Source organism: Elaeis guineensis, chromosome 5 (assembly GCF_000442705.2).
Source record: "Elaeis guineensis isolate ETL-2024a chromosome 5, EG11, whole genome shotgun sequence".
NCBI classification, from domain to species: Eukaryota; Viridiplantae; Streptophyta; class Magnoliopsida; order Arecales; family Arecaceae; genus Elaeis; species Elaeis guineensis.
This window is the reverse complement of record NC_025997.2, coordinates 24,337,308-24,481,486: the sequence shown is the minus strand read 5'-3', so window position 1 is coordinate 24,481,486 and position 144,179 is coordinate 24,337,308. Positions and strand designations below refer to the sequence as shown.

Here is a 144,179-nt window from a genome sequence, read left to right as displayed (position 1 = left end):
TCTATATATATATATATATATATATATATATATATATGTATGAGAAGAGGAGATATACCTGAATGGATACTTGTGGTAGATAGCTAGCTCTGGAGAGAGGAGCGAGGGGAAGGAGGAGGTGAGGAGGTCATGTTGGAGAAGGGGAGCACGTGCAAAGACTGCTAGAGATCGTAGAGAGGGGGAGGCTTTGCACGTGCCCTGCTTCTCCAACAAGGGCCTCCTCACCAAAAGATTAGAGAATAGTCTTCAGACATGAGTAGTCTTTGTGGATGCTTCGAAGCATGGCAGTGGAGGTTGGCGAAGGGGGAAGGGAAGGAGGCACCTCCTTTTGTAGGGACAGAAGGGGAGGATGGGGGGTTTGAGGGAGAGGAGAGAGAAGGGAGGTGGAGTCTTGGAGTGGGTTTGCTTACAGGAGAGGCGCAGAGCAATCGAGTGCTAGGGTGGGGGAGGGGTCCTGCCTCCCATTTTAATAGAATTCAAGCCGAGCGAGGACCCCGGCTTTGTCGCGGCCTCCACTGCCATAAAAACCTTGTTCCCCCCAAAATAAATACCTATGTTCCCTTTGATAAGAAAAAAAAGGACCAGATCAGAAAAATAAATATGTTTATTATATGAAACAGACAAATATTCTTTTCTATGCTGTTGTAGTAATAGAATACATAATTAATGAACGAGAAAAAAAAAGTAGAGCAGAGGGAAGACATGGATGTGGTAATAAAGACTTTCGAATTAATTAAAGAGAGGAATTAGTTTTATGTAGTAGTAGTGATCTCCTTGTGAATTGTAGTCAGCCAGCATATAGTAATCCGATGTGCCAAGTGATTGGGTCCTTGCATCTTTGCTGAAATATATCGCCAATTGAGACTAATTAATACATGAACATTAATTTATGGTGTGATTCATACGAAGAGGTGTGAGGATCCATTGCTGATAACAGCATTGATGAGAGAAGCCTGTAAATGTCTTTCTCTTTAATTCAAAGAACTTCAACAGTGCATAAATTTTTTCACGACGCACCAAAAAAAGTACATATCCTAAAGAATGGTTTTGTAATGCAACAAAAGCCCTAACCAAGTGTCGCTGTGGTAGTCATGCGATACCTATGGTCACACAATGATAGTGCATTAGTGCTCCCCTTTATATTTTGCGTGTGATTGAAATTACATACATATATTAGATATATATCAAGAAATTTTTTGGCTAGTTTTACATGCATGGAAGAAGTACAAAAGCGTTGTAATTTTTGGAAAGTAGATTAATATTCTATGTATTTCAACCAAATATAATTCTGTTAAAATGTTGTTTGCAGTTCCTTGGTATTTATACAGAAAATAACAGGCAAACCTATAAAGACACAGAAAGCATATGATCAAAAGAAAAAAATATGGGAACAAAAGTTAGGCCACTGGTCATCATAACTTCCACGACATCATGTTTATTTAAAAATATCTCTTAAATTGATAGCCTATTATATGACTTAATTAACAGGGGATTAATCCATGAAACGCATGAGACTTCTTAAAACAGATGACAGCTCAAGGAGTAAGGACACCCTCATGGGTCTAGAAAGAGAACTATTCAGATGGTCACGGTCAATTTGTTTTGTACCATTCAGTCATCAAGCCGTGGTAGCAGAGTTAACACATACAAGACAATTTTTGCCGTAGAATTATGAAAGAACAAAGCATAAGATACTATTAAAAGGTTATGAAGCAAAAGTAGTCTTAGACAAATAAGCAACGGTATATATTGTTTCTAATATCAACATCAACATCGCTCATATTTTCTGGCCGAACGGTTGATTAAATTGTTTCATTCACATGCGAGAATGAAATAATGGAGAATGGCCATCTTTTCATTGAAAAAGAATCCATGAGACGATTCAAACATCTTATTTCATATTATCTAAATAAACTTCAAACTACATAATTTTGACTCGAATGTATTAATTACAACTGCAAGCAACTTCCATCATTCTATAGTTCCTTGATTCATAAAATAATGAGTTGTAAAACACTTGGGATGTCATCTTTAGTTATTGCTATGATGATAATTTAAATAGAAAATTACGATGCTACCCTTATTGCAGCCGTCAAACTAAAGAGTAATACAAGAGTTGCATAATGAACATGTGAGATATATTTTTGTATGAAATTTATATGTAATTGAAATATTTTAAAAAAAAATAAATGTGATTGGCCTCAGTTTTTCTGAGAAAACTAACTTCACATTTATTGTGCAAAGAAAATTTACAAGTTTATGGTGGGATCACCTTGTGATTTTGTATCAGACACTAACCCATAATCATCAATGTTCATACTGAACTTTTTACGCGACACAATCAATCAGATCTCTAATTGTCATCATTCAATTGTATTTATTCTATGGTTTTTTGTTTGATATGCAAGGAGAAAAGTGGTGGTGACATATGAGGCTTGCACGAATCATGGCAACAAAAAGGAAGAGGACAACCGAGAAGAAAAAAAAGCCTGTTACGTGGGGTACCCCTCTTTTTTCCTTTCTTTAATAATGGTGTGTCGATTGGATTGCGGAGAATTTTGCAAGAGATACGCCCACGGTGGGGTTGCGTGAGACACAAGCCGTATGGAAAAGCTGATGGATGGACAGATGGAGTGATAGATGGATAGAGAAAGAGAGAAGAGAAAAGATATAAATGGAGGGTGGAGAAGCCTCCTTTGTTACTGGAGACTAGAGGGCGAGGGTCCCCATGCTGATTTGATTCCCCCAATTAATGGTTTCCACAACGGATGATGAGTACTGACATTACATCATATATATCAGCTGGCCCACTTCTTGTCTTCCCACATTAATCCAAAGTAGACCAAAAAAAAAATACATGTATAAGTTCCATATATCAATGCGTTTAAGGAACCCTTCTCAAAAGAAAGTGTTTTAAGGAACCGCTGCTCATTACTTCTTTCATGAAACCAAATTATTTCTCGGCTGCAGTTGATCCAGTCAGCTGCAGAATCACAGCTGAGTTTTGGGTGACCTAATGCACCACACAGCATTACTTTATTTTTTGAGATTTACGTTGTAGAGTTTTATTGTTTTCAAAATAACTCTTTAATTTTTACCCATTAAAGATGCTTGTTTATTTGAATTTTTGACTGTTTGATTTTCTTGGCAAAGAAACATTTTGTTTTCTTTTCTTCTCTTCTCCGTCGGAAAAAAAAAAAAAAAAAAACCTTACAGATTTTTCTTCGATTTGACATGTGAAGTTCCTTAACATACATGGCACTTTTACTAACTTGTTTATGTATTGGTAAGCATGTGATGATAGGCATCAATAATAAGTGTGTCATATATTGCACATGTATTTTTAGCAGAAACTCGATTTCTACTTTGTAGCGTGCTTAAATCTCATCTTTCATTTTGATTTTATTTTTATTTGCTTCCTGCATCTAGACAAAAGATTCAGTATTGATAGGTGCTTCTGTTTGGTGATCCATGCCTTTCAACAATATACGCCACATAAATTGTGGATCGCGATCTAACAATTTCTATGAACAATAATGCAACACATATGATGTGCACTGTTCTCCACATGATATATGGAAAGACAGGTGTCGAGTCTGACCACTTAACTAATTTGTATTGCAGCATTGCTTGAGCTACCATGCTGAAGCTACGAAGGTTAGTAAAATCGAAATGTAGCTGAGGTAGAGTTGCACTTCACATTTGATATTCCAATAACACCTCAAAAACATACGAGGTTACGAGTACCAATCGAATTACATATACTCATTGATGCATGCATAGGGTATCTTCATATAAAAATTCGGTTGCATATTTTGCTCTTTCTGAAATTTGCATGTTTGGATATGATGCAGCGTGAGCTGAGTCCTCAAAATTGAAAAATGGAATAGCATAAGATTCACTTTGTAGAACTATGCAACTAGCTAGATCAAACTAATCATAGATTAGATTAGAAAACAGTAAGGCTACAATCTGCAGATGAACCACGTGACCCATAAATAATTTGAGCTTATTAGTTGGCATATTTAATTTTATTTAATTAAGAGCATGTCCTAGATTCAATTCATATTTCTCCATGTTACCTTGTATACAGATAAGCTAAGTGTGATGAGAAAATCATTTACGCATAAGATTAAACTTAAGTAGAGAATTGTCTTGCCCGCTTAACTCACGGCTGAAATTGAATAAGTACTGCTAATTTTAGCTTGAGTTGTGTGGAATTTATTACATTTCTCTTTCATCGTCATAAACTAACAAATTGACCCCAAACCCAAAAGCTCAAGCAAATAAGAAATAAAGCCTATATCCGGCATGTGGAAAGATAACTAACCGGACAAGAATCAGAATAGTAGACTAGCAAACCTAATCGATATATAGGCATGATCAAGAAATCCGGCAATATGTCTAGTTTTGGCCTGCTAGTGATAAGTTCCATTAGTCCCTCCAATTTGATGGTCTTTGTAATTGGTTTGTCCCGAAGGGCAGGAGCCAGTATTGCATGATTCAAAGCCACCAATACGAAGACACGAGTAACGAAGGGTTTGAGCAAAGATGGAAATGTATGGGAGCAGTTGATGATGGATACTATATATTATATTTAAGCAGGAGTATTTAGCAGAGTAGGTGGTATGCATTCATGTCTGGGTCTTGCATCCTTGTGAGAGAGTCACTTATTTTGCAATGCCTTATTTGGCCACATGAGCATGGGGAGAGCTCAAAGTAAAATTATTCTTGAACCAGAATACCACCAGCAATTGATGCTTCTGCTGACCTCTAGATTGTGGGTACTCAAACCCTTAGATTTGGATACGTTCTACTCAAGAGATCATGAGAATAAAGGACGCCAATAGATTCACATGATGGAAAGTAGGAGAACAAAAGAAGAGGACTGAACATTGACTTTTGAACCTTTGAATCCAACCATCTGGTTTCGGTAATTCTCTTGCGGATGATACAGACAAGAAATGATCAAGGGAAAGCTGGAAATGATGAGGGATGCAAAAAGGTTTCAGAGTTGAAACAAGATATGTTAAAGAAAAAGAAAAAGTGAACTATTTTATGGAAAACTCTTGGAAAGCAGAAAGAAAGAGGAGGGGTTATGATGCTCACCGTCCATGCCATTCGCCTACTTTCAGAAATTTGAAAATGGAGGTTTTGCATTTCCCACACCCGAGTTAAACTGACTTGACCAATCCAACATAATTATCTATTGAATTGGAACCAGGTCCAATGTCAAAACTGGTATTCCAAACCAGGGTGAGTTAGGATTAAGCATGCCTGGATCCCACCCAACCTATTTGCAGCCCTAACCAAGCATTTTGCATGCGGGATACGCTATAGCGCCCCTCTAGTTTTATTCCAATATAACATGTATGCTGTGGTATTGCTTCCTAATGGTGTAGTACAAACAAAGAGTTCCAGTATGATAATATGCTGTGCCTGGTGGATTTGAGATATATATGTTTTGCATTAAGCACTTCATTATCAACCAGCCACTAGCTTTTTTTTTTTTTTTTTTCCCCCTTGCATCATATGCTGAAAATGGAGAAAGCCCGCATTGGACATCTCGGCCGATGGAAAGCTGGTGTGAATTAACTTAAATGTAGCTTTGTGAGATTCATTGTTATCAGCTGAGATAATGAGATACAATGGCTCAAAGCATAGTAAAAGAATATTCAACCAATTTATAAGTATTTTTTATATTAATTAATTTATTTTATATTAATCAATAATATCTTATATATCTTTTGGAAGTATCAACCGAATAATCGAGGTTAAAATCTTCTTACAGTGAAATGTCAAATGATAGCCATCATGCACCCGCACCGACTATATATTGTCATCTATTATCTGATATATTCTTCTAACATATTCAAGAAAGCTATTTATAACCATGGATACCTTTATTGAATCTACTCATGCCTTTGCATTGGAATTGCATACATTCGAGTTTGGCAGGGTCATGCGAATAAATATCCATTATGATCGGATTTTTGTGCCCAAAGGTTTATGACCAGTTTGGCTCATCTCCATGGAGTTTGACGGTGTTTGGATAGAGAGAGAAGTTTTAGATGTTAGACTAGAAATAAAAGCCTAATACTTGAGTATCTAATTGGATATGAGTTCGGGTCAGGTTCAATCTTGCAACATTTCTTCAACCTAGTTGAGGTAAAATCTCAATTTAGGTTCCTTATTTTGTATAGTACACAAGATCTTCCTATGAATAATTAATATGGGACTAAATATATGTTTACATAGATGTTCACATACTCCTCTTATTTAAGCTTTAGCATTCTTATTAGCTAAGAATTCAAATCCATGTAAATCCATACATAAACATTATGATTGGCTCATGGTTAGCTCCAATGAAGTCGTGCTGTAGTATCCATTAATCCATATGGATTATGAACTGAACTGACTCTTATACCATTTGTAACAATTCAAAATCTCTCCCAAAAAACTAGCCATTCAAGATTTTTTAGTGAGTAACTGCTGTGAGATTAAATACACACTTTTATAGATCCTCACAAGAAGCATGGGAGAAGAGAACTTTAGCCGTTCTATAGAAGACTTGTAACCTTTGGCTTTCTCCGAGTGAACTTACTTTGCAAATAATACATAACAATTATAGCTGTTGTAACACCATTTATTGAAACCATGATCTCAATTATATCCATTTAATTTTCTTTAAAAGTTTCCTCACTTTCACTGCCCGACTAGGAGTCATATAATTTAAAAATCGGGATGGCCCATCATTTTAGTGTCTGCTTGGATATTCCTAGATGATTAAATAGAAAATCCCCTAGAATTCATGGATTTGACAATTTGTTTAAGCATGACTCTATAAATAAACACCTTCCAGTCCAAATCATGTGGGAAGAAAAAAAAGACCCACAGAGTTTTTTTTTCCTTTCAACAGCTCAAAGATTGGGCATTGAGCTAGGATTTGGGTGGGCCCTTAGAAGATGCAGGTTAGTTGGGCCAACAGGCTCGATTTTTGCAAGAAGTTTAGTGTGATTTTGTAGGAATATTCAGACTGACTCTTAATATTAACTAGCTTTACCCACCATCATAATTGTTAACTATGGTGGTTTCCATCACGAACATCCTCCACTCCTTGACAAGTCCAATGGTTTAGGGACAAGAACCATGGTCCATGATCGTCCTGAGTGGATCCATTCTTTCTCTTGATGAGTCCAGCCCACCAAACTGTCGCAAGCCCATTGACCTTGACACATGACTTATTTGTGCTAAAGTATCACAAGTGTGTTTCGATTCAACTCCATAATGCCATGGGGTGAAAACGCTTTGGTTTTCAAGCCCAATAAAGCGGGATTCGATCATAGATCACCTGATCCAAATGATAAAAACTTTATTAGCTTGATAAGTTAACACTCTCAAATAATATGACATTTAAACTTGAACATAAAAAACTATGCAAAAATTAAAGCACCATTTGGATGCTAGCCCTAATTATACCTGATTTTCATAGAGCTCACCTTCTATTGAGTTTTGAGTGTTAGCAAACTGTATAATTGGGTGGAGTATTTTAAATATCTTTTCATAGCTATCAGCAAAAATCCATCAATAAGCTATGAAAAAAATGCTACTAGGCTGGCATGATTAACTCTGTCAATCTTGCCAATGCCTTGAGCATCATTATATTTGTGCATAACATTATATGTAGATGGAGTAATGTATCATTGTTGTGCATGGAACCCACATAAATCCTTTTAGTCTTCTGGATATGGATGAACAATACCATAGAGAGAATAGTATAGACATGAGCCATGAATAGGGTCTTAATGCCCATCTTAGGCGTCGTGCTTTTAGACGGTATATATCATGCATACATAATTCTCAAATCACATGACCTAGAATAGTAACATTGCTTGACATTCTCTACCATGTATCATCTAAAAATAGGGTAAACAAGGTTTCAATGTGATATACAGGATGCTAGATATTAAAATTTTAATATCCATTTTACCCTAACAATCCAAAAAATATTGGTGCCAATATGAGAATAAATATTTGTTGAGATATATATAAATTATCTAGAAAAAAAATACCTTTGGCCAAAAGCTTGAAACATTCAAAAAATCATCTGTTGCCAAAAAAATAATGAAAAAAAAAGAGATTATATCAAGGAAAATGCATGAAATCCCTCATCAAGAAACATTTTAGTGTTTTTTTTTTTAAATTTCTAACACACTTCTAAAGGGATAGCATAAGTGGTAGCATAGCTAAGTACCAAGATTGAGCAACTCAAGATCCATATTTCTTTGTTGGCTAGTACTTGAGCGATATAATTATTATCTAATCTAGTACTTATCTACGAAAAGCAACAGTACAATTGATTGAATGGCATCTTTTATGATAGAATATACTGGTAAAATGATGTGGATGTCTTTGTTCGAATTAACTAGATATCTTGTGTTAGGTGCTTATGGGTGTATCTATCTCAGGACTATGTAATGTAGCCGATCTCAAGAGAAAAAAAAAATCATCAGTAAAATAAAAGTTCAGTAAATTGCATGGAAACGCTTCGCCCCCACCATGAAACTGGATTGGTCAGCCATTTCATTCAATGGAATCGATAATCTTGGTCCATTTTGCATCTGATGACTCTGGTTCTCCTTCTCTGGCTATTTCCTAAGTTCTTTAGCCATCTTAAATAAAACAAGAAAAAATTATAGCGATACCTCTTAAATTTTCTTTCATTTACACTTTGACCCCCAACATTTAAAAAGTTACAAACAGACCCCCAAAACTTTAAAATCATTGCAAAAAGGCCCAGCCGCCTATTTGCAGTTTAATAGTATTAACAAAAAAAAGAAAATGACTAAAATGACCATCAATTTGTATCTAACGGTTAACGAAATAGAAAATCCAAAATTAGTATGTTGCTAATAAAAAAGCAAAAAAAAAAAAGCATCGGTGACTTAAAGATTCAAATAATAGGAGAAAAATGAAAAATATAAGCAATATGTGATCTTTAGCAAAAAGCATGCTTTAGATCCATGGCATGAGGAGATTAGATCTCAAATTCGAGCGAGAATGAGAATAAGAACAAAAGCTGTGGATCATAAGAGAAAAAGAAGAAGCGAAACAGCGGTAAGGCCGGGCTTCTTTTTCTTCTTTTCATGCTCTGGTACTCTCTCTTTCCTGTTTCATTTTTTTTGTTCTAACTCTCTTTTTCTTTAGAAAAAATTTTTCATTTTGGGTTTTTTCTTGTGTGGAAGAGTGTGGTCTCTTCAGCAACCCATTGCATGTCAACCTTATTCAGCGTGGAGGTCATGTATTTGCCGCTGACACACTAGGCACCATGGCAAATCCCCGAATGTTGTTCAGCTCTATATTCATTCACCAACTCTCCAGTAATTTTTCAGGCCAATTCCCACTTGATGATGATCTCTTTTCTTGGCTATATAGCTAAGGATATTGCAGTCCCCAGCCATGATGCCTATGGAGAAGCAAAAAAGAGAAGCAAGGCTTCTGCCCTCCTTTTTCCCATTCACTATCTCTCTCTCTCTTCAAACAAGGGTATGGCTATGAAGGCTGAGATGTGGAAGGCAAAGTTATGGGCTTGAGGGAGGTGGGAGTTATAGTATTTAAGAAGAATAATTTTTTTAAAAATTAATATATCTTTTTGCCAAGTAGATCTTTTTTTTCGTCGGATAATAATTGCAAGTATTCATTGCTCATTTATTAACTCATTCAACTTAGAGACAACTCAATTGTATAGAATCAATGGTATTGAAAGGTGAAAAGTGATGTGAATTAGAGCAAAAGATCCCATGGCAAGGATGTCATCTGGAGGCATCTGATCAAGGGAGGTGGGGGTCTAACTTTGAGATTAGTCTTTATCATGGGGATGGAGAGAGGCGCTGGGAAGAGTAGTTGTAGAGATAGGGGGGACAGGAGAGGAGCAATCAAGGGCTTTATCGAGATGCCAGTAGAGAGAGGCCTGACTATATATATGGTGAGGTTGTACCCCTTCAATAAAAAGATGACCACTAACGACCAATCCAGCTTCTCTCTCTCTGGTTTCTCTCTTAAGATTTCGCTTTCGCCATTAATAGAGATGGAGAAGTTGCAATGATGAGTTGAGCACTACTAATGAGAGCACTATGCTAGAGCTACAGTTGCTACTAGTGTTAGGAGCTATAATGCTCCAAATTCTTTCTGTCCCTTCAATTTATCTTCCTTTCAACCCCTCCATCCTATCTTCTTCTTTCTCCCTTCACTCTATCATCGTCCCTCTTTTGTTTCTTCACTATGTCAGTGTGTCTCCGATGAGGCACAAAGATATAGTGAGAAAAAAAAGTGAAAATAGAGAAGATAATCAGTCACATGATTCTTCTTTTCCTTCTCTCTAATTTGCACCAAAATCAAAGAATTTTAGGAAAGAGTATTTATAATATTTCATAAAAATTAATCTCTCAGGTGACCCTCACGCTATAACATAGCCCAATAGAGATAAATGACTATGCGAAATTCTTTGTGCATCGCGGACAGTGTAGAAAATCCAACATAGAGTGTACCATCTCATCTAATTGGTTCACGTAGTTACCACTTTCTAATGCGTATTTAATGCTTGTAGATCAGTTTTTTCATTTAAAAATTTTGTATGACAAAAATATCCCTATTTTTTAAAAAATTATAATATTCTATGCCCATATTATGATATCCTGCGTCCATAATATGCATAGGATGTCATAATTTTTTTTAAAGAATAGGGATATTTTCATCATTCAAAATTTTCAAACGAAAAAGTCGATCTACGAGCATTAAATACACATTGAAAAGTGGTTAGATGAAAATACTCTTCTCATATTATGATATCTTAAACCATATTATGATATTTTGGGTTATATTATGTCATAAGATGTCATAATTTTTTTTAAAATGTAGAGATATTTTCATCATATAAAATTTTTAAACGAAAAACTTGATTTGTAGGTATTAAATATGCATTGAAAAGTGATGACTACGTGGATCAATCAGACGAAGCGATGCACTCTATATCAGATTTTCTACACTGTTTGTGGTGTACAAAGAATTTTTCAAATGGCTGTACCTCCTTGCGATGATTTTAAAATTTTAGGATCCATCAAAATTTTTTTAAATTTTTGGGATCAAAATATAAATAGAGAAAAATTTAAAGGGCGTTGCTGTAATTTTATCTGAAATGAAGCAAGGAAAGAAACAAAATTTAACAAATAGGACTCCGCCTTCTATTCCTCTCTCTTCGCCTTCCTTGAAGTTTCTATTTCTTAGTTCATGCCTTTCCAAACTACTGCTTTAATCCTTCCTCTTTCTATGTCTCCCAACCGCTCTCATTGTCGAAGAATTTTTTCCTTTTTCCTGATTCAAATGCGTCGACGAGAAATCGGGCGCGAGAGGTGAGACACTGATCCAACCCTTCTTACTTTCTTGAATCGATGCGAAAAGATCGCTTCTTGACGAGCTCTGAGAAGGTCCCAGCTTCTTGAAGCGAAGCAGGGGTTTCTTGAGTTTTTTTTTTTTGGATCCATTTTGTTCGCATTAATAGATCTCTCTTCCGCTCGTTTACTTCTTTTCGTTCTTTAGGCGTTAATTACTTCTTGGATCCAATAAGGAGTTTTTTTTCGGATTGAAACAAAAGAAACAACTCCAAGAAGCGGTCAAAAAGTTGGATTTTCATTGAAATCCTGATTGGAATTTAGAAATGTACAGTTCAATTCAAAACTTAGTCTGGAATTCAAGAGAGTGTGGATCTTTTGACAATGTCTACATTGCAAAGCTTCTGTTGTACTGAATAATGTAGTAAATTGGATCAAGCAGTACCACAGGAGATTCTTATGAAACTTTACATTGGTTTTGGTTACTTACAGCATTCTTTTGCTTCTGGATTTTTGTCTCGATGTTCTTTTTTTGTCAGGATGCTGTTTCTTTTGACCATTCTTTAATTGTTTATGGATTGTGCTTCTTTCTCTAGATTTTTACATTCTAGCTTGTTTTGTTAAAAAAACCATTATATGGAAAGTGCTAAACATCACGCACCAGTTCACCGGTCTGACGTGAAAATCGGTGATTGAGGAGCAGTAGGTGGGGCCAGACTGACACAACCGACCCTTCTGTTACAGCACCTATCTCTGAATGCCACATCAGCCTGGTGAACTTAGTGGTATCTGATGGGTAATCAATAGCATTACCCTATATACTGTGCAGATACATGAACATTGAGATAGCATTTGGTGACCCAAATGGGATCACCATAGTAATCTAAGATCACCATTGATCCGAATCTTGTAGTGATCTGATTCTAGTGATCTAAAATCATGGCATGTGGTAGGCCATGATCTAGTGATCAAAGATCCTCAGGCATCTGCGAGTCATCTATTTGGTATTTTGTGGGAATCCAAAATCACTGACCATGTAATACCAAAATTATTCATGATATATTCCATAAAAATATATTGTTAATCATATAAAATATATTATAATAAAATATTAATATATTTATTAATATATTAATAATTAATATATTCTATAAACATATATTTATTAGTCCAATAAATTATCAATCTTATAAAAAATATATTAATTGTTATTATAGAATCAATATTTTATTTATATTTATAATATATTATTCATTAATATGAATATTTATTTGATTAGAAAAATAAGATAAATAGAAGTAATATATTAAGTACTTTTGTTATATAAATATAAAGTACAATAAGATTTTTTACTCTAATTTAAAATTATTATTTGAATCATGATATGATAATGATATGATTAATATATATGATAATGTAATAATATATTATAATGTTTCTGAGGTGGAGGGGTATACTTACTGCCTGGGATGTTGTTTGCTAACCAATCAGTGAGGGGGCTAGGTGTTCACTCCTTGTTGATTTGGCGGGAGGCCTTGATTGTGAGATATGCTGTGAGATTTCTGATTCAACTTGATGGCCTATGGAGTATAATGATGCAGGCCAGATATGGCCATTGAATCTCAGAGGGGTATTTTCATGCCGATTGGAGGAGCTCCTTCATATGGGAGGAGATTTGCACTGCACTCCTGACGTGATGGCTTAGATCAGTTGCTTACTGGTGACGGACGATGATTATATTGTCTAGGATCAATGGGTGGCCGATATTCTACCATCTTGATGGCCTAGAGGTGGGCGGACTCTCCATCGATCTGTGACCTGCTTTAGTCAGAGGGGGAGTTGGAATGAGTAGTTGATAACTCGACTTTTTGGTGTCTAGTTGACCAAGAGGATTCTATCTTAGACAATCCCCTTACTTGAGATCCGAATGTTAGGGTTTGGTGGTCATCATGCACTTCATGGGTGGCAGCCAAGGACCTATATGACCTTTACTGGGGGGAGTTGGTTAGGAGGATAGATGTGCTTGGATTTGGAGGCTTGAAGTCCACTTGAAGATTAGTCTATTCATCTAGAAGGTCGTTTGGAGTCGGCTTCCTACTAGAGCTCTGTTGAGGACCTGTGGAATGGACATCCCATCTACTTGTCCTTACTATGGGTTGGAGGATGAGATGATGGAGCATATTTTGTTCTTTTGTCCAAGGACAGCCAAGGTGTGGCAGTTGGCTAGTATCCTTCTTGGGTGATCCTTGTGGAGTGGCCAGGCCGGATCTTTCTAGAGGCTCTGCAGCGGAGTATAGAGTCGGAGGCCACGAGATCTGTTGGCATCAGGGTTGCCTATATAGCATATGACATCTGGTTGGCTTGGAACACTGGTTTCTTCTAGGTGAGATTACTGCTTAGATAGTGGATGCATCATCGTCTGGGCCAGTTCTAAGGAGTCAAGACACTTGGGACTCTCCTCTGGCTCTTGTAGTGTTCCACAGGGTTTATATTACTTGGGAGCCCCAATCTCCAACCTTTATAAAGGTTAATTTTGATGGCAGTGTGATTGGTAGTAGTGGTGGAGTTAGGTTTGTGATTCAGGGCCCTGACTCTAGGTTCATCACGGTTGGCAGGGTCCATCTATTTGGGATCACCATTCCAGAGTGGAGCTACGAGCTGTCTGGGAGGGCATCACTTATGTGAGGCTGACTAGCTAGTGGTGGAGGCCGGGCTCGGCGATGATGGTGGGTTGAATTCGGAGAGAAGGGGCTGTTGTCTGTAAACCATTGGTTCAAGATATCTGGAGTCTCTTGGTGGGATGTGCCTCCATGGATATTGGACACATCTATCGCGAGATGAACAGCACCATTGACTAGGTTGCTAGTTATGTTGCCGACCACTCAGGAGGAGACAGTTGGACTGATATGTTTGTTTTGTCGGTGTCCTTTCGGGACATCCTCTTTTTTGATTTTTTGGTTGTATTCGTACGAGAATAATATGAACTCTTCGACTTACCGAAAAAAGAAGCTGCATTTTTTCTCATACGCCCTAAGATCTCTTTGTCCTTGTTATGAAACCCAATCTTGAGTATTTAGTGTTGCATCAAGATAACTTTGACTCTTTTTGATGTTTTCTGCTCATTCTTAGGATCATAGTTTTGTGAGTTTCTTCTGCATAAAATGATCACATGACATACATCCTTTTCATCTCCATGTAGCTAATGTATCTAATGCATATAGATCCACTTATATCATGCATATGTTCCTTTTGTAAACATACTAATTACATATTCTTTTGTAATATTTGAACCTTATGTGTCCACATGTTCAATAATTGGCAACTCATACAAAATGCTAGCTAAAATATTTTTAACAAATGTGTACCAACGGTAGGTCAGTGGCACAATCACCAGCAGGTTGCCAAGTTAAATCTATGACCTTTTCAGTTTTGTAATCAAGGAACATAAACAAATTGGAGACCGGAGTCACCCTTGGCTTATGTAGTAGTAGCTTAAGTGAACAAATCCAAGACGGAAAGATAAGTTTGCCTTGAAGAAAACGTAAAGAAAAATACCAGTGAATCTGCTCAATTGGTTGTTATTAGCAAACTCAGTTTAAATTAAACTTCATAATTGATTGTCTTGCATGACAAAATTTCGAATGATATGACGTAACATGTTCATCTCTACACCTGTCTGTGAAGTGATATTCTTTCAAGAACTGATGGTCAAGTTTAGACCTCATCCTCTGAACTTGACAAACTGTGTTTGTGATTATTTTTCAACATTTTAGCATGGTGTAATATTAACCTTTTTTTGCCTATACTGTTTCAGTTCTGGGGAGCAGAATGGTTTCACGCATGCGAAGATTTATGGCGGATTTGATAAAATCAGATCATCAGTAGGTTCCTCACATCCAGGAACATTCTTTACCTTCAATTTTAGCATGGTGTAATATTAACCTTTTTGCCTATACTGTTTCTGTTCCAGGGGAGCAGAATGGTTTCATGCACGTGAAGTAAAATCAGATCATCAGTAGGTTCCTCACATCCAGAACATTCTTTACCTTCAATTTTTTGTTGCAAGTTTATAACTTGGTCTTTCTTTTGCAATATCTGTGATCTTGACACCACTTCCAAGCTCTTAAATGCTACACTTGTTATCCCGGGGATTCAAGAAAGTCTAAAGGCATTAGGTTTTTACCTTAATAATTTTTCTAGATCACTTTCATATCTTTGATTTTGCTGTGAGCTCAAGACATTTAGCTGTTTCTGTTATTTGTGTTTCTCATAGTTCCAAAATAGTTTTTCTTATCTTTACAATGAGGAGCAGTTCATAGCAGTAATTTCGGATGATGTACCTGTTGCGAAGAGCCTGCCTGAAAGTTTCAAGGAAGACAAAAAGAATAAGTTTCCTAAAGTTAAACTCAGGCACCCGCTAACACCAATGTTTTATATCAGAGAAATCTTACCCAAGCTAAAACAGAAGGGTTGTTGGATTGATGATTACTGATGGCACATGCCTTGAGGTGCAATTTTCTCTCAAATTTGTGGCATTTTGGCATATCTGAATAAGGCTATAAAGAAGGTTTTACATACACACACACACACACACACCATAGAGAGAGAGTGAGAGAGAGTCTTTGCATTGTCTGATATTTCCTTCTTATAATATATCCTATGTGATTGAACTAAGTGCTTAAGTTTTGATTTCAGCTATAAAACTGCCACCGAAATTTGTTTCTTTTCTGTTGACCTTGGAATAACTTGAGTTTAATAATACAAAATAAATAGGCTCCTTTGACTAACTCTACCAAGATATCACATAAAAGATTATGTACTAACTGTTGTAGACTTCTAAGCAATGTTAAGATTTACATTTGTTTATCCTTTTCTTTTGATTTCTGATCATCCAGAAATAAACTTTTTATATGCCTATATAGTTTTTGGAGACACATAAATATCATGTATACAATCCATGGAAATAATCTGTTAAACACAATCCATGTGAAAACTCATTTATGAGAATGAAAGCTAAAGATCATGATAGACAACTTATCAAACATTTATATTTTATAGTATGTGCTGTTTGCTAATATTATGGAACACTTCTATTCTACGTGGATTATAAAAATAGTCTGCCATTAGAAGGGTGACCCAAACGATAAGGTTCATCCAGAATTTATGAACGCATGGCGAAGAGTGTTAAAGAGCTCATATGATAATGGAGGTATGATGAAATAATAGGAAGTGACCAAGGTGCTACTTTTAAAGTGTTAGCTGAGATGAGCTCAAGAATGCATGACCATTTGTAGTGATCATGACTCGTAAGCACTGGAATCTATCAGTGCAATTGAATAGAAAAATCTGCAAAGATGTGACTGTAGTGGCGGAGCCCAACATAGATGCCGACAACATGCTTGAATGAGCATTATCTGCTCAGAAACTAGACATGACAATGAAGGCAACCTAAAAGAAATCACCAATAACATGATCTAACCTTTAAATGGTCTTTTCCATTATTCCCTTCCTCAAGACAATGCCTTCTCGAGACACTTGGATTCATGGGTAATAGATACCAGAAGATCTGTATAACAAAGAGAGGCATAGTAGGAAGCAAGATGATACAGAGTATGAGAGGAACTGCATCATCTGAGTTATCAGAGGATCTGTGTAAATGGGGGAGAAGCAATGGCCAAATCACATTGTTGTTTATAGTGGTAGTAGATATGCCATTATTATCCTTGTTTATGGTGTTAGTAGATAAGTCATTATTTAGTCTGCATGAATTGCTTTTCCATTTTTTCTTTTTCCTGTTTATGGTGAAAACAATTCTTTTGCTTCTTCCCTGTGCCAACACCACATTCCTTTTTCTTGATACATGACTTGCAATTGCAGAGCACCCATTTTATTAAAGAGATAAGTAACAGAAAATTTTCATTTACAGTGTAGATGAATAAACGATGAGATGACAACTGAAAATGGTGACCGCTAATGTAGAACGGAACGGTAATGACTAATTTAAGCTGAGTTGCCTGATGAAGTCAGTTGGTAGTAAATAAATTCGAAGTTGTGCGCAAGGTGTACTATGACAATTTAAGGATCTTGGTCCTGAAAGGTTAGATCCAGAGATGTTCAATTCTTTTAATGGGAAGTTTTGTATAACATAAAAAGAAGTTTGTGGTTTTCTGTTGATTTTTGACTTTTGAGCATGCTGATGTTTTGCAGTCCATCCTTTCCCTGAACATGGCTGAGTATTAGAGACTCAGATGCAGGGTTGCCTTCCACACCCTCCAGTTCTACCAAGAAATTCAAGCTCTTGTGAACCAAATAGCAGAGAGGCACCGCCATTCACTTAGGTCATATTGCTAAAATAAGCACAGATGATTCATACCACTACATGATAAGAAATGCTTTGACCTTTGAATATTGCATTTTACCCACACAATCAATTTCTCTTTCATTTAGAGCTATAAATCAAGTGATACCATCCATGATTATTGTTATGGTGTAGAAGAAAGGGCATCATTAGTCCTACATTGATTGGAGTCAAGGGAGAATCTAGCTTATAGGAAGGGACCATTCTTCCTACGTGAAGCGCCTTTTAAGAGGCAAAACCGTGAGGCCCAAAATGGTCCATACAGCCCCCGGGCTATGGGCCGTAGGCCAAAGCGGACAATATCTCACGTGTAGAGCCATGAGCTCTTGACTGCAACATTGGCCCTAGAGGAAGGACATCACCCTTAATGGATTGTGGGACTTCTTTCATCCAAACACCACTCTGTGGGAGTATACAAACACAGTCTGTGAAGTATACAGATTTTTTCTTGACTGGGGGGCTATATTGTGGTGTAGAAGAAAGGGCATCATTAGTCCCACTTGGTTGGAGTTAAGGGAGAATCTAGCTTATATAGGAAAGGATCATCCTTTCTACGTGAGGTGCTTTTTCAGGGATAAAATCGTGAGGCCCAAAACGGCCCATACAGCTTCCGGGCTATATGGGCCGTAGGCCAAAGCGGGCAATATTTCACATGCCAAGTCATGAGCCCTTGACTGCAATAATTACTTTTACATACTGAACTAATGCTATCTGTTTTCTAGATTTATGTTGAACTGTTCCTAGAAATTTCTGCAAAATTGGACAGCACTTCCTAGATTTGTATCTTTTATATATGCCATTCATAGCAAGATAGATACTGCAGCTGCCAGTTTTATCAATCTCAGTTCTTTCTTTGCCTCTACTATTTCAGATTATGAGGGTCCTCTGCTCATCCTGTCTAACAATTCACTCTGGTCTTGTGAGAGACGCTGGCATTCCATTGTTGTGCTGACCTTTTCCAGGTTGTTAAATTAAACAAACATACTCCATTACTTTGCTCAAGTAACATCTTATTTTTCATTATTTTGTTAATATTTTCGTCCTGCAATCCTTCACTGGTCATTTATTGCTTTTAGCATAGTGCTGCTGTTCAATTTCACTTGTTATCCATTTGACATTATACATATCCTAACTGATCCATAACTTGATATTGGCTAGGATATTCACTGTAAACTGATAGAACAGAAGGAAGCAGAAGATTAAACATGGGATTGTTCATGAAAACTTGAGTGTTGATTCAGTGGCTCGCGAATAAAAATGCTCACACCCTCTCATGCCTGATGTGGTAAGTCTCGTATGTCCTCATAGGTGAGTGCATTTATTTATTTCTTTTGTTTAAAATACTATTTCATTTCTTAAATGAAGAATTTTATATTTCTCTTTTCCTCTTTCATTCAAAACTGTTTAGCTTGGTCCTTGTATTCCCGAGATGTATAATTTTGTTGATGTTACTCCACCTTTACTCTATGTTGTTTGCAAATCTTGTTAATAAGGTGGAACATTATTATTCCACCCTCATGAGAAACTGCAGCGTGACTTATGGATACAGACAGCATTTTTGCAGTTCTTAGATTTTGTATGTTGGATTTTCTTTTAATAATTAAAAAAACCTATCCATATTTGGTAAAAATCTTAGAAATTATGAGGGAAAAAAAATCATCTCACTATTGTCGAATGATGTGAACCAGTTGATATGCCACTTTTTGCAGAGAATGATGCAGCACACTGTTTCTTATTTGGTCAGAGCTACTGGTCATGTATTTAGATGAGGCTACAGAACAGTTGAAATATAACACTTCATGGAAAAGTGCTGAACATCGTAGATATTGTTTCAAATCTTGATCATGCATCTCTAATTTGAGTGATATACAATCTCTCTTATATATTAATTTTGTAAAAGTATCTTTTAATTTTAGGATTACTTTTACAACCGAAGTCTTCTTGATGCAATTTAAACTTAGCTGGGTAGCTCCTCTGAAGGGCTACTCATGATTCTTTCTCTTATAAGGAGGCTGGTCATGACATTTTTTTTCTTTTCCTTCCTTTCATAAGCAGATACATTATCTTTTTTGATCATATCACCTTTTAGGACTTGTTTGGTTTACGGAAAGTAGAAGGGGGAAGAGGCAGTTCCTGAGAAGTGGAGAGAGGGCTTTTTGTTTGGTTGGAGTTTTAAAAGGAGCGAGAGTGGAAAAAGCTCTTCTCATGCGAAGTCACTTCCCATATTTCATGAAAAGTGAAAACCAATGAGGGAGGTGGATTTTGGCACTTCGCATAAGATGGAAAGTGGTGGTACTTTTTTTTTCTAAAATATCTTTTTAAAATCCATGGCTAAGATTTTGCAAAATATCAATGGATGGTTAGGATGAAATACTGAATAGTGATAAAATATTATATTAATATTATCCTAATATGTATATGAATATAATATTAATATTATAATATTTATTATATTTTAATATTTACACTAATATAATATTTTTATTAATGTTAATATAATATTATATTTCATATTATATTTATGTCTACATTAATAAATTTATTATATTAAAATATTAATATTTTATTAATATAATATTAATATATATTAGTATTAAATTAATATAATAAATTATTATGGTCCAATGTTATGTTGTAATATATTAATATTATATTTATATTAATATAAATATAATATTACTATTTATATAAAGTCTAGAAGCAAAAAGATATGGTTTTATATTTATTAAGGGCATAGCAGGTATTTTACACAGTTTTTTCAGAAAAATGAGTGCTCAACCAAATATAAGCTACTCGGTAATAAGTCACTTTTTCATGGTCAACCAAATATACTAAAATTTTATTCCTAGAAAATAACTTTTTAGGAAGTAATTTCTTAGGAAGTTACTTCTGGGAAGAAAAATTCGTCCTGCGAACCAAACGAGTCTTTATTTTTTTTCTAGTGCTTCTATTTATTTTATGGGGAGTGTAGAAGTCGTCACTTGACAATTAAGGCAAGAACTGGAATGGTGCAGCTTTTCTTGAGCTCAGAGCTGGCTGAAAGTCTGGAGTTTGTTCCTCTCTTTTGCCAAAGAGTCATTATTAGATAGATGGCCTCTCTCCTGAGGCCCTATTTTGGGATAGAGTGACCTTCTATAGTAAGCCTACATTCCAAGAATTGAAACTTGAAAGTGTAAGCTCTGTTACTTGGTGTTTGGATATATTTCACATGGCTTGGCTAACCCATAAAGGAGCATAATTCCTATTAAAGAAGAGGTAGTGGGATCTTTTCTCCCACCACCCCCACTCTTTTGTATTTTGTTGCTGTCAGCAGGAGGCTCATTTTTACCTACTACCTCTCAAGCCACTCTTCTCTTCTTCTTCCTATTTCCATAGTAGGTTTGCCTACTCTCTGACCCATCATCCTCAGTTCCTCACCATGGTTCTCCTCCACTCTTGTCGTCATCACATACCATTTGTCCTCCCTTGATGCAACCTCAAGGTTGCAAAACTAAAGCTGTTATTGCTGAGTTAAATTTCAGGCTAGACATATTTGATAATTCTCCTTATCAAAAACAGAACGAAAAAGAGCAATGATGAGAAAGAGAGAGAGAGAGAGAAGAGGATGTGTAATAAAGGAGGAAAGGAAGCTGAGATGGAAAAAAAGAATTGAGGAAAGTTCCTCCATTAAGGAATTGCTATTTTGTCAAAATAAACCCATAATATTTTCAAAATCCATCACAAGTCATGGACCCATGTTTACAGATAAGCAACTCTAAAGCAATGTCTCCTAAAATATAAGGACTTTAAACTGATCTATAAGTTACCAAGGACTTTAAGTTATATATACTTTGACTTAAAATAGGACCCATAGTCAACGTAAAACTCAACTACCTTAATACCATTCACTTTCCTAATGATTTTTTTCTTTTTTTGAAGGAAGTCTAAAGAAAATTAGCCATATTTTCCGTAATTATTAAGATAGGTAATTCCATTATAATCTATGTAAAATGGCATCACAATTGCTTCAAAGTCCAAAAAACTATGATAATGTCTTACAACATCTCTTTAGCCTTTTTAGACCTAGAATAGGACCTGTTTTGAGATAAGACAAAAAGATGCTGAGAATATTTCTGCTAAAGAAAATGTAAAATCTGTCATTTGCTTTCAAAGACTAGAGGAGTCTCTTAGAACCAAGTAAAATAGCAAATTAACTGGAAACAAAATCCAAACATTAAAAACAATAAAAACTAAACCTAAACCACCAACCTGCCATCATTGTTTACATTACCTATCCCATCCCTCCTCCATTCTATCTACTATCTGAAATCACTGCTGTTTGACCACCCACATGCCTAGTATAGTCTAAAGCCTCTTCAGTTGATCCACTTGTCCTCCCATTTCACTTTTGATTGCATCTTTAAGCCTTTCCTTTGCTTGCAATACATATTCCCTTTTTGATTGTGTTACTTGGGTTGTTATTAGAATAAAAGTAAAAGTCTGAGGAAATTAAAATATTAACACTTATATATTTAAAATGTTGCAAAAAGAATGAACCGATACATTTTACTTCCCTTGTACCTGAGCACTTCCAAAATAGAAAGTGTGAGATATCTTGCCTATGGTGTGCTAAGATACTTCTCACAAATCACAAACTATCCTCCTAAAATCCTAAACTGTAGGCCTTTTCTTTTTTTCCCCCTCCGCTACCTGCACAAAGTCTAAGCCCCCCCACCTTCATTCTTTCCATTCTTCTCATCCTGCATTGCATCTTTGTTTTCTTTTCTATTATATCATCTTGCCTTTTTATTGACCGCAATCAGAAAAAAAAGGGAAATCCCAGCAGGACCCTTGTTCACCATTACTGGAAGGGACTTGACTCCCAGAAAATTAGGACCGATCGCCTTGGCTAAAAAAGAGAAGATAAGACAATGCGAGGGGTAGGGAGCACCTGACCTATCAAAAATGACGAGCGGCTCGACTGTTTGGCAAGCTGGTTGAGGGGGTCCATATCTCCCCAAATCACTGATTTGATTCGACATAGCATAACAGGAACAAAATCGTGCTCTGTAGGATTTGAACCTAGGATATCAGGTTTGGAGACCCTTGTTCTACTGACTTGAACTAGGAGCGCTTTCTTACGACAGGAGAAAAAGCTATCCTGTATTCAGTTGCATTTTACCACTAAATAACGAACTTGATTAGATCTGGGGTTATATGGATGCTTGTGATTATTGCCAAGAACATTTCATCTTCTATTTCTTATATATTGTGACATGCCGTATTTTCCCTTTCCATAATTTGTGAAAATTGATAAATCTGTAGCACTTAAGTGGTGACTATATTTTTTAACAATATGGATGTTTATACTAAATTAAGTTGAAACATAGCTGGAGAGATAAATATTTTATTTGATTATTTTGAAATATGACGTGTTGTGACTATAAAGTAATTAGAAGTAAAATAACATTTCAAAGGTTTTGTCTTCCATTTGTGCATATTCTAGTTTTTGGATGTCTTTGTACAGTTTTCATTTCCTACTATGCTGGTATACAAATATGTGGGATGATGCGGTGTGGGTATGCTGTCCTATATATGGTGCTTGAGACCTCAGCTGGTTCATTTATTAAAAATTGGTAAGTCACCTTTTTATTTAAATGATAACACCAGGATATGATTGAGGGTTCTTGCCTGATTAAGTGAGAAATTTAGTAAGCTAGCGCTTTCCATGTTTCGAGAAGGAGAAAACTACAATATATTAGTTTGGGAGAGTATTGATAAGTGCCACAATTATCTCAGTTTTAGAAGCCAGTACTTTCTCTCTTCTCATTTAGCCAGAAGTGTAGTCCAGTCCAACTGAATGACCACCTTAAAAGAAGTGGTTGTAATATTTTTTTTGTATTTTCATTTAAAAGCACCGAGACTGACACCCTTAAAAGGTTGTCTTAAGATTTTTACACAAAGTAGGTTGAAGTCTGTTACGAATAAATGAGAAAATATGATGCCCATTTTTCATTGTTCAGTTGTAGGCATAATATGACAGAGAAGAAGTCATAATGATCATCTTAAGCATTAAATGAAACACTTCTGTGAGGTATGCAAGTTCATATTTTGATCACATTTCTACCTTAATCTGATGAAATCATCCTGTTTCAACTGAATCGCTTGATTTCAGCTGGAACATCTTAGATATACTCTTGAACTTCAAAGCAAAACTAGTCTACTGTTTTTACGAATATATTTTTCTGTGTTTTGTGACCATCTGTTTATGCTTTCCATCACTGATATTGCAAAATCACTGTCATTGCCATCAGTTCCAGCCATTGACGCTACTGCAATTGTCATGAGCCAGGTGAAGTGGATTGTGGTGACTAATACTAAAAAGGTTGTATCCAGTCCTGCGGAAATCATTGTATGCTTGGTCATGGTGGCAGGCGTCACATGAAGATAGTGTCAGCAAGCAGTGATTCAAAAAGTGCAACCAAAGCAGAAGATTCCCTTCCCCCCATCTCCTAGCTGATGGATGATGACCACAACTGTTCATCATACAGCCCAAAGATCAAAGGAAGCACATCCTATCTCATCTCATAATAGTTCACCTGTACATGTAAGAGTATACATAGATTTGTTCTTGTATCTTCCCAGTAGATAATCCAAAGCGCTTCAGTCAATTTGAGAACTAGAGATCCCTCCATGTTTCTGAACTTGAGAACATTTGGCTGCTGATTACAATTTGTTTCACTGTGTAGAAACTACGTTTTTATTTTTTGAGTAACAGTGTAGAAATTACTAAATTCTTATTAGTATTTAGGTATTGAAATTAGTAATATTAATTGGAATTTGCTTTCAGGTTTTGTTAGTTTGTCTACGCAGCTTGCTTACTTTGTTTCTTTGCTGCTGTGCTAGAGGGATTTGGCATTGAAGGAACATGACATTTATTTAACCATTTGTTCTTGTAAATGTTGGAGAGTGCTTACTTGAAGTTGCACATTGATAAGGGGCCACTCATATTAGGCTCATTGTGGATGAACAGCATAACTAAAAACAATCTATCCAGTATCTTGTGACAGCGTTCTGAGATTGTTCATAACATTATTACCAATAAAACCAAATAAAACAGATATGTACACACACACACAAAAAAAGAAAAAAAAGGTGAGAAAAGAGAAGTAGGAATAGATATTTCTTGATATAGATAATCGGACGCTCGAGCAATATTTTGAGTGCTTTCACTAGCTGGCTGTAGCGGCGCTTGATATCTGAGAGTCTCAGTGGCTTGGGAATTGATCTCTGCCCCAATTTCCTTGACATCATTGAACAGAAATAAATTCGTGGTACTTTATTGTATATTTATAGTGATATAAATATTATATCGGCATGAATATTTATAGTGGCTCGTAGATATAATCCAGTAGTGATATACTTTATTGGTATGTCCCTACCTCAAGATTTTTAAGTAGACTCACTAGCGCAATAAGCCTTCTTGATAAGCTATCTTTGTCCCTGAGACAAGATAGCTTATTGATCAAGAAATAAAGCAATCAGTTTGTTTACGTTTCCATTGTTCAGACTTCGATTTAGGACTTACTAGCGCAACAAGCAACTTGGTGGTAGTATTTTTTATTCTTCCAGGCCAGGCCAGGATCTGTCGGCTAATGCTAATCCTATGATAAATTTACCGAAAACCCCTCATTCTAAAAACAATGCTTATAATGGCCCTTTCCACTCTATTATCATTCAATTTCTTGTCATGTAATGATTAAGTTGCTAATCCCATTATGTTGAGTGGTGGCAACTAATTGCTACATGACCGGTATGGTAATATCATTTTTCCATAGGCAAAAAGAAGTGAATTATAAATGCTGTCTCGAAAATAGAATAAAATCAGTGAGTTGTGGATTTAGCTTTCACAGCTTCGAGACATGTTGGTCCTACCACTCGTGCCCCAGCAAATTTGAGGCTGCTAATTATGTCTACATAATTTATTAATGTTTGCTTACTCATGAAAAAGGCTTGAGTGTGATATTTTCCTTGTCCTTTATGCAGAACGCTGTAGTTTCCAAAAATCTTATTTAGATGCTTGATAAGCCAAAGATTTAATTGTGGAAGTGTTGGATTTATAAAAATTTCCATGATCTTCTGCTCGATGATGAATTGTGATCTTGCAAGCGCTCAACCTGCATACGAGAATCACACACTACCGATTGCATTATATATGGATTATTGAAGTTTTTTACAACTTTGGCTGCAATTATTTTTTTCTTAAAAAAAAATCTACAGCCCTTTGTGCAATAAACAATGATTTCTCTTGGACATGAAGACATTTATATTGCTTAATTTTGCATTTTGTACAATATTCCTTATCATGATAGGATAAGTGTCCCTCTCGAAAGCTATGAATCTGACAAATCTGCATTGAGGAGTCCGCAAGCGTCCGGAAAATCCATGACCGTGAAATCGACCAGTATACAATGAACGTCGTGATAGACATGTTTATATAATTTCAATAACCCTCATAGAAATTTCTATACGAGCTCTAGATTTGCCGCCTGCTTTGCCTTATCCTATCCGGTACTTGCGAAGTTCTACGGCAAGATAAAAAGTACACCGCTGACCAAATTTACAGTCCCATGGAGTCCTGCAAGATCCGACCGTTGGATTCCACTCGACGGCATACGTCGACGCTGCCTTCGGGGAGTGGTAAACACGATATTTCCAAACTTCCCGAGGTTAATCACGTGACAGGTGCCACCAAGAAAGGCAACCGAACCTGTTGCCATCACGTGACGCGCTCCTCGCCGTACCGGTATTCGACACGTGGATCCTACAATGTGCGATCTTATCCGCTCCTCGTGGCCCCCACTCTGTCCAGCACCCACGTCACTATCACGATTCTACATCAACGGCCCAGATCACCCCATCCCACCGCGACCTGTTGGATCTTTAATGTACACCCCCTTCTATAAATCAACCTTCCCGGACCTTCTCTGTCTCTCTTTCTCTCCTCTTCTGCTCCCTAGATCTTGGATCTCCGGGGTTTTTGGGTCATTTTGGTAATTAAGTAGAAGTCCATGGGCCTTCTCGACAAGCTCTGGGACGACACCGTCGCCGGGCCCCGGCCGGAGACCGGACTCGGCAAGCTCCGGAAGTACTCCTCCTTCACCTTCCGGCCGAGCTCCGGCAAAGGTCCGGCGAACTCTTCTCTTTTCTCTATTTTCCTCACTCTGATCTGCTTGGTTCTTCTGGGATTATCGATGATGGGACGGTTGAGATCGGGTTTTAATTTGTTGTGTGACAGAGGAGGCGATGGACGGAGGGATTGCGAAACCGGCCGGCACGGAGGAGGAGCCAAAGGTGACGAGGACTATAATGATAAAGAGGCCGACGGGCTGCCCTTCGCCGGGAAACGGGACGCCGCCGTCGTCCCCGGCGGGATCGACGCCTCCGGTGTCTCCATTTTCCGGTGAGGACCAAGGGTTAACAATTTGGAAGTGGTAGTGTTTGGTAATTTTCGAGAATGGGAGGGTATTTTTGTTGTCTAATTTACGGAAACGCCCCTGATTATGGTGGTGTTTTGGGTATTTCCCTGGTAGTTGAGAGTCTAATAACGGTCTCGGTTTCCCGTTACCGAGAAATCTAGAGAATGTTTTCTCTCAAGTCTCAACACCCCGTTATTTTGGGTATTTAAAAAGTAATAGTAATAACTTACCAAAAGAAAATTAATAATTATACAATTTTTTTGGGTAAAAAATAAATATATAACGACCTGTTGCTCTCTAAGTAGGCGTTTTCTTGAGTATGGTTTGGAGTTTAACCAAGAGTTATGTGGTTAAAAATAGGAGGCGGAAGAGAGTGGAACCGGTTTAGAAGGAAATCAGCGTCGGATGCATTTGAGAAAGGAGGAATGGGTGGTGTCGGACCACGGAATCCTGCTCCTCCTTACGAGGTGTGAGCTCGACTAAGCTCCCACCTCTATCCTTTTTTGCTGCTAGACCAACTTCCACTCCAAGCAAGAAAGAGAAAGAAGAACCAACGAGCGGAGAGTGAATGAGAGAGGGAGACAGTTTCTTTCTTCAATGTTCATGGCTATGACGTATGTAGAAGTATGTAACTTTAGTTGCTGCTGTTGGATGTGGTTTGGTAGTTCATCAATGTGAATAATGAGGAAGGGAGCTATGTGCGTGCTTTTGGTCTCTTGAGTGGTTCTAGTGTCTGTTCTTTTCTGTTTTGTGAGGTAGGGTGTGGGAGTAGTGTGAGAGTGCTGGATGATGTACTGTGACGTGTTGTTATATTGGCATGTGGTAGCTTTGTTTTGTATATATTGTAGTGGTTGCAGTTGGTGCTCTTTCTATGCTGAATGATGTTACTACTTACTAGTGCAGTTTCACTGGCTTGAGTTCCACTTTTTAACAAGAAAAATATTGACAGTAGGTGGGAAGGTTCAACCATGTTATCCAAGGGATTTAGCTGCCTTCAGGTTTATTGAATGCTTTATGTAGATATGAAGGCCAGCTGATGTTTAACTGTTTAGATATGTTGATTCACGCTTAATGAGTGGCATCAAAACAATTAGAAGCTTCAAGCTATGTACGTCGGTTAATAAGCTGTGGATATCTGTTGTTATTGTGTGGTTTCTCCGCGGGTTAGGCCATGCTGCAGCAATGGAGGCACGACGTGCTTGCTGTTGCGGTTCCACATGCAGCATATCGGCCCATGAGCCTGGGCCAACGGCGAGCGTGCCACAGAATGGGCACAGCACACAAGAGAGAGGCACGGTTTCCCCTGTAGTGTTTGTGGTCATGCCGAGCTCTCTTTGGGAAAGTTTTTTTTCCCTTGGTAAGCTGGATATATTCTACCATCCTTGTATAGATATATCCGAGTGAGTACTGAGTAATTTAATGTTCATTTTTAGGAAATTATCTTCATGTAATATTTGTTGTGATGTTGCGCTCTCGTCGTAAAAATATCTTCTTTAGTTGGAGGATCTACCAGCTTCACCACTGATGGCATGACAAGAGTGTAGCATTGAATCCGCTCTCCGGATCGATCGATTACGTAAGATTTATAAAATATATAAAATTTTTATAAAATTAAAATTTATTTAAATAATAAATAATTAAATATATCAACTAAATAATTTCATCATAAACAAACAAGTAGCTAGTTCAATTATAATTATTTATATATTTTACAGTATCAAAAATCAAATTAATTAATAAACTAGCAATTCTAGTATCCGAATAGTTCGTCTAACCCATCGAAGCTAAGTATTTTATGTCTTTGAAAAACATGCAACATAGGATATAAACTTTCTAGCCCATAAAAATTTTAATACATTCATACTAACATAATAATAATAATAAATAAAAAATTATTATATGCTTTTGAATTAAATTGCCTTTAAGTCATAAAATACTATAGTTATGGATAGTGATACATATCATTTAATACAATGCATTATATATATCAAATAATTATCTCAATATAACATAATCAGATCCAATCATATTACAGTATGTACAGCTTTAGAATATAAGAATCACATTTTCAGTCTGTGGTGGACATCAACCCAATGGCTAGTTTTATAGACTACCACAATCACATTTTTCGCCAGTGATGAGGCATCAATATAGTGACTAGTATGTGGATTTTTACAACCATATTTTCAGTCCATGGTGGGCCAGACACCAACAATGATTAGTTTAAAGGACATAGTGCTCAACTCTGGCTATCACAATCATGTTTCCAACCCATAGCACCAATAGTGGCTAGTTCAGAAGACTAAAAGTTCTTAATTCTGAACTACCATAACTACATTTCTAGCCCATGATAGGACACCAATATAGTGGCTAATCTAGAGTACTACAACCCAACTTTTAATTATATAATTCAATTACATGCTTATTAAGTATCAATATCATACTCTTTTGCAAAACTCGATACATATGATTTTTCAAATTCATCCAATAAGGATCATCAATATATTATACATAATGTCATATAAGCCATAAATATATACTTAATAATTAAATATATAATATGTTACTATCAAAAATATATAGATCAAAATTATTGATATACAAAATATTTTTTATATAAATAGATGATTAATGTTTAAAAATTTTATTTTTATTGACATCAAACTGAACTCACTAAATTTATGATCTGAATATCAAAAATCTTGCTCGATATTTTTCGATGTAAAAACTTGTTCTCCTACGAAACTAAATTTAATATATAAAATAAAATCTATAAGATAAAGTTCATCCATCTAGAACTCTCCATTGGGTCCATCAAGAGTCTAACATCAAATCCCTGGATCCCCCTTCCACAGATCCCTTCACCTATCTAATGAGAGAGAAGAGAGAGAGAGATGGAAAGAGGAAAATAACCAGGAAAGAGAGAGAAAGAAGGGAAGAGAGAGAAGGGAAAACCGTCACTTCTTCTCTTCTCTTCTTCTTCCAAAACACGGGGCGCCCTCCCCTTTCCCTCTTCTCCCAACCATGGCAGTGGAAGGCCCAAGGTTGGCCACCTACAGTGACTCCTGACAGTGAAGCAGTGACCCGACAATGGCTATGGCTGGCGGCAGTCGGCAGAGCAAAAGCCAAACAGGGAATGCCCTATTCATAGGTAATCCAACGGCTTGGGGACCAAATCCGAGCAATGGCAACAAAGGAGGTTGCCAGAAAAAGAATAAGAAGAAAGGGAAGGGACTACCTCGGTCCGGCGACGCCAAAAGGGAAAGACCCGACAATCTTCCTGGGAGAAATCCCAAAGAAAAAACTCGAAGAAGAAGAACTTGGAAGACCGGCGGCAGTTTCTCAAGAAATCACGATGGAAATCCAAGGAGGAGGAGGTCAGCTATTTATAAACCAGATATTTCTAGGATTTTTCTAACCTAATTTGATCACCCTTCTCCTCGATCACATTAGAATCAGGAGAGAAGAAGACTCCCGCCCTTCCACTCAAGTGCCAAGCACATGGTTTAGGTTATTACAGAGAGCTAGACCTGACACCATAAAGTGAAGACCAGTTACTTTCTGAACACTTCTTTTATGCAGTGCCAATGCACCATAAAATGAATAGGAGAAATAATACTTGGAGGGTAAAGTCTCCAAAATAGAGTAGCGAATGAAACAAGCTGTTGTGATGGTTTTTGTGCATTGGACATCATTGGTCAGCTCTTTCTTAATCACACTCCCAAGATATATACAAACAAACTCCCTTTCAAACAAAAAGTGGAATAATATGTTCCTCATTGATTTTCTTTGAATTTTAACCTATCATTCCAATTCCCTTGGAGACAAGCTTGTGGTCTTGTAACTTCTGCCAATCTTCCCGACTAGCATCGTCTCCATTGCACGGAACCTTCTATAAAAATACTTTTGTTTAATTTTTCTCTTCACCATCCTGTGATCCAGAATTGCATGTGGAGTATGACGGCCTCGAACCAGATAACGGGGGGAAAAAAAATAAAGAAAAACAATGATGGCAACACCCAGAAAGGTCGATACCTCGGGCAGCTAAGTTGTGAGCAAGGTAGATCCGACGTTATGCTTCTATTAGTCTTGTCAGACCAGTACAGATGAGGATCTTCATCCATAAAAGTAATAGATGCAGTTTCCTTTGATTGCAGATTCGCTTGCAGGGCATGAGACTTGAGTCTCGGTCACAACCTAATTAAGAAGAATGCCTGGTCTCCAATGCTAGAAATGCATCTTGAAAACCTCAAATCTCAGAAGAGGTTTTTTTTTTTTTTTAATAAATTGAAAGGGGTTGGAGAGGCGTCCCAATAGCTACCTCTCCTGGGTGTGACTATAGGACTTCAATCCCGTTAGAAAATATTCAATTCAGAGAGTGAGTTTGAAGAAGGACATTCTTTTCCCACCATATGGGCGAACTCAATGGATGAGTACGTCACCCCAGTACCATTGAGATCTGGCAGATCAGAAATCTCAGGAGAGTTTAAGATGACAAGTTTGTAAACCACATATAGCTCTCCATAACTCAACCAAAAGATACCATACTATTGACTCTCAGAAATGGCATATTTTGTTAGTGTTTCAGTATAAAGATCCAAACTATTACGGTCAATAGCTAATGGCTCAGCATGTGAGGTATAATCTGCTTTGACTCATGGGCCTTACTGTTTTATCCTTTTGGATTTCGACCACAATCCTTGATAGAAAACAGGGTAGGCAGCATGTGTAGATTTTAAAACTTTGAAAACATACAGCGAAAAATAAATCGGATTAAATCCTTTAACCCCATATGCAAGAGACCAGATATAAACTTACCCAAGTCCAAAAAAAAGCACATATAATTAATCTAAAATTTTTAAAAAAATATGAGATCATATCTTATTACCTTTGCGCGGGTAAAAATTCACCGCTTTAGATGATCTCAGATTCGTAGAAAATAGAGCCGCACACATATCCGGCCTCTACGGATATCCATTGGGATCAATCTCGAACTTTTCTTCTCATAGAAGATTCTTCTTCTCAAGAAGAACATTGGCCTTGATGATTCTGATCAACTCTTTTGATCTTAACTGAGAGATCAACTCCTTGATCTGGAGCCTTCTTCTTCTTCTCCTCGATCCTTGATCTCTAAGTCACCAGAACTCCTTCTATGCATGTGGAAGAGAGAACACCCAACCTTTGGACATGGAAAGAAAGAATATGAGAGAGAGGAGGTGTGGAGATAGAGAGAGAGAAGATTTTCTTGATGAAAAAATAATACTAAGAAACCCTAGAGACCTCCCTTTAAATAGACATAAGCCCTGACACATATTAGGAACCCTGTCATCTTAAAAAGGTAGATCCTTATCTCATAAGAATCCTCTACCTTTTAAATATAATTTATGCCAAATAAAATCAGATATAAAAAGTAATTAATCAGCCCTTTTAAGCATGTATAATAGCCATCCATTGAATACATATCAGGTGGTTGGGATGCCAACTATTGGTGCTCCACAAAGGGATCTCTAGCCATAAGAGATGGGGCATGGACCCCACCCTCTCTCCTTCATGCCATGATACATAAGAGGGGGTGGGCCCCTCTAGGATATGGCGTTCAATAATTTTCAAAAAAGAAAAATTACGCCACCCATTCTTCCATCTATTCCACATGCATACTTAGAGATAATTAGGAGATATGGAAGATATAATATTAGGATAATTATGCCAACTAATTAACTTAATTAAATCCTTTTGAATTTATAATTAAGAGCCCAATTAAACTCAAATGAATTTAGGTTAGGTTCAAGGCTATGGACTTGATCAAATCAAAGTCCCAAGAAGAATTAGGTTTAACCATGTGCTAGCATGATTCTCATAAACCTAATAGAGTTTCAAATAAATCTTAACCCAATTGGAACTTCATAGGCCCAATTGGTAAATTTGAGATTAAATCCCTTAATGTGTAACCTCATAGATTCTATTCTATTTGGTAGTGAGATATATTGTGATCTATATCACAATATCATCGAAACTCTTTTCGATGGATTGGAACATTTTCAATTCTTCTCTTTGAGGGCCATTGATCTCAAGATGATGCTTGATGAGTCTCACAATCCACCAGTGACACCTAGCAGTATGTAGTGGCGACCCAGTAGAATGAAAATATGAATCTCTAGGTGCAGTTATCGTATGATTTAGTCTTTCTATCGTGAGTTCCGACTTGACGGAGATCATGGAGAACTCGTCAAACCTCATCGTCAGTTTTATGTAAGATTGGCTTGACTCGAGTTCATTTGTGAATCCCATGACAATTTTTTTTTAGTATTCATACTTATTTTGGCCAAAGACTTTCTGAACTCAATCTCGCAAATCACATAAGATTTCTCCTTTTCTACCAAGGTCGATAAATTCCATCTAGGTGCATCCTACTCCAAACAGCGAACCTGAACTTACTGAAGCTAACATACATAGCAAGGACTCGAATGGTTAGGGACCAAGGAAACGTGCAGTCAAACTTAGTAGCCTTGCTGTGAATAGCCAAGATCACCGCAGGTCAAAGGACCACTCATACCACTGCAGCATCGAGAAGACTACTGACAAGTGAGTAGACATCCATGTGGTTCTCATGTTGGTCACACTCAGTGCAAGTTATTCTCTAACAACCACCTGCACCTTCACTCCAGTGTCTCTACACTGCACACCTAAGACTCATCTGCCCACAAAGAAGGTGAACCATGCACCGATCTCAAATGGATTGATCACTATCCTCCGTGATGATTCCTTGATCGGGAGTATTTAGAAATTAACCACTAATTAATGTATGTCTCAAATTCTGAACTCTTTAAAAATACACAAAAATCATCTTTATTAATTTTTAGGACAAATCATGAACACATAAATATGATTGGAAAGAAAAATTCCTTTATTTATAATGAAAGTATTATAAGTATAAATTTAGACTCTAAAAATACATAATGTGTCAGCCAACAATTGGCTTCTAGGGCACAAATCTAATGCTCCCACTTGACTTAAAGCCAATTAGCTATATACCTTAGACCCATCTACTCAAGGTGAGCTTCGATCTTCTGTTAGCTGAGAGGTTTGGTTAGCGGGTCCGCTACATTTAGCGCGGAGTTAACACTCTGCACCTTGACGAACTTCTTCTCGAGGTATTCCCGTATAATATGAAATCGTCGCTCTATGTGTTTGGACTTTTGGTGAGACCTGGGCTCCTTAGCAAAGGCTATGGCGCCATTGTTGTCACAGTGCAGTACAATGGTATCTGATGGCATCACATCCAGCTCTGCAATGAATTTCTTGAACCAAAAGGCTTCCTTAGTAACTTCAGAGGCGGCGATGTACTTGACTTCCATGATCGAATCTGTAATGATTGGCTGCTTAAAACTCTTCCAACTAACCGCACCACCATTACACAAGAAGATATACCCCGATGTAGACTTTCTATCATCGATATCAGTCATAAAGTCTGAATCGGTGTATCCCTAAACTTTCAGCTCCGATTCTCCATCAAAGACCAACATTAAATTCTTAGTCATTCTCAAGTACTTAAAGATATTTTTAACAGTAATTCAGTATTCTTCATCTGGATTTGCCTGATATCTGCTCGTGACACTCACGGCAAGTGCTATTTCAGGACGTGTACATAACATGACATACATGAGGCTCCCTATTGCCGAAGCATATGGGATCTTGCTCATGTGTTGGATCTTCTCAAGTGTGTCTAGATACATCTTCTTGGAGAGATAAATACCATGTCTAAGAGGCAAAAGACTCCTCTTGGAGTTTTTCATGCTGAATCTTTTCAGCACCTCCTCTATGTACATATGCTGTGAGAGTCCTATCATTTTCTTAGATCTATCTCTATAGACTTTTATACCAAGAATATAGGAAGCTTCTTCTAGATCTTTTATAGCGAACTCTTTCGACAACCATACTTTGATCGATGTCAGTATGGGAATATCATTCCCAATCAAGAGGATGTCATCTACGTACAATACGAGGAATGTGACAGTGCTCCCATTGATCTTTTTATACACACATGGCTCCTCTTCATTTTTGATAAAATCAAACATTTTGATCATATCATTGAAGCGAGTGTTCCAACTCTGAGATGCTTGCTTGAGTCCATATATGGATCTTTGCAGCTTGCAGATCTTGTGATCACTATCACTAAACATGAAACCCAGAGGCTGCTCTATATAGATATCTTCCTCAGAATATCTATTTAGGAAAGCAGTTTTCACATCCATCTGTCAAATTTCATAATCATAAAATGCAGCTATAGCAAGCAGAGTACAGATAGATTTCAGCATGACTACGAGAGAAAAAGTTTTATAATAGTCGATGCCTTCGTATTGACTATAACCTTTCACAACTAGCCTTATCTTATAGGTCTCTATCTTACCATCTGACCCAATCTTTCTTTTGTAAATTCATTTACATCCAATAGGTACAAGACCTTCAGGTGGATCTACTAAGAACCAAACCTGGTTGGAATGCATGAAGTTAATTTCTGACTTCATTGCTTTCATCCATTTCTCAGAGTCTACATCTAATATTGCTTCATCGTAGGTTTTGGGATCATTCCTAATGTCCATATCTCCCACAAGGAACACTTCCTCTAAATTCTCTGTAAGAATACCTAAGTATCTTTCAGTAAAATGAGAGACCCTACTTGATCTATGAGATGGAAGAGGTATCACATCTACTGGCTCGTTACTGGGTTCAGGTTCTCGGACTCGATGTTCTTCAGAGACTTTCTCTTCGAGCTCAATCTTTCTACCACTGTCTCCATCTTGGATAAACTCTTTTTTCAAGAATACGGTATGACGGCTTACAATCACATTGTGATCCTCAAGAATATAAAAGTAGTATCCCATGGTTTCTTTAGGGTACCCTATAAAACGAACCCTAAAGGATCTAGCCTCTAACTTGTCCGCCTGCTATTTCTTGACATGGATTGGACATTCCCAAATCTTGAGGTACCCAAGAGTTGGTTTCTTACCATGCCATAACTCATATGGTGTGGTAAGAATAGATTTAGAGGGAACCCAATTCAAGAGATGAATCACAGACAGCAAAGCATGTCCCCAAAGAAAGTCAGGAAGATCTGTAAAGCTCATCATGGACCGAATCATATCCAATAGGGTTTGATTCCTCCTCTCGAATACCCCATTGAGTTAAGGTATCTCTGAAGGTGTCCATTGTGAGACTATGCCATTTTTCTTGAGATAGGTATGAAATTTTCCACTAAGGTATTCCCCTTCTTGATCTGATCGAAGAATCTTTATGGATTTTTCGGTCTGTTTTTCTACTTCATATCTGAATTCTATGAACTTTTCAAAGGCTTCAGACTTTCGGTGTATCAGATATACAAAATCATACCATGAATAATCATCAGTAAAGGTTATGAAGTAGATATAACCATCCCTGACTTCTACATCAAATGGACCACACATGTCAGTATGTACCAGGGCTAATATCTCAATAACCCTTTTTCCTTATCTCACAAAAGGCAGCTTGGCTATTTTTTCTTGAAGACATGATTCATAGACTGGATAAGGCTCGAAAGTCAATGATCTAAGAAGACCATCTTTCTCCAGTTTGTTGAGTCTGTCCTCTCCAATATGGCATAGCCTAAGGTGCCACAGATACTTTTGACTGATCCTATCTCTAGATCTCTTAGATCCTATGGCATTCACAATTTGCTCGTTAATGTTTATACTTGCATCGGTATGCAAATGCTAAAGACCGTCAATTAAGAAAGCACGTGCCACAAGTTTATTTCCAAAATAAATAGAATACATATCTTTATTGAAATAAAAATTGTAATTATCCTGTACCAGCATAGAGATAAAAATCAAATTTCTACTGGTTACAGGTATAAAATAACAGTCTTTCAAAAATAAACTAAATTCTAACGGCCACAGTAGCAATCCTTGCTCCATTGCCGACTCAGAGAGTAATCTCACCTTCGTTCAGCCCCCTAACTTTTTTAAGACCCTGCATTGAAGTACACAAATGAGTACTTGAACTAGAATCAAGAATCCAACTAGAAGAAGAGAAAATTGTTAGGTTAGTTTCTTTAACAGGCAACTCAGACATACCTTCACAAGGCCCATTCTTCTTCCTGTTCTTGACAGTTGCCAGATAGACCGGACAGTTCCTTCTCCAGTGGCCTTCGACATTGCAATGAAAATATTTTTCTTTATGATCGACCTTCTTCGGAATCTATTTCTTGGGCTTGGCCTCATTCTTTTACTTCTTTGTGGACTTTTTTTTCTTATTGAAAGAAGACTTCCTTTTGGAGGAAGCCCGCTTCACAGCCAGAACTGTGCCTCTTGAACTTTTCAAGGTACCCTCTGCAGTCACCAACATATTCAATAACTCTGACAAAGTAGCATTAATCTTATTCATATGGTAGTTCATAATAAACTATCCATATAAGTCAAGAAGAGACTGGAGGATCAGATCTACCTGTAGTTCCTTGTCCATGTTCATACCGAGCTTTTGAAGCTCCTCTATGTCTTTGATCATTGTCAAACAATGATCACTGACGGTTTGTCCATCACGCATCTTTGCTCTGAAAAGTCTCCGAGAGACTTCAAAATGAGCTGTGTAACTCTATTCACCATACAACTCTTGCAAGTAAACTAGCATTTCTTTGGCAGTCCTCATGTCTTCATACTGTTGCTGAAGATCATTGGATATGGACGCTAAGATGTAGCACTTTGCTTTATTGCGAATGGGTGAGCAGGTAACTCAGGCTCTTCCTGATCGAGGACATGGGTGAGCTTTTGAAAATTGAGAACGATTCTCAAATTCTGGAGCCAATCTTTGTAATTGGTGCTGGTCAATCTATTTGTATCGAGGATTCGGGCTAAAAGATTTGAACTTGACATGGTTATTTGCAGAGAGAACAGTTTCTAATTAGATTTTATACTTATAATATTATTTATTTTAGAAACTTTAAAAATAAACAAAAAACTCTCACTATTTTCTCAAATCTCCCCCACTCCTCAGGTGGAGAAACGAAAATCTATACGCGATCGATTTCAAGTAGGTACTACAGTCTCATTAATCTATACACACCTCACCTAACAGTTATTGATGAGTACAGACTGATGAGTGGACAATACTTTATCCATTGCTTCACTAAGCAAGATGCAGCGGGCTAGGTCTCTAAGTCCTGTGGCCTTACCTAACAGTTATTGGTACATTCCTTAGTTAAGTTAAACCCATCGTTCACCAGCGGATGCAAAGCCATTATTGGGACCCTCACCTAACAGTTATTGGGCCCAACCCCATCTCTACCCCGAGACATCACATGTCAATAGAGTGATTGTACCTTCCCAATGCAACCGAACCACTGTAACCAATCGAGAATGGTCAACGCCAGGAAGGTACCCGCATCTCTACAATGATGGAAGACCTCTAGACTTAATATTTAATGAGGAGATTTAGATTTAAATCTCTTCTAAATCAGCAGATCTGACATCCGACTGATTAAATTAGATTAGCACATCAATATGTCTAACCAGCCTAGCTGGCATGGGTGAACTTGAGTCAACAAGTAACCTAATACGAAACTAAATCTCCCAATATGGTCAGATAAGTTAAGATGCATGGGGGTACCCCCGTTGCTTTTCTTAGACACCAATCAAAATTGATCAGGTTAGATAACAAAACTAATTAAATAACCATCATCTAATTACTTGCCTTAGACACCAAATTGGTCAATTAGAATCGATTAGATTAACCTATTGAAACAGACCCGAGCCACTGAGTCAAATTTTGGTCTTGAGTCAATTAACTCACATCAAAATGTGAATCAATGCGACCAACTACAACTAAAGTCGACTTTAAACCCCTTTGATCTAATCCCAATCATCCATCGATTAAGTTCAATCAATTGCTCAAAATAAAAAAATAGATTTTAGCCTGATCTAATCAATTAGACTCTAATTATAGTTTGATCACTTAGATCTAATTTGTTCAACCCACACCTACATGTAACAACTTAATTTTAGATCTAAAAATAATTTTAGATTATATTTCATTGTATGCTATTAATGGTTTATGATCTTGAAACTGTTTCAGATCTAAACCTAGTTTCATATATCGAATATATGTAGTTTCAGATCTAAATTAAATATGCATCACAAATACATTAATTTCAGATCTAAAACTAAATTTACACATCAAATATGTATAAAATCAGATCTAAAATAATAATTAAAATATTTTGAAAGTATCTTTTCAAAAATTGATTCACATCAAACTAGAACAACCTTTACAATATAGGGGGTAAACCCTATATCAGGATAACCTTATACCAGTTTGATGTGAACTTTTAATCATTCTAATTTCAGATCTAAATCAAAAATAAATATATCATATATGCTAATTTTCAGATCTAAAAGATTTGATTTAATTATTTCAAAAATAATTTTCAAAATCAATCAATCTCGTGCTAGGACAACCTTTGCAGTATAGGGGGTAAACCCTATACCAGGATAACTTTATATCAGCACAAAATTAATTTTAAATCATTAAAACTTTCAGATCTAACCTAAAAATCAGATCATATGTATTTTCAAAAGAAAAAAAAAATGACTCTGATACCACTGATAGAAAATAGAGTAGGCAGAATGTATAAATTTTAAAAATTTAAAAACAGACAGCGAAAAATAAATCGGATTAAACCCTTTAACCCCACATGCAAGATACTAGATCTAAACCTATCTAAGCCCAAAAAAGTATATATAATTAATCTAAAATTTAAAAAAAAATATGAGATCATATCTCATTACCTTTGTATGGGTAGAAATTCACCACTTCAGATGATCTCAGATTCGTAAAAGATGGAACTACACACGTGTTCGACCTCTACGGATATCCACCGGAATCAATCTTGAACTTTTCTTCTCGTAGAAGATTCTTCTTCTCAAGAAGAACCTTGACCTTGAGGACTCTGATCAATTCTTTTGATCTTAACTAAGAGATCAACTCCTTGATCTGCAGCCTTCTTCTTCTTCTCCTCGATCCTTGATCTCTAAGTCACCAGAACTTCTTCTAGGCGTGAGGAAGAGAGAACACCCAACCTTTGAACATGGAAAGAAAGAATATGAGAGAGAGGAGGCATGGAGATGGAGAGAAGAAATGTTTTCTTGATAAAAAATCAATACTAAGAAATCCTAGAGACCTCCCATTAAATAGACATAAGTCCTGACATATATTAGGAACCCTGTCATCTTAAAAAGGTAAATCCTTATCTCATAAGAATTCTTTACCTTTTAAATATGATTTATGCTAAATAAAATCAGAAATAAAAGATAATTAATCAGCTCTTTTAAGCATGTACAATAGCCATCCATGGAATACATATCAAGTGGTTGGGATGCCAACTCTTGGTACCCTACAAAGGGATTTCCAGCCATAAGAGATGAGGCATGGACCCCACCCTCTCTCCTTCATGCTATGACACATAAGAGGGGGTGGGCCCCTCTAGGATATGGCGCTCAATAATTTTTTTTAAAAAAAATTACGCCACCCATTCTTCCATCTATTCCACATGCATACTTAGAGATAATTAGGAGATATGGAAGAGATAAAGTTAAGATAATTATGCTAACTAATTGACTTAATTAAATTTTTTTGGACTTATAATTAAGAGCTCAATAAAACTCAAATGAATTTAGGTTAGGTTCAAGGCTATGGACTTGATCAAATCAAAGTTCTGAGAAGAATTAGGTTTAACCATATGCTAGCATGATTCTCATAAACCTAATACAGTTTCAAACAAACTTTAACCCAATTGAAACTTCATAGGTCCAATTGGCAAATTCGAGATTAAATCCCTTAATGTGTGACCTCATAGGTTTCATTCTATCTGATAGTGATATATATTGTGATCTCTATCACAATATCATCAAAATTCTTTTCGATGGATTGAAATATTTTCAATTCTACCCTTCGAGGATCATCGATCATCAAGATGACGCCCGATGAGTCTCACAATCCACCAGTGACACCTAGCAGTATGTAGTGGCGATCCAGTAGAATAAAAATATGAACTCCTAGGTGCAGTTATCGTATGATTTAGTCCTTCTATCGTGAGTCCCGACTTGACGGAGGTCATGGAGAACTCGTCAAACCCCATCGTCAGTCTTATGTAAGATTGGCTCGACTCGAGTTCATTTGTGAATCTCATGGAAACTCTTTTTCAGTATTCATACTTGCTTTGGCTAAAGACTTTTTGAACTTAATCTCGCAAATCACATAGGACTTCTCCTTTTCTACCAAGATCGATAAATTTCATCTAGGTGTATCCTACTCCAAACAGCAAACCTGAACCTATTGAAGCCAACCTATATAGCAAGAACTCGAATAGCTAGGGACCAAGAAAACGTGCAGTCAAACTCAGTAGCCTCACTACGAATAGCCAATATCACTGCAGATCAAAGGACCACTCATACCACTGCAGCATCGAGAAGATCACTGACAAGTGAGTAGACATCCATGTGGTTCTCGTGTTGGTCACGCTCAGTGCAAGTTGTTCTCTAACAACCACCTGCACCTTCACTCCAGTGTCTCTATACTGTAGATCCAAGACTCATCTGCCCACAAGGGAGGTGAACCGTGTACCGATCTCAAATAGATTGGTCACTGTCCTCCGTGATGAACCCTTGATCGGGAGCATTTAGAAATTAACCACTAATTAAGGTATGTCTCAAATTCTTAACTCTTTAAGAATATACAAAAATCATCTTTGTTAATTTCTAAGATAAATTATGGACACATAAATATGATTGAAAAGAAAAAATTTTTTATTTATAATTAAAGTATTACAAGTACAAATTTAGGCCATGGAAATACATAATGTGTCAGCCAACAATTAGTTTCTAGGACACAAATCCAACAGTCCTTTCAGTCAAAAAAGAGTTTGTATACGGATGTGAGGGGCCTCACAGTTGTAGGGATGACCTTTTTCTTGGTTCACCATCGTTGCAACGCTCAAGGACTCATGGTTTGGCATGCGAGGTATTATCCGCTCTGACTCATGGGTCTTATGATTTTGCTCCTCTGGATTTCGATCATAGAGGTGCCTCACATGGAATGAGTGGTTTCTTCCTATATAAGTTAGAATCTCTCTTGATTCACAATCAATATAGAACTAATAATGCCTTCCCTCCTACACCATAACAAAAACGAATGTTCACAAGCCTTACTAATGATGAAACCACATCTAAATTCATTTCATATTCCAACTTAGTTCTGTTGGGAAATGTGTCCCAAAAAGCCAATCGTCAAGCTGTTAACGGTTGAGCAACCAAGTATTGTAATTGATTTGTTAATAAATAAAATATATTTGGCATTTTCATCATAAGCTTTCATCTTCTAATGAACTCCGTTGTTATGATGAAGTCCTTAGGACTATTTAGATTCGATAAAGAGAGGATTTATTGATTAGTCCTTAAAACTATTCACGACCAAATGATAGGCTGTTAATAAGGACGATAGCTTCTATCGAGCATAGGTCGCTGTAGGCCATATGGGTTGGTTGTCCTCTTAACCAAAGAGTGTGGAGACACTGGTATGGCATACAGGTGAGATGTAAGGGTACATCGTCATTGAACGTGACCAACTCCAGAGCATTCTGCTGTCGAGAATGTCTCTGATGGGATATAGGTATAAGTGTCCCTTAGACTTGAGATCGCCTCAGTGACTTGCAAGCAACTCACTGTGCTTTGGTACTGGACTAACTGAATTTTTAATTCAGGGACGGAAGGCTTCTGGGCATAGTCAAGTACTTGCGAAGTCAGAGTGTGATTGAGATGGGATTGACCACTCCAAGAGTTGGAGAAGAATGAGTCGCTGTATTTCAATTTAGCAAAACCTTAGCCAGGGTAATCCATCAGATGGATTTGATATTTTGAAATACAATGTGGACAACCTGATCAGAGTTGACAGTTGAGCTCTGGGGTGTCCTATGATCATTTTGGTCAAGGGGATGAATTATATGAAAACTATATCCGCATGGGTTCTAAGGATGTTGTTCTACACATTCGACCTATCCGGTCGTCGGGTACCATTGCTAGATGGTCACTTCGATTGGTATAAGAATTTATTCCTATGCTACCGGCTTAGGTTCGAACCTATGAGGTCACACACATTAGAGTTCATGATCCGATCAGATGGTTGATCAACGATTAAGAATCGTTCTAGGGTTAAATGATCAATACGATTGACATTTAATCCAGTACAAGTGTTGCAGGAGGATCGATTAGCAATTTGATTGCTAATTGGCTTAATTTGATTAAGCCAATGGGCTGAGATTAAGTCTAATTAAATATGATTTAATTAGATTTGGTTTGGGCTTGATTGGATCAAGTCCAATTGGTTTATTGGATAAGCCAAGTGCAAGGAAAGACTAGTCCTAGTTCAACTAGGACTTGGGTCAATCTAATTTCTAATTTGATTAAAAAATTAAATTAGATTTAAATCTAATTTAATCTGATTAAATTAGGTTCTTAATTGGGTTAAGACCTATTTTAATTGGGTTGATCTAATTTTGATTTGATTTGGTTTGGGAAACCAAATTAAAACAAGTTATGAGACAGAATCCTAGTAGGACTAGGATTCCACCTTGCGCCACATAAACCTTCTCCACACCCTCTCTCTTATTCAACGCCAATCTCCACTTATTTTGTGCGACAAAAGCCCTCTCCCAGATCTCTCCCACGTTCACAAAAGGTCTCCTCTCTTCTTTCTTACATGGAAGGTGGTTTGGATCAAATCTAAAAGGAATAAGTTTGGATTTCGAATTCTATGAGATAAAGTTTTAGAAATCCAAAACTCTTTCAATTTTGCACCGAATTTATCCAAATTTTTTTTGGAATTTTCATGGATTTTAGGGTTTATATTGTGTACCCTTTTCTGGTGATCCATCCATGAAAATATGAAGGAGGTGCTCAAGAGTTGGGCGTCCCTTTACTTGCCATGTTTGGATAAGCCTTGACTAGGTGTTTGACCTAGACAAGGACTCTATCATATCTCTCTATATAAGATGATTTTCTTCATAAAATTTTAGGAAGAGATAGATATTTGAGAGACCTTTCTGCCATCCAAAAATCAGAGAGAAATACCTTTGGGTCGTGGAGATATAAAAGACGCAAGTTTGGGTGTCTAGAAAAAAAAACGTGAAGAAGAAGAGGGTCTTCTTCTAGGGTTTTTATTTTCATATCTTTCCTCCTTCCATCTTGAGTTTTCTGAGAGCGTCTCAGATCTGAAACTCCTCCTTCTACTTTCCATCTTTGGAAGAGTCCAAATCAAGAAGAAGGAGGCACCTGATCAACCATCAAAGAAGGATCAGCGCAGTACTAGCATACTGTGCTGATTTCCTGAAGTAGGACTTCTGCTCGAGATTCGTGGGCTCGTGTGGACGACTCCTAGAGGCCGGACGCGTGTGCGGCTTGCAACATCATCCTCAAGCCCAGATCAACAAGGTTAGAACGTCTAACTTGCAAGGTAATAGATCTGATCTATTGTTTAATACATACATTAGATGTAGCTAGTAAAGAAACATGTTGATATGATCAACATGTAGTTCATACTATATTTATATATATTTAATTTCTGATTTAATGCTATGTAATAATCATGTAATAGGATCTTAGATCTAGAGATTTTCTGATTTTAGAAAATAAATTTTGATTTATTTTAGTCTTCCGCTGTATGATCTTGAAAAAGTTTCAAGATCTAACCCTGAAATCCTAGATCTGGTTCCTTCAAGTTCATATCTTCTCAAGTATACTGCGGAACAAAATAATTGGCTTGAAATTGTTAACAAAGGGAGCTGCAGAATTCGGCATCGGTTGGAGGGGACCATAAGATACATGGCGACATTGAGTAAGCCAAATTCTGAGGGTAGCAGCAATGTTGGTTTCAGGGTTGTTTACATTGAAACAAGGATCCATAAGAAGTCGGCAGATTTCCAGTCTTCCATGAGCATCCAACCATGTGAGCTCACATGACAAGTCTTCTGACGCATCTTTGCCACGTTCCTCACATAAATTCTTCTCTCTGTTATGCTGTAAAAGGTCTGGATTTTCCCATGATCTCCATGAGAAAAGTAGACTAGCTTGCAGAGTTAGTGGAGAAGATGGCTCAATTATTTCAGCTTCCATGTTCTGCACTGACGTACAGGGTAATTAGTGTTAGAAAAAATCAAAGATAACATAAAAAAAGGAGTTGAAATAGGAGGACAACAACCTGTAGGTTGTCGGTTGGAATAAGAATAAGAGACTAAAGTGTTTTGTGGTTTGGGTTCAAGCCTAAGAAAGTAAAGAATTTTTTTTTTCCCTGAAAAAAAAAATGTAGTATTTATATCTTTTGTAATGTTGGCACTATTTTTTTTTTTTTGTTAGTACATGGGTTCCAATGAACCAAAGAAAAATACAAACCCAAATAAAACTAACACCAAGCCCAAAAATTGTTACATCCCTTTACAGAATATAGAAAAGGAAAACCAACAGGTTGGGAGACCAAAATATTAAAACCTGAGAACCTGATTCCTTCTCCTCGACTTGTGTTCATCAAAATATTGTAGTTCAGCCAGATCAAGCTAAATAAACTCCCAGCGCCAGCACCCAGAATTAGATATGTTGGCACTAAATTGAAGTTCTAATGTGCTTGTGTACGTGCAAATAAGCTCAGTTATGGTTGGCTTCCCTTGTTTTTCTTCAAAAAAATTGACATGTAACACGGACTGAGGGATGCTGGTTAAGTTCTTGTTTTCTTCAAATTGAAGACTACTGGTTTAGTTCCAGAAATTGATGCTAGAAGGTGTCCTTGAATCTATCAAAAATTTTTATAACACCTTGATGAAGCGCCAGTGCTTTACCCACCCTCTTACTCATCCACGTGGCAAGAGGGGATTGGTTCAATTCAAGGGCTGATGAAGGTATAGTGCCATCTGTGACGACGTCAGATGGGTAACTGATTTATCAACAGATTTAGTAGGAGTCCTCAAATTCAAGAGACCCTACACAACCTTTACAATAATATTCGAGGACTGGAGGTGAGTGTTAGTTCCGGCAAGGCGTAGTGGTTAATGGAGAAGATATATTCCTTTTCTGTACTTCTGGTCAGGTAGAAGAGAGTTTACAAGAGAAGGGAGATCTTGGAGACCATCTTTTTTATGTAACCAAAAGATGTAGTCTAGTATAAGAAAAGCATGCATTTAGAAAACCAACGTCTCCATAAAGACTTGCCGTGTGACAAAGCATCTCAATGTTCCAGGCATTCATCATAATGTACGGGTGGAGTTAGCCGCCATAAGAAATAATCTTCGTTGACCAGTGCAACCGCTCTGCATTTTTTAAGTAAAGAATAAATTATAAGAATATTTTTTAACTTCAGTCCGGTCTATTTTACATCGGTCTCTTTATTTTAAAATATATCAAACTAATTTTTTTATTTAATAAATTATTCTAATATAGTTCTGACAATTAATTAAGTGCTGACAGCATTAGTTTATCATTGCAAAAGATGAAAATACATCTCTCTCATTTGAAATAGGTTTCAATAGCAATCTTTTCAATTTTGAGGGTTGTTTCTTTTGCATCTCTTGCATTTGTCTTCCATTCTACTATGAAATTCCGACAATGACCACCATCCCATCCTCTGCTCAGGTCCGGCGATCTCTCTTCCTTCATGCACAAGCATGGCATACATATGAAGAGCCCAATTTCTTTTCACCATTGTAGTAAAGGATCTTCTCCTTTACTTTGGCCAGTAATACTTTTTTTTCTCTCAATATTTTTTTTTATAAAATCATTATTTAGAGAATATTGTACTCTTATTTGTCTCTTTTTTTTTTTTTATAGAATACTCTTATTTATCTCTTTACTAGCCGACCTAAATTAAGATATTATAACCATAGATTTAAAGATGAAATTTAGGTTCTTCTTGCAAATTGACGTAATATCGCTGACTTTTGGATATGGTATCATATTTTAATTTTTATTATTTATGTGTTAGAATTTGACGCCTCGAGATTCAGCCCACATTGAGCCCACAGCGAGGTTCGCGGCGAAAAACGGAGTCCAACGAGACCAAGATCACCTGAATCGGAGCTCGGATGGAGGAGATACGAGCTTTTGAAGTCGGCACGAGAATCGAGGCGGTGGAGGACCGCCGGCGACCGGCGGCGGGCGGCTGCAGGCGGCGGCGCGCGGGACGCGCGTCCCAGGCCCGCGTGGGACGCGGGACCCAGGCCCGCGCGGGACGCGTGTCCCAGGCCCAGGCCCGCGCGGGACGCGCGTCCCAGGCCCAGGCCCGCGCGGGACGCGCGACCCAGCGGCCTGCTGGCCCTTGCCCCGGTCCACCGTGGACCGGGTGGTCCACGGCGCGGTCTGTGGACCGCGTGGGCGTTTCCCACGCGTTTCTCGCGGTCCACGGCCCTATTTCGTGGACCGGAGCGCGATCGGACGGTCCAGGTGGCTCCCGATCTTGATCGGACGGTCTGGGACGTGATTTGGCTTGATTAAGGAGTCCTAATCCTTCTCTAACATGTTTTAAGTCTTGTTTAAGCCTTTAAAAGGCCTGAGACGAACAGGAGAGAGCGTGGTTGTTTTCTCGCCGCCGTACGAACCGAGAGGAGAGAGAGAGGCGTGAGGCGCTGTGAGAGAAGGAGCAGGAGGCTCCTGGACAGCGGTCGCCAGGCTCTTCAGGGGTTCAGGGGGGTCTCCAAGAGAGAGAGCTTTTGTGAGGGAAACTTCATGTGAGAGAGAATTGGGTGTACAAGGGTTGAGGGTGAGGTCTCCTCTTGTAAAATTTTCTTTTCATAGTGAAGTTTGCATGCCCCGTGGAGGCGAGCCCTTTTGTGGCTGATCCACGTATTTTGATTGTTTTTCCTTTTGTTTTGTTTCTTCTTTCTTCCTGCTGCATCGCGTGGTACTGGAAAGATCTTGGGAGGTGGTGTCCTGGCCAGACATCCACCCAACAAGTGGTATCAGAGCAAGGCGGTACAAGGACGCAGATTGCAGTGGTGGTGAGCAAGACTGAAGATGGAGAAAACAGGAACAATCAGGATGGAGATCAACAAGTTTGATGGTAAGAGCAATTTCTCCTTGTGGCAGGCAAGGGTGAAGGACGTGCTCATCCAACAGAGGTTGATCGAAGCTCTCTTGTGCGATGAGAAACCGACCACCATGGAGGTGCGGGATTGGAAACGGCTACAGATGCAGGCGGTGAGTACCATCCGCATGTACCTGGCGGATGAGGTGGTGATCCATGTGCTGAGCGAGACTTCCCCGACGGTGCTGTGGTCGAAGCTCGAGGAGTTGTACATGGCGAAGTCTCTCACCAACACTCTTTTCCTCTGGAGGCAGTTTTACCAACTGCGGATGACTGAGAGACAGAGCGTGCAGGAGCATCTGAGCCACTTCCAGAAGATCCTCACCGATCTTCTCAGCGTTGGCGAGAACGTTGAGGAGAAGACCAGGGCGCTGGTTTTGCTGGCGTCGCTTCCTTCTTCGTACGAGTCCTTGGTGACTGCTCTTCTAGTGGGGAAGAGCACTATCAAGATGGACGAGGTCACCGCGGCGATACTCCAGAACGATATTCTCAGGAGGGAGAACCCAGCTTCGAGCTCAGGTGTCGATAGCTCAGCTTTGGTGGCTTCTGGAGGTGCAGGAGGCGGTAGACGGAGCGACAGGAGATCGCAACGAGGGCGGTCTAAGTCCAGGAGGGACTTGAGCAAAATCAGGTGTTACCGGTGTGAAGAGTTGGGGCATCTAGCCAGAGATTGCCCTCAACTGAAAAATCGGACGGTGGCTGCTGTAGCGACGGCCGGCAGTGATTCAGATGGAGATGTCCTGGAGATATCTGACGAGGTATCTACTTCTTCCCAGCAGTGGATATTAGATTCTGCATGCCCCTATCATGTGTGTTGCAGAGAGGAGCAGTTTGACTCCCTGGAGAACAGTGAGAGCACTGTATATCTGCCGAATGGATCGAGCTGTGCGATCAGAGGCATTGGGACGGTCAGCTGGAGGACACATGACGGTGCAGTGAGGAGATTGAGGGAGGTCCGATACATACCCGATTTCAGGCGGAATCTTATCTCACTTAGCAGACTGGATTCGAGAGGCTACAGGACGGTAGCTGGTGGAGGAATCCTGAGGGTGCTACGCGGCGATAGGATTGTGCTGGAGGGGAAGAAGGGGAGCAGAGGACATTATTACCTGGTAGGGAGCCCAGTGCGAGGTGGAGCATCGGGAGCCAGGTGGAGCCCAGAGCAAGGTGGAGCTCCAGGAGGCGGATCGGGCACGAGACAGGAGACTCGGGAGGACGAGAGGCGACGTCGCAAGGTAAGATTCCTATTGCCGCAGGATGATGCCCCGAGCAGGTCTCAGGTCAGGAGGAGCACAGCATACGACGGAGATGGGATCGAGCAGCCTGGCTCGACTCCCATGTTTGCCCATCCATGATCAGCAGGCGATTGCCCCAGGGCATGGGGGCGAGGAGATCCAGAAGCTCTCGGAGTTTGGAGGAGGCCGAATATCGAGTCGAGGTGGAGATTGTTAAAATTTGACGCCTCGAGATTCAGCCCACAGCGAGGTTCGCGGCAAAAAATGGAGTCCAACGAGACCAAGATCACCTGAATCGGAGCTCGGATGGAGGAGATACGAGCTTTTGAAGTCGGCACGAGAATCGAGGCGGTGGAGGACCGCCGGCGACCGGCGGCGGGCGGCTGCAGGCGGCGGCGCGCGGGACGCGCGTCCCAGGCCCGCGTGGGACGCGGGACCCAGGCCCGCGCGGGACGCGCGTCCCAGGCCCAGGCCCGTGCGGGACGCGCGACCCAGCGGCCTGCTGGCCCTTGCCCCGGTCCACCGTGGACCGGGTGGTCCACGGCGCGGTCTGTGGACCGCGTGGCGTTTCCCACGCGTTTCTCGCGGTCCACGGCCCTATTTCGTGGACCGGAGCGCGATCGGACGGTCCAGGTGGCTCCCGGTCTTGATCGGACGGTCTGGGACGTGATTTGGCTTGATTAAGGAGTCCTAATCCTTCTCTAACATGTTTTAAGTCTTGTTTAAACCTTTAAAAGGCCTGAGACGAACAGGAGAGAGCGTGGTTGTTTTCTCGCCGCCGTACGAACCGAGAGGAGAGAGAGAGGCGTGAGGCGCTGTGAGAGAAGGAGCAGGAGGCTCCTGGACAGCGGTCGCCAGGCTCTTCAGGGGTTCAGGGGGGTCTCCAAGAGAGAGAGCTTTTGTGAGGGAAACTTCATGTGAGAGAGAATTGGGTGTACAAGGGTTGAGGGTGAGGTCTCCTCTTGTAAAATTTTCTTTTCATAGTGAAGTTTGCATGCCCCGTGGAGGCGAGCCCTTTTGTGGCTGATCCACGTATTTTGATTGTTTTTCTTTTTGTTTTGTTTCTTCTTTCTTCCTGCTGCATCGCGTGGTACTGGAAAGATCTTGGGAGGTGGTGTCCTGGCCAGACATCCACCCAACATTATGTATAATATTTATTCCTATTATCTATGGTTTTTATTTACATACAAATTTACGTACAATTTTAACCATAGTTCCTCTTATCTATGGTTTTTATTCCAATTATTCAACAACCTATTATAAGAGATTGTGGTCTCTCTGTGCATGTGTGTTGTGGTCTGTGCTCCTATTTGTATTATGCATATGTATAAAAAATTAGTTTTGAACTGATGTGATCCCTTATCAGTGTTTTTTTTTGAACTTGTGATCCTTTGTTGTAGTTCCACTATGGACTGATGTTGTATCCTTTTTAGTCATAATGAAAGCATTGAAAAGTACCCAAATATGTTTAGCTTCAGTTTTTTGAAGTATGGACTGATGTTTTTGACATTTTAAAATGTATAATATACAATGAAAATAGTTTTTATCCACGTTATGGATGTTTATTGTTTTTTGGCCGATATTTTATTTTTTTTCTTAAGCTGCCTTTTGGATTGTTGTTTGAGTTTGTTAACATTGGAAGCGTCAAAATCTTGTTTAGGCTAATGTTTTCAGTTTGTTAAGCACTACTTTTTTCAATGGCCAATAACTTTATTTTAATTTTTTCGATTGAAAGTTGAACTTATATGTGTATGAACTTCATATATCACTTATTCATTATTGCAAGGATAAATAATAATTTTTTACTATAAGATCCATTATGGTGGATCAATCAAGTACCATCCAAACTATCACTATAGTGGAGGGTATTTTAGATACTTTGATAACTACCTCATGCCGGGATGCATGTTGGAAAATGGCTCGACAAAATTAAGATTTGATGAAGATAATTTAGTGATATTGGCTTCCATGAGAAGGACTGATACAGTGCAAATATATATAGAGCACCAAGAAGATGCAGCTACTTCTGTCACTATTGATGTTACTCAGAAAGCTACTATAGAAATGCTTATAGTTACTACATCTGCTCCAGTTACTGCAAAAATGCCTCCTTAAGGGGGCAATGAGAGTAGTTAGTATGTGTTAAAGTCACTATTACAGAGATGCCCACTATCAAGAAAGTAGTTGCATCCATACCAAATACTAGACTGAAGAGAGTGATGTAAATAGGGTTGGTGGGAGAAAACTACTTGTTATTGAAAAGTCTGTTGTTGATGAGAAATGCAAAAGGAGTGTAGTTGCCACTTCGGAGCATATACATGGCAATGACAGCAGTAGTGATACATCATTTAGTCAGTTAAGTGAGTCTGACGATGATGATTATCTATTTAATGAGTATGTAGATAGAGATATTATCGACGAGAAGATGAGATCTTGGACATAGTATTCTCCTCTCTATGGAGGTGCTGATTGTTTTGGTGAAAAGCAAAATAGTGCTAGGAAACTAAAGAGTAGTGATAGCTCATATCTCCACTAGGGATGTAAATGGACTAGATTGAATTGGATTATATCTAAATCCAACTCCAATCTGAAATATTTTGAACTTAGAAACTTGACTCCAAAATTGAACTAAATACTCTACTAGTTCCATTCAATCCAATTCGAAAAGTTCGAATTGGATTGGACTGGATTTTTGGACTTTTACATATATTAGACTATAATTTGGATTATAATTCAAAAGTAAGTTATATGAATTCGAAACATATACTATTTATAGATACACTACAATATCATCCTACATCTAACAACTAATATTATAATAGTAATGAATGAGAAATAAAAAATATAAATTTTAATACCAAAGATCTCAATAAGTCTTGCTATAATAGCATTATATCAAAAATATAAGTTCTAAATTTTTAAGAAAAACTATATCATCGAAATATAATAAGTTCCATACTATTTAAAAGAAACTAAACTTAAAACATACACTGACACACAAACATACACAAACACACACACACACACATATATATATAATTCAAAAGTTCAAATCCGAAGAATGGATTGGATTTGGTTTGGACCCATAGTTTGGACTTTAGATTGGATTTGGATTTTATAACATAAAATCTAATTCTAAGTCCAAAGTCCAAAATTTTTGAAAATTGACTCCAAATCCAAAACCAAAATCCAAATACTATAAAAAAAATAAAATTTTAGCGACCCCAAAATCAATTACTAAATAATAAAAATTGATTACTAATTTATTTTGCGATTGATTTTGTGACTGACACAGATCGGTTGTAAAAATTCTAGTTGCAAATACTTTACGATTGATTTGACGATCAAAAATAAAAAAAATAATTAAAATTTTATGATCGATTTAGTGATCGAAAATAAAAAAATTATTAACTATTTTGCAATCGATTTACTGATCAAAATAATTGGTTGCTAAGTTTTTAAAATATTTTTTATTTAAACAATCAATCACAAAATCAGTCGTAATTTATTTTTATAATATTTTAATTTTTAAAATTGATTGCAAAAGTGGTTGCTAAATTCATTGAAAATTATTAAATAAAAATTGATCTCAAAATCAATCATTAATTTTTATTTTATATTATTTTTATTTTTAATATTGATTGCAAAATCGATTGCTAATTTTTATTTTATTTTTATATTATTTTTTATACTATATTATTTTTATTTTTATTTTTTACTATCTGAAGCGATGGCGATTGGTATTTTCTGTGGAGGTATAGGGAGAGTTCAAAACCCACAACGGCATCCTCTCCGATGCCTCCATTATTGCAACAGATAAAAAAAAAATCTTGAGTCGCCCACCCGATCGAGACTCTTGAGAATAAAAAAAGTATGGAAAAAATTAGGAGAAAATATAAAAAAATTAACGAAAACAAAAAAAAGATGGATTCTTGATCAATTTTTTCTTTTTCCCTTCTTTTTCCGTTTTATTGCTTTCTTTTTTTGGAGATCTATGAGAAGGAAAACACTTGAGAGAGATCGGTGAAGGCCGATGATGGTGACAATGGAGAGCACGACGATGGTGGAGATTGGCGACAGGTGGTGGCAAAGAGAAGGGGAGGAGGTCGGCATGCTTTGGAGGGCTCGAGAATGTTCAACAGTAAAAAAAAAGACAGCTCCCCACCTCCAAAAAAAATCATCATGTGGAAAGCCTAGCACGCGACAGACAAGGAAAATACCTGAGGGAGATCGATGGAGGCCGATGTCGGTGACAATGGGGAGCACGGCGATGGTGGAGATCAGCGGCAGGTGGTGGCAAGAAGAAGGGGAGGAGATTTGACGGAAAAAAAGAAAAAGCTCTGAAGGGCTTGGTCGAGAAGGTTCCAGAGGGAATCAGCATGGGAGGAGAGAGGGGAGGGGGGAATGCGGTCTCCAGAGAGAGAAGAGGAGGCCATCACGAGCAGGCCGAGGAGGGGGTGGTGGCTAGCATTTTGGTGCGGTGGCCAGGGTTGGCGAGGAGAAGGGGGTCCAGACGCGGCTAGGATTGGCAGGAGAAGAGAGGGGCTTTTATAAAGAAGATTTAGCAACTGATTTATCGATTGCTAAATTGATTTCTAAATATAATATAGTTTAAACTTAATTTTTTTAAATTTTTAAATATTTAATTTCATTTAAAATAAATAAAGACATCAATTAATTCCTTTTTAAATTTAAATTTGTGACCTATTTTTTAGTTATAAAATATTAAAAAAATTACAATAAAAAAATCGATCGCAAACTTATTTATGATTAAAAAAATAATTCAAAAATTTTGTGATCGATTTTTTGATCATAATTTTTTTTAATATTTTATAACCAAAAAATAGATAGTAAATATATTTAAATTAAAAAAATAATTAAAATATTTTATGATCGATTTATTGGTTGCAAACTTTTTTAAAAAAAATTACAAATGAAAAATCTGTCGTAAAATTCTTTATAGATAAAAAAATAATTTTTTATAGATTAATTTTTTAATATTTTACAACTAAAAAATTAGTCATAAATTTTTTAATATTTTGCAATCAAAAAATAATTCACAAATTTTTTATAATTTAAAAAATTAAAAACTTTGCGACTAATTTTTTGGTTGCAAATTGGATACATAATAAAAAAAATTGCAAACAAAAAATCAATCACAAATGTATTTATAAATAAAAAAAATACATGAAAAATATTGCAATCAATTTTTTTGATTGCAAATTAGTATTCCATTTTGCAACCAAAAATTCAATCACCAAATTATTTAAATAATAAAAATATGTTGTAACCAAAAAATCAGTCTCAAATGTATTTATAAAATAAAAATAAATATATAAAAAATTTGCAACTAATTTTTTGGTTCGTAAATTATTATTATCTTTTTACAATCGATAAATCAATCACAAAAATATATAAAAAATAAATAATAAAAAATATTTGCCACTGAATTTTCGATCGCAACTTATTACATATTTTTTGTAATCAAAAAATTAGTTACAAAATTAATTAAAAATAGAAATAAATAATTAAAATATTTTACGATCGATTTTTTAATTATAAAAATATAAAAAATATTTTTTTATAAATTTAATTTTATATTCAATAAATCGGTCATAAAATTAATCGCAAGGTGTTGGCATGCCTTCCGACAGAAAATTTAATGATCAATTTTGCAACCGATTTTTTATCGATCGCTATATTAATATTTATCCATGAGCCGATTGCAAATTTGATCAAAAAAATTCGATCACAAAATTGATCGCAAAAATATTATTTTGTTGTAGTTAAAAATCCGATCCAAATCTCTAATTCGATTTGGATCGGTTTGAATTTTAGATTTTCTCCAATCCACTTACACCCCTAATCTCCACAACTTGGATAGTGATAATAATTCAGATGCTGGGATTCAAAATGCAGATTATCCAGAATTCAATGAACTCGCAGATATTAAAAGAACTATCAAACTTTCAGTTGGAATAAGATTTAATAATACCACATGGTTTAAGAAGGGATTGCAATTTTATAGCATACAAGACGGTTTTGATTTTATGCATAAAAAGAATAAGACAAGTCGGCTTACTGCTATATGCAAGCATGGTTGTGATGAAGGATTCATGTTTCACCAGTAAAGAGGGAGAATACTTATCAGATAAAGATCTTCCAATCTATGCACAGTTTGAAAAATAATTTTAAAATTATAATGTCACATTCAAGTTTCTAGGAGAAAAGTATCTTGAGAGATTAGATCCAATGCAAAATAGAGTGTCAAGTACTTCAGAGAGCAAGTAAGGAGGGATATGAAGGCTTTTACGGAGCGAATACTAGAGCACTAGAGATTGTTCATATTAGCCATAGGAAGCAGTATGCCCATCTATGAGAGTACTGCTAGATCATCAAGCAAATTAATCCTGAGAGCACAATGTTGATGAATGTCAGTAAGCTTAATGAGGCTAGTCAGCCTTTCTTTTGAAGGCTATATTATTATTTTGCAACATGCAAACATGACTTCATCAAAGACTGTAGATCTATCATTGGATTGGATGGATGTCACTTTTAGAGCTCATTTGAATGATAGCTCCTAGCTGTAGTAGAGAAAAATAGTAATGAAAATATGTTTCCTATTGCATAGGTCATAATCAAGGTAGAGATGAAAAATAGTTGGAGCTAGTTTTTGATATGCTTATTAGATAACATCGGGCCCTTAGAAGAGGATGGTTAGATCTTTATGTCAGATGGACAAAAAATAAGTCTATATTGTTTAATACATATATTTTTTTATTATTTTTAAGTACTTAATTATTTATAACTTGTTCACTTATTCAATATATGTGTAGGATCTTGTTAAGACCTTTTAAATTGTTATTCTTACTATAAACTGCAGATTTTATGTGCGACACTTACACATCAATTTTAAAAGTACTGGATTCAAGTACAAGTATTATATAGATGCCCTTTGAAAATGTACTAGGGTGACCATGCTTTATGATTTTGACATTGTCATGAAGGAGCTGTGATACTTTGATAAGACCGCATGACCGTGGCTCAGACAGCATCCATCTAAGTTGCGGTCAAGGCATGCCTTCAGCCTTAGAAATAAGTCCAGCTTATTCTTGAATAACATATGCGAGTTCTTCAAAAAAGGACATAGGATACTCAAGACAAACCTATTATCACATTGTTAGAGATTATTAGGAGGCTCTTGACACAGCAGTTCTAAGCTAAAAGAGAAGGCTTGAACAAAATTATAGGCCTTCTTTATCCTAAGATTCCAAAAAAGTTAGAGAGGGCTAAGTTGGAGGTTATGGATTTCCATTGCATACGGGGAGGAGACCCTAGATTTTGAAGTTGAGCATCACAATGATAGATTTATTATGGACTTAGAGGAGAGTGTTTGTGGATATAGGGTATGGGACAGTAGCTATTATGTTTGTTAAAAAGGATACAAAATATTTTGATAGTGCATGGTACAATAAAGATATATTTTTAGAGCCTATGAGCAAATCATTGAGCCGGTTCCAAGCAGAAATCTTGGTCAAAGATAAAGTACCCCATTGTATCCCCTCTCTCTTAAGGACTTCTCCAGATAGACCATTAAGGGCAAGAAGGAATAAAAAGGATGAGTCAAAGGATTCTAGTGGAATCAAAAGAATGGGTACATCCTTAAAATGCGAGAATTACAAATAATAGGACCATAACTCTAGGATTTGCAAAGACCCTAAAAAGGAGATGGCAAAGAAGAGAGAACAAAATATTGCATCCAATCAAATCAGACACCAAGTTAGTAGGAAAAGAGAGAGATAGTAGGTATTATGGCCTCATTTACCATCAATAATGTACTTAACTAATATTTAATTATATTTTAGCACTATTTTTTAGGCTCAAAGGAGTGGGTCAATAAAGAAGATAGTTGCAACCTCCCATCCTGCTCCATCCCATGCTTCAGCCAGTAGTATGGATGCAATGATCAGCAGCCAATAGATAGCAGTCTCCCAGCCTGCCTCCTCTCAGCCAGCTTCCTCCCAATTTCTCTCCTCCCAGCCAGCTGCCTCCCAACCTCCCTCCTCTTAGCCAGTTGCCTCCCTCATTGCATCACAGCCATGACTTGAAACCTCACAAAATATTAGCTAGAAGCACATCTCAACAGCAATAGCTCTACTTTTGATGTAATGCATTTGGGGTATCGATTTAGGTGTATCAAGCTTTTGGGGTGATAGCTTTGGTATTTATATAATGTACATTCTGTTATGATACCTATTTTTATTATATGATATCTTGTGGTACCTTATGTTTATCAGAAGGTTTGACAGATTATGATATCTTGTGATACAATAACATGTATGGCAAAATATTATGATACATTTCGATACATTATGATCAAGTATCATAGATTGTGATACAATATAATACATTCTGATACAGTGTGATACAGAATAGTTTACTATCATCAATTATAATATAGGATGCTTTGATTCTATTTTTGGGCATTATATAACAATATATTGAGAAATTATTGTTAAATTTTATTTTGATTTATCATTTTATGTTGAGTTGTTGTCCAATTGAAATAGCAAATATGTCTGGATGATGTACAGATTCTTTATAGCTTATAGGTATCCTTCAAACTGTATCTGCTAATATACCTTTATTCATCTTTCTTCTTTTAAACCAAGGGGTGTATGTGCGACTAGTTAAAAATAGAGGAGGTGTAAATGGAACAAAGGTAAAATTTAGGGGAGATCATCAGAACTTTCTAATTTTGAGAGGGCAAGAATACGATATTTAGAAAAAACAAGGGTGTCACTGGAACTTTTCCTATCATTACTTTATGGTATTCTTTCTTTAGGAAATGAATTCCATATTGGTTCTCTTTTATTATGCCAATAGTTCTTACTTTAGGAAATGCATTCCTTACGAGTATGAATTGGTATTCTTAATTGAGGAAATGCATTACATGTTTATCCTTTTACTATGCCACCAAAACTTACTTAAGACCAAAATGCACATGTAGAATGAACAATGTAACAATTCCAAAGGACATATATTGTAGCAAACGTTCAAATTGTAGAGATTATAAATTAATTTTGGGATATCCCTACAATAAAACATCTACTTTTGGGATGAACCTCAAACATTCAACCTAGCATATTTAGTATTTTTAAAACTTAGATCCGATTATATAAAAAGCCATAACAATCCAGAATGCTAACATACAATAAATAGCCCATTTGGCCGTTCTTTTGTAGCTTGAAATTTAGTTTTGAAGCTTCTTGTTTCGTTACAACAGCATATTAATAATATCCTTATCTCTTAGATTTAAAAATGAATCATACTGAAAGAAATAACCACAGCCACCATTTATCTGAAAAAATAATTTGAGATCGGAGATTAAAGCCAAAAAATTAGATAATAGATCAAACATGAGAAAAATGGATAACATACCTCATACATCTCGCATCTAAAGAAATGCCAGCTAGGATTTCCATTGGTCCATGAGGTCCTCAAAGGTGATTTGGTCCCATAATGCCAAAAATCGGTAGTTCGGGAGGAGAAATAATTAAAAGAACTTGATTGACAAGCCTCTATGTTATTCTTCTGCCTCTACGTACAACCCTCCATTTTCTTCTTAGATTTCTTCTTCTCCACTAATGGCTTGCTTAAGGATTTCTTCTTTCCACCCGACTTGATTTAGGATTTCTTTTTCTCCATCTGATTTGATTTAGATTTTTTTTCCTTCCATTTTGATTTAGGATAATAGGCATCCAAAATCTTAGGTCACGTGAGGCATGTGCTTTAAGTTTTTTTAGTGCTATGACTAACACCCCATTAGCAACTAATAGTAAGAGTATTATTATCATTTTATAAAATATGGTATCATACCAAGAATACATGACATTATTCCATCAACGGAGATGGATGGTAGGATCTCTCATTAATATATTTATATAGTTACCTACCAGTGCTTGTTATAATTCCCATTTGACCATGGCAGAAAACGAGTGACACTGCCAGGAGTCCACTTCAGGACTTGGAGAAGGGCAGCATGCCGAGTGAATGCTGCCAAATGACACCTTGAGACCACAGCCTCCTACTTTTCTCAGGAAGTAAAACATAGCCAAGTCTTCCTCAATTTTTTTCTCTTAAAAAAAAACAAGGAAGAGGGCACTAGATGCTAGGAGATAATGCTATATATTTGTTGGTGAAAGGAGATACATACTGTATGTAACTAAAAAAGAATAAGACATCATCCAAGTAACTTGTATGGTGTACTAGCAAGCAAATTTGAAGGGATATAGCTTCCTTCTCCCCAGCTTGCAACACTGCACGCTTAGCTTCAATTGTGGCAAAAAGAGCAATAGAGGCAATAGAGATAAGCCTACCACTGATATGCTACGATCCTATCTAGTTGATTTTTCCAACATGTGCCTCTTAAATTGTTGCATGCACTATATATGAGGAAAAAAGATACCATTCTTTTCGACTTATCACTTTTCTATATGTATACAAGATATGAAAAAAATTAGTAGAAAGTGTCCCCAAGAATCATCTGGCTTATTTCTCAAAGAATGAAGAATCTGTTTTAAATAGGGCTATTGATTTTAGTTAACATGTTGAGTGAGATGGACAATATTCATGCCCAAAAATACAGCCAATCAATCCTCTGTCAATTATAACACAACCAACCTAAAATGATGGTCTCCTTGACAAACTAATTCCATAGGCTTGTGTGGATTTTTATTTGATAAGTAGATAATGGCAACAAAACAGCTTTACATGAAAGAAATATTAGTAGAAGTTGTTTGGGTATATTATATTGCATTAAAAGTTCCAATAATTGGATTAGTACATAGATACAGGAGAAAGATGAGGTAGGATAAATTCTATTTGCATAAGATATAAGGACTTAAAAGCTGAACTCTCAAGTCTTCCTGCTTGAAATAGGTGTTAATACTACTGATATATATAACAGCAGTTATGTGTCACTATATTTTAAATATGACTCTACAAACCCTCAGAAACCAATTATTTCTTCCCGTTAATAGCTAACTTGGCTTATGCTTTCCTAAATTCCCCTCTGTGCTTACTACTCCAAGGACTATCATATGTAAATCATTAATGAAGGGGTGGGGGGAGGGGTGGTGGAAGGAAAACCGCAAACCACAAATATGACCATGTGTGCAATTATAAAGTTAAATGATTTAAAATATTAAGGATTATGTTTGGCCCATTCAAGAGCATGCGTGAAAGGCACCCGTTTTGTCAGGATTCAGAAAATTATTATGATCCATGAGTTTGATGAGTTTAATTATGAAGATATGCACCATCACCAGTTATTAAAAAAGGCAGCAATATTGCATCCTCGTGCCTATAAATACACTCCAAAGCAAAGAACAAAAAGCAAACGCACTACTTGCTTGCAACCAGCTGCATACACTGGTATCATCTCCAACAATGGCCTTGAGGACTTTCCTCTTTGCAGTGGTCTTGTTGGCTGGACTGTGTGCACCAGTAGCGCAAGCCCAACTCGGGCGAATCCTCATCAGTGGTATTGTTCCCTGCAGCAATAGCACCAAGACAAGCACTGCGACTACACCTGTCTTCCCAAGTAAGGCTAGCCCAATGACATCCCTAGCTAGTGCAAGCACTACAGATTTCTTCTCTAATTAAGCAATGCACAAACGACACCAGAAAATTCAATCAACCATGGCAATCCATCCGGCTTTTCTATTTAATTTCTGAAGCTTATGATATGGAGAATTAATATTGATGCGAAGAATGCTCTTAGCACATAAAATATCGATATATGATGAGAGTCTCGCCAAGCCATCTCGGAGACAAAACACATGATCCTCCTTTATACTCTTAGCATTAGTTTGTGTGACCTTTTAGCTTGCTTAATGATCAACCTTTGAGCATTTCAAGTTCTATATATAAAACTTGCAGCAACATAATATTCTAGCTAGTCTTCTTAAATCTCTACAGAATTGCTAGATCTTTTCACAAATGGTATTATTAAAGTTTTGCACCAAGTATCGTAGAGTAGTACTAAACCATCTCATTGATTGGAATGCCTTGCAGATGCTTTGGTGCAGCTACAGTGTGGTGGCAGCGTAGTTTCCAGTGCAACCACAGATGATAATGGAGTATTTACCATGGTACTCAATCTGGTAACAACGCTCTTATCAACACTTTTGAGTGGCTGCAAGCTGGTGGTCGGCACCCCTCTCTCTACCTGCGATGCATCGCTCCCATCCGATGGTTTCCTTCAATCAGCCTTGCAGTTCATCACTGGTGGTCTTCTCAGCGGCGTTCTCGGTGGCATCTTCAATATCATTCCAGCGGGTTTCAATCTTGTTCACTAACTCGACGTACAGTGGAGGATGGTTTCTAAATGCCATTCTATAGATATGAAAAATAAGGTGGAATCGTCCATCTAAAGTGTGATCCTTTGAATGCTTATATATGTAGCCATGGACTGTTAGTGCTACTGCTGTAACAGGCCTAATGCATAAGAATATATAAAGGGTCCTCTGTGGTTAACAATGGGCCTTGCTCAGTTATGTATTTTAGTTTCTCTATTCCAATAAAATTTAGCAAGTCTGCCATATATTTGTTCTTCAAAACTTCCATGCTGAACTTGCAGCGGCTCTATCTCTCAAATAACTCGACTTCGATCTTATCTGTTAGTTAACTACCAAGAAAAGCTAACTATTTTGCTCATCAAATATTACAACAAAAGATAAAAGAAATTGATTATATCTTTCTCAAAAAGAAGACAGAAGGTTTGGTAAATTTTAGGTTGTGCTTTTGGAAGCATGTCTTCAATGCAAGAAACAAGAACATGGTAGCTTAGCCCAACCAGACATCAAAGGCAATATTAAGAAGTTGAAGCACTGTTTATCACATTTTTGCAGCAGTCTATAATGGTATTTGTTGTGGTGCAACAGCAAAACTAATAAATGCAAAACTTCATGATTTCGAAGATATGCATCTATAGCTTTTCTTCTCTTGTGGATTCAAGGACTTAAAAGAATAAGGTGGCTTCTCCTTGTTTATCATGTGAGACTATGTTATATATGGTATACTTCTATTAAACTGGGGTTGCCCCAGTCGTGCCCGTGTTTAGCAATTAAAGATTTCAATTTTTAAGTCTCATATGGTACATCCCCCAGGTATTTGGGACCTGCATAACTATAATGCAGGTGGATCTCCCTTCCGTTCTGTGGTATATTTTAAAATTATTTGTTGGAGGAAGTTCAGAAAGAACTAAACAACCCCATAGTGTTTTCCTTCAAATCCCTGTGCGTGCCTATAGTGGTATAACTTTTGAGTTTATTATGTTACCGAGTGTAAGATCAAATAATCTAAAGGTTTTTAATTCCAGAATCATGATTTAATTCATTTCATCAAATTTAATATCTTTAAAATTATAAGGTGAAATTTTGTAGAACTTCTTCTTTAAGAGGTGGGTAGCCTATTTTGAAAAAAAAAAAAAAAATGTTTGATGGAAAAAATTCGTGATGATAAAAAGAGAAAAACATGATTTTACTCAACTTTCAATTTTATGCATCTTTGGACTTTCGGTAAATTGATTGCAGAAGAGAACATTTGAGATAACAAAATCATGACTACTAAAATCAAAGAATATCTAAGTCAAGAAATATTGCAATTTAGTTGTGCATCCAAAAACTTTCATACCTCTTGGATTTTGATCACTACTAATCCACTTGTGGTGATTGATGTGCTAGTTTGGACTTTACCATGAATTTAAGAACAGAATTTTTGTTGGTTTATGTAATCTAGACTCTACTATGATAAAGGTATGTTTATGGCTGGAATCACAAGATCCACATGAGGCATGCTGTTAATTAGGAGTTGGGACCAGGGCCTCCCTCATCAATTCTACGAGAGAATAGGTTGGCTATGGCTGGAATAGCTATCCTAGGCTTTCAATTCAAGCCCACTCCACACCGAGCTCCACATAGAGTAAACAAAGCCCACCTCTTGCCTTCTCAAAAGGTGAGGACCAGAAGCACTCCAGGTTTCCAGGCTTGTGGGGGACAGAATGTGGTAAGTGGAGTCAAATTAATGCCTTCGAGGATGGGAACTGATGGAGGAATAATGCAGTCGAAATGCCTATAAGAAGGCAAAGACACGAAACCAAGATATGACCTCCCGTCATCTTCCAGCTAGTTGGATGGTGTTTCAGGTTTTCTAAAGCAAGATTAACTGTCCAACATGCTGTGGAAACTCCGGTAAACACATAACTAGGCAAAGAGAATTACCGAGACCAGTAAAAATTTGGGGAACCACGTTTCATTCCCCTACGGGCATGTTTGGCTGGAGAGGAGTTAGGCTCTCGTATAGGAATAGGTACGAGCGGCTCCGATTCTAGCCTTTTGGTTGGGAAAAGTTTCATTTTCTTTTCATTTTAAAGGGGAAATAAGAATTGTCCCAATCTCTTAAAATCTAATCCATAATTTTCTTTTGTATTTAAATCTTATTTCGATTTTGATCTCGATTCCAATTATAAATCAAACGTGTCAAAGGATATAGTCATTCTGATTCTTATTCCAATTCATTCTCATTTCAATTTTGATTTTGATTTCAATTCCAATTGTAAGCTGAATATATAATGTTAGCATAGAGATGCTGCAGTACCTCAGCAACAACTTGCAATCTCAAAATAAAAACTATAAATCTACGTGCGAGAAAGTGTGGGCATCATCAAAGTACAAATGCGACAACATGATGAAGTAAGAATATATATATATATATATAATATATGATACTGAATATTGAGGTTGGTAGCATCTTTTGTTAAAGATACGAACATCTTGATGAATCTAGATGTCATATTCAGTTCAAAAAGATCAAAAAGATCCAGCAACAACTGGATTAGAAGTTAATAAGCTAAAAGAATAGAAAAATTCTTTCAACATTGATCCCCTAAAGGAATCATCATATGGGCAAATTCTCTTTTGTGCAAAGATGATGGATCCAAAGACAGCAACGAAATAGAGAGAAGAATACAAAAATTTACTTGGTTCATTCGATTGCTTGCAACCTATGGCCTACATCCATGGGTGGAGACAGTTGAAGAAAACTCCACCAATGGAGGAAGTGCATATAGGAGAAAACCCGAAAACAGAAATCCTCAATATCTTTTTCTTGATGCAAGAAATCCTCAATCTCATGAATAGTTGAAAGCCACAAAAAATACAGAGGTATAATCCCAGAAGTCCTAGGATGGGCGAAATCGTTTGATCCATGTTGAGCAGAGAAGTCAATTTAGCAGGCTGTTCTATCAGTACAAGACACACAACACTATGTGAGGAAAGCATTGATCATGTTGAGATTGAAAGATTCAATACATAGATATGCCTATCATATCTCCCATTTGCTACCAAAAAAAAAATCTCCCATTCAAGAACACAACTTACAAATCACAAAGATATATCTAAGTCACATTGGCATTGTAATAATATAAAAGCCTAAATAAACAAGGATATAGAGCATTGCAGAAAACCTATATCTTTCCATATATGTGGAGAATTAGCTTCTGATGTAAAAAGAAGACTTCCAAACTACTGGCAGGTAACAGGTCTTTGATTTAATTAATCATAAAATTGCAACCAAGTGAAGCACAATTATACGGTTTCCCAAAAATGAATGCTTGTCATGGATAAATGTTTGGTAATTTTCCAATTTTACATTCAAAAGATATTCGATGCATTAGATAATATACTTGCTTAATGATTCTCAAAACAACTCAGCCAAGAACCAGATATTCTATAGTTCAGAAAGAAGTTTCTTAAATTATTGTGCAGTGGTATCAGAGCCAATAAGCTTCAATCTTTCTGCTCAAGATATCAGTTGACTAGATTCTGCTCAACTTATTTGCTTGATTGTTTAAGTTCATTTATTGGTTAAGTGTGTCAAAAATCAGTATCCGAAGCTGACTATTTTATTAACTTGATAATTTAACCCTATCTATAATTGGTTGAATGAAGTTAAGTAGATTAAATGGTTAAGCATCGCCACCCTTAGTTCAGATGCCCAAATATGGGCAACCAAGTGGGCCTTTACCTATGGTTGTTAGGTAGAAGGGAAATGGGAAAATAATGAGCCCTTACATTGTAACTTATGCTTTGAAGTAATATTAACACCACCTATATTATATTTATTTTTAGCCTCACATGCTTCATTTCTTTTTCCCTTTTTTTTGGGTTGGAGGGGGTTGGGGTGGGGGGGGGGGGGGGGTTGTGATACAGGGGTTCAGCTAATTAAGGGACAACAAACTGCACATTAAATATTATCATTTATAATATTTGGTAATGGTTGCGATTGCTTGCTGGTGTGTAATCACCTCAACTTGGAAGAGGCGGTGAATTTGAGCACACCAAATATCATTTGCTAATCACATAGAAATGTAATGCGTGAAAGATGATCAGTATAAGTAACACGTGGTTTGTATACGGTGCGGTCGAGTCCTATTTCAGTAATAAAAATTATATGCGGTAGGAACTAGAGAAAGAAATATGAGGCAAACACCCATCTCAAAGAAGAAACACAAAAGTTAGGACTTCTCTTACTAATGGCATTGTTAGTCACATCATTAAAAAATAAAAAAAAATGAAAATCATAAGTGGCATTTTCTTTCTTCCTCATTTTCAAAATATGCTTTTTTTGATACACCTATATAGTCGGCAATATGCACCAAGCATATTAGTCATCAAGTAAGCTAATACATACTGCTAGTTAAATCAATACATAATTCCTAGAATATGGTGTTCACCAATATTAGCCCAATTATTGATATATAAATTTTCAAAAATTTATAAGATCATTCCAAAGATCACCAAATAATATTCAAGGAATCACCAAAGCGTATTCTTAGAATCTATTATTATATATTTTTCATTAAGAAATTATCATAGCATACTCTTGGGACATTTATATAATCTTTAAGAATATACAAGCTTCTCATAGTATATTTTTTAAATTTATTATTGTATATTTCCATCTTTGTATTCATTACCATGTATATGTAGACCTCCTCATCAACACAGATTGAGAGAGAGAATTTCCTATAACACTAGTTGTCTTTTTTTATGGTTTCAAGCTTTTTTGACTTGCATCCATTGATCCCATCTTCCATCTCCTTCTCTAAGCCTCTCTTCTATGTTGCTGTTCAGTCTTCTTTTTTTCTTTGCTTGTACTCTCCTTGGTGATCCCATGGCCATCCTTTCACCCATCTCCTTTCAGCAGATTAGCTGTTCTTCCTCCAATCTTCTCGCTGTTGGTGTTAGGTTAAAAGGATCCAATTATCTTGTATGGAAAACATGTTTTATTCCATATCTAAGAGCCTTTAAACTATTTCATTCTATCAATAGCTCCAATCAATGTCAATCAATGACCATCACCAATGAGAAGGATGGCACCTCCATGACCTACCCCAATTCCAAATATCAAAGAGACCAGCTTGTTTTGGGTTGGATCATGAACTCTGTTGCCAATTGCATGATTGGTCATTTAGTGGGTATTGATTTGGCACAAAAGGCTTAGATAATCTTAGAGCAATTGTTTGTTTTTTGAAGAGAAATGGAGAGGAAGCAAGATACTTTCTCCTTATAAGGATTAGATTGAAATATATAAAGGTTTATATTTAAAAGTACAAAAAGAGACGAGGCCCTCCAACCTAGGACCCAAAGCAACTCATAAAATGGTGCATGAAGAGGTCCTTTCAGGGTACATAGAGAACAAGAACACGTGGTTGATAGCAGGCGGATGATATATTCCTCCACCCAAGAAAATTTAGAGAGGATGAACACTAGGTGGAAGTTACACCTCTTGCACCATTTATTGTTCCTGATACAGTATCGCCCTCTCAATCATCTGACTTTTCTAAGTATGGTAGTTACTCAAGATTTGTTTGACACTGCTGCTAAAAATCTACTGCACCTAGCTTTCCGAAGTGTGAACTGCTGATTTAGCTATCACCAATCCTCTCTTTGCTTCAAACTTGGAGGTCCACTGATTGCATTCTCACCACAAACACGAACACCCAATGGCAAACAGACAATCTATAGCAAGAAGAAGCTGAGAATTAGATACATGCTTTTTCCAAACATTGCAAACCTCTGTATACATCTCAGAAAGTTGCAACATTCTACAGTCCTTAAAGAGTATACTCCAGAACTTCTTGATATGAGTAGCTATAGCCTTTACTTGGCCTCTAAGCATGGATTTCATGCAGTTGCAGTTCTCAGATGAACTAGCTTACTGGAAATAGCATGCAGACTTTTTATATGGTAAGTAGATGTCCACTCAGTGAGGAGGGTAGCTATTGGTTTAGTAATTTTTATGACCGCCTTTACCTCGAAGTTGAAAATCCTCATGTTGCTCTCCTTCCACAAACACCAACAGGTGATCGAGGCTAGACATAGAAGGCCAGTGGCTTCCTCCTTGGGGCCGGAAGTGTGAGTCCAATTACTCCAAATATCTCGAAAATTGGATGGAGGTTGCGGGCAATGCATATTATATAAGAGGAGATTCCACATAGTCTTGGAGTAGCTACAGTTAAGGAGTAAATGATCTAATGTCTCTTTATCTCTACAACACAGAGGATATGAATTGGGGCCTTAAACTTCTTTTTTTTTTTAGATTGTCAGTTGTGAGAACTTTATTATTATAGCATAACAAGATAAAAAATTTGACCTTTTTCGGTATTGGTAGTTTCCATACCAAGGATCCAAACTGAGATAAGATACCACCATGAGAGAGAAACATATAGCACTGATGGACTGAGAAATTTTCTGAGACTCTCCATTTCCACTATCTATAGTCACTAATGGTGGTAAGTTAAGCTTGGTTCAGTGAACACAGTAGAGTGTTCAGCTCATTGGTTGCTACCATAGGTAAGGGGCTCCTGAAGTTGTCTCCTAGATTTTGTTTTGATATGAACTTTGCAATGCTAGATGATGGGTCGTTGGCCATGAGGTATAAATTAGGGAGTTTAAAACTAGAGAGTTCATTGCCCAACTAAATCTCGCACCAGAAGGGTGTAAGCCATCCATCATCAATTTTGACAGAGGTGCTCTGCTGAAAGAGACCTTCCGTTGATAGAATGCCCTTCCAAAAGGAGGATGCAGCCTGTTTGAGATAGGATGATGTGGTGAAAGGTAGTCGTTGACTGTAGTAGATTTGCCGGATCAAAATACACCATGGTTTTTCAGTTTCTGAGAAGAGCTTCCACCACCATTTCATCAAAAGTGATTGGTTCAAGTTTGAAAGGTTGATGATACTGAGTCCTTCAAATTTTTTTGGTTTACAAACTGAAGACCAGGATGCTAGGTACTTGATTCTACTACTGATGGAACTGTTTCCTTTCCATAAGAAGTCCCTATAGAGCCTATTGATCCTCTCGATGACACTGGTAAGAAGTTTCAAAATTGACATCCAATAGATTGGAATTGCCTGAAGCATTGAGTTGATTAAAGTCAACCTATCGACCATTGTGAGCATTCTACTCTTCCATCCAGATAGTTTTTTTTTCCATCTTTTCTAGAAGAAAGCGCCAGTCATGTTGCTTTAGGGAGGAGTGATGCAGTGGAATGCCAAGATAATGGATGGGAAGATGTCCTACTTGGCATCTAAGGATCGACGCAAGAACCTTTGTTTCATTCTTAGGGGTATCTGGACCAATGACCTAGGATTTTTCAAAGTTTATCTTTAGGCCAGTTAGCAGTTCGTAAGAGTATAGGATTAGCTTCAGTATGTTCACATGGCTCTTGGTTAGATGGCAAATGATTAATGTGCCATCCGCAAATTGAAGGCACTGGATATTTTCAGTGATCATGTAAGGGCCCACGCCAGTGATGAGATCTTCAGATTCTGCAAGCTTTAGGATTCTATTGAGGGTATCAGCTACCAGAACAACGAGCATAAGCGATATGGGATTGCCTTGTCTAAGGCCCCTCTTAATTTGAAACCATCGACCCACTCTATCATTAACTACCAATGCTGAGCTTGCTGTTTAAAGTATGCTGGAGATCCATGAGATCCATCGGGGTCCAAAGCCTCTCTTGTTGAGCAAGTTGAATAAGAAATTCCATAAGATGTAATTGAATGCTTTTTCAAAATCGATCTTGCACAAGAATCCACTAGGGTCCACTGGAGCATCTATTTGTTGCCCAACAATTAATGCTCAAGCCCAGACTCTTCACCTACAATTTCAAACCATATATAGAGGGAGTTGTTTGATCTTCGAATATATTCAAGAGGTCAAAGATTTGGTCGGCTCTCTTGCTACAATTGGATACCCTATTTCCCTTAGTGATTAGTATGAGTAATTAGTATGAGTACGTGACCAATGGCCTAGATCCTAAATATAACTTGTACATGATAACTCTCAATGCTGATATGGGCTTAAATGATCTCTAGGTTTTTTTGACCTAGATCATCCGCATTATGTTTGCCATCTCCAACGCTCTTTATATGGGCTTAAACAAGCTTTGTAGACTTGGTTTTAGCGCCTTAATTTTTATCTTCGTGATTTGGGCTTTTTTAGATCTCAGACTGATATGTCTTTCTTTATCAAGCACATGGGCACCTATGTTCTTCTTCGATCTCCTTGTTTATTTTGATAATATTATTCCCATAGGTGGTCCTAATATCCTACTTGATGACATGCTCTCTTCTCTCACTCCTAAGTCCGTTATAAAAGATGTAGATCCACTCCATTATTTCCTAGGTATTGAGGTCCACTCCGCATAAGATTACTTAATACTTACATGGATGCTTTCAAGCCTGCTACTACTCTGGTACTATCTGTATCTAGACTCAAGTCATTATCGTAGTATAATCGGGGCTCTGTAATATGCTTCACTCACTCATCCTAATATTGTCTATGCTATTAATTATGTATGTCAATTTGTGCATAGGCCAACTACTGAGCACTGGAAGGCTGTTAAACAAATTATATGGTGCTTAAAGTATCATATGTACTATAGGTTCAAACTCAATAAATTATTTAAAGTTGCTTCACTATACTATGTTCCTCGACTCTAATCTTATTACATGGAACTCAAAGAAGCAGTACACCATGATATAGAGTCTGAATACAAAGGATTGGCTAAAAGTATGATCAAGTTTATATGGATTCAATAGTTATTGCATGAGTTTGGTGTATTTCTTCCCTTACCTCCTACACTTTGGTGTGATAGCCTTGGTGCAATTTATTTGATAACCAATTCAAGTTTTCATGCCCATGACAAATGTATTAAAATTGATTTTCATTTGTTCACAAACAAATAGCTCACAATCAACTGCATGTATATTCATCTCCTCTCTAAAGCAATTTGGTGATATACTAACCAAAGATCTCTTCTATCGATAATTTCCATCTCAAGTCTAAGCTCAATGTACAATCTATCACTACTACAAAAAGGAGCTATGGTAGTGCTAATACGGCAGTGGTTTCTAAAATCACTGTTACAGAACCTACGGCAGCAGTTATAAATAACTGCTGCCGTAGGTCGACCTACGATAGTGGTTATGGATAATCATGCCATAGATAGATCTACTGTAGCGGTTACTGTAACCGTTGTCGTAGGTAGGACCTACCGTAGCGGTTATCCATAACCACTGTGGTAGGCATAACCTACGATAGTGGTTATTATAACCTATGGTAGGTTCGACCTATAGCAGCGGTTACTGTAATAGTAACCACTGCCGTAGGTATAATCTACGGCAACGGTTATTTGTAACCACTGTGATAGGTACCTATAGCAACGGTTACTATAACTGCTGTCATAGGTAACAACTTTGTCATTCCATAACTTTTGATCCAGAGATCGGATTTCAATATTTTTTTTGGATTTCATATAATTTTTCGAGATCACGTGGCTGCAATGATAATTTTATGAAAAAAATATCATTTTACCCCTCAAATTGAAGTTCTAAAAAAATTTAGTCGATACTTATAAATAATTTTGGATAATTACGTAAATCTGTAATAGTGAAATCAAATTTCAAACATATCTTCATCATTCATTATCTAAATAATTATCATTAGAGTATCCTTATAGAAGACAACTTCGATCCAATAGTCCTAGCATTGTCAATCATTAAAATTTAATTTCGACGGTCATGAAGGATCGTACGATGATCTGATAGATAGAGATTACTGATGGGTCCAAAAATTTATGACAATGATCTCGATGATAATTATAGCAGACTATCAAAATTTTATTTCAATCAGACATCATTAGCATGATCAATTTAGCATCAGATTATTTTGATCATTAAATAAAAAATGAGTGATCACAAAGTCAATCGACATCCGATTAATTAAGATAATTTTTTGGATAAATAATCTTTGTTAATATTTTAATCATTTATATGGTGGTGATCATAAAATCCAAACTGTACGTATATATTAAAATCCACTTGAGCATATCTTACAAAAGTATAAATATAATTACTTAAAGAATTTAAGAATGACTAGCAAGCGACATATAGTTTTAGATCATTCATATACATGTAGTTTGAATTTTATGATCATTACCAGACAAATGATTAAAATAGTAGTAAAGATCATTTATCTAAAAAATTATTTTATAATCGAATGTCATTTGACCTTTTCATCACTCATTTTTTATTTAACGATCCAAATCATTTCATGCTAAATTGATTGTGATAATGATATTCGATTGAAGTAAAATTTTGATAGTGTAATACAAATATCATTGAGATCATCGTTATCATTTTTTGAATCCATCAGTCATCTCTATCTATCAGATCATTATGCGGTCATTTATGACTGTTGAAATCAAATTTTAATGATCGACATATCTAGGACTATCAGATCGAGGTGATTTTTTGTGACGATACTCTAATGATAATTATTTAGATAATAAACGATAAAGATGAACTTTAAATTTTAAAATTATATCATATTCAAAAAAAATTAAAAAAAATTATATTCTGTCTATATAACAGTTGTTGCATAATAACCGCTGCTATATCGCACTTATGACAGCCTTTAAGTATAACCACTATCATTTCTCTACCTATGATAGCGGTTATTATCAACTGCTATCATAGATTGGACCTACAGCAGTGGTTATCGATAACTGCTGTCATAGGCTGACCTGTAGCAGCAGCTATCTATAACCGCTGTGATAGGTCCAATCTATAATTGATTGTGATAGTCTCACATCAATTATGGAAGAAATGAATGATCTGTATATAGTGACTTAAGTAGTCAACCAGCAATAGTATGGACTTGAGCATTTTATGATCTCTCTCTACCCAAGCTTCGTCGCTGTTGCCGCCCCCGACCGCCACAGCCACCCTGACGGGCCCTTCCACCGCCACCTTCCATCGCCCGCCACCACCACCCCCAGTGGGTCCTACCGCTGTCGGTCAGCCACCGTCCGTTACCTACCGGCCATTTTAATTGGTCAAAAGCTATGGCAGCGATTGCCAAACCACTGCCGTAGTATTTATGGTAGCGGTTGGTATAAAACTACGATAGCAGTTGGACAACTGCTGTAATAGCTATATGGTAGCGGTTGGATAATTACTGCAATAGCTTCTATGATAGTGGTTGCTATAGCAGCAGTTGTAAAATTGCTGTCATACCTTTCTATAATAGCGGTTGATACAACCGTTGCCGTATTTTAAAAAACCACTGCCATAGGCCTACGACGATGACTAAAGTCGCAACGGTTGTCTAACCATTGCCGTAGACTATTACAGTGATTTTTTAGGCTAACACAGCGGCCCTATTTACTTGATGATGGTATTAGCCTAGTTGTTGCCATAACCGCTGCCGTAGTCCTATTTTGTGGTTGTGGATGTCCTATTCACTTGATGATGATAGGAGCCCACTTGTTGTCATATAAATCTTCAAAAAATCTTTAAGATCATTCAAAAAATTATCAAAAAATTAACAAAGCATATTTTTGAAATATATTATTATATATTTTTTATTAAAAAATTATCGTAACATATTCTTGGGATATTTATAGAATCTTTAAAAATATGTAGAATTCCTAAAGTATATCCTTGAGATCTATTATTGTACATTTTTATTATTGCATTTGTTACCATTGTAAACATGTGTATAGAAATACTATAAAAGGATACATAAACCTTCTCACCAATATGGGTTGAGAGAGAGAATTTTCTACAACTCCAATTATCTTTTCTCCAGCTAGTATACAATACATAACCAAATGATACACATTTAATAAATTTATCATCTCGCAACACAATATGCACCACCAAGTAAATTGATACATAAATTTTAAAATATCATATTCATTATTACAAATAAGGCCAAATGATACACAGTCATCAATTTTCTGATACATACTATAATTTTTTTTGATATACATCCAGTAGTGATCTAATATACATTTTTGAGTAAATAGATATAGTTTGTAGAACATATTTTTTATAGGGATGACTCTGGATCGGATATAGATTGGATACTAGCATATCTAGATCCATATTTGCTTTGTTTGATGAATATAAATATAAATATGGATATTATTTGGATGTAAAAGTTCATATCTATATTTATTTTAAACAGACATAAATACAATTAGAATATTAAAAATATAGATATAATTATAGAAATTAGTTAGATAATTCAATTTTATGACTACAGAATTAAAGATATTACTAAATAGATAATAAATTAAGTTAATAGCATGCTTATTTGATTATATATTCTTTTAAAAAATTAAAAAGTGTTATATAAAATTATATAGGGTTATAGGTAGATTTCGATATTTCGGATACAGATCAAATAGCTATCTATCCATGTCCATCTCTATTGTTCTTTGATGGATATGGATACATATATAGATATTAGTCGAGATCCTCAAATTTTTGTTTATATTCGGATTGATTTGGATATAAAAACGAATTCAGATAGATATTATCCATATTATTTTTAGACTTAATTTTTTATCAATATACATTACATAGCCGACACACTAGAAAAATTAGTTATTTAGTAAGCCAATATATAATTCTATCTAAATTGATGCACAATTTTTAGAATGCGATGTTCATTAGTACCAATGCATAATTTTCTAGCTTTGTCTAACCTAAGAAATTGCATGTCTACTATTTCTTAAATTCTATGAATTTTTTGGTGCAAAGATCCTCAAAAAGTGAGAAAGATTTGGAGAAAGGAACTTGGAAAAAAAAAAAAAAAAAGATCTAGAGAAAGATGGTTGATGAGGAAGAGGATGAATAGAGTGGCTTGATGAGGAAGAAAGAAAATGCCGTCCACAATATCTTTTTGTTCTTTATTTATTTTTCATTTTAAAAAATAAGACTAACAACTCTATTAATGGAAGAAATCTTTGATTGTTCGATTTTTTCTTTAAGATAGGCACCGGAAGAAATATGGCAGAGTAAGAAGCCCACCCTATTTTTCCATTCTCCGGTGCCCGCCCCATGTGCTTTTTGTTCTAGTTCAGTGTTCTGGCACTACATTGGTGCCAATGATGGAGATGCGAGCCATATCGTGAAGGCCCATGGGGCCAATTTCATTTTGGGGTTTAAAAGACTCGGAGGCTAATTTGTTCTTTTTACAAGGCCACAAACTATACAAGATAGCGTTCCTTGAAGACGGGCTTTGTGCGAAGGAAAATGCTCATATATATATATATATATATATATATATATATATATATATATATATATCTGAAGAATTGATCCAATTACTAAGATACTGCGAACTTGGCTTATATCCAAGTTGAGTGAGAAACAGAGGGTCCAGTCCAACATGCAGCTTTTGTCCTTGGAAATTTGTTAAGCTCTAAGTATTAGTGATTTACCACCATCACTTCGGCTAAGGCAAACAAGCACTTGACCTGAGCTATGCCATCTATTCCAGCTTTAGAAGATGACAAATTGAAGGACCCATCACTGTGTATCTTAATAAAGCCATTTCTAGGAGGCGTCCAACCAACATAGTGACGCTGAAATCTTTGCACTTCCAGGCCTTGTAGAAAAAGCAAGACCTTCTAGGATCCTATTCTGTCTAATGTTCATAACATGTCAAAGAACTCTAGTGCAAGATTTATTGCTTTTCCAATTAATTTTGTATCACCATCCAAAAAATAAAAATCGTTAGGAAATATTATTAGTTAGTTGTATTGTTATTGAATTGCATTGAAGCTCTTTTTTTTTTAAAAAAAAAAGGAAAAAAAATAGAAAGTTGGGTAAGAACCCAACCAGAATGCTGATATTAACCTAGCACCCTTCATCCCAGCCAAGTTTGATATAAAAATGAAAGTGATTTTAATATGAATAAAGATCTGTTTGGAAAATTAATATGGCATATATTAATTTACACTTCTTATTGTAGACTAATAAGCTCATAGGTTAAGACTTGGATAAGTTCTTAGAAGATTGCAAGCTAGGTAGGCTAACAAGTCTGATTTCTATAGGATATTCTGTATGAATATTCAAGTAGATCCCAAGTGGGACTGATCAAGAAATTATGAACAAACAACAAAGGCAACATTTTATAGCTTAGCAGCCGAAGCTGAAACATGAATAAAAACAAATGCATCTATGCCTATTAAATTAATATTCCAGTTGGCAGTCTGCCAATTACCCCTATTGGTATTTCAAGGGTCGCTGAAAGTAATGACAATTCATGCAAAATGGAAATTTTGATGGTCAATATAACCGGTCTCAATTTTTACCTTGGATTTATACTTGTTCTCCCATCTTTCTAGAACCATAATTTGCCAAAGCTTGAAAGATGCCAAATCCTGATGTCGGAAACTGCGGAAAGAAAATTCCATTACAAATTTAATTACGAATTCTTCTTCTTAAAAAAAAAGAAAAAAAAGAAAAAACTGAGTGGTTAGTCTTTTTATCAACACAAGCCACAAAAATAGATCCAGTTTTTTTGAGGAAAAAAAAAAAAGAAGAAAAAGATACAGATTGAACTCCAGATATGGCACCCAAGTTAGGTCTTTATATGATCTATCATCCAACATCTACAGCAGATGCCAACCATTCCATCTTGTAGACGAGGTTCAGAAACTACGTGCGGTCATGCAACATGGATCGAGCGTCCAACCCCAGTCATGTCTCCCTTCCCGGCGCTCCATTGGTTTTCTCTTTTTTTGAGTGATGATACCATGTCGGGCATTCACATTCTAATTTAATTTTAACTAAAAAAAAATATAAGCTCTCAATAACGAGACGAGGCAAGAAGTTTTTAAAACCTCTATTTTTTAATAAAAATTAAAAATGTGAGAAATCGAAATACCATGAGCCTAACGTACGGTCTGAGGGTCCAATGGACTGATGGAGTGTTGATCAGTCATCAAAGAGGGAAAAAAAGAGGGGGTCGCTCCGATGAAGCTGAGCTGCTGCCTTGGACCTTCCGGTTGCAGATCATTAAATTAATAAATAAAAATAGAGAGGTTTGACGGCAGATGAAAGCGAAACATCCTTTCCCCGCATGCCAAATGCCAGAAGCACTTGCTCGTAGTCCACACACGTTCGTTTCAAAGGAGAACGAAACGTGGAGGGAATGGCCCCCGCAATTGCTCGTAGTCCACACACGTTTCAAAGGAGAACGAAACGCGGAGGGAATGGCCCCCGCAATACGTCGGGTTGCCAGATACGATGAGCTCCCGGTGACTCTAAATTTGTGGATGGAGAAATTAGAACCATTCCTGCTAAATGTCCGATATATTTGAACAATAAATTTTAATTACTTTAGATGAGTTTTTTATTAATAGGTGTTGAGATTAATGTTTACAGATGATTGTCGATCTTGATTTCGTCGTAGGAGTGGATTTTTTCAATCAATTACTATTTTTTGGGAAAAGCTTTTTGCATGTATGTTTTCCTCTCTTCATACCTGATGCAGGGATAACTGAATTTTTTGACTTCGGATGTTTATCTATGTGACTCCTCAAACAAATTATATGAAAAATATTTTTTCTCGACCTCCACCTCGGGTAGTTACCAAGTTTTGTTCTCAAAAGTATACTGATGACTCATAACTGAATGGATCAATATTGGAACCTTCTAGGCCATTTCCTTTCTTCATACAAACATGAGGTGATAAATTCGGCATCGTGGGAGCAATAACTATCCACAACAATCTATCATTGATGTAATAACTGCCCATATTTTTTGCTCATAAATGCCATAACTGTAATCTTAAGTTCTGGTAGAATGGTCCACAAGTCCCCCTCTATATAAAAGAAGGCAGAAGGGATCCTTAGGTAAGTTCTTTTTTCAACAAAAACTCTCTCTTATTCTCTCTTTCTCTTTTTCAACTGTTCTCTAAACTCCAACAAATGGTCATGTAGCTGTAGGTTAAAGATGTCATCCTCCTCGGTCTCCCATCAAACTTTGAGCTTATCCTTAAATCGATCTTCATCTCGATCTCCTACAGATCTATCCAAAGTTTAACAACAATAAATTGGTACTAGAAGAAGGATCTTGTTCAGCTCTATTTTGAAAGAGAGAATTATGACAAGAACTCGAGCACAAAATACTTTTACTAGTTCCCATAGATAGTTATATCATCAATATGACCAACCAATTCGAAGCCTCAAGCGTGATCTATCTTAGCTCACCATTGTGGTGGATCACCAACAATTCACCATCCTATTGCAACAAGTCCAAGCCCTCATAACTACCATTTAGAATCTTTAGCAAATGATATGGAAACATAAGCAGCAACAGCAAAAGGAATTTTTCTCCTTGGCCGTGCAATCTTATCATAGCCGACGATCTCACCGTCGAAGCCTCGAGCGAGCACGTCCTTTTGGATGGGCTCATCATTTAGAGTCTCCAGCTCACAAATCGCCCTCTTGCCAACGAAGCCCAAGGTGAGAGGATCATTGCCATCAATCCTCGAAGTCTTCAAAGGGCAATTCAACCCTGAGATACATCTGACGATCTAAAGCACCTTAAGGAGTAGTTGATCTCAATCTCAAGCTACAAGAGATTGATCGTCGGTTAATAGTGCTCCAAGATAGTATTCGAGGATAGAAGGATAATCTCGGCTTTGATATACATCCTCTGTTCTTTGAAGAATTATGGAAGAACCGATCCCAGGTTGGTTCAAAATGTCACAGTTAGAGCCATATGATGGCTTTATGGTTCTACTTGACCACCTCAAAAGCTATAAAGCTTTTATAATAATTTAAAGGGCTTCAAATGCCCTCATCTATCTTGCCTGCTCTGCCATACTCAAGAAGTTTGCTTGGGTGTGGTACTTTGATCTTTAGCCGAGCTCCAACTATTCTTTTGAGCAATTGGGAAAAGACAATTTGTGGCGTATTTTAGTAGCAACAGAAAGGTAGCAAAAAAATTTGAGCAGCCTTTTCTCCATCTGACAACGAGAAGGAAGTCCTTGAGAGACTATGTGGCTCGGTTTAATGCCACCATATTGAGATCTATGACCTGAATGAGTCGATCGCTATATTGGCTTTAAAGCGAAGACATCGGAACTCTAGGTTATTTTTTTTCTAGACAAGAAATTCCCAAGGGGCTGCACTGAGCTCCTCACATGAGTTTAGAAATATGCGGCACTAAGGAGGTTGTAGTAGATCAACAAGAATTCGAGGGCAGAAAAGCTGCTAAGAAGGAGAAGCATGCCTATGAGGAACCGAGCAATGCATGCAATGAGGAGGCCCCACATCAGCCTCAAAGCCCAAAATCGAGGAGTTCTACTCATCGGTTTAATAACTACACCCCCGTCTCTACTCCTTGGGCCCAAATCCATATGAAAACTGAGGAACAAGGATATCTCTAAAGGCCTCGACCGATGAAAGCCCCAGTTTATAGATGAACTAGGCATAAGTATTGTAAGTTCTACCAAGATCACGGCTATACCATCGAGGAATGCCTCAAATTGAAGAACAAAATTGAAGCACTGATTCATCAAAGCTACCTCAAGAAGTATGTTTAAGATAGAGAGAATCGTTTGACCGAGGAGCCAGCTCAGTGCCAAGCTGAGGAGGAGAACAATAACTAACCTACAACCAACATCATCAATATGATCGCTAGGCATGCTGATGACAAGGGGGGTAGGAAGCCGAGTAGAACATTGCTCATCAAAGAGGAGGCACACTGACAATGTCTCATCTTTTTGGACCATGATTTATAAGGAGTTCAGACTCCTTATGATCATGTTTTTATCATCTCTAAGATGATAACTAATTATGATGTAAAAAGAATATTAGTTGATAATGAAAGCTTGACAAATATATTATTTTATGATGCTTTTCTTCGGATGAAGTTCTTTGTAGACTGACTAAAGAAAGTTAATACTCCGCTAGTCGAGTTTTCTGGTGACTCAATAAAAGTGGAAGGAGAAATAACACTCCTGATGACAACTGGCCAATAACCTCAGTAGGCTACCATCCAGCTAACTTTTCTTGTCGTCCAAGTATTGTCAGCTTACAACGCTATTCTTGGTTGACTTAGACTTAATGCGCTCTAGGCTATAGTATCAACTTATTATCTCTTCATGCGATTCTCAATAAGGTATGGGGTCGGCGAAATTTGAGAAGATTAGCAGCTCATCTGACGATATTTTATTGCCACAATCAAAGAGAAAAAGCCTCTAGAATCTCTTCTCATTGAAAGATTTGATCTTCGAGATGAAGAAGAACAAGATGAGCTAACAAAGTGGCTAATCTCCACCCACTAAAAGAGGAAGAGTCAAGCAGAACCATCTAGGTCGGATCATTGCTGATGATTGATCCTTGAGATCTACTGGTAGAATTTCTTCAAATGAATACTGACATTTTTGCCTGTTCAGCTTTAGACATGCCACATATATCCTTTGATGTTATTGTTCACATGTTTAACATTAATCTAAAGCATCAATCTATGTGATAAAAGAAGCGAAGCATCAGCCTAGAGAGGCAACAAATGATTGACAAGGAGGTTGACAAGCTATTAGTATTGGACTTCATCCGAGAAGTCAACTATCTTGAATAGTTGGCTAATGTGGTTATGGTCAAGAAAGCCAACGATGGATGATGGATCTATATTGATTACACCGACCTTAACAAGACCTATCTAAAAGATAGTTTTTCTTCATCGAAGATTCACCAACTTATAGATGCCACTTTAGAACATAAATTATTAAGCTTCATGGATGCATTCTCAAGTTATAATCAAATTATGGATAGTGTCCAAGGACAAGGAGAAAACAGTCTTCATCATCAAGAAAGGTTTGTATTGTTATAAATTTATGCCTTTTGGACTAAAAATATAGGTGCAATCTATCAATGCTTCATCAAGAAGATGTTTAAAGATAAGATCAATAGGAATATGGAGGTTTACATCAGTGATATACTGATAAAAAATATAGAAGCTAACCACCATATTGCTGATCTAGATGAGGCATTCTACATGCTAAAGTGACACCAAATAAAGCTTAATCTGAGTAAGTGTGCTTTTGGCATGATCTTGAAAAGAATCTTAGAGTTTATGATGATGAAGAGAGGAATCGAGATGAACCCAGAAAAAATACGAGCAGTCTTGACATGCGACATCCAACTACAAGAAAGAAAGTACAATGCCTAGCTGACCAGGTGGCAACCCTCAGTTGGTTTGTCTCCAAATCAGTTGAGAGGTGCCTCCTTTTGTTTAAAGTTTTATGGTAGTTAAAAGACTTCAACTAGATGGAGAGTGCTGAACAATATTTGAAGAGCTCAAGAAGTATCTTGGGGCACCCCCTTTGCTATCAAAGCGAGCATAGATGAAGTTTTGTATATATATTTAGCTATCTCACCTATTACTGTCAGCTTGGTACTTATCTGAAAAGAAGAGAGTCTCTAGAAGCCTATTTATTACACAAGTAGAATCTTGTGCAATGCCAAGACCATACTCCTAAATGAAAAAATTGAAATTCGCCCTTATCACCTTGGTGCGGTGGCTTTGACCATATTTTCAAACCCACATTATGGTTGTTCTAACTGATCAACCATTAAAGACACTCTTGCAAAGACCAAACATCTTGAGAAAGATGGCCAAATGGATGATTGGACTCAGTGAATTCGACATCGACTGTCATCCCCAACCCTTTATGAAAGCCCAAGTTTCGACTGATTTTGTTGCTAAATATACCATTTCTGATGAAGAATCCACCTCTGACATGTCCAAAGAGGAAAGATTTGAGCCCACCTAGATATTATATGTTGAGGAAGCTTCAAATTTTTATGTAGAAGTAGAGCAGGACTTATCTTGGTGAGCTTAGAAAGAGTCCTTATTGAGTATGCCCTTTAGTTTGACTTTGAAGCTTCTAACAATCAAGCCGAATATGAGGCCTTAATAGCTAGTTGGAACATTGTCAAATAGCTTAAGGTGAGAAAGTTGAAAGTATTTATTGACTCTCAATTGGAAACTAATCAAGCTCAGAGAGATTATGAGATCCGAGAACCGACTATGATAAGATATCTACAAAAATTGAAGGACTTGTCCGAAGAAAAAAATCATAGGGGTGCATGCTAGATCAACAAAAAATTTTACGCAATAGAGACTAAATTAACCTAACACGCATCTATTACATCTCATCTCATGAGACCATGCCTATTAAGTCCTTGAGATCTAAAGCAAAAATTAAATATATCAAATACATAAATATGAAGATCTCATCTTTACCTTAGTATGGGTAGTTATTTACTGTGGTTTGATGATCGTGGATATCCCTTCAAATTTTTTAAATAGCCACATAAGTGTTCGACCTCTACAGATATCCATGAAAATGATCTAAGATGATCCTCTCTCGTTTCTTCTCCTAGAAATTAGTATGTACCTCGAAGGAAAGATGAAAGAAGAGAGAACACCTTCTCTCTTATCTTCTAGGTGGAACACCCAATGTCTTGGGCATGGAGGAGGATGCCCAACTCCTTGGGCATGGAGATCAAGGATGCCCAACACCTGGATGTGGGCATAAGGAAGAAGGGAAAAGAGAGGGGCATGAGCACTAGAGAGAGAGGAGGTGCGGGCTTGATTTTTCATAGAATTTTAAGATCACATCTTCAGACCTTTTTATAGGCCTAAAGGAGAATCGTACTTGGTTTAGGAATTGATCAAATCAAATCTTTATCTCATAAAGAATCAAAACCAACTTCCTTAAGGACTCTGGGATGCATCTCTCCTACTTTTTTGGCATCAAAACCAGATGGGGTGTGTGCCCCTCAAGGCCTCCTCTTCATGTCGCATAAGATCAAGTGGGGTGCCAACAACTGGCGCCTCTTGGATCCAATCCAAGTTGGGCATGAGCCCAATCTCCTACAATCTTAATTAAGATGGAAAACTAACTCTTGGCTGCCCATATAATATGCAATTGAGTTAATCCAATCCCTATCTCATTGGGATTCAAGTCTAAAGTGAATTTGAATTTAACCATGTGCTAGCATAGTATTCCTAAATCCAATATAATTTCTCAAATCCTTAACCCAATTAGAACCACATGAGTCTAATTGCTAAATTCTAGACCAATTTTCTTTGTGTATCCCCATAGATTTAATTCTATATGGTAGTAGGATAAATTGAGATCTCCATCAACAATATCATTGAAATTTTTTTCAATAGATTAAAATATTTTTAATTTAGTCAATTCAAAAATTATTGATCATCCAAATAATTCTTAATTAGTCCCACAATCCACTAGTGACATCTAGTAGTATGTAGTGACAATCCAACAGAACTGAATGAATAAACCTCTAGATGCAGTTACTGTATGATCTGGTTCTTCTATCATGAGTTCTGATAAAACTGAGATTATAGATAACTCATCAACCTGATCTTGTTAGATGTAAGATTCAATTAATCTAAGTTCTTAGTGAAATCTTATGAAAACTTCTTTCCATCATTCATGCTTGCCATGGTCATAGACTTTCAAACTCAATTTCATGATCCACATAGGACTACTTTTTCTACCAAGATCGATAGATCCCATCTAGATCTACATTTTATTTCTATAATAAACCTACTACAGTCAACATATACTTCAAAGCTATGTATGACTAGGAGATCGAATTATGATGTAGTCAAACTACAGTAATTTCATTATGAATAGTCGAAGCATCGCAAGTCAGAGAACTATTCACACTACTACAGTATTGAGTATGTCACCGACGAGAAGATAGATATCCATGTGACTACTGATGTTGGTCATACTTGATACTTTTGTTCTCTAACAAGCACCTACACTCTTGCTCAGTGTCTTTACATTATAGATTCAAGGCTCATCTATCTCTAAAGAAAGTGATTTATGCACCAACATATTCAGATCAATTACCATCCACATGATGATCTTTTGATCTGGAGTAATTTATGAATTAATCATTAATGATATATGTCTCAAATTTTCAACTCTTGAGAATATATGTCATTATCTTGTTAATTCGTTGGACGATTCATAGACACATCATACAATATGAATAAAAAAATAATTCAAATTTTATTTCATTAATAAGTCAAAATTATAAATTATGTCCTTAGAAAGATTATATATGTCGGCCTAATTGGCTTCTAGGGTATACATCTAACATTCTATATAACTTTCAATTATTTTTAGATCTATCAAATTTCTAGGTCAGAGAATACCCAAGCATATTCATTATCTTATCTGGCCACCTTAGGTTACACCAAGCTCGAGAAGAAAGTCTACATTAAGCAACTAGGGAAGCCTAATTTCGAAAATCAAGAATTAGTCCTATAGGTTAGTCTCGAGTTGAGCTGGATCTATCCTATTACTATCGAGGAGTTGATCTGACTTAGGCTACCGAGCTGGAGTCGGAAAAAGGGAGATAAATGATCATAAGATGGCCATGTAAGACCTTCGGGTTGAATTCTGGCACTTGGTCCTCAATCGATCACACGATCTGGATCCTACAAAACCACCAAGGATAGGAAAATGTTTATGCTAGAGGATTCTCTAGCAGGGGATATATCCTCTAATGCCTAAGTTAGTTTCTTATAGAAACAAACAGAAGAGGTCTAAATTTTCTAAAGCAATTTAGTAGTTGAGCTGAGTATAAAGTAAGATAGATTGGAGTAAGAGAATGGAGAGTGGGAGCCCAGAGGATGCCATGTGGAAGGTAGAGTTCAAAGATGGAGTTATAGTTACTCAAAACTTTATGAGGGAGATATATTCCAATTCGTGTAGAACCATTCTTAAAGAAAAGACATGCGAAGTAAGTATTTACCTCTCTCTTCTCTGAAGGATCCTGGGGAGTTGGATTTTAAAGATGGAGGTGGGTACCTATCATTTTTGACTATATACACTGCTACAAGGGAGCCAAGGTCATGCAGACGTGCTCCGACTATTCAAAAATAACGGTTCACATGTTCCGAAGTTTGTTAAGATTATGGATCTCTTTGAGTGAAGGAGGAAGTGGAGCAGCGAGATGGCCAACTTTTTGTTGTCTAGCAGGTGGAAGACTTTGAAGTTCCTCTAGCACGATCATAAAGGATCAAGTAGCAGAGGCTGAGCAGTCGCTTCGTCATTTTTTATCAAGATACTTGTCGGATTGCCATAGGATCGCCATGACCACGATAGACAATCCATCTTAGGGTGTATTAGACCCTAGCATGGAGTACCTGACGAATGGAATACTATCAATGTTCATGGATTTGGTATCAGAGTCCGTATCAATCGATCGATGGTATGGCTCGATACAGATCCATACCGGATTAGTGCGAACCGATAGGCCAGAGAAGGGAGAGGGAGAAGAAAGAGAGGAAGAGAGAGGAGGAGAAGGAGAGGAAGAGATACCATCGAAGAGCTCTTCGACGACTGATGAGGCAGCACAAAGGGTGGTTGAGGGCTGTGGAGGACGGTCGATTCGAAACAGAGGTTCACCCCTGTTTTGATTTTTATTTTTAATTTGTAACAGGCAAAGTCAGCAATAGTGTTGCCGACTTCATCTTTTTTAAAAAAAATATCCAGATGAAATCGATAAATGGTTTGCCAACTTCAAATGATTTTTTTTAAAAAAATAAAACTTTGCGAAGTGGGTACCTGGGTTGGCGACTTCACATGTTAAAATCAAAAAAATAAATCTAAAACAAGGGCTAATCCCTGTTTCGAAAATAAAGGAGGCAGAGCCGCGGAGGCCCTCCTCTAGCTTGGCCAGCCTTAGACCCATCGAAATGGGCTCATCGGCCATCGGAGATCTCACGGTGGAGATGCCATCTATCCGGAGACCTGGTAAGGACCTCCCACTCTCACTCCTTCCCTTCCTTCGTGCATACTGACCTCGGCAAGATGTTAGATGGCCTCTGATGACTGTCAGAGATTCTTTCTTCCTCTCCCTCTCTTTCTCTCCTCCAATCTCTCTCTCTTCTTCTCTTTCTTCTCTATCCCCCCGAGAACTAATTTAGATGTCCGAGCCATCCCGATTCCCCATCGGTCTAACTCGATACAGGATGTATCGGGTAGTTTGGTATGATTTTGAAAATCCTGCTTCCAACTAATTCTATTGAGGCAAGGAGAAGGAAGCTCAGGCTCCTTGATATGTGCTCCTGATGAAAAACTATACAAAAAGTCTCATTCATTGTCACTACCTAGTGTCTCAAGTCTTCCAAAGAGGACCATGCACTTTGGAAAGTTCACGAGGACATCTGTAGAAATGATCTAAGTCAGAAAATATGATCAATATAAAAAATATGCTAATATTCAATACCAACTAGCGTCTCAGCTCACTCCAATCTTTGCTTCATGGCCTTTTGGTCAATGGGGTATAAAAATCCTCGAACCATTATTGTAGGTGATTAGACAGCGGGAGTTCCTCATTATTGCTATTGATTACTTCAATTGGATTGAGATAGAGCCACTAGCATAGATAACCGAGAAGAAGATCTAAGACTTCATTTAGAGGTCTATTATATGCCATTTTGAATTGTCTTAAGTAATAATTATCGACAATATAAGGTAGTTCGATAATCCAAAGTTCAAAAAATTTTGCTCGGATCTTTACATTAATCATAGGCTCATCTTAATCAGACATCCACAATTCAATAGGGAGGACAAAGTAACTAACACGACTATTTTGCAGGATCTCAAAATAAGATTAATTTAGAGAAAGAAACTTTGGACTGATGAGCTCTATAGCTCTTATAGGTATATCGAATATATCTCGGATCTCAACTAGAGAGACCCCACTCAATTTAGCCTCCGGGACCATAATTATCCCTATTGGTATTTCAGGTGTAGCCGAAAATAATGACAATTTTTTGGCAGAAGAAAACAATGACAATTCATGCAAACAGGATTTTGATTACCAATGTAACCAGTCTCAATTTTGTACCTTGAATTTATGTTTATTGTTCCATCTTTCTAAGACCACAATTTGCCAAAGCTTGAAAGATACCAAATGCTGATATCGGAAACTGTGTAAAGAAAATTCTATTACAAATTTAATTATGAATTCTCTTCTTCTAAAAAAACAAAAAATTGAGTGGTTAGTCTTTTCATCAACGCAAGCCACAAAAATAGATATAAAAAAGATACAGTTTGATGTCCAGATATGGCACCAAGTTAGGTCCTGTGCTCTGTATATGATCTATCATCCAACATGTACAACAGGTGCCAACCATTCCGTCTCATAGACAAGATTCAGAAACTACATGTGGTCGTGCCACACTCGGTCATGTCTACCTTCCAAAGGCCTACATTTTTCTTCCTTTTTCTGAGTGATAATCCCACGTCGGCATTCACATTGTAATTTAATTTTAACCAAAAAATTGTAAGCTTTAAGATAAGGAGACAAGCCACATTAAGCAAGAAGATCGAAAACCTCTGTTTTTTCACACACACAAAAAAAAAAAAAAAAAAAAAAAAAAAAAGGAGGAGGGTGAGAAATCGAAATACTACGAGCTAACACGCGGTCTTGGGGGGTCCCATGGAGTCTTAATCAGTCATCAAAGAGACAGAGAAAGAAAATGGGGGGTGGCTCGGAGGAATCTGAGCTGCCGCCTCGGGGCTTCAGGGGTTGCCCTTCATTAAATTAACAAATAAAAATAGAAAGGTTGATGGAGATGATAGCGAAACATCCTTTTCCCGAAAATACCAAAAACACTTGCCCGTCGTCCACGCGCGTTCCACAAGAGAACGAAACGTGCAGGGAATGGGCACCGCAACAAGCCGGCTTCCCGGCTACCATGACCTCCCGGTGACCATAAATTGTGGCTGGAGAATTAGAACCAATCCCCTTAATTATCGGATTATTATATTGAAATTATTGTTTAGAGATGATTGTCAATCTTGATTTCATCGTATAAGTGAAGTTTTTCAATCAATCAGTTTTGTGTTTTTTGGGAAAAAGCTTTCTGCAGATTTATTTTCCCCACTTCATACCTTTGCCCATATCGGAGATGTTCAATTATTTATATGCATGATATATATAATTAATGATAGTGGAAGTTGATCCATTTAGTTGGATCTCTTGGCAATGGATTGAATTAGTTGAGATCAAATATAATTAAATCAAAATAATAGATATAAATATTTAATTTATTCAGTTTGAATCATGACTGGTTGCCAATCATGAAGGTTCAATCCATGAATTGTTTTAGATACTCAACATGTTCAATCCTAAACTAACCCAATCAACTCCGATTTGATCTACCTTCACAAACCTATCTTGCCCGGCCGGCCATGAAAGTTTTAATGAGTCCAAAAATTGAATACGAGGCTTGATGCAATCCATTTCAACTAGTCTACATTAATGCATCCAGCTCTTTTGTAAATAAGAATTATATAACCAATAACATATACAACATTACAGATCCTAACCATCATAATTTAAACATAGCGACATGGCTGATTGATTCCACTAGTTGGCATCTATTTTTCACTTAAAAATGTCTAGAACCAATCCCTCGTGTTCGCACCCTAATTATATTTCCCCAAAAATTTTAGCTCAAAGCTCTAAGCTAAAATAACCTATTGAGAAATAAAAGGAAAAATAACCTCAAAGTATTGGTTACATGTCTATGAGAAGTTATTTAGTTCTATAAATGCTGTATTGGTAAATTAAATTAAATTTTGTTTGAAAGGAATCTAAAGAACGTTTGATTAGGATGTGTTGGATTATGGAATGGGAATGAAAATGAGTAATTTCTATTCCAGCTGTTTGATTGGAAAAAATTTTAATCGGATTCTATTTTCAGCTCTCATTATTAACCAAACACATTGAAAGATATGGTCATTCTGATTTTTATTCCCATCCATTTCGATTTTGATTTTAATTTTACTTGTGAACCAAACACTTTCTTAACATATTGGGTAGGATTTTACATGATGGGTTGAAGAGAGTAAAAATATATTCGTGGTCAGAATTGAAGCTGAAATTGAAATGACCATATTCTTTGATGTATTTAGTTCATGAATGAAATTTGAATCTGAATTAGAATAAAATTTGAATATGAAGAAGAGTTGGGATTGAGTTTGAAAAAATCAAAATATTTTTGTTCTTCTCCAAAATTAGAATCAAAATAGAATTTTTTTTAATCAAATATACCTTAATGAGCAGAAAGGGAGTGCGAACGCAAAAGGTTCAGTTGTTGAATTCCTGCCGAGTGGGAGAAACACCTTGAAAAGTCTTCTTTCTATTCCCTCAGGGTTGAGGCTGGCCGAATCGCCGATCCTGCATTTGCTCCCTCTACCGCTCTACCTCTTTATTCTTCGATCAATCCGTAGAAGTTTCTTGATTCTTCCTCCCCAGCAAGATCTTTGGTCTGATTCGTCCTAAACCAGAATGATAAGGTAAGGTCACAGAGGTCAACAAACCTCAACCCTCATCTAGTAGCCTCCAGGCGTGATCCGCCACTTGTGGACAACACAACGAGCAGCAGGAAAGACTGCCAGCCGGACGCCACAGGAGACCTGTCCAAATTCCACGAAACCCCGCCGCCTCTCTCCACCCACCGCCCCTGACCACCCACAAGGGCCAAAACTAAGGTGGCCCCACCCCTCCACCGCCATAAAAGGAGCGGCCGACCGCGCGCACTTAAAACACACCCTAAAAAAAAAATCAGGATCGTATCTTTCGCACGAAAGTAGGATTCACCTTCCTCGAATCACCGTTGGATCATCCGCCTTGACAGCTATCAAAGCGCTCCGACCCGCGTCTTCATCCGCTGCACAGATCGCAAAGGTGATCCAACGGTGGTTTTGCGCGGAAAACCCCGTCCCCAAAAAAATCGAACGGCTTCGTTCACCTCCTCACACGTGTCATTTCCTTTTCGTCTCTCGTATCATCGCTGCACATCTTGGAACCCCACGTTGACGCAGTCAAACCTTTCCCTCCATTTGCTCCGCTGTTTCCACCTTCCCCTAGCCCCTATAAATACTCCCATTTCCCCTTCTTCCCTCACCCTCTAAACCAAAACCCTCGGACGAGAGAGAGGCGGCGGGCCGTTTCCTCGCCGCTGCGAAGCGAGAGAAAGAGAGGAAAAGAGAAAAAAACCCTTCTTTCTTTCCCTTCGCAGCGTGAGCTTGGAGATCTCAGCTCTCCAATCGAGATCAAATGGCTCGTGCTCTCATCGTGGCTCTCTCCGACGGCATCGCCCTCCTCGCTAGCAGGTGCGAATCTCAACGCCTTCCCGTTCCATCTGTCCTTGTTTGTTTTTTTGTGTAGATGTCCATCGGTCTATCCCTGGATCGTTCCTTGATCTGACGGTCCTGATCTGTTTGATTCCAGGAGGGGCTATTCTAGTGCTTCGGCGGCGGCGGTAGCTGGGCGGGGGAGCAGAACCGTAGTGGAGGAGAAGGTGGCGGCGGCGATGAAGAGAGATGGAGGGCTGGAGTCGGCGGCGTCGTCATCTTGGGTGCCGGATCCGGTCACCGGCTTCTACCGGCCGGCGAACCGTGCGGCGGAAATGGACCCGGCGGAGCTGCGGGCGATGCTGCTGAAGCCAAAGTCTCAGCACTGAATCGAAGAAAATTTCCGGCACCGAGGCGTTATACTAAAGATTTTTCTTTTCTTCCCTCGATGTTTAGGATAGAATTTTGGTCCTTTTCTTTAATAATTATATGAGCCGCCGACTATGAACGATTATAGTATGATGCTGTTTCGTGGTTTAATAAATGAGATTATTAATCAGGAGCGAAGCACAATTTTGTCCTCTATTTTATCAGTCAGTGTGTTTTTTTCTTTTTTGTCACTTGAATTATTTGAGTCCGAGGAATCTGATATGAATATTTTTTTTCCTTTAGCTTAAAAAAGCGTAAGCGTTATTGGTTAGATTCGATTTGGCAGGAAGAAGTATTGACGTTATGTATTAATTTGGATCATAAAGCACTCATTGAATTTAATTCATTAAATAGGTAAAGACTAGGACATCGTTTCCTCGATTATTTTTTTAAATTTTGAGCTGGATTAGGGCGTGCTATTTTGAGAGTTGATTGCGAAGTGGGGGTATTAAAACCAGCTGTTAGAAAGTTCTCACTGGCATCTAGGTTGAGTGGCCTTCTAGCTTTGTAGGGTTGATAGATTTTAATAGATTTTATGCTGTCTATTGCCGTGCTCTGTCGGTCATGCCCAACTTGGATGCCGTAAGGTCTGTTTCAAAGGAGATTTCTTTCTTTCGTTTTGTGTGTCGGTTGCTGTCACAACCAGGTTGTATTAAAACTAATTTTGATGGATTGTATTCATCCATGTCAGTCTTGATAACATCAACTTCAACTTTAATGCAGAGTTATTGGCAGTTTGGTATGATTTAAAAACTACATCTGGGAAGCAGACTGTTTTACTTCCCTTGCCACCAACAGAAGAGAGAGAGTCTCTTATCTCTTACATGGGTTTCAATTTTTGTGTAATATTTTGTACATCATATATATCGTAAAAAAAATATATCACTCTATCTAATTAGACAATATAATCATCATTTTTTAACATATATTTAATATCTATAATTTTATTTTTTATTTAAAATTTTAAATCATAAAAATATTTTTTATTTTTTAAAAAAAATTATATTCTATGATCATATTATTATGATATCCTATGAAATTATGATTTCATGTTCATAATTTGACTATGAAATATTACGAGGGAAGAATATTTTTGTCATTTAAAAATTTTATAATTTTTCAGTAATAAAAATATCATTTTTTTAATAATTTTTTTAAAAAAAATTATGATTTTTTATATGCATAAAATCATAATTTGAACGTAAAATATCATAATATTATCATAGCATGTCATAATTTTTATAGAATAGGAAAAATATTTTTATCATTTAAAATTTTAAACGAAAAAACAGAACTATAATTATAAAATGCATATTGAAAAATAGTGGCTACGTGCTCCAATATAGTTGGATGGTGCGCTCCATGTCAATTTTATTGCACCACGCGTGTGCACAAAAACTTTCTTTTCAACTTTTATAGCATTGGGTTTTTTTTTGACCCAGCACAGTATCTCTTGTACCAGTACAATGGGTTCTTGTTTACAAATAGGAATGCAAATAGGTTGGATTGAACCAGATCATGAGTAATTTTGGTCCGATTTGATTTTTTGATCGGATCTTAATATTGGATTCAGACCCTAGACCCCATATAATTAAAGATTGGATTAGATCAAGTCTATGGTTAAAATTTTTTATCCAACAAGACATTCAGATTGAATCGGATCTATATATAATCCAGCCATAATCCAAAAAAATTGGGTTTGGAAATCCGGATTAAATGTAGCCAACTATACTTCAATTACTATAGGTGTAAATATTATTAGTCACACAAAACAGATAATAAATAATATTACTTTCAAAATAAATTAGAATATTAAAATAATTTTAAACATATCTTTAAGTTAAAACAATTATTCACACAAATCTCAAATCATGACTTAGAGGCTTAAAAGAATTTGGGTCTTAATGGTCTACCAAGCTTGGATTGAGTCGGATCACAAAGTAAATGATCTAAAAGACCACGGAGATCAAATGGGCTGGAGTGGACCATATCAGATTGGGTTCAAATTTAGTAAATCCATGTTTGATTCGAAAATGAAATAAATTCAATTTTAGTACCCAATCCACTTCTATGGATCCTTTAACATGGGTTAGATTGGGTCTAAGCAAAATAGGTGTATGTGACCCATTGGCAGCCTTACATATAAATAAGATTTCTATATTGATTAAGATATCTTGAAGAATCAAGCTTTTTATTCAAAAGTTTCCGTTTTCCAGCCTGGCAAAGAAAATTTCCAGACCTTCATGTTCAACTGATGCATATTGGGACTTTTCAGAGGGAAGGAAAAATGATATTGGCACCATAGGTACATATCAAAAAAAAGTGAAATAAACTACCCTACTTGAAGAAAAGTTATGTGAAATATTTTTTTATAAAAAAATAATCATTTTAAAAATTATAATTATATTTTTGTTTTTTTAAATTATATCCTTTCTTTGCGTATGCATTTGGAAGGCAATCCTCAATAACTTTTTCACAAAATCTGCTACCAAATAGGAAAATAGTTGCTACTAAAAAAACTAAGCAAACATTAAATACCATTTTAAAAGTGTCCTTTTGCCACATGGTGCACAGGATTTGTATGGCTCATAAAATTTGGTCTGCAGTAAATCGCCAAGCAAGTATTAGCGGTCCTGGGAAATTCTACCTTGACGTTTTTTTCCCATAGAAGTCTCAATTTTCTGAGGTTTCCTTATTGATTCTATATATATATATATATATATATATACACACACACACACATAGACACACACACACGCAAAAACAGAAATAGAGAAAAAATAGAGTAGTCAATTAAGTTATCCATGCCAGCAGCAAATTTTTATCTATGAATACCATATGGACTAAAACTAATTTTCAATATACTACATATCTGGGCTCTCCTACCTAACAATCTTTCCACTATTAAATGAAAACATTATGTCATTAATGGATGGAATTGAAATCTACTTATGTATATTTAATTATGCCACTAAAGAAATATGGATGGACATTATGTTCCTATTCATAAAAAATATTTGACTTAATTATTTTAAAAATCTTGAACTTTTTGGGGGTTTTCATATTTATCCTAGACTTCTATTTGTTGCAATCAGATCCCAAAACTTTCAAAATATTTCAATTTCTTCCCTAGCTATTACTTCCATCTAATTATCATGACGGAAATGATGTGGTAGATGATGTGGTGTGTAAGTTGAGATAATATGGCAAATACTGATGATATGGTATCTCTCGGTTGATGTGAACTACACTAGTTCCCGCATTTTTTATCCATCCCCCATTTAGGATTTTCTCCTTACCTTTTTCCTTTTAGGATTTCTGGTTCCTATTTTTCTTTTCTCATCCGGCGACTGGATAGCGGTGATTAAGGCATTGATTCAAAGTCCGTTTGAAGGTGATGGCTTATAGAAATATTGAAAGATCAACGCGTGAGTCTCCAAACTATAGCATGGACTCAACAAGAAGCAATGATGGTGTGGGACAATGCAAGTGTAGTCTCTTAACTAAAATGTGAACCTTATGGAGTGATGACAATCTTGGAAGAAGATTCAGAGGTTGTCGAAACTACTAGGTAACTTTGATCAATATTGTAGATATAGTGTCAGTTGTTTGATTATAATCTTTATGCATAATTGTTCTTCTTTGCAGAATAAGTCCTATCATGATTATTTCATATGGATCAATTCGAAAATCAAAGGTTGAGCCAAAGTAGCTCTTCTTGAAAAGAAAGATAAAGCAAAAGATTTGAAAGCTGAGGTAGGAAGATTATCTGAAATCATTGGAAGATATAGAGGAAAAAGTTTAGGTTTAAAAGAACATGTGTCCGAGTTGAAAGGAGAGACGATCGACCTGTTAGAAGAGGCAGATGTCTTAAAAAGGGAGGCTTTTGACATTAAAAAAGAAGTAACAAAAGTGAAAGCTGAATATGTTAGGTTGAAGAGGGAGCTTATAAAATGTGCCGTAAGGGAGAAGTTTTATTTGATTGTAATGATGGTTTCATAGGCAATGCTAGCAGTTGTTTTTTTTTTTTTTTTTGACTGAAGGAAGAGTAGATAAAATTTTGAAAGTCATGTATTTAATGAATGTTTTGTAATCAGCCTTGTAATTAATGACATAACCTTCCTAATCAGCTTTGAAATATACTTTATACTTTATGTAATAATTATGTGTGATCAGTGTTCAAATGTTGAATTTAAGATTGTTCTCAGCAAATGATAGTTTCACTAATAGAGTTCGGTATAACTAATATTGAAGCCATCAAGAGTTAAATTTCAAAAGTATATGTTACTGAAGCCATTAATATTTCAGTCAAATAGCTATTACTGATAGTTCAGTTGAAAGAAATTTGCATAAGTTCACCTTATGCTGAACTTGAATGTTCTAGTCTTCTTGTGTTAATCTTAAATTTGTATAATTAGCTATTAATATTATGCTGAAAAGAAGCTCTAATGTTGTATTCTATTTTGCTGAACATGCTGAATATTATTAAACATGTTTTGCTGAAGCTCTGAAACATGGGCTGAAAGGAGCTCTAATATTATGCTAAAGAGCAAAACTTGTATATGAGTGAAATTCTGCCTAAAATATAGGCTGAACTGATATTTCAATCTGAAACTTTGAAGAACTTGTACTGCTATTTCAGAAATCTGAAATATTGAAACTGAAGAGCTTATTTTCAAAAGATAATTGAAACGGAGCATACTGAAGAGCTCAATTTTAAAAAATGAGCTCAGTATCACATCATTGCATAGTCAAAGTAAGACTGAGCTAGGTTTCATATCAACCTATAATAATGAAATATAGAACCAGAGCATTGAAACATTGAATCAGGACATACATTCATATAACATTGAAGTATTGAAACATTGAGACATTGGTACGATATCAGCATATAACATTGAATCAAGGCACAAACAAGCTGAGACATTAACATATTGTATCATTCATTTATAAAATAAGATGTAACCAACTGTATATCACATTACAAGATAAACATCTCACAGAATATTGATCCACAAACTAAACAAGGTTACACCACATAGGACATTGATCTACAAACATAATTTAAGGACATTGATCCATAAAGACCTAACAACCACAGCCTATATACTATCTTCTGACATTCAAAAATATAACCCCCAAAAATGATCCTCCCAGTACTGCTTCCTTCTGTGCCTGGCTGAGAAGAAGTAGGTTGACTATATCCTGACATGATAATATTTCTCTGGATATCTAGGTGTACTCTTACTGATTCCTTTACAGCTTTACTTCCAGCTTCCCCATTGATATGTCTAACCCTGCTTGAGTCCTATACAAAAAAAAAATACAAACAAATTAGTATATTTAGGCTATTATTACAACAAAGCTAAACTAAACTTACCATATAAAATCTTTTTCCAGTAGTAGGACACACATGAAGGCCAAAACCCTATGGTAATCTTTCCTGTCTTAGTCGTTTACTTCTTTTGATGGAGGCTTGCAATTGGGACAGCTGCTGTTCATTACTTGTAATCCTTTTCTTTAAAGGTAGCTTTGCTCAGCTTGCTGTTGGACTTGTAATCTAGCATCAAAAGAAGACAAGTTGTTATCAATTACTAACTAACAAGAAGTGACTTATAACATAACATTAGGTTAAGTAATGAGTAACATCCTAGAGCAGAATAACTTGGATTTTCTTTGGCCTACTCTTTGGTCTTTTTGCTAGTACATCATGAGTTGGAATACTTGATGATGTCTTACTCATCTTAGGACATCATTGCTTGTTATGACCTCTCTGAAAAGATATTTGATAGGTCATATATCTTTCTGAAAGCTTATGAAAATTCTTGGAGCCCTCGTGTGGGCCCATTTTTTTATTTTTTTTAGGCCTACCTGACATAACTCTCACAGGTGGAGGTAGGACTGCCTCTGCACCAGTCCTAAGCCAAAGCTCTCTCTCCATTCACAAGTTGTGAAATAAACTCATAGCACCATCTCCAAGAATCTTTGGTATACCACTCTGCAATATAATCTTCAGCATCATCATTTTTATGCCATATTGCAGAAATGGCATGAACACATGGTATACCTGTCAAATTCCATGCATTGCAAGCACAACTCCTACCCAATAAATTAACTTCATAAGACTGTTCCTTATATGTCACCTCATATTTTCTATCTCCATTATAAATAGCCTCACACCATCTACTTTCAACTTTATGTCTCTCTATCTTTTCTTGAATCCGAGGGGATAGTCTTCCATGCCACTTGTCAATTTCCTCCCTCTTTTTTGCCATCCTTACCATTATTGCCCTCTTTATATCTTCAAGCATGTCAATAACTAACTTCTCTCTTGCCCTAATTATGTATGAGTTGAATGTCTCTGCCATATTTTTGTCAACCACATCACACTGTGGGAATGGACTGAAAATAGCCTTCAAAAATCTTCTTGGATTATTCTCTGTGAAGTCTCTCCATGCCTCCTCAGATAATCTCTTTATCTCATCCAGCACATCAAGAAAATCTCTTTCTGTGGTGCACTTTGATATCTTAAAGAAGGTAGATTTCAGAACCCCACCCTCATACTTTTTTCTCTAATTTTCATAAATATGCCTTGCACATGTCTATGCTCAACACATGGTAGTAAATCAGCAACTGCTTGAACTAAACCCTGCTTAGAAGCATGTAACAAAAGTTAGATATTGAAATAAGAAAAGCAGAAGTTATAAAAGAATCTAAATTTTTATCTTTTGTTGATCACTGATAAATGTCCAACCCAACCCATCTCTAAGTTGTAAATCCTTAGCTAAAAGGTTAATGAACCAAGATCAAGAATCTCTGCATTCTACCTCAACCAGAGCCCATCCAATTAGGAACATTTGATTATTGGCATCTCTTCCAATGATAGCTAACAATTCACTTTTACAAAACTATGTTAGGAAACATCTATCAACCCCAATAATAAGCATGCAAGCTATCAAGAAACCCTTTCTAAAAGCTTTAAATCTTATGTACAACCTCTGTAAGTGGACCATCATCAGTCCTATTAATCTTCAAAATGACTGTGGTCTCCTTATTGCTCCTTTTAAGCTCCTCACAGTAATCATATAAACTTGCATAGTGCTTGTGATGGGACCCTTTAATCTTCTCCAATACCATTTGTCTTGCCCTTCAATATTTGGTGACCATCACATCAACTTCATATTTTGTCCTAATATCATGCTTCATATCCCATGGCTTATATATAGGACATTACTTCAGCTTCTCCAAAAATTCCATCACAATCCATCTAGCACACTATAAGAAAAGAGAGTTTTTGTGATAAATTTTTTTACATTGAAAATTTTTTTTATCGCAAATAAAGCTATTTACGATGATTTAAAATTTTTATCACTAATAAAAAATTATTTACAATGATATTATATTTTCATCACAAATAAAAAATATTAATGATGAAAAAAAATTCATCGTACATACAATTAATTTGTGATGATTATTTTCATTGTAAATTATAAAATATTATTTTAATTTTAAATTTTCAAATATTTTCAATGAAAAACTTTTCATCATAAATAATGCAAGTGTTTATGATGAAAAGAGATTTTCTGTCATAAATATCTGTTATTTATGATAAAAATTTTTGTCACTAATATTTGAAGAAAAATAATTACCTTATTTATGATGAAAATATCTTTTATGTCATAAATAAAAATTATTAACGATAAAAATTTCATCGATAATATTTAAGAAAAAATTAAAAAATTAAAAAATCTAAAAATTAAAGATTATTTATGATGCAAAGATTATGTCATAGATAATAAAATATTTACAACAGAAAGCTCACTTTTCATCATCAAATACTAATCATTTATGATGAATCTTTTTCATTGCTAATATGTGAAAAAATAAAAAAAAATTAAAAATTCAAAAACTCCAGGATTAGTGATGAAATAATTTTCATCATAAATAATTTACATATTTGTGATGAATAATTTTATTATGTGGCTAATACTGAAATTTTGATGATGAAAATATTTCATCACTAATAATAATAAAAAAAAAATTTAAAAATTTAAAAAAATATAAATTATTTGCAATGAAAATGTTACATCATAAATAATCTCGTATTTGTGATGAAAATTTTATTTTCCATCATAAAACTGTTGATTATTTATGATGAATATTTTTCATCACTAATATATGAAAAATAAAAAATTTTTAATTTTCAAAAACTAGACTATTAGCAACAAAAATATTTTCATCATAAATAATCAAGGGTTTTGCGATGGAAAATAAGTTTTCCGTCGTTAATAATCCTATTTTTACGATGAAACTTTTGCGTTGCTAATATTTAAAAAGTTTAAAAATTTAAAAATAAAAGATTAGTTGCGATGAAAAGGTTGCTCATAAATAATCCATATTTACAATGGAATATTACTTATCCATCACAAAATCCTTGATGATTTATGATAAAAATTTTTTGTCGCTAATATGTGAAAAATAAAAAATTTTAAAATTTTAAAAATTTGACTATTAGTGACAGAAAAACTTATTTCCATCGCTAATACATCTTTTTATGATGAAAATATTTCATCACTAATACTTAAAAATTTTTAAAAATTTAAAAATAACATATTAGTTGCAACAAAAATATTTCGTTGTAAATAATATATATTTATGATGAAAATAATAGATTAGATAAGCAAATTAAAACAAAGTCACCTGATATGCATCCTAGACAATGTAGTTTAAATAATTTTTTATTGAAAAACTTGGATCCCAATTCTAAATTCATTCTCATATAAATATCAAACAGTACTGTTCATTCAATTCTAAACAAAACCAAACTTGTATCTCTAAATCTTTTTTTTTACGTTTATGTTGGTTTTCCATCTTATATTATAACTTCACAATTATGGTCTAAAATATAAGTGGATTCTGACATGATAAGATGATGTATGAATCGTTGAGGTACCTATGGTGGGATCTTTAGTGGTAAGAACCATGCATTAATACTTGAGGTACCTATCATAAAACCTTTAGAGGCCAGTAAGGATTACAAAGTATTTATCCTTTCTAAGCAATATATACATGTTTAGATCTGATTAAATCAAAACTGGACAATAAAAATCATATATTAATGATCCAAATCATTGGATGTAATCTACTATTTCAAAACTGCTGGTATACAAAAATATTATATGATTTGAAGATCCCTAACCTATATATCAAATGATCAAAAAAATATATCTAATTTAATTTTATTTGGACTATTTAATTTTTGATTCTTACATAAGTTAAGAATTAGAAATCATATGATTTTTTATGTGCAAGCAGCTTTGAAATATTAGATCATATTCAACAGCTTGAATCATTGATTTAGAACTTCTATTAAAGAATTTTGATATGATCATATCTGAGTCTAAATACTGTCGATCTGATCCAAACTTGACTATATATATATATATATATACATATATATATATATACATATATATATACATATATATATATACATATATATATACATATATATATATACATATATATATACATATATATATATATATATATATATATATATATATATATATATATATAAACTTTCTATGGAAGACCCACCAACCAAGGAGTTAAATTGCATCACATGGCTAATGTTTATTTTCATCATAAATTTTTTGAAAAAAAAAAAAAAAATTCAGCAATTATTAGCAATGAAAATATTTTTTCATCACTAATAACATAATTAATGATGCAAAGCTTTTTGTCGTAAATAATTTTTTTTAATGGAAAAACTTTTTTAGCAAAAAATATTTTTTTTTATGGAAACTATTAACGATGAAATTTATTTATTATTAATAATATTATTAGCGATCAAATTTTTTCTTTCATTATAAATAATATTTTTTAAGCAACTATTAGTGATGAAAATAAATTATTAGCGACGAAAATTTTCATTGCTAATAGGTCGCGTCTCGTCAAGTCCCATCCCGAAATCTATTTTCTTCCCCTCCCCCTCCTCCTAGTTTCACACAAAAGTGGTCCCCCCCTCCCCCTCTCTGCTCTCCCCCCTCTCCCCGTCGCATCTGTCATCCAGCCACCATCGCATCTGCCGCTGTCGCCGTCCGCATTTGAGGTCTCGACCTCACCCATAGATGATGAGATCTGTGATCAGGTACTTGGTACGAGATCCTGTTATATTAGGAGTCTAAGGTATGGGATCACTGCTACCTCATCGTCATGCTCATCTAGGGCTGACATCCATTCTGTGTGAGGCTCGACTGATGGAGGTACAGAGACAGACTGAGCAACGATCTCAGGAGTTAGCTGTACGTATCGGTGAGTATCAGCATTCTAGATCCAGATGATGGAGTGGATGGTGCAGATGGAGCAGACGATACAGCTGATGAGGTAGCAGTAGGTCGGTCCGAGCTCTTTCGAGCGCTCTCCTTCTCTAGCTCGTTCTCCAAATGCCGACACTTGACGGCTTCTTGATGTACATTTTTATTTTTATTTAAAATCTCTTGTATATTTATATTAATATAATAAAATAATAAAATTGATTTATCAATTTATTATTTAAATTTATTATTTTATTTTATTTAATTTATAAAAAATATTATAGATATAAATTAAAAAAATATATTCATAAATTATTTTTTAAAAAATATGATTAAATTATTATTGATGGAATTACTTTTGATAAAATATTGATCATCAAAAATATTTTAGTATGATAATTTAATTTTTTAATAAATATAAAATTATTAAAATTTTACATATAATTAATAGCGATGAAAGATTATTCATCGTAAATAATTATTAGTGATGAAATTTTTTATCAAAAATTATCTTATTTACGATGTAAGATTTTTATCACTAATATTATTTAATTTTATTTTTTTAAATTTTTTTTATTAAATTAATAACGACAAAAAATTTTTATTGCAAAAATATTTATTGTGATGAAAATTTTTTGCCACTAAAAGTTTTTAAAAATTTTATTTCAAAAAATATTTTAATTAACTTAATAGTAATGAAAATATTTTTATTGCTATTAATTTTTATTTTTAATGATATTATAATTCATCTAAATATTTTTTATGATTAAAATTTGTTGATAAAATTATTTTATTGATAAAAATTATTCATTGTAAATATCATTTATTAGGGATGAAATATTTTTTTCATCATAAAATATTATCAATGACGTGATTATTTATGATAAATAATTAACGATAAATATTTCATCGCTAATAATTATTAGCAATGAAAATTGATTATTAGCAATGAAAATTTTTCATCGTTGATAACCTGTTTTGTTGTAGTGGCAGTTATTTATCTGTTCTTATGGGTCTTTACACATCTGTGCTCTCCTACATAAGTTTTAATTTGAAATTTTTCTATAGTATTTTCAAATGAACACCATATTCTAAAAGAACAATCATTGAGAGTATATTTAACCTCAGCTCTATTGACCTTATTTTTGCTAAACCTTAGATCATATCTTTGAGCAACACTGTACTTAACTACAGCATCTTTGAATTCTTCAATTGTACTGAATGTCATTTCTTTACAAAACTTCACATCTCGCATGTCAGTTTTTAGATTGAAATATGCCCATTTCTTCTTTCTCATAATCTCACTAGTCTCATTTTCAGAGCGTGACACAGGAGTCTCAAATTCTGAAAAATCAAGATACTCACTATAGTGCACAGTGTCTTCTTCTACTTCATCTACACCAGCACTCTGATTGGTAGGTCTAATAGTGACATCCATAAGTGTTGGCTGCTCTTTTTGAAATCAATAAATAATATCATTTGTCTTACTTCTTGCTTCCTCAGCTGCTCTCCATGCATTCCTTAGCTCTTCATCATCAGTTAGTAGATCAATAGTTAAATTATCTTCATTGCTTATTAATTCACTATCATCATCTGGGCCATAGTCAACATCCAAAAAAGCTTGACCCCTTCAAGACTTAGATGTCTTTGTTATCTTCTTATTTCTTTTTCTTTGAGCCTTAGTCATAGGTCTCTCTATTACTATATTTTTTTTTTGCTTTGAGCCCTAGTCCTGGATCTCTCAACTACTTGCTTTTTTTTCTTTGCTTTGAGATCTAGTTGTAGGTCTCCTAACTATTTGCTTGTGCCTTTTCTGAATCTCTTTTTCAGTCCCTTTCTATACTATGCTTCTTTATCCTCCATCTTTGAGTACTTCACTAACTGGTACATTGGCTTCAGTAACTGCAGTAATAGCTACTTGACTAATTAGAATATTGGGTGCTTCAATAGTTGGAATATTGATAGCTTCATCAGCATGGATATCTTCATCAACTAACTCTTCATATTCCACATAAATATTTAGATACTATATTGTATCCAATGCCAATTCTATCATCTGCTTAAGTTGATTATCTTCAAATAGCATCCTCATTCTTTGAGTATCATTCGACCCTGTAGAATAATCTTAGGACTTTATCTACACATAGTTCCTTTTCCATATCAATTAATTACTTACAAGATATATGTTTTATATCCTGGATGTTATAAAATGCCACATTCCCTCCAAAATAATCAATGCATCCATCCTTGTTCATAAATTTTCCATCATGATGCATAGCTATAGTGAGACTGCCCATTCTACATGACATAAGAGGCAATAATCTCAAAATATGCAAAAAATTAAATTTTAATCAAACAAAAAGATTAATTTAACTTCACTTGTACAGTTAGATCTAAAAGAGAGAAAACACATCAAGATCACTTTTCTCAAAATAACAATATCTTCAACATCCCATAAGATGACAATAGAGTCTTGGGACCGCTTTCTGCTAAAAGCTAAAAATCTACTTGACGATACAGTCTTGGGACCACTTTCTTAAGTCAAATAAGTAATGCTATCTCATTAAACTAATAGATCATGGGAAAAAAGAAAAAGAGATATATGGGGGATGCAAGCGAAATATTTTACCTTAGTGGCCGAATAGAGAAGGGATCAGACCAATCACCACTGCTCCTCAAAATGTATATCAAATACAAAAGCTCATCGGTTCCATTCATCGGACAGGAAGGAGGCAATTCAAAGAAAAAAAAACTGAAACCCTAGCTAGAGAAAGGCTATAAAGAAAAAAAAAGAACTCACCTGCCACATAAGCAGTCTCTGCCATATCATCTTCCATTAATCATCACATGATGGCACATGACCACATCCAACCATTTCCATCATGGTAATTAGACGAAAATAATAGCCGGAGAAGAAATTGAAATATCTTGAATGTTGTAGGACGTAATTGCAACAAATAGAAGTCTAGGATAAATATAAAAATTTCCAAAAATTTTAGAATTTTTAAAGTAATTAAGTTAAAATATTTTTTTAATAAATGATCAATTCTATGATGTAGAACCTACGTGCAATGCGCAGCCTCACAACTAGTTATTATATTACACAAGAAGACTTTCACAATGATCTCCCCCATAAAAATAATAATAACAAATGCCAATTAGAATGCATCGCAATGGCCCATATCTTGATACTTTCAGATCATGCATTTCCAACGTGTTATGCTGGACTTGTTGGTGATAAATTTTTAAAAGGCCATTGCTTAGTGCAATGATAAAAGACCTAGCTGACAAAGCTAAGACGTAGATTTGACATTAAAGAGAAATTCTTTGTCTACCACCTTCGGTGGATAAAAAGTATACAATTTCACCCAATTAGGCCACGTAGCATAATTATTAAAGGAAATGGACATTTAATATAGCTTAGCATTTTTTTCTCAAATTTTTTGACTAAAATGCCCTTTACCTCTTTTTACTCTATTTTGCTCATGCTTGATCAAGATGTTATAGATAATAACAAAATATCATAACAATCAATAGAATATCATAAAAAATAATAGAACATCATAATAATGGTATAACATCCTATGAATAATTATCAAAAATAATATTACTGATACAAGATATCATACCAAGCACAAGATATCATAATATTATCTGAAATATCATAGGATTCATAGAAAATCATATAAGAATCATATAAGATATCAGAAAGTAATAATAGTACTTTTTTCTTTATTTCATGATATCTTCAATAATATATATGATTTTTTATATTTTTATATAATATCTTGTTGATTATTATGACTTCTTATATTTTGGAGGGAAAAGATATTTTGATTAAAAAAATTTGAAAATAAAGAACTAAACTACATTAAATATCTGTCTCATTATTAATTATACTATATAGCCCAATCCGATAAAATAGTATATTTTTTCTTCATCAGAGCTATAGACAAAGAATTTCTCTGACATTAAATTTATCCCAATATGCTCCTTTTAAGACTCCAAACTATCAAGGCTATAACTATATATATACTAGCATAGGACCCATGCTATGCAGGGAGTGTTGATAAAATACAAAGTAAGATTTTAAGAAAACTTTAATCTTCAATGCCTTTTGAATGCTCGTTCAAACTGCATAAATATTATAAAAAAATATTAAAATTGTGATCAAATTATAAAGATTTTTTTATGAAAGAAATGAGAAATAAGATGTGAAAATACCTTGCACGTAATTTTTTTGTTGGCAGTGTTGTCAGCGATTCCCTGCATAGGTGATAAAATTTATCTGAGCTTTATATTTTGAAAGAAAATTTTTAGTAATTAAAATATATTACTGTTCTGTGCTTGATGTTCTTTGTAAGGGAGTGGTTCTTTGAAAAAGTTCACATTGAATTTATTTTTCAAGAGTTGAAAAAGCGGATTCCTCCAATATTTAGGACATGAAAGATGTAGCCATAAAACTTTCAGACAAATTAATTGGTTCAGATTCATGATTTCTAAAAATATTTGTCACTTTCAAAGTATGATTATTATCATTGAAACTTTATGATCCAAATATAATTTGAAAGATATAAGTGATATTAACGATCTTCCTAATCACAGTTGGTAGAGTGAATCTATCAGACCTTTGATCAGTCACAAGATTCAACATTGAAACACCTATTAATTGCTATGCTAATTTTTCAAATATAATAAAATTTGTTATTCCAGTAATGTCCTCAACAATGGCATTCAATTTGTACCTAAGAAATTCAATTGAATGAATATTAATTTTTATATTTAAAATATGCATTCATTCAAAGAGAAAAATAATAATCAAGAAGATATCATGATATTATCATGGCACTAGAGGTTGGTCATTTTTATTGCATTGATTGCATCAGAATATGTCACCATAAATTTTGACAACAGTTTTATAGTTATAGCATGCTTTGTACAACTATCCATGAGAAGTTTCGATTTCTTAAAGAATAGCTTTATATGTAAATTTTGTATCCTAAAAAAAAAAGAGAATATTTCAAGGATCCAAAAAAGAGTATTATAATTTATCAATTATTTTGAATCATACCTGATAATCATGCGAATTCAATTCTAGCAAATCTTCAATTATTTTTCTATTTACGGTGACTTCATATTGAGGATCGACAATAGGCTATTGTCCCTTCTCTACATATTCAATCGAAAGAACTTGTGCTCCCATCCTATGCATAAATTAATAATTATGTTTAAATTATTGTGCCCAGTTGTTGTTTCATTTAGGACATAATATCAATTTTTTTGTGCCTCACCTATTTCAATACTCTATTATTTCTTGTGTTTGTACATCCATATAAAATTTTGACGTCAAGCATATCGATAGACATATTTTTTCTATACATATAAATTATAAAAATTATTTTAATAATAATGATAATATTTTTTCTATACATATTTTTTCTATACATATAAATTATAAAAAATATTTCGGACGATCCTCTGTCGGATTTCTCATGAAACCGGACCTCTCCAGCAGACATTCTACAGACGAGCTTCCACATCAGGCAAATCCCAGACGGACTCTCCTAGCAATTGGACTCTTATCGGACTTCTCCAACAGAAAATCTCCGTCCGAGCTTCTACAGCAGATGACTTCCGCCTACAGCATCAGCGTCCAATCAACGTCCAAGGCATCCGACAATAGTAGACTCGTCAGCAACCTCGAAAATATCCGAGCTTCTCCTGGATTACTGAGACAGAGAGCCATTCCGCTCCATCAGACGTCCTAGCCGAGCTTCAACCGTCAGGCTCAAACTCTCTGGCAAGTCACGACAATGGCCACTACCTTACTCCACTCTCTGTAACAGATTCCACACGGCCTCACTACTCTCTGATAAGTCACGACAACGGACACCACTCAACTCTCCATAGCAAACTTCACGTGGTCCTGAACGGCCCCCTGATGCCACTACTCTTCGTAACAAACTTCGTGTGGTCCTGAACAGCCCACTACCAGGCGGTTACAGATGTCACTGTCAATCAGTTACGCTCTCCATCTATAAAAAGGGACCCCCAAATACGTTCTTCTCTAAGCTCTAAACTTTATCTCGAAACTCTGCTAAAATCCTATTTGAGTGCTCCATTTCTATTGAGACAGAGTACTGACTTGAGCATCGAAGGATCTTGCCGGAGCACCCCCAACTCTGGTTTAGACTTTTCTTGCAGGTCCCGGCAGCGGACGTCTATTTCACTGAGTCTCTCTCCGAGATAGTGCCCCTGTTTATCGTACTATTAGCTGTACTTCTTTTCGCACGATCCTCTCGACTCCAGCTTCTCCGACATCGACGGAATTCTGCACCAACAAAATTGACGCTAAAAGAAGGGCTGTGTCTTCGCAGTACCCTTGTTCTTAAAGGAGTGCTCAACGGGACTGTCTTCGGTCATCTTCTCCGACATCTTCTTTTCCTTATCCTGCCAGATCTCTACCTGATGTCTCCCCGAAAGGCATCCACCAAGCGATCCACGGCCTCCACGGCCAGATCCCAATGAGATCTGCAAGCTCTGGCCTCGTCTCCAGTTTCTCAAGCTCCTCCTCCTTCGGCAACGACAGTCGGCATGGAGCAGTTTGACTTGCTGGTTCAGCAGGTCAAGGACTTCACCGAAGCAGTGTAGGCCATGCAGTAGCAGTCGCAGCAGCCACAGGCATCAGTGTGGCTGGAAAGAGCATCACCGGAGTTTCAGAATCCGACGATCAGGCGGGCCACTTGGGCCAGTCGCCCTGTCTTCCCCGAAAAGGGAAAGCAGAAGGTGGAGAGCCCTCCATCCGATCATGATTCCACCCCCGGAGAGTCCCTACCTCCATTCCACCAGAAGACCCTCAAGACTCACAGTCGAGAGGACCTCCTGGATCAAAGATTCCAGAAGATGAACCGACAGATCGAAGAGCTCTGCCATGCTCCCACTGCTTACGGTGAGGACATCTGCACTGACCCTCCTTTCTCTCAGATGATTATGCAGGAATCAATCTCACCGAACTTCAAGCTCTCCTAATTCGAGAGCTACGATGGGACCTCAGATCCGATTGACCACTTGGAGGCCTTCCAGACAATGATGCTGCTCCATGGCGCGCCAGATGCCATCTTGTGCCAAGCTTTTCCATCTACCTTGAAGGAAGCAGCAAGAAATTGATACTCGACATTGAAGTCGGGTACTATCTTCTCTTTTGACCAGATGAGCCATCAGTTTGTTGCTCATTTCATCAGCAGCCAGCATCTCCGGAGAGGTTCGGAGTTCCTCATCAACATCAAGCAAAAGGAGGGAGAATCCATCCGAACTTACGTCAACCATTTTAACGCCGCCGCATTGGAGGTCCGAAACTTGGACCAATCGGTTGCAATGGCCGCCCTGAAGAACGATCTTCAAAAGAACGATCTTCTATTTTTCCTGAAAAAAAAATATCCCAGAGATTTTTGCTGATTTACTGGCTCAGGCCGAAGGATATGCCCGAGCAGAAGAAGCCTTCAAGATGAAGGACGAGGAGGCCGCGAAGGAGCGGCAGGCGAGAGACTCCAACAAGCCCGCAGCTAAAAAAGAATCGAGTGAAGCTCGACCACGTTCTCAAACTCCCTCTGGACACAAGCATGCTCAGACTCCTCCCCGAGCTCGTAGGCAGAGAAGCCCAGACCGCAGAGTTCGATGGAGCTCTCCCCCAGGAAGATTCCACAGCTATGCCCCTCTCAATGCATCAAAAATTCAAGTGTTGATGGAGGTCAAAGAGCAGCTACTAAGACCGAAAAGGATGCGCACACACCCCAAAAAGCGCAACCCTAACAAGTTCTGCCTCTATCATCGTGACCACGACCACGACATGGAAGAGTGCATTCTGCTCCGAGACAAGATCGAGGAGCTCATCAGATGAGGTCGGCTCGACAGATTCATTCGACGTCGGCTTGAAGGTAGGAAAGATCGGCCGAGGGCCCTGCCACAACCGGAGCCGCCAAGGAGGGAGGAGCAGCCTGAAGATCGGCCTCCAATTGGGATCATCAACTCCATCTCTAGAGGATCCCGATGAGGAGCAGACCTTCCGCGACAATGGGATTCGAAAAATCTATGAATATATTACCAATAACTCTATCTTAGATAAAAGTTTCTTTCATATTTGCATATCTTTTGTTTTAGCATGAGCTCGTAACGACAAAGAGTAGCTCCTTCTGACAATCAAAACTAAGCGTGTTAGGAACAGGAGGAGAACCTCGTCCTAACATGAGCAAAGTCGAAGGTCCGATTATTTAAAGATCGGATGGGGGAGAGGCCCTTGCAACGGCCCTTATGTGCCTCCACAGCCATGTTAGGAACAGGAGGAGAACCTCATCCTAACATGAGCAAAGTTGAAGGTTCGATTATTTAAAGACTGAATGGGGGAGAGGCCCTTGCAATGACCCTTATGTGCCCCTACAGCCATGTTAGGAACATGAGGAGAATCTCATCCTAACATGAGCAAAGTCGAAGGCCCGATTATTTAAAGATCGGATGGGGGGAGAGGCCATATTAGGAATAGGAGAAGAATCTCATCCTAACATGAGCAAAATTGAAGGCCCGGTTATTTAGAGACCGGATGGGGGGAGAGGCCCTTGCAACGGCCCTTATGTGCCTCCACAGTCATGTTAGGAACAGGAGGAGAACCTCGTCCTAACATGAGCAAAGTCGAAGGTCCGGTTATTTAGAGATCGGATGGAGGGAGAGGCCCTTGTAACAGCCCTTATGTGCCCCCACAGCCATGTTAGGAACAGGAGGAGAACCTCATCCTAACATGAGTAAAGTCGAAGGCTCAGTTATTTAGAGATTGGATGGGGGGAGAGGCCCTTGCAACGGCTCTTATGTACCCCCACAGCCATGTTAAGAACAGGAGGAGAACCTCATCCTAACATGAGCAAGATCGAAGGCCCAGTTATTTAGAGACCGGATGGGGGGAGAGGTCCTTGCAACAGCCCTTACGTGCCCCCACAGTCCTGTTAGAAACAGGAGAAGAACCTCGTCCTAACATGAGCTGAAATTGATTGTGTCAGGAACAGGAGGAGAACCTCATCCTGACACCAACGAAGACCCGATCGTTCCAGATCGAATGAGGAAGAAAGCCTCCTCAATAGCTCCTCTATACCCCTATGACCTCGTTAAGAGCAGAGGAAAAACCCTCACTTGAACACAAAAAAAAAGAGGAGAGAAAAAGGGAAAGTGACGAGCCACGTCAGTGATAAGAAAAAAATAAACTACATCAAAGACACAAGGAACCTCGTCTACATCAAAGACACAAGGAACCTCATCTACATCAAAGACACAAGGAACCTCATCTCAACGAGGAAGGAGACTCTTATCAAAAACCCTCAGTCTCCAAGAGGAAATCCAACACTGACAGAAGAAAATTGACTTTCTCAAGGTAATGAGAAGTTCGGGCTCCCAAGCTCGAGTACCGGAAGGAAGCATCAAACTCGAGTGACTTCGAAAAGACCTTCGACAAATCAACACGGCGATGATCAGAAATCTTCAAACAATGTCGACATCAAACAAGACAAAAGACGAAGAAGTTCGGTAAACAACAACTCAAAGCAAAAATAAACAAGGTAATGAGAAAGTTTCTTTTCATTTTATTAGTAAAGTGTGCATTACAAAGCCTTTGAAGGCCAAAAAAGAAAAACGATAAGAAAAAAAAAGAACACATGGAAGAACAAAAGATAAAGAAACTCTAAGGAAGCTCGGCTTCTTCAGACTTCGAACTCTCGGTTCCAGCCATCATCGAGGATTGCTTTAAGTTTTCGATTTCTTCTTCTAGTTCTTTCTTTCTTAACAGCATCTCCCGATACATTTGGTGGAACCGCCGACTCTCGCCCTCCGACTCCCGAAGCCTCTTCCTCAGAACTTTGGACTCTATCTCGGCATCTTTGACTGCCTGCTGCTCATAGGCCAGCTGAATCTTCAACCGCTGCAGTTCGGCTTTCTCCTACCCAAGGGTCACGGACAGTTCTTCCATGGTCCCCCTCAAAAAGCGAAGCTCGTCGGAGCCTTGTGCAGAAACGGCCTGGACTCTCTCAGACAACTGCCTCTGAAGGCGGGCAGCCTCGTCGGTCACCGTCTTGAGCTTCCTTCAATAGTCGTCTATTTGCCCGCACCAGCCGACTCGATAGGCGTTGTAGTCCGCCTCGGCATCCTGCAGCTGCTTCTGAAGGTCGAAGAATTTCTTCGACCAGTCTCGATCGCAGTCGGCCTGAGTTGTGAGCCAGGACGAGCTCCCTTCCAACTGGCCGATCTTCTTCTGTGCAGCCACCAGCTCGACCTCAAGGGAGCTGATCTTGGAAGCTTGAGTCCAAGATCGGTCGCTGGCACATTTTTGGAGTTCCTCAAGCTCCTTCACGAAGTCAGCCTTCCTCCGGATGTAGTCTATGAAGCCCTTTTTATGGAGGTCCCGAAAGTGAGCAGCCTTCGCAGTGACTTCCGAATAGCTCTTCCTCAGTCGGTGACGTTCGTCATCCAGCTTCTTGGATTTCTTCGTCAGGCGACGAACTTTCCTTCTGAGGTCCCGGACCATCAACTTCAGAGGAATCCCTCGTGGTAAGGGAAGAGCTTCGGCGGGGCACTGTCGTTGGAAGACAAGAGCGCCATAACACAAATCAGTGCCAGAAAACAAAAGAGAAGAAAAAGAATGCAGAGTAAAAAAGAGGAGCCCTTTGTAAAGAAGAACCTGATTTCATTGATTAAGTAGTTCTTAAGTATAAGAGAATGAGAAAAAGTTGCAAAAAAAAAGGAGAATACAAATTTAGAGGTTTCGGACCTCTGGGGTAGAAGTGGGGGAGCTCGACATCCCCGAAAGATCGACCGCGGCAGCTGCGATAGTCAAGGAAGTCTCGACTGGAGAAAGACCGGCAGCAGCCTCAGAAGGCTCGACTTCGTCATTGGATGCCTCATCTAGGAAGCCGAGGTCCAGCTCGGGAAACTTCCCGGCCACCTTCTCTTGACAGAGCTCAAAGCCCTTGATGAAGGCGGTCTGGCTGAACTCGACCTTCAGATCCCTCATCTCGGAGGAGGTTTTGAACTCCTCCACTGCCCGGATCGTTGCCTCCGAAACCAGGGTCGGGATCTGCGCCTTCAACTCGGAGACCTCAGCCTCTGCTTTCTTTCTTTCCTCCTCCAAGGTGGCCCTCAAGTCCGTCGAGGTTTGCTCTTCCTTCTGCAGTGCCTCTTGGAGATTCGCGACTTCGACGATCTTCTCCTTGAGGCGGGCAGCCTCGGCCAGGCGGCCTTCCTCCGCTTGGGCAGCCTCCTTCCTAGCATTGTTCATCACCTCGATGTTAGCGATGAGCTGGTGTCCAATCTACAAGAGCGGCCAGGGAGTCAATATAAAAGTTGAGAAATAAGCTAAGCAAAAAGACGAGAAGAAGAAATGAGTAAATTGACCTATCTCGAGAAAGGACCCCAGAGAGTCCCAGACTCGCTGCTCAGGATCGACGTGAACGGTCCTATGGACGACCTCAGGCAGGATGCACCCATCGACCAATCTCTTTATTATATCCCTATTGTTGAAGGGATTTTCCCCCGGATCTTCTTCGGAGCCATCGGCCTCCTCGATGGCAGCCCTGCTGCTGCGGCTCTTGCAGACCAATGTCTTCTTTCTCCTTCTTCGTTCGGCCCCCGGTGCCTCCTCGGACCAAGCCTCTGGAGCAGGAACCTTAGTCGGGGGGCTCCTTAAAGAGGCCTAGGGGACTGCAAGCTCGACGTTGGAGGGAGAGTCGACGGCAATGGCCGCTTGGGCAGGTGCGGCCGAGCTGGTCTCTTCTGCCTTTGCCCTCTTTGCCGCCCCCGAGGATGCTGCACCTTTCCTTTTATGGGTCTTGAGACCCTAGGCTAGCATTCGAGCTGCGTTAGCGTCCATATCTGCAGTGAATGAGGATCGACACAGCTTAACAAAGGAACAAGAAGAAAGAGGAAGCAAAAAAAAAAATATACCGGCAGGGTTGAGAGGGCTTAGGCCGATGTTAAACAAGAGTTATTTCTTCAGGAGGTTGGAGAGAAAAGGGGCTGGATAAGCCTCGAGTTTATTGGAGGCCTCAAGGTCATCCTGTCCCAGGCTAGAAGCCCGACGGACGGAATCCCTCAGGGAGCCCTAGGGGGGCAACCCTAGCTCCAAGGATGGGCATCGGACATAGAAGAACCTCTCCTTCCAGTTATGAATAAAAGAGGGGGCACCTTTCAGCAGCCCCTTTCTACCGAACTGAGGGAAGAAGTACCACCAGTCCTTTGCCGAGAGATGACGCTTGAACATATAGAAATTTCTAAACAAAGAAAGAGTCGGCCGAACTTCAGCTAAACTACAGAAGGAAAGAAATCTTATCAGAAACCTAAAGGAGTTCGACGCTACAAAAACTAAAGAAATGTTTAAGAAGCAGAAGAGAGCAATAACAAAAGGTGGAAGTGGAAGTCGAAGCCCGGCACAGAAAGCTTCTTGGTATAAACAGAAGCAGCCGGAGGGAGGAGCGCTAGCCTGACCAGTCAGCCCGGGAAGCTCCAGCTCGTACTCCGGAGGAACCCCGTACTGAATCCTAATCAATGAGAGTTCCTCCGGAGTCAAAGAGCTGAGGATAGTGTCTGGTACAAAGATCGAATGAGGTTCATCTACAGAACTAAGATTTTGAGAGGTTGGAACGGACGAACTCCTAGAACTGCTAGAGGAGGAAGTGCTGGAGGTCATTTTGAATCGAGTGAAAATCCTAAAAATCCTAAAAAAATTAGAAAAAATAAGAAACAGGATGCTCGCAGAAAATCGAACAAGTGGAATGTAAAGGAAGAAAAATGGAAGAAGAACAGTAAGAGAAAAAAAAAGAAAAGAGGGGAGTTCTAGAACTAACCTAGGCTGTTCGAAGGATGCAGAGATGCAGAGATGGGGACGACTCGAAGAACACCTAAGGCCGAAAAGGATGCTGGGGAAGAACGAAACTCTCAGGAAGGAGGGACCGAAGAAACTTTCAGGCAGAGTGAAACCCTTGAAGGAGGGAGGTGGGTTTAAATAGGCGACGAGGTCCGACGGAATAATGATCGTGGATCTCCTCTGGCCGATCTACAACCGCCACGTGTCCCATTCATCATGGCAGGCAGCTGAAAGTGGCCGACAACTGATAGAACTATTATTGCACCGTACCTAGAGCAACGCTCCAATAAAAATTTTGAAAAAATCTTTTCAGATCGCTTCGATTCGAAAAGGCTCCAGCACCAGCGCGCCAAACACCAAAATATCTGAAAACAACTAAGTACAAAAATCGAGGAAGACAACTTCGGCTGTGAAAATTTCTCTGTACTTCCTTCATTCGGAACCCGAACTCGAAAGTAGGGGGACTGGTGTTGGGTATAAAATACCCCCAGCCGAAGTTTGTAAAAGGCCGACCCTTCTAGGGTTTTTCCGACTTCCGACCTTGTATGGCGTCTTTCTGAACTCCCTCGACTGTCCGAGCTTCCATAATGCCATCCGAACTTCTCCAATAATGAGCTCCCCTATTCATCTACCAGACTACTCCAAATTCTCTCTGGGCTTCACTATCAGCCAATTTTTTACAGTGATCGATCATTCTCCGAATTTCTTCCAGACTTCTTCCGGCCACGAATGACTTTATTCCAAACTTCTTCCGAACTTCGTCAATGTCCAAGCTTCTCCAATAGCAGGACTTGTACGGTAACTAGACCCCATTCAAGTTTCTACGACGGTCGACCGCCTTCCGGATTTCACCCGAGCTCCTACAAGAACCGGATCTCTACCCCAAACTTCTATTGCAAGCAGATTTCATCCGAGCTCCTATAAGAGTCAGACTCCATCCGAACTTCTATAGTGGATAGATCACAGACGAACTCCTACAATGGACAGGCTCCACCAGTCGAATCTCTACTCCAAACTTTTTTCGAACTTCGTCGATGACCGAGCTTCTCCAGCAGCGGAACTTCTACAATAAGAAGTCTCCATCCGAGCTTCCACGACAGCCGGCCTTCGTCCGAGCTTGTACAATAAGAAGTCTCTATCTGAACTCCTACAAGAGTCAGACTCAGTCCGAACTTCTACGACAGAATTGAATCACAGACTCCTCCAACATTCGACCTTCTCCAGTATCCTCAAGACTCCTCCAATGGACGAACCTCCACAGCACCATCCAAACTCCACTGTCAGACGATCCTCTGTCGGATTCCTCATGAAATCGGATCTCTCCGACTGACAATCTACAGATGAGCTTCCACATCAGGTAAATCCCAGATGGGCTCTCCTAGCAACTGGATTCTTATCGAACTTCTCCAACAGAAAGTCTCCGTCCGAGCTTCTACAGCAGATGACTTCCGCCTGCAGCATCAGTACCCAATCAGTGTCCAAGACATCCGACAACAGTAGACTCGTCAGCAATCTCAAAAACATCCGAGCTTCTCTTGGATTGCTGAGATAGAGAGCCATTCCGCTCCATCAGACGTCCCAGCCGAGCTTCAGCCGTCAGGCCCGAACTCTTTGGCAAGTCACGACAATGGCCACTACCTTACTCCACTCTCTGTAATAGATTCTATGTGGCCCCACTACTTTCTGGCAAGTCGCGACAACGGACACCACTCCACTCTCCATAACAAACTTCACGTGACCCTGAACGACCCCCTGATGCCACTACTCTCCGTAACAAACTCCACGTGGCCCTGAACAGCCCACTACCAGGCGGTTACAGACGTCGCTGTTAATCAGTTATGCTCTCCGTCTATAAAAAGAGATCCCCAGATACGTTCTTCTCTAAACTCTAAACTCTATCTCAAAACTCTGCTAAAATCTCATTTGAGTACTCCATTTCTTTTGAGGCAGAGTACTGACTTGAGCATCGGAGGGTCTTGTCGGAGTACCCCCAACTCCGATTTAGACTTTTTTTGCAGGTCCCGACGGCGGATGCGATCCTCTCGACTCCAGCTTCTCCGACGTCGGCGGAATTCTGCACCAACATCATTAAATTTCAAAGAATTTAAAAATTCAATTGGATAATTAACATCTTCAGCTGCTACATCTGTTGATAATTTGCATATTATGTCAGAACTTAGATATGTCTTTTTTTCAGCCGGGACCAAAGAAAGTAAGTAACTATTTATCTCATCAATCATTTCATTCGTAGATGCAATAATAGCCCTTTCTTTTAGATATACTGTATCAAAATAATTATTCTCAAAATTCACATAAACTTTGGAAGTAATACTTTGTATATGATTTTTATCTATTTTTATAAGCAAATTATCTAAAATTCTAATCCATGCCGGTTCCTCTTCAGCTTGTTCCAATTTAATGGCAGAAACTTTTTCATCTCCAACATCCAAAATCCATTTACTAAAATTAGTCAATACTATCTTGAAATTTTCATTAATATTATCATTCAATAATCTCATTTTTGTTGTCAGAAAAAATATTTTGCAGCTATCCCATAAGTATGATCGACTTATTGACGCATCAACTGTTTCAGCTCCGTCTCCGCCAATAACAACTGGAAAAATTTATCAAAAATCACCTCCAAGAAGTATGATTTTACATCAAATGATTTTTTCTATCCATACAAATCATTATTCTGAAGAATTTTTCTTAATGATTTATCTAATGCTTCAAAATAATTTTTATGATTCATTGGAGCTTCATTTCAAACTATCAAACTTGTAGATTCAATCAATTTTGCGAGTTGAGTTCCTTTCTTTGTTTCACATGTAGAATATTTATCAATTTGAATTAATATTTTAAATCTTGAATATGCGGCTCGTCCATCAGGCTATAAAAGTGATGCTATTCTTGAGGAAGCTACAATCAACACAACTTTTCTTTCAGATCGGATTTTTGAAATGATTGTTTGCTAGAGAAAAATTTTACTGTTCCTCCATGACCATATACAAAAAAAAATTCCACCTTTGTTTCCATTGACAGCATCCAATACAGATTCATAGATTTTTTTTTGTTGCTTATTTAATTTTTCAAATAATGATGAATGTTGTTCTTGTAATTCATATATATCATAATCTAATTCTTCACTCAACAACCTATTTTTTAATTCTTCAATCATAATCCTATTTGGCATCCAGAAGATTATAATCTGAAAGAGAATGGATATTTTTATTGAATAATTTTTTTAATTCAGATAGAACATAATTTTTTAACTATAATTCTAGAATTTGAAGATTAGGAAGCTCTAATATATATCTAAGCTTACTGATGATGTCATCCAAAAAGTTTTTCTAATGCATTTTTCAATAATTTCTTCGGTTTAGCCACTTCACAATAAATAATCAAAATAACAAATAGCTATCTTAATTCTGATGAAGTTGTCCACTAAGAAGCTTCATTCAATGCTTTATGCCATTTTTTATCATCACCTAATAAATCAAGCGTGCTACATGCAGACTGAAATATTGGATGAACAGTAGAATTTATAGTTTTAATCTCATCATAATTTCTTGACCCTTTTACCACATTCAAAAGTATTCTCAAATAATATAATTCACCCAAGCTAGGATGGATATTAATAATTCTACCTATTCGATTTTTCAATTTTTTTTTATTTAGATTTTATCCTTAGAATTCTATACTCATTTTGTCGAAAATTCAGCATAAGTTAAATGCCAAGCATCATCATACATTTCATTGGTTCTCATTCCTTCTGTAAACATAGTCTTTGATGCATTTTTTCTTTTAAGAATGGATACCAAACTCTGGCTTTCATGATAAGTTATTCTATTTATAAATAGAAGATGTACAATCAATCATTCAAGAGTCGGTTCTCTAAAGTGAATATCAAATAAAAATAATCTCCATGTAGCTTCATATGCTGATAAATATCTATAGTCAAGATATGTCTTAATCTCATCAACTTGCTCATATTATTTTTTTTCAGTATTGTTATTGACTGATATATTTTTTGTCACAACAGCTCTTATTCTATTAACTCTTTCACTAATATATTTAAATAGATATTTGATCAATCTTGACTTATTACACCATTCGATATTTATATGTTCTTGATAACGCATAATCAAATGCAAATTATATGGAACAATAAATCTATTATCAAGCTATATTCCATTTTTGATGGCACAGCGACCATCATTTCTCCTTCTATAAATGGCATATCCATTTTCATCTATCATTGTTTGATCTTGCAATTTTTTTAAAAATCTTTTCGAACAATAACCTTTACCCATAATGGTGATTTAGGATTAGCTGTACCACATAGACCATGCATCATAAATTTTATGATGTAGTCATATGCTATAGGATCAATTAATCTGTCAAATAATTTTGCACTAATGATAGAATTAATATCCTCCACTATTGGATATTTATATTCTAATTTTAGCCAGAGCAAGATATGAACATATGGCAAACCCCATTTCTGAAATTCTATTGTCTATAAAACTGCAAAAGATATTAAAAATAAATACATCAAAATATCATCCATAATCATATAAATTATTACACTAATAAATAATCCATGCTATCAAATAGTATATTACCTGCAGCTATTTTTCCAAAATGATGCCTCTTCATTATATCTGATATTAATTCTTTGAGTTTCATTTTGAAAACTTGACTAACAATTTCAGATCTATCCTCAAATCTTTGATCAGAGTTATTTTTAAAGCATCTTGAATCTCAATCCACTATGCATTACAGGTAAATATGATGAATAAATCAGGATGTCCATGCCATTTGCAAATCACGATTACATTTTGATAATTTTGAATCATATATCTTGGACTGCGAGTAAAATTTGATGGTAATATGATTCTTTTTTCAATTGTATTTCCATCAACATCACCATCAATGACTGCATCTCTAATTTTCTGATAAATTTTTGAACATAAATCCTTTTGATTTCTTCTGATATAATCTAATCTCTCCTCTTCAATACAAGAAAAAATATCGACTATATTGTTGGAATAATCTGCCTCCTCTTATCTATGTTTTGCCTTCATTAGCTCTTTGTTGTATTCCATATACATAAAACTCTCTCATAGTAACACACTGTCTAATGGTGGAGCGTTTGTCCGAGGAGCTTCTGTATCTAATGTCAATTCTAAAACCATTCTCACTATATGAAAATAAAATTAGATACTGCATAGCCATGAAATTGGGATGCAAATCACTTATATATTTTAGACCATCTATTTTATGTTCAACAACAATATCACACTGATGATTAGCTGTTCTAAATCACCAACAATTAGCCCAGCTATTTCACAGCATGAAGGCGACCAATATTGTAGACCATCTCTATGGCGCTCCTAATAATTTTAATTACACTGGAGAAAATTTTGATTGCTAAAAATGATCTCTTACCAACCTGAAAGCTTTGACAATTTCATTTTTATCATCAAACATCTTGATCAATCCTTGAATAATATCTCGATCCATATCAGTTTAATCATCATTTGAATTCAATGCCTTCATCCTATTATCCACCTCATTCGTAGTATCATACATATATATATATATATATATATAAAACTGTACAAATTTAGATTTTTCTTCATTAATCGAAGAAGCGAACCCATTCTGTGATGATTCTAACCATTGATATGGAATATATAAGGTCCTAGTTTTTTATTAATTATATTGTTAATTTTGGCTCCCATCGATGTAAATGCAAATATCGAGTTATATGTTCTCATATTTTCTCAAAATTTTGAAGCCTTTTTCCCCGCTATGATCCAACAAAGCATCCAAAAAAGCTAGAGTTTTTTTTAGGAATAGCAAATAAATCTTTCCTTGATGATAACATAGAGCAAATACAGGTCTAGATGTAGTTCACAATTTTCATATATGTTCTTTGTACCAAAATAATGCTCCATAAAATTGATATTCATATTCAAATGATCCCAAATTCAATGGCTCTATAAAGTTTCCTACAACATTAGAAAGAAATATGAAAAAAAGATTTTTTTTATTTATGATTGTCAAAATTAGATTTATTTTCTTTGATAAAATAGCATCACGAAAATACTTAACTTGGTCTCTTAAATGAAGTTGTGTTCATATTTTCTTCATTAGATAATAATTGGTTGCCAACTGGTATGAAAAAAAGTTAGATAAAAATTTTATATCATAGATTCGATCTAAAAATTATCAAGCATTGAAAATAAAAGACTGCACCTTTTTTCATAATTGATTCCAAATCATCCTCAAAAGAAAAGTTATTTACGCTTATTTTTGTTTGTTCATTTTGAACAATTTCAGTATGAAAAGCTCTATAGGTATCAATATCAATATTTGCACTCCTACAATCATTGGATATTCCATCTCGATCTGAAACTTCAATTCTTTTGAATGCTATGGATTGCAAATTCTCTGCATTATTCACTATGGAACGACAATGTATATGCGCAAATCATTTATTTGAAATGATTGCACCTGAGCAATTGTTATTTTTTGATAAATTTAGACTTCTTTTTTGGTTTCTAATGCTTATTCTTCTTATTCGATTTTGCCTATATGTTTTACGTTGACCTATACCTTTTTTTTGGAAAGAAAGAAGCTGCAATCCAAAAAAGTATAATCATCATTAAACTAAATCTAAAAAAAAAGTAAAATGCAAAATTCTTGCTGCTTCTATGTTAACTCTATCAATTTTTTTTGCTTTAGCATATTTTCGTGACAAATCAAAATATTATAGAAGTTCTATAACCAACAATTAAAGCAATCCAAATAAAAAATATAATTAACAATGCATTATGATATTCCAAAAATAAAATAAGAATAAAATGCTGCATACATACCTTGGACAATAGATGTATCATCAAATTTGAAACAAAGCTTTTCAATGATCTACAAAAAAATAATACAAATTTAATCAATAAAATTTGGTGATTAGTATTTCCTCAAATAAGTGAAATGATATTAAATATTTTGTAATAACTATTTATTATCATTTTGAAATATCCTTCAAATAAATTATCTGCATCAAAAACTACAAAAATAGCATCCATAATGGCCTAACATCGAAATAATATAGACAATCAAAATGCATTGGCAATGTATTCCATATTTGCATAAACACAACAAGAATTCGGACCATTAATGATGGCTATTTGTCATAGCTAATAGTCCGGTAGCCATCGTTAATAATGTCACCGTCGCTAATTCTATTATAACAGTTAATCTAAAAAAATTTTATCGCTAAATATTCTTATTAGTGATGAAAAATATCACCGTCGCTAATATGACTATTAGCGATGGTGTTAGCGATGCAAGAACTCCATCGCTAATTATTTTTTAATTTTTAAATTAAATTTATAAAAATATTAAAAATATTAGTGATGGTATTTTCATAGCTAATGTTGTCACTAATAATTATTAGTGATAAAAAATATTGTCACTAATACCATCTCTATTTTTTTATTTTTAAATTAAATAATTTTTAAAAAAATATTAAAGATGACGGTATCATCACTAATACCATCGCTAATAAGTATTAGTAATGATATTTTTCATCACTAATACTATCACTAATAATTAATTTTATTTTTTTTAAAAAATTAATAATTTTTTTAAATTTGTTTTAATTAATCATAATGAATTATAGTTCCTAATACCTATTATAATTAAAATCTAAAGATAATATGATAATAAAAATTAAAAATTAATTATATTATATTAAAAATATAAATTATATAATTTTTTATAATCAATATAAAAAAATACAACACATTAAAAATAAATAAATATGATCCTTGTTGTTGTCTGCCTCCTCCTCCTGCTCTTCTTTAGCAGTTGGTGGATGACAATCAGATGTCCCAGTATCTTGTAATAAAAAAAATAAAATAATATTAGTAAGTTTCGATACGGAGGTGTATCTTTTGATATGGAGGTATATCTTTCGATACACTCATCCGATTCTCGAACAAATTATTCTTATACGTTCTATTCAATGATACAAAGCTACAGACACCTCTAACCCATTGATTGGATGGTTTGATAAATTTTTAGCTCCTAGATCTCCTTTTCGAACTCAAATCTAAATCTATGAAGTTTCTAAATATAAAATCTTAAAACAAGTAAAAGAGTTTAGTAATATAATTATCTGATGTGATGGCTAGAATGACTAGTCCAGTCAGTCGTGCAGCTGTGGATCCTGGAGAAGCTCCACGATCATATCGCAAATGGCATCCAGGGGGCTCTGAGGTTGCTGGTTCAGTAGCCTCTGCATGGCCTCTTCCATATGCGCATCGCTTCAGATCTGGGATGTTGATGCCTGTGAGAATGCCGAAAGATATCGAGCCAATGGAGGGTTGAAGCTGTAGCTGAATCTTATGATCCGACTCTTACTCACCCCTCGGTGGCATTGAGCCACCCCTCAAGATCAAAGAAGGGCTGAGAAGATGGGTCATCACTGTACCTCTTAGCAATGTACTCTGCAAAACGCATCTGCACAGTTCAGAAATATATTAATTCTAATATAAAAATTAAATTCTCTAATGACTTAATTAGTAAATAAAATTTGAAGTTCTTACCATAATCTGTCGTGATAGAGAATCTAAATAGTCACCAGTCCTTCTAGATTGGTGTATGGCCTTCCACAACTGCAGCTGATCTAGTGGACGATCCAGCTACCATGTCTACAATAAGTAAATAATAAAATTAAATTAATTAAAGTATGCATACAAAAATTTTTATAATTCTAATGAAGAGTTTTGGTATAGATTTTTTATTAGTCTGTCAGCCACAATATGTGCCGATCAAACCATCCATGTGCTTGATCAGATCTTACTAGGCAGCCTAATTCTATCAAACCCTCTGCCACCTATCGGAGTACTTTTCACTGCTCCACTTGTCGTAGAGGGCCTACTATATGTCCGTCCGCATCCAGTGATTCGTGAAGGACCTCTAGTCCGATGGTGACTGAAAATCGATGTGCTAGATGGCAGACTGTCTGAGGCTGTAGAGCCCATCTTGGAACCTCCATATGGCCACCTCCTCGAAGGTCCAATGGCCAGCCTCCTCATCCTAGGGAATCTTGAATTGGTAATAATCATTAGCGACAGCAATTCCATCTCTAATACTGTTAACACCGTCAGTAAAACTAATATTAGCAGCGGTGAGAATGCCGTCTCTAATAGTTGTCGGTAAAATAATTATTAGCAATGAAATTATTGCCGTCGGTAATACTATCACTAATAGCAATATTAGTGACGGCAAAAATGCTGTCACTAGTACCTTAATTTCTTATAGTGAAACTGAACCAAAATATATTAATCTACTTTTTACAAAAAAAAATGCAAAATATAACATTCCCAAAAAATAACAGACATTCTCCCCCCCATCCCCCCAAGAAAAGGGCAACAAAACAACAAAAAAATAGCCCAAAGTACCAATATTTTTTCTTAAACATTCAAGAGTCAATGAATAAAAAAAACACAAACTAAAATCCTCTAGATATTGTTCTCGTCAATCGATGATTCTGAGTCTGGACGAAATATCTTTCGATACCTTTGAACCTCCTTCTTCAAATTAATATAGTCGTCCATCAAATGTTTACATCTATTGATTGACAACTTGTGTTCCCACTCGAGTTGCCTATATTCATACTGAAGATCTTCATACCTATTATTGATTCTTTCATACATATATTTGTAATGTTCTTTATCATCAAAATTAAAATCTTCAATCTCAAAATTGAGCTTCTCCTTCAATTTATCAATTGCAAATCTAGTAGCAGATTCATCCACCCTTTTCTAATCCTTGTGTGTATGGCCCAAATTTTCAGAATGTTAACCGATCCATCTTCCTGCCCAAGTTCAATTTTTACATATGATTTAAAAAACATATTTTCTCAAATGTTCACACCATAAATTGGTTTAGGAAATCCTAGTTTATCAGTTATTTCCTCCAACATACTTTTCATCAAAATTTTGATTAGTTCCATTTCTGCAATCAAAACAAATTACAAGATTAGATATTTTTTAGAAGATAGAGAGTAAAAAAACTAAGCATATTCATAGCACTAACCCTAGCAATGAGAGGGAGAAAATTTGTGGATGGAATATTTTTTTTAAAATAAGTCTAATTTTATATTATCAAAAATATTTAATATTCAATAACAAATAATATAAAAAATCAAGTAAAATTTTCATTTAAAAGTCATAGTATTTTTTACTAAAAAAAGATTTTCTGTAAATGATATAACATTTGGTTTATTAAATTCATAAATAAATACATTCAACAATAATTTAAACATAATAATTATCATTGCCAATAGAAAGAATTATAAAATAGTAAGAAAAATGAAATGGATCTATAAGATGTTAAAAGAATCAATGATATTAGATAGCATTTTTTTTACCAATATTCTACATTCAATCTGAATAGAAAGTTTGAATATCTCCAACAATTTCTACATCACAAAAAAGATTTTATATATTTTTCATAATATCTACATTCAAAAAGGTGGAAAATAGATAGATTCTATACTGAATTTTCTCTCACTGATGACTCGACATCCATAGAAAGCATTTTCTTATATTTGTTAACTTCTTCTTGCAATGCATCATAATCATTTTTCAAATCTCTATATTTATCGATGGATCAAATTATAAGTTCGTTTCAAGATTCTATGTCTGGCATTGAGATCATCATAAGCTACATTGATTCCTCGATACTGATATTTGTAGTATTCTTTATCTCCATAATTATGATCATCAACTTCAAATCCAAAACATCTTCCAAAAGTTTTATCGCTTTTTCTACTACATCTTCTTCAGATCTAATCCGCACCCTCTCTATCCGTCCCCATATCATCGTATGCTCAAATGGATCATCCTCGTGTTCCTCAACTGGTTCAAGAACAATCTGCATATAGGCTTTGAGAAAATCAAGATGCTATAATTCAAAACCATACTATGGTGGCATAAGCCCTAATTATGCCATGATTTCTTGCAGTATAATCTTTGAAGAAATTTTAATTAAATTTACTTCTATAATTATAATAAATATAAAATCAACATCAAAATAATATATTATATCTAATTTTATTAAAATAAAATTAAATAAATTATGAATAATAATAAAAAAACATACATTATTAAATTCAATCAAATCCGATACGTATGCATGTGTGCATGTATGTGTTGGAATTTATATGTCGGGGCATGCATGTATGTTTTAAATTTTTTTTTTTAAACACAGTAGTGAAATAAAAAATTAAAACTTCTATTAATCTATATCATGCATGCAAAAAACATAAATCACTAAAATCTACTTCATATGCTGAAATTGAACATATGCTGAAATTGATCATGTGATAGAATCACATACCTGTTTCGCAATTTTTTTCTTCAAATCTAGATCTGAAAGAAAAGAGACTATCTTTTAGTCATACAAGTATCCGACCTCTATAGGTATCCACTCAGGATCAGTCTGAAACAGTCCTCTTAAAATTGATTTTTCTTCTTCAAGAAAAATCAGCCTACGAATTTGAACAAAACCTGGATCATGATCAACTCTTTGATTCTTTCCTTAATCTTCTTTTTCTCTTCTTCTTTTACTTTTCTTCTCTAGATTATGGAGCAACCAGAGACTACAAAGCAACAAACAAAGGGGACACCCAAAGCCCTTTTGGGCATGAAGAAGAAGGATGCCCAAGGGGTGGGGCGTTTGGACATCCAAGGGAGAAGAGTGGGAAAAAGGAAGAGAGGGTGTGGGGTTCTCCAAGAGGGGGCGTGGGCTGCTGCTTGAAGTGCTTAGGGACCTTAGGGGATATCTCTTTAAATAGGCATAAGGTTTGAATCTTATTCAAAACCAAACAAGCACTTAATACAACTCCTACTTGTATTAGGTTTTCTTATAACTTAAATTATTTGACTTCTTTTAGGAAACCTATTAGGCGCCAACAATTAGAGCCCTTACACCCATAAAATCACAGCCCTTTTTGCACCCAAGGGAAGCCCCATAAAGGATCCACACGCCCTCTAATAGGTGGAGATGCTCTACTTGATTAAATCAAGTAACACCCAATCAAAACTATCAAGAAAATTAATTAAGGACTTGCACCCTTAATTCATTTGATCCAAAACCTTAGGCATCCAATAATTGGAGCACAATGAATCTAATTTATTTAGATTATTAGTAGATAATTAAGTTTGAATTAATCTTATCAAATAAAAAATTTAAATATAAAGAAAAAATTGGGTACAACCATGTGCTAGCAAGGTTATCCTGAACCTAATAGAATTTTTCTAAATCCAATTGAGAATTCATAAGCTCAATTGCTTATTCCAGATCTAATCCCTTTATTGTGTGACTCCATAAGTTCAATTTTATCTAGTAATGAGATATATAATGATTTCTATCATTGTATCATTGAAACTCTTTTCAATGGGTCAAAACAATTCCACTCTAACTCATCAAGGGTTGCCGATCCTAAGCAACCCTAGTGAGCTCTCACAATCTATCAGTGATATCTAGCAGTATGTAGTGACAATCCAGTAGAATCGAAAATGAATCTCAAAGTGTAGTTAATGTGTGATTCAGTCCCTCTATCATGAGTCCCGACTAGATGGCAGGTCATGGATAAATCGTCAAATCTCATCATCAGTCATATGATAAATTCGATCAGCTCAAGTCCAATTGTGATCCTTATGAAATTTTTTTTCTATCAATCACACTGCTGTGGTCACGGACTCTCGAATTTAGTCTCTTAAATCCTATAGGACTATTCTTTTCTATCAAGATTAATAGATTCTATCTTGATGCACATCATACTCCTACAGTAGACCAACTGTCGTCAACATCCACTACGAGGACTTATTGATATCATGTTTATATATCAGTCAAACTCTAGCAACCTCACTGCGAGCAGTCGTACCATCTCAGATCAAAAGATCATTCATACAACTATAGCATCGAGACAATCACTGACGATCGAATAAAAATTTAAGTGATCTTTCATATGGTCACGCTTAGTATTAGTTGTTCTCTAATAACTACCCACACTCGTCGCTCAGTATCTCTATACTATAGATCAGAGACTTATCTATCTCAAAGGAAGTGATTTGTGTGTTGGCCTATCTGGATCGATCACCGTCTTCATGATGATACTATGATCGGGAGTATTTAGGAATTAAATACATGTCTCTAATTCTCAACACTTTGAAAATATATATCGAAATATTAATTTCATGGACGATTCAAGGATACATCATACTTGAATGAAAAATAAACTTGCCCTTTTATTGATCAAATTAATATATTAAGTACAAAATTGTGTCCTAGCTTTATTACAATATGTCAGCTATATTAGCTTCTAGGATATATATCTAATAGTATGTATATTATTTGTATGAACATATATATAAATGCTAAATATAAAACCAAGTGAAACAAAAAAAAAAGAAAAGAAACTATTAGTTGACTCATAAAACTATTATGAGGATACCTACACTAAAAATCCTAAACGGACTCCCCCATAGTCATTATTGCATAAAAAACTATTCGACCCCAGCCTTAAAATCCCTAACCCCATCCCTTCTCTCAATTCACACCACCACCACCGGCTCCCGAACCCCCCTTCCCCCACTCCCCTGTGCTTCTCTCCGACTCCCTCTCAACAGCTATCCTTTGTGGTGTCCTTCCAACTGACATTCCCAACCACCTCTCCTCTCCTACCCTCTCTCGAGCATCATCCTCTCCCTCTCCTCCACTCATCCCCACAATCCTTAAACATCCTAAAACTTATTCTTTTCCAATTTACGCCACCATTATCGGTTCCCCATCCCCTTGCCCCCTCACGGCTTCACCCCGTCTCCTCTCCAGCTCCCTCTCAAAAATTCTCCTTCACAATGGTCACCCCAACGGCATCTCCAACCCCCTGCCCTCTTCAACTCTCTCCCAACCAGTACCCTCTTCCCGATTTATCCCACCACCACCTCCTCCACACCCTCTTCCCCTTTCTCTCCACCATCGAGGACAACATCCCAGGCAACATCCCGAAGATGGACATCATGAAGCTCCCGATGATTCTCTGGTCTCTTCACCTCGACCCAGCAGTTCCACTCCTTGCCTCTTCTTTTCTCATCTTCTATGGTATAAAGGCACTAACAATCTGCTTCCAAATAAGAACAGTTAATTTTCTATCTTTTTTTTTCCTAGCTTCCTCATCACCGATTGCTCCCATCTTTTTTTCTTGGTTATCTCTTCCATCATTCTACTTCCTCTGCACATCCTTCTTATTTCGAGCCCCAACTCTAAACCTAATCTCGATTTCATCCGAATCCACACCTTTTTTTTCTTCTCTCCGACCATTTCCTCCACCTAGCAGTGAAACCCTAAGCCACCCCATAGCCCAAATCCTAACCCTAACGTTGTAATCACCTTCTTGATAACTCTTCCGACCCTCAACCCTAAACCTAAGCTTCACTTCATTCCCAACCCACAACCTTTTTTTTTCCTTCTTTTCGGCCATCTCCTCTGATCCAAGCTGCCTTACAGCCCAAACCCTAACCCTAACATGTAGCCATCCTCCCACCTGATCCAGTCTCCCACCCGATCCCTTGAACCTAACCTGACCAAATCCCTAACCCAATCTTAACCTGATTAACCCCGTTCCACACTCAGCATCCCACTCGATCCAGTGTTCCACTAGATCTCTTGGCCCTAACCCGAATCGTACACTAACCGATTAACTCAGTCCACTAACCCGTAGACCAGTAGACTAGATCCAACATTTGTGGAGCTACCCGTCAACCCAAACTCCACAACTCATAAACCTGTTCTCCCTAATAGAGCGGATGGCTACCCAACGTGAGCAGCAACCCTCCATTGCTCTTCCTCCTCATCCCCACCTCACTAACAGAGAGGATGGCTGCCCAATATGGATAGCAACCCTCGACATTTCTATCTCTCCAATAGAGCAAATGGCTGATCAACATAGGCAGCAACCCTCTATTGCTCCTTCTTCCCATTATGCAATCATCTCAAGCAAAGCAATGCCCAAAAAATATATATATAAAAGATTGTTGCAAATTACCAAAGGCGCAAATGATCAAAGATATCTCCTCAGATGATGCATCCAAAACTTGGTAGCAATCCAAAATATTTTATGAGTCCCGAAAAGAAAAAAAGAAAAAAAAAACTAGATACCTATACTAATAACCGGAGATGCACTCAGATGATGCGTCGTAAGAGTTGGAAGGCTGTGTGAAACACAACAGCAACCCCTCAATGTCTGATGAGAAGAAAACCTTGAAACGATGTGGTTCATCGCTCTCTACTCCACCTTAAATAGAGGACGAACCAATCCCTTCCCCTATCCACGGCCATATCTCTATTGATCCCTGTCTCACCGCAAAACCTCTCTGCAACCATCCCTACAGTCTCTCCAATCGCCGCTACAGTCGTTTCAGATCATCATGTCACCGGCTAGGTAAATCAAGACCATGTCCTAATATAATCCTCTAACCCTATCCTAAGTAAAATGGAACCGTCCAATCCAATTTTTTTTCTCTCTCTTGCATGTATCTCTCCTTTGACAGAAAATGACATCTACCACAGCAGAGCCGGCTACTGGTCTGAACCATCCAATCGCCCCTCTCCATTAATCTTTTTTTTGATCCCGATCCCTCGTCGCAAAATCTCTCTGCAACTATCCCTGCAATCCCTCCAATCGCCGCTACAGTCATTTCAGATCATTATATCATCTCAAAATCATACCCCAATATAATCCTCTAACCCTATGCCAAAGAAAACGAAACTGTCTTACTCTTCTTTTTTTTTTTCCTCTCTTGCGTGTATCTCTTCTGTAACAAAAAGATGGCATCCACCACAGTAGAGCCAGCTGGTCTAAGCCATCCAATCGCTCCACTCTGCCATTTTTTTTTTCGTGTCTTTTTGTGATGGCAGAAAGCGGCATTCCACAGGCAAGCCAGCGAGGCGAGTTTGCTCCGAACCATCTAAGCTCCTCTCCGGATGGACGACATCTCCTCAAATCGCTCCTCTCCTGTCTTTTTTTTTTTCGTGCTTTTTTGTAATGGCAAAAAACAGCATTCTGCAATCAAGTCAGGAGGGCGAGATAGTTGCTTTGAACCATCCAACCACCAACCACTGGATGGACGATATCTGTCACATTAAAAAAGTTGGAGATAAACGACACGTGTCGGATGAAGAAGTCCTGACCTCAATTTTAATGTATAGGAAAGATATATTATAATCCAGACGGGCTCTTTGGAAGGTTGGAAGGGCAACTTGGTATTTGTATGGTACACCTTTGTCCCCTCGGTCTGAAAACATATAACAAAAGACAACAAGGTGGCTGAAAAAGGACATTTGCTTATTTTCAAGAAATATAAGAATCACTTGTTTGCACTGTATGCAAAGCCACCAGTGATACCAATGAAGCAATTATTCATTTGAAATAAGATATAAAACCACATCTTTTTGCCTATGTGTATGAGAGACTCTCTCTAAATACCATCAAACTTTTAAAATATTCACAGAGACTTTATTTTTGTGAATTAAGGTTCACATGGCTAACTCCAAGACTCCAATCATTCTTTTGTATTCTACTTTGTCACACGCAACAAACATGATATACCTGTATCACTGGGGACTCGAAAAGAGACTTTAATCCCTCATTTATATAGCACGGTCCTCAAAAATATTATATAAAAAAATCCATGCCATGTTGAGAAATAAAAATATATAAGTATTAGATAGGCTTTTCTGTTCTGGTTCTCGTTTCACCTATCTAGCTCTTAGAATTATGTGTACACTTGAGATATTAGAAATAGACAAGGTAGACACACAACAATGAATAGTGTCTCTATCTCTATACCTATTAAATGAAAAGGGGAGAGAAAATTCAACCCCTTTCCAAAATTCAAGAAAATTCAAAAAAAAAATTATAGAAAAATTGTTTGAAATATCCACATTTTTGTTTAAAAAATAAAGGTTGTTTAGATATGTCAAAGTCATCTAAATATGTTAAAAATAATATATATATATATATATATATATATATATATATATATATATATATATATATATATATATATATATATATATATATGTTAAAATTCATGATGCACAAGAAAAAATATTTTAAAAGCTCATATTAAAATTAATTTTGAAAAAATTTCTTTCAAGAATATTTCTCTCATACATGAAGAGGAAAAAATCGAAATAAATTTCAGATTTAAGTATAAAAAAATATTCTAGGAAGATGTGCCAAAGTTAATTTCGGAATTTTTTCTTTCATGAATATTTCCCTCCTTGCGTGTAGAGGAAAAAAATTCAAAATAAATTTCGAATTTGAGTAGGACTTTTCTTAATTATTTTAGGAAAAAAAGTCAAATTTAGAGTTCTTTTAGAAAGTATTAATTATTTTAGGAAACTATGTTAAATTTATTTAGGAAATTTTTTCTCTTAGAGATATTGTTCTCCATTTCTTAATTATGTTAGAAAAAATATCAGCCATTTAAAGTCCACATACAAAAGAAAAAATGGAATTTAGATTTATCCTAGAAAGCTATTAACTAATTCCATGTATGTGAAAAAAATTGAAATAAATTCAAATTTGAGTAGGACTGTTCTCACTTATTTTAAAAAAAAATTCTTTCAACAATATTTCCCTCCATGCACCCAAAGGAAAAAATTCAAAATAAATTTTAAATTTGAGTGGGACTCTTCTTAGTTATTTTTTAAAAAAATAAATTTAGAATTTTTATAGAAAGCTATTAATTATATTAAAAAATTATGTTAAAGTTAATGAGAAAATTTTGGCCAAACTGGTATTTCAGGACGTTAACTTTCAGCTAGTTTCCATTTCAAGATAAAATTTCTTCGAGTTTTCAAAGGATAATTTTTTTAAAAAAAGTTTCAGATAAGGATGAGAGTTAGCGCTGTTAGAATTTTATAACAGAATGGATCACGTGACTTGCACATGACTCTCCTTATATCTAACGTGACATAACTCTACCTGACTTGGCAAAATGAAAAAAAGCACAAAATAGGAAAAAAATTGTGAGAAAAGAGCCGGAAGATGAAACAACGGATGTTGAGGTTTCTATCTTCATCTCCGCATAGGAACTCAGATGAAATCGATCACATGATGAAATAGTACACAGCTCTCATTCTCGAAAGATCGACAAAAGCTTGGGAGGAAATTTGACAGTCGGCGAACTTGGAGCGACGTTCTTCACAAGTTATTATTGAGGTGAGAATGGAAATTGAAATTTTGTGGATTACTGAAATTACTGAAACTAAAGTGTGGTGTGGAGATTTTAGGTTAAAGTTTGATTTTTGTCATTAACAATCTATTTGAGATTATAATTTTAGGTTAAAATTTCACTGAGAAATTCTAGGGATCTATTTTGTAATTAAAAATTCCAACCATTGACCTATGTATTGGGCATATAAGGATATTTGCATGTTTATTTATAGGGGAGTTTAGGGCATGTTTGTTAGATTCTTATTGAGTGACAAGATTGTCTATTATTTTATTATTTTAGGAATGGCAACTGATAATAAAATAGAGTTGAACTTTCATCTTGGAGGGAGTTTTGTTACCAAGAACAACCAAAGGTTTGATGATGGGGGTACAGAGCAGTTGATAGGCATAGATCCTAATTACATATCATATCCAGAGATCATTAGCACAATCAACAATGATCTTCAGTATTACAATGTTAGGAATGTATACCATACTGTTCCTTGGGGCACACTGACTCCATGGCCTTAGGGTTTCAAAGAATGATGCAGATGTGCTTTATATGGTGAGTGTGCATGTGATGACCCAAGCCCAAGCCCAAAAAAAAAAAACAAAGAATCGAGAAGAAGACTCCCGATAGGAGTCTTCTTCTCCGATGAGCCACCTGAATCAGGAGTCCTAGGACCACTAGAGGTCCTAGGGCTCTCTATAAAGAGACCTCCCCCTTCCTAAGAATCTCCCCCACCGGTCTTCCTCCCTCTCTTCCTTCCTGATTTCTCCGATTGAAGCCGCGGCCCTTGATTCGTGCTCGCCGCAATTTCTCGCCGGTGGGATCACCGGAGGCTGAGGTAAGCCTTCCTCCTCTTCCTCTCTTCTCTCTCCTTCTTCCCGTGCCTCTGTGCACAATTGCCGGCGACGGGTGTCATCGGATTTCGTCGAAGAAGGGACCCCTGTTTGGTCTCTTCTTCTCTTTGATTTTCTGACACCGGCGATCACTACCGACCGTCGGTCTTGGTCTCTCCGAACTCATGAGGGTTTGCCCCCCTTGCCGCCGGCCTTTGCTGTGTCGGCTATAGCTCGAACGGTCGGTCAAAGGGAGGGGACCTGTCGGTCCCCTGTTTCGGCCAGGAAAGAGCCTGAGAAAAGAAGAAAGAAGAAAAAGAAAAGAAAAGAAAAGAAAAGAAAAAGGAAGGAAAAAGAAAAAAAGAGAAAAAAGAAAAAAAAAGAAAAGAAAAAGGAAGGAAAAAGAAGAAAAAGAGAAAAAAAAAAGAAAAAAAAAAGAAAAGAGAGAAAGAGAAAGAGAGAGAGGCTTTCTCTCTGTGCTCTCTCTCTTGGATTTTTTTTAGGATTTATGGATTAAAAAATAAATAAATAAAATAATAATAATAATATAATAATGATGATAATAATAATAAAAGAAATACAAGAAGAGTTTCCATGGATCAATTCAAAAAATTCTGGACGCTGTCATCTAGTTGATCCGTGTGAGGACATTGGATTTTAGAAATTTTTATTATTTTTATTTGATAAAATTTTGATCAAAAAAATGATATTTGACGTACCAGATCCAGAGAAGAATTTTCAAGATTTCTAGGATCCCTAGTTTGGATTTTCTTTTGAGGTAAGTATTGTTTTACTTTTATTGAATTTATCTGGTAAATTATAAATTTGAATTATATAAATTCATGGCATGCTTATGCTTGAAAATATTTATTGAAATTAATTATGATTAAAAATAATTGTTGAAAATTATTTATGATTGAAGATATTTGTTGAAAATTATTATGATGATGTATGATCATAAAGAATGATATGATTGATTGACTCGAATATCACTTATTTATATTATTTTTAAAATAATATATGAATTAGAAGATGATATGAATTGACAACCTGGCTATGTAAAGGATTCCGCCAACGGGGGCATATACGTTGGCAATTGATTTATCCTGAGGGTTTATGTCGCCAGCGAGACCAGCGACATGTCGCCAGAAAGACCAGCGGTTCCAAAGGACTTTGCTGCCAGATGATTCGCAGCTCACCGCAAGAAGATACGCAGTATTATGACCCTGCCACAGGAAAAATGTAGTCATAGTTCATGGTTGATAAGAAAAACTTAAGAAATTTGATGAATTTAAGATGATAAGCATAATTTGAAATTAAGATGAATTAAAATTTTATATATGATTGATAGTGTGATGAATTAAATTATGAATTCATGAATTTACATAGTAATTTTGTTATTATCAGTAAACCGATATGTACAGTATTATTGCCTGATTTATTCAGTTAAAGGTATATACTGCTTACTGTGCTATTTAACTCATGATGAGTTTACATTTTCTTTACAGATCCAGAAAATTAGCGTGATACGGAATTTGATTGGGAGAGCGATTAAAGATGGAGTTGGCTTATTTGATTTAGGATTTTTTTCTCAGAATTGATGCAAGATTTTCATTTTAAGTATTGACTTTGTCAGACAATTATCTTCCTTTTTGACACTGAGTTTTGATTTGTTATTTGAACTAAGGTTTGATCATTAAGATTGAAATTTATTTAACTTTATGTATATGATGTCATGATGAAATACCTTGCATGCTTATAAGAAAAGCTTCCTATGAATATGCGGCGGTTGCCATAACCTTTGACTCACAATCTCGGGTCGGGAGCATGACAATACATGCTGGTGATGTTATTCAAGAGTATGTGGAGCATGGGGTGGAAGAAGTAGATGTGAAAGAGAGGACAAATGATGATGTGCTAACTAATGTGACAAAACCAGAGATACATCAAGAAGATGTAAGGCATGATATGGAGGGACAGAGGGTGGAGGGCAGTCAAGCAAATCCCACTAATTCTGAAAAAGGCACTGGGGTTGGTAACCAAGAGGATGAGAACCATGAAAAATATGGTAACCAGGAGGAAAGTGAATCAAATGACCAAGAAACACAGTGTAGAGATTCAATGGAGAGAAGAACTAGGATTAATAGGGTTCAATAGTGGCTACAAAGGCAGTAAGGTGAGAGTGCTGGAGGAGAAGGATAGAGATTCAACAATACTACAGGCCCATCTACAAGGAAGATATACTAGTCAGATTATGAGAATAGTGAAGGTGATCTACCTACCTTAGATTTAACTGAAGACGAAGAAAATGAGAATGGAAATAATGGTAAGAGGAAACCTGGTAAGCCTTTCAATACAAAATCAGAGTGGACAGACATTAAGTTTGAAATAAGAATGCAATTCACTGATGCAGAAGCTTTCAAGTATGCTATTATATGCTATGAAGTTGCAAATGGATTCAAGTTAAGATTCATGAAAAATCATGTTGAGAGGGTGACTGTTGAATGTAAGGAAGGGTGTCCTTTTTATATAAAAGCAACTTGACAGGAAAAAAGAAGAAGAACATTTTCTATGAAGTCATTGATTGATGTGCATGAATGTAAGTCAAGTGAAAAAATAACACATGCTAATGCTAAGTGGATTGCGAAGGAGATCAAAGATGACCTCATTGATAACCCACAAGACTTTGAAGAGTATTGTTGATGGCTGTAAAATGAAGTGGGGCATTAAGGTGTCAAGAGGACAAGCTTTTAGAGCAAAGCAGAAGGAAATGTAGACCATTTATGGGTCATTTCAGCAGCAGTATGAGTGGGTGAGAGATTGTGCAAGTGAGTTGGGACAAAGAAATCCCAACAGTAGTTCCTTCATAAAGGTTGATGAGAATGAGAATAAATTTTAAAGATTCTGCATTTGCTATGAAGCATGCAGAGAAGGTTTCAAGAGAGGGTGCAGACCAATAATAGGCCTTGATGGGTGCCATTTGAAACCTCCTGCACAGGGGGTACTTCTTTCTGCTGTTGGAAAGGATGGGAACAACCAAATATTTTCTATAGCATGGTGTGCAGCTGAAGGGGAAACCAGGGATAGTTGGACTTGGTTCTTGGAGAGGTTACTTGGAGATATTGATCCACGAGAAGAAAATAATTGAGTTTGGATCTCAGACAAACAAAAGGATAGATATGTACTAATATATTTTTATTTTCTGCTATTGTAATTAATTTAAGACTAATGTATTATATTTTATTATATTTTAATCAGGGCCTTATCCCAAGTATTGCAGAACTTGTTCCAGGTGCTGAGCATAGGTTCTGTGCAAGACATGTACATGCAAACTGGCAATCAGATGGATTCAAGGGGCTTATATATAAAAGGACATTCTGGACTATAGCTAAAATATCAATTGAGCCTGACTTTCAGCTGGCTGTAGCCAAATTGAGGGAATTATTTAATGAAGTAGTAGAAGATCTCCTAAAGAGGGATCCTAAACACTGGTGTAGAGCTTTCTTTTCAACTGATTGCAAGTGTGACATAGTCTACAACAATTTGGCCAAGACTTTGAATAGTTTCATTTTAGATGCTAGGTACAAAGAGATTGTGTCTATGCTAGATGATATAAATGAGAATGTGATGCTTCGAATTAATAAGAAGAGAGATCTTAGTAATAGCTGGCATAGGGATATATGTCCTAAAATTTATAGGACACTGAACAGAGAGAAGAGTTTAAATAGAAATTATAAGAGTATACGTGCTGGAGAATATGAATTTAGGTAACATGACTTGGACAAGCATGCAGTGAATATTGCAGCTACATCTTGCAGTTGTAAGAGGTGGGACCTGACTGGAATTCCTTGCTGTCATGCTGTGTGAGTAATTTATGCAATGAATGGACAGCCAGAAAGATATGTGTCTGACTTCTTCACCAAGGACAGATATTTGCAAGCATAGAGCATGACAATTCATCCTATTAGGTCAAAAAAGTTTTGGCCAACACATCCTCTTGGGTCTGTCAAACTACCAACATACAGAAGGCCACCTGAAAGACCAAAGTTGGGAAGAAAGAGAGATCATGATGAACCAACAAATCGATATAAGCTTCCTAAAATAGGGGTTTTGATTCATTGTGGTCTTTGCCATGAAGCTGGCCATAACAGAACTGGATGCCTACACAAGGATGACACCAATGAGCATCAATCGACACTGATAAGGTATAATGAATTCCATACTTATTTACATTAAATAAATTCCTTACATAATGCACTCACTTTTATATATTTTGGCAGTTTATTGGATCCAGTGTAAGTGTAAATGATGTTAGGACCGAAACTAGTAAAGGTAATAGGGGTGGAAGTGCTCAAGAGAGAGGAAGGAGAGGACGTGGTGAAACTACAACTGGTGATGCTATGGAGTATGTTCCTAGAGGATCTGGGATATATGTGTCAGAGAGGACTGAGAAGACCTATATGAATGTGATGAGCCTTTCTTCTTCAACTTTTTTAAATAAATTTAAGTTCAATATGTATTGGATTGCAGTAGGTTTTAATTTGTTTCATTCTTTTGTTAATGCAGGTTGGTCCTAACTTTGATACACCCGTTCTAATCAATGAACCAGTCATGCATAATTCAACTCCAACCACAAGTGATGTCACTCAGCAGGCTACTTTATTTGGCAGTCAAGGATATGATGCAGCATCAAGACCGAAGTTTGGAAGGGATTGAATTTATGCATTGTCTTTTTGGTCTCATTTTGTAATAGTTACTGAACTTAAATGCCAACTGGTATAGTCTGACAGTTTGATACTTTTGTAAGCATTTACTGAACTTAAATGCCAACTTTGATACTTTTGTAAGTATTTGATAGTTTAATGAAAATGCCAACTTTGATATTTTTGCAAGCATTTTACTGAACTTAAATGCCAACTTTGATACTTTTGTAAGCATTTGATAGTTTAATGGAAATACCTTTTAAGCCTTAATCTCAATAACTCTACTTCACTGATGAGAAATATATATAAACAAAGTTGCAACAGATAGAACATCCATTTTGGCCAATAACTCTGCTTAACTGATGAGAAATGTATGTGAACAAAATTACAATAGATAGACAACATCCATTCTGACCAAATCTTATAATTTCACTGATTGAAAATGAACATTTGAGTACAAAAGTCAATCTGACCAAACATCTAACACATATATGAAATTCCATATCAACAAATCACAAACAACCATAAAAGAAACATACATAGCAGACCATAAGTCTTTTTTCTTATTCTCTCTATTGCAAGTTGAATCTATAGGTCAAATAGCTGCTCTTTTAATTCAACATTCCGATTGCTCTCATTTTCATTTAATTGACCAACTGCATGACTGGAAGAGGCATAATCTCTATTGCAATCTCCTTCCCCTTGGCACCCCTTTTCCCCAACTTGTTGCAATCTCTCAATTTTATTTTTCATATTCATAATCTCCAATCTCTACCTTACTATAACATCTCTAGCTCGTGCAAGAAGAGGATCGATCCATTCAAAAAAATTGCATGCTGTAGATGACTAGATTCAACCCAAATCAGTGGCCACTTAAAACAAAATATATTGTCATGGAAAAATGCTTACCAAATATTTTGGGCATCCATAAAACCTCTGCCATGCACTCCATGGCTTGAAGCTTGTGCAGCATCCTACGACCATCCCACATATGCAAATCCTCTGCCCACTGATAGCATTAGTTGATTCTTCTAATGCATAACTCTCATCCATTTTCAGCACTACCCTCTGTTTGGTGAGCCCAACATCTATGCGTGATGGAAAACTAGAAGAACTCTTCAATGCCTCCAAACTTATGCGTGACCCTCAACGTATTTTAGTTCAACACCCCTAAAACCCCCAAAACCCTAATTCTGGATTCCAGCCCTTCTTTATAACAGTTCTTTTTTTTTTTTTTACTTTTTTTTTCTTAAGCTATGCCACATTATATATAAAGACAATCATGTGCAAATCACGTGACTTATTCTATTAAAAATTCTAACAGCATTAGCTCTTGTCTTTATTTGGAACTTTTTTAAAAAAAATTATCCTTCTTTGAAAACTCGAAGAAACTTTGTCTAGAAATAGAAACTAGCTGAAAGTTAACATCCTGAAATGGCAGTTTGGCCGAAAATTTTTGTTTTAGAAATATTATCCACTTCTTAATTACTTCAGGGAAAAATTATTGACCATTCATAGTCAAAACTTAAACACAAAACAAAAGAATCTGGAGTTATTTTAGAAAGGTAATTTGTTAGCATATTAGAGTCTACATACAAAACAAATTATGGGTTTAGAGTTATTTTATAAAGTCATTAACTAATTTCATACATGCAGAAGGAAAAAAATTTAGAATAATTTAAATTTAAATACAGCTCTCCTTAATTATTTTTTTAAAAAATATTTGGCCATTTAAAATCCATGCACATAGAAAAAATCAAATTTGGAATTATTTTAGAAGACCGTTAAGTATTTTAGGAAGTCATTAATTATGAAAATTTTTCTTTCAAGAAAATTTTTCTCATGCACATAAAGGGGATTTTTTTTGGGGGGGGGAGGAGGGCGTAGGAATATCCTCTTCCATGCAAGCAAGGGGAAACACATTGAAACAAAGCTCAAATTTATCCTTCCTATGAGTGCTGATGTTTTTACTAATGAGATGTTGACATTGTGTGCATATCATTCTTCTCTATAATTGAAGCCTCAGATGTTATGGCCGAACAAATAATGCGATAAGAGCTATCTATAATCATGCCAACTTAGGATGCATTTGGTTATACTTTTTGATTTTTGATTTTGAAAAAGTATTTTTTATTTTTTTTGATTTTTGCTATTGAGTAAAACAAAAAAGTAAAAGTTGTTTGGTAACTACGTTGCTATAAAGCAAAAAGCAATGTTTGGGAATGGTAGATGAAGAGCTCGATAAGCGAGAAAGATTCAGGAAGAGAAGGAGAAGGGGTAGAGAGATGAAGAGCTCGACGAGGAAAAAAGATTCGGGCTCTTTATATTTTGGTTTGGCATTTTAGATGTGCGGAAGCAAAAAAAAAACAGAAAAGCAAGTTTTGGAAAGCAAAAAAATTTTGTTTTGCATATAAAGCAATTATTTTGATTATTTTGATTTTTACTTTTCATGGTGTTACCAAACATTATTTTTTGATTTTTATTTTTTAAAAATTAAAAATTAAAAAAAAAAAACTTTTCTAATGGCTAACCAAATGCACCCTCAATTTTATGAAGGAATAATATGATAATTGGTAGTTACGACAGCTACCATGCCACAAAAAACATTATAAAAACTGATCAAGATAGCCCTTGCATACTGTATTTGTTCAATGATCCCTAAAGAAGTGCAGAAAATGGATACCGGTGACAGACAAGTAGACAACCCACACATATACAGGCATCAAAAAAAAGTTGAAATTATCCTTCATGATGTGGATAAATACTTCCATGTCAGCCCTGTTATTATTTATATGGGCAGGATTATCCCATCCTGTTCTCAGTAAGCTCAATGACGGATGGTGGCAAAAATTCAATACAAGAACCTAAATATTTAACAAGCACTAATCTCAATTCTCCATACAGGATATATATTGATATAATGCATACTAAGTCTCAAACTAATGGAATGTGAGATCACTTATTAGTGCATAAACCTCATTCAGGGACCAACTCTTTAATGAGTCTAAACTTAGCAAATAAACAAGATCAACTGGTTAAAATGATTTGATTAAGAAGTAGTTTTCGCTCTATCCCAAGTGTAACAACATTTCTGATGAACTGCTCAACCTGCGATGGAGTTTAACAACTAAAATTAGAAAGGATTAGAGTTACTTCATGAAGTGATTTAGATATCACTGTGCCTTTCTTCATTATGCACCATCCCAGCAGTCGTTACAGGCTATCCGGGCTTCACTAGAGATAATTTTGAGCTGCAAAGAACATGAGGAAATCCCAAATAGATATGACAACAAGAGGCTAAGGCATTATGAAGGAGGACGAACATTTATCCATGCAGTATTATACACCCGAATCTGGACCATGTTTTGGAGGGAACTACTGACCTCAGAATTAGTGATGGAGAAATAAATGTCGAAGTACCTATTCGGAGCAATAGCCTTGCTAAGGGAAATAAAGATGGTCCTAAACTGTGAGAAAGTTTCTGATATGCTCACTATAAAATTCGAAGTAAATTGAAACATTTGCTAGAAAGAAGGTGACCTTGTGATATCAAATCTGTTAACAACCACAACCATAGCTGCTAACAAGCTATAGCCCCTTAACTTGGGGCAAGAGCTCATGAACACTGACGATGATAGTGCACAAGTCTTAGTTGAGTGGAGAAATTGAGGCTTGATAGGTTAGCTATCAATACTCATAAATCCTTAACTAGCCAATTTTTATCTCATCAAGATAGATGAAAAGAATCAAGAATCAAATAAAGATAACCTAAGTCCATATTCACTCAAAAAGGAGTAGTCCCAATGAAGCTGAGATTCCAAGATTTGAAATTTTACACTGTCAAAAACCAAACTGGAAGCATTCTTTACATCTGGGACCTGATGATCTAAGGTCTCAACTCAAACAAATTACATAAACAGATTGAAAATGAAACAAGGACACATTTCTCAGAGAAAGTAGTGCCAAAGAACTTCTGGCAGTTGTACAAATTAAAATTGGGATGAGCAACACCTATTGATAAGATCATGCATATCATGCTAAACTCAGAAACTGATCATCTCTAAGTTACATGAATTTCAAAATAATGTCAAACCAAGATGGGCTTCAAGCTGAAGACCTTTTACAGTTAACTGCATCATAGTTCCTATTGTACTGCAATCAGTGCTCAACATGCATCATCTAGAGGAAGGTGGTGATTCTAAGCCAGCCAATCCCATCTGGGGGGTGTTTGATTCGTAATGGGAAGCAAAATGGGAATGAGAATCAGAATAATTTGGAATAGGAATCGGAATGGCTAAATCCTCTGAAGTGTTTGATTCGTAATCGGAATCGAAATCGAAATCGAAATCGGAATTGGAATGAAAAATTAAATCCATAGAAGAGAATAGGGATTGAGTTTCATATAGATTGACCCATTCCCATTCCACCTCGGAATCGAAATCGGAATGGGACTCCTCCCAACCAAACGATTGGAATGGGAGTCACCCATTCCGATTCCGATTCCAGACCCCCATTCTCCCCAATCAAATACCCTTAGTGTTTTGCGATGTCTGTGAGGCATGGAGGAATACATTTTTTAATGAAGAGGATTTGGTCTCAAAAGGTACCACTATTCAAGCTAATAATGCTTGATTATCTGCCAAAAGTAAAACTGCAGATTAATAACTACCAAAAAAATGTACATTCATCAAATTATGGTAAGTAGAAGTGGCTATCACAGCATATGCCTACTTACAAATAACAGATAATAATGCTAAATCTGGTGGAACTGCTTATTTCAGGATGCTCCACGAAATAACGGGTTTTCCAGTAAATGCATCCAATGTTTTAAAACTATTTCGGTTTCAGTCCTCTGGGAAGAGTTTCAATATTCACAGTCTCAGTGGTTTGGCAATGTCCTTTAAGTTTCAGAGTTTCAGTCTTAAAAAAGTAAAAAATAGAAAATTTAAGAAAAAAATCAAGAAATGTTATATTACATCATATATTGCATTGTCAGTTACCTAGGATCACAATTTGTGCAGTTTAGGTAGCTACAGGTTGAAACTAAGCTGTTTTAAATGCAAAGTGTATTACTCTTTTAATTTTATATTTTTTATATGTTTCATGTGTGCTCTATTTTTTCATTTAACTAAACTTTTCTCTTAATTTACATTCTATTTCATTTTAATAACTCATCGAAGAAAAGGAAAAAGAATCCACCTGTATATTTTTATTCTGTTTCATTTTAGTCATCCATCCAATAAAGAAAAAAGCCCATCTAAAAAAAATATATATCTTATTTCACAATTTTATTTTCAAATACCATTTTATTCTAAAAAAGAGATAAACCCATCTGAGTAAGGAAAAGAAAATCAGGAATACATAATGGCATAATGATTTCTAACCAGCAAAGACAGAAGTCAAGATTGTCTCTTACCTACTATAACAACAAAGCTTACCCGAAAATAATATAGATTAGATTATTAGAACCTTAGATATATGTTGTAATGAATAATATGGACAAAATTTTAGAAAACAATAGTAAAAGTTATGCAGATATACTTGTTAAGAAAAAAAAGAAACAGTTTTAGTCAATTTTTGCTGAAACTGCAGAAACCAGTGAAAACTGATAAAACCAACAATTTTGGTCAGTATCTGAACCACCTTGGCTGAAATGTATTAATTTCAATTGATACTTCAAACCTCAAACACAACTATCTGACTATTGCTTCGGTAGTAATATAATAATTTTTTCCTTCAATAAAGTATTTGAAAACAATGACAAACCATAGCTAATATTAGATAACAGCGCCACTGTAAGCAAATAACTAGAAAAGAACCTACACTACTCAGACACCCTTTTAATATCAGGAGCTCTTTTGGGAGGATACTTGTGGGAAATCAAACTTTTTGATAAGGGCAAGAGGTTAAAGGTATCCCAAGTTCTAACAATCCAAAATCCACCTCTTTTGTTGTATCATTCTTCTTTTAAATACTACATTTTATCAGCCTCTTGGTAACAAAATTTTGTTTGTCTACATATTTAGTACTAACATAGAAATTATATAGTATTGACTAAAGATCAAACTATTAGATCAAGCTCTTGACAATAGGCTTTTAGTTGACTCCAGTGAAGTTATTTTTCTAGTCCAGCATCCATCCTTTGACAATAGGACCATCAAGCCTACAGTTTGAATCTATCCAAGATAACATCAAGAAACATGCATTACATTTCTGTGCATAGCTTAATTATAACATTCCCAATATGCAACATTAATTCCTCTTCAATTTAAAAGAATAAAAAATATACCTGTACCAGCAAGTTTACTCATACATTTCCAATATAGTGGATGCAATAACATCGACAAAGTAGGAAGCAACAGTGGGATTTTGTTCACCAAAATCTTGGCCAATAATTTTGGCAACTTTCTGACCTCAATGACAAAAGCAGCTTCTTGTCATAAACTTGCTTTCTTCTCCCCTTGTCAAATTATGCAGTTTGGTCCTGGTTGCATAGCATATAATCAATAAGCATAGATT

The 144,179-nt window shown here is 36.4% G+C and overlaps 3 protein-coding genes and 4 long non-coding RNA genes across 10 annotated transcripts in view; 4 read left to right on the top strand and 3 right to left on the bottom strand.

Annotated features, from left to right (window-relative positions):
* The first annotated feature begins 15,205 nt into the window (after positions 1-15,205).
* LOC109505827 (uncharacterized) lies at positions 15,206-24,528 on the top strand. 2 transcript variants are annotated; one of them, XR_012141432.1, is made up of 5 exons: positions 15,206-15,268; positions 15,358-15,402; positions 18,617-18,707; positions 18,904-19,030; positions 24,039-24,528. It is a non-coding gene; the product is annotated as an uncharacterized lncRNA (long non-coding RNA). The 2 variants fall into 2 exon arrangements; XR_012141433.1 differs by lacking the exons at positions 15,206-15,268; positions 15,358-15,402 and adding an exon at positions 15,416-15,895.
* A 2,192-nt stretch (positions 24,529-26,720) lies between these two features.
* On the top strand, positions 26,721-28,213 carry DRM (putative dormancy/auxin associated protein). Its single transcript, NM_001405762.1, has 3 exons — positions 26,721-26,910; positions 27,023-27,187; positions 27,564-28,213. Exons 1-3 carry the CDS (start codon positions 26,796-26,798, stop codon positions 27,674-27,676), a joined length of 393 nt encoding a protein of 130 aa, NP_001392691.1. The 5' UTR covers positions 26,721-26,795; the 3' UTR covers positions 27,677-28,213.
* A 32,767-nt stretch (positions 28,214-60,980) lies between these two features.
* Positions 60,981-62,187, top strand: LOC105045182 (phylloplanin). Its single transcript, XM_010923355.4, has 2 exons — positions 60,981-61,187; positions 61,661-62,187. The coding sequence occupies exons 1-2, from the start codon at positions 61,034-61,036 to the stop codon at positions 61,942-61,944; spliced, it is 438 nt and encodes a 145-aa protein (XP_010921657.1). The 5' UTR covers positions 60,981-61,033; the 3' UTR covers positions 61,945-62,187.
* Positions 62,188-75,646: 13,459 nt separating this feature from the next.
* On the bottom strand, positions 75,647-77,017 carry LOC140857792 (uncharacterized). Of its 2 annotated transcripts, none has more exons than XR_012141226.1 (3): positions 76,899-77,017; positions 76,565-76,800; positions 75,647-76,405 (listed from the first exon to the last, which is right to left on the bottom strand). It is a non-coding gene; the product is annotated as an uncharacterized lncRNA (long non-coding RNA). The 2 variants fall into 2 exon arrangements; XR_012141227.1 differs by having other exon boundaries at positions 76,641-76,800.
* Positions 77,018-89,978: 12,961 nt separating this feature from the next.
* LOC105045181 (late embryogenesis abundant protein Lea5) lies at positions 89,979-90,734 on the top strand. Its single transcript, XM_010923354.4, has 2 exons — positions 89,979-90,206; positions 90,325-90,734. The coding sequence occupies exons 1-2, from the start codon at positions 90,151-90,153 to the stop codon at positions 90,554-90,556; spliced, it is 288 nt and encodes a 95-aa protein (XP_010921656.1). The 5' UTR covers positions 89,979-90,150; the 3' UTR covers positions 90,557-90,734.
* Positions 90,735-95,551: 4,817 nt separating this feature from the next.
* On the bottom strand, positions 95,552-121,299 carry LOC140858124 (uncharacterized). Its single transcript, XR_012141431.1, has 4 exons — positions 120,695-121,299; positions 105,140-105,181; positions 95,977-96,156; positions 95,552-95,904 (listed from the first exon to the last, which is right to left on the bottom strand). It is a non-coding gene; the product is annotated as an uncharacterized lncRNA (long non-coding RNA).
* Positions 121,300-142,912: 21,613 nt separating this feature from the next.
* The window catches only part of LOC140858123 (uncharacterized), a 3,549-nt gene continuing 2,282 nt past the window's right edge, over positions 142,913-144,179 (bottom strand). Inside the window, exon 3 of one of the 2 annotated variants that reach the window (XR_012141429.1) lies at positions 142,913-144,179. This exon is cut by the window's right edge and continues 21 nt beyond it. This is a non-coding gene — a long non-coding RNA (uncharacterized lncRNA). The other variant, XR_012141430.1, reaches the window with a different exon arrangement.

Coding starts and splice junctions, on each gene's coding strand:
- DRM (NM_001405762.1), top strand. CDS start 26,796: ATGGGCCTTCTCGACAAGCTCTGGGACGACACCGTCGCCGGGCCCCGG. Junction 26,911..27,022: donor CCGGCCGAGCTCCGGCAAAG/GTCCGGCGAACT, acceptor GTTGTGTGACAG/AGGAGGCGATGGACGGAGGG. Junction 27,188..27,563: donor TCCGGTGTCTCCATTTTCCG/GTGAGGACCAAG, acceptor GGTTAAAAATAG/GAGGCGGAAGAGAGTGGAAC.
- LOC105045182 (XM_010923355.4), top strand. CDS start 61,034: ATGGCCTTGAGGACTTTCCTCTTTGCAGTGGTCTTGTTGGCTGGACTG. Junction 61,188..61,660: donor GACTACACCTGTCTTCCCAA/GTAAGGCTAGCC, acceptor AATGCCTTGCAG/ATGCTTTGGTGCAGCTACAG.
- LOC105045181 (XM_010923354.4), top strand. CDS start 90,151: ATGGCTCGTGCTCTCATCGTGGCTCTCTCCGACGGCATCGCCCTCCTC. Junction 90,207..90,324: donor ATCGCCCTCCTCGCTAGCAG/GTGCGAATCTCA, acceptor GTTTGATTCCAG/GAGGGGCTATTCTAGTGCTT.